At 35.0% G+C, this 144179-nt stretch overlaps 4 protein-coding genes across 8 annotated transcripts in view; 2 read left to right on the top strand and 2 right to left on the bottom strand.

The window, feature by feature from the left end:
* Positions 1–3539: 3539 nt before the first annotated feature.
* LOC129260670 (C2 domain-containing protein 3-like) lies at positions 3540–23487 on the bottom strand. Of its 2 annotated transcripts, none has more exons than XM_064114446.1 (15): positions 23317–23487; positions 20600–20774; positions 17703–17800; positions 16740–16848; positions 15968–16047; positions 14677–14879; positions 14319–14433; positions 13402–13663; positions 10381–10579; positions 9482–9580; positions 8896–8967; positions 8192–8429; positions 7470–7668; positions 6907–7147; positions 3540–6452 (listed from the first exon to the last, which is right to left on the bottom strand). In XM_064114446.1, the coding sequence occupies exons 1-15, from the start codon at positions 23381–23383 to the stop codon at positions 6258–6260; spliced, it is 2352 nt and encodes a 783-aa protein (XP_063970516.1). In that variant the 5' UTR covers positions 23384–23487; the 3' UTR covers positions 3540–6257. The 2 variants fall into 2 exon arrangements, with proteins under 2 accessions (XP_063970516.1, XP_063970517.1); XM_064114447.1 differs by having other exon boundaries at positions 16740–16844; positions 17699–17800; positions 23317–23451.
* Positions 23488–36837: 13350 nt separating this feature from the next.
* On the top strand, positions 36838–60131 carry LOC129260642 (homeobox protein Hox-B7-A-like). The gene is made up of 2 exons (XM_064114594.1): positions 36838–37836; positions 59575–60131. The coding sequence occupies exons 1-2, from the start codon at positions 37221–37223 to the stop codon at positions 60129–60131; spliced, it is 1173 nt and encodes a 390-aa protein (XP_063970664.1). The 5' UTR covers positions 36838–37220.
* Positions 60132–104445: 44314 nt separating this feature from the next.
* Positions 104446–139089, bottom strand: LOC129260856 (calnexin-like). Of its 2 annotated transcripts, XM_064114411.1 has the most exons (20): positions 139030–139074; positions 130334–130400; positions 125327–125431; positions 120833–121069; positions 120050–120173; positions 119369–119445; positions 118732–118813; positions 118186–118254; positions 116916–116963; positions 116289–116364; positions 115912–115990; positions 115184–115258; positions 114647–114796; positions 114018–114058; positions 113165–113352; positions 112530–112673; positions 111894–112010; positions 109755–109952; positions 108864–108910; positions 104446–108349 (listed from the first exon to the last, which is right to left on the bottom strand). In XM_064114411.1, the coding sequence occupies exons 4-20, from the start codon at positions 121060–121062 to the stop codon at positions 108310–108312; spliced, it is 1785 nt and encodes a 594-aa protein (XP_063970481.1). In that variant the 5' UTR covers positions 121063–121069; positions 125327–125431; positions 130334–130400; positions 139030–139074; the 3' UTR covers positions 104446–108309. The 2 variants fall into 2 exon arrangements, with proteins under 2 accessions (XP_063970481.1, XP_063970480.1); XM_064114410.1 differs by lacking the exon at positions 125327–125431 and having other exon boundaries at positions 139030–139089.
* Positions 139090–141380: 2291 nt separating this feature from the next.
* The window catches only part of LOC129260855 (coiled-coil domain-containing protein 138-like), a 26836-nt gene continuing 24037 nt past the window's right edge, over positions 141381–144179 (top strand). The window contains exon 1 of one of the 3 annotated variants that reach the window (XM_064114404.1): positions 141381–141526. In XM_064114404.1, the coding sequence (XP_063970474.1) occupies positions 141497–141526 (30 nt within the window). In that variant the 5' untranslated portion in view covers positions 141381–141496. Of the gene's footprint in view, positions 141563–144179 lie in introns of all 3 variants that reach the window. The other 2 variants (XM_064114406.1, XM_064114405.1) reach the window with 2 other exon arrangements.

Consider the following 144179-nt stretch of genomic DNA (forward strand, 5'->3'; position numbering starts at 1 on the left):
TTTTAAGCTCGCGCTTCGCACTCGCACAAATTTACGAGGTCAGAATATCAAAAAATTTGAACTCGCGCTTAGCGCTCGCATTAATTATTTAGCTATATACCCATCCTGTTCATGGTTATAAAAAGTGCTTATGATGTCCAGTGTTGGATTGGGAATTCAAAAATTGTCAGTTCGCACTTCGTGATCGCATAAAATGTTGATAGATACTCATCCTGTTCTTGATTGCCAAAAGTGCTCATAGATTTTTTTCCCCTCAAATTTTAGGTCAGAATATAAAAAAAATTCAGCTCACGTTTCGCGCTCGTATCAATAATAATTGTTTAAATAATTCATATACATATCATGTTCACGGTTGCAAAAAGCGTAGAATGTTTGATCGGAAAACAGATGAAAATATCTCCCTCCCCTATTGGCGAAAGCTGGATCTAGCCCCGGTTAAGAAATTACAGCTCCCGCACATAATTTTAGTATGGTCTACCACTCTGATGAAAAGTTGAACTAAATTGAAACCCCAAAACGCTTAAAAATTCTATGCTTTCTGGTCGCATTTATTCTTTTCAAGAAGTGGATACAACTTTGATCTTTTTTTACATGGACACACTATGGACACATTAAAAAAAATGGTCTTCGATTGCCTTTTTCACGTGGTTGTGGAATAAGACAATTCAAAATGCATTTAGGCACTTTGATTGCCTGAGTGGTCGGGTCGGGGTGCAATTTTCCGAAAAGTTCACAGGGGCGCAAAAATAGTGACCCCCTCGTGGTGCAAAATCCTGGATATGCGCATGTCCGTCGGGCATCGTTTCCACTTTTGTACCTCTTTATCTATACCGGTGTGATACTATATAAGTCCATGGATCAGTTTACTTCCATTTCGTCTGATGCCAAATCGTCAAATTGCCAACTCGCCTACTATCATTAAAGTCTACCATAATTATGTTCATCCACTATCGTCTAGTAACCAGTTGGTCCAATAGCCATTCAGTCCATATGCCATTTGGTCTAATTGGACAACGTGCTATTGTGCAAAATGAATGAAAATGAATTGGATACTGGACCAAATAGTTGTTCGACGAAATATTGATGGACGGAATGGATATGGACTAAATTAAATCAGACCATGTGGTGAGTGCAAGTTGGCACTTGGCAGTCGACGACTTGGCAATTTACCAATGGACCTACTAGGCCACTAAATTGAACTTGTCCGAGTGTGCCATAACGCCTAAACTGCAGGCTTTCTCATATCCGATACCCCCCCCCCCATCCCCGCCGCCCCAAGAAAGGGAAGGGGGGCATGGAGGAGAGAGAAGAAATAAAGAAAGAAGTAGATTGTTGAAAGGGAATCAAAATAATATGAATCAAAGGGAATGTAAACGCAATATCATACTCTGTTTGAATCGCTTCTCTTTCATGGAATTTATATTTTGAATAGATCGTTTCATTTCAGTCTTTCTCATTATTTTACTTTCAACCCTGTATTTCATCAGCTTTACTATCAAAAGCCTGCGTAGCGAATTACAAAACGTCCCATCCTTGTTTCACCACCCATGACATTACGTAATTATCATTTTATTATTATCATGTAATGAAATTCATACTGTGTTTACACGCTGCATCTGCTGTCAGTTTGACTACCTTGTAAATATTTATTTACAAGGTAAAGCTTATTTCCAAGGTAATATTTATTTACAAGGTAAAGCCTATTTCCCCACTGGAAAATAGCTTTAGAGCTTTCGTGGGTCATCCTGTGTAAGCCTGTTGTTTTTAATGCTACTGTATATATATTATGGTGACTTGCGAAATAAAATCAATCAATCAATATTTTTTGACGATATCCAGTTGAAATCAGTGGCGTTCAAAATAATGGGGAAGGATTGGGGCTATATGGATTCCCAAATTTGTCACGGCCAATACAAAAAGAAAGCGAGAAGGGGAACTAATATCTGAATATTATGTCAAAATCTATCACCGATAAAAAATGATTTGTGCCCGACACATATATCTGGCCCCTTAATTCATATATTTTACGTTTATTATTTACGCCAATAGTTCAAGCAAGGTTCCTAACATCTTTCTGTATTTTTCGATGTTTACACAATTCCTAGCCTTGGGTTGGGGGTTGTGTGTATTCCTTATGTTCGCATTTTTTAATGTTATTTTTCTATTTATTTCAATATTATCCTCTCCAACTTTATTATGGTATGACTATTCAAGGAATTATAATTACTCGTTTGCTTGCATGCTCCATGACCGCTTTGCCTTCACTCCGGGGGGGGGGGGGGGGGGGCACTTACATTGACGAGTGGATACCATGCGCGACCCCAAAAACACGTAAAAAGGATGTCTTTTTGTCAAAAACACAAAAATATTTAAAAAAGGGTATCTATGTTGCTAGGAAAGCTACGTGTTTAGGGTAATATTTTCGGGGATGATGAAACAAAATTAAAATGTTTTATAAAGGATGTCCTTTTTGCCCCAACACTACGTGTTGAGAGTCCGACTTGCGCGAGTTGTGGAAGGTGCATGGGGCCGTACTAAACCAAAATAATGATGTGTAAAGGTAAAACCAACGACCGACGGACCCGACATAACAATAAAATATCGCTGTACTTGTTTAGGGGTTCATTTCGGGAATACTTGCCAAGAGTATCGTTTTGTTTCCAATACTTGTTAAGGGTCGGTTTGAGACGCCAATACTTGTTAAGGGGTGCAGTTTGAGAATATGGAAAATACGTGTTTGGGTGCTTTTCGAGACCCCATGGTCGCGCATGGTATCCACTCGTCAATGGAAGTGCCCCCCCCCCCCGGCCTTCACTTCTCTCAGTGCGTATTCAGAACTATTACTGTATTCTCATTGATCCCCCTGGAGTTGTAAAAAACCCATAAAGGCAAAATATTATATTTTCATCGGCAGCACATGTGCATTAATTACATCATCATAAATTAAGTACATCAGGGTCCATGATCAGAAAAAGCGTATACCCATTAAACCTCGCCAGATGGGGCTTGCCCCAAAATAACAATTTTATTTTTGTCTCGTTTCGAAATTTCATTTTTATTTTGGCTGCTATATGCTTCAAGCTCATATTTGCTTACTGTATATAGTTTGCCTATGCATTTTACTCATTATATATATATTTTTTTATATATTGTATTTCTCCAGTCACTACATATACGATTGTCACTTGTATTATGATCATGTCTCAAGCATTGTAAATTTGTTTTGTATATTATTCCAATAAATGCAAAAAAATCCTGCAAAAAAAGCCACATCACCACATAGTTGAACCATTCCAACTATTTATACGATCAATACGATCGCCTCGACTGATCTGATACGATTAATTATTCCGCGATTATAATTACGGCCCTTGGAACCGGGGGTGCAAAGCACCCCCAAGATTTTACAATGGGGTGCGGAGTGCATTATTTTCCATGTAGGCAGCTCCCCCTGGAATTCTGGTATAGGTGTCGAATTGGATAAATGTAGGAAAATTACCAACATTTTGTATTGGAACCTTTTTTAATGTTTTTCTTTTGCTTTGTCAAATTTTCCTCAGCACCGCCACCAAAAAAAAAATCGTGACAGTGTGAACTTGGCACTTTTTTTTCAATCATAAAAAATGATTATATTATTTTCCCGCATGAGTTTTGAAATATTGACACGTACGCCAGAATCTCTTTGGTCCTAATATGAAGCATAAATTTCCACGTCTATAAAACAACAGTTATCATTCAATTTTCCTATAGTTATAGCAGGGAAATGGGAGTTACAATTCCATTGATAAATAAGTCTAAAATGTTATGCCAATCAAGATGCAAGTCCCGGATGCAAGTAATGTCTTTGTCCTGCTCATGTCGCAGTCATTCACATTTTTTCAACGGTTGAACTGCTCGTGCACACTCTGTATGCGTATAGGCCTTTCCCGGAGGCCTTTCTTCCTCTCATTTGTTGCTATAAAATTTCATCTTTTTATCAATTCTTTCTACTTGTTTACTGTCTATGAAGGGGTAGCAAGTTGATCTCCCATGGGGTGCCCCTATCTATTGCTGCATCATTTGTATCCATTTCTCTTTGACCATCCATTTCTTGGGAAAATACATCAATTGGATGATCCATTTATATATGCCTATCCATCCATTCTTTCAGTCATCCATCCACCGGTCGTGCTGATGGTTTGATTATAGCATGGACCTAATAGGTCCATGATTGTATAAAGTATAAAGCGCCCTACTATATCATTATAGGCTACCCCCACCCCCTCCCCATACTACATAAAAACTCGGCGACCCATGTACACATTTCAAAGCAGACGTAATGTACATGCACAATTCCCTTGTACATGTTGCACCTTGCTGCTTCTCCAGGTTTGCTTAGTCTTCTTTCACATACGTTGTTGCACTTTGCCCCACGGCGTGCCTTGTAAAGTTCTGTTGTAAGACTCTACATGCTGGTCGGCCCTGGAAATCACAACTCTGAAGCACGTGCACCGCGCAATACTCAACTTCTCATTTTTCCATATCTCGATGCAAGCTTTCTTGTGTGGATGCAAAAATAAGAGTTTTCCCAGAAATCTTGTCCCTGACGTCATGTCTGCCCCCCTCATTTTTTTACTCATGACGCCTTTACTCTGCTTGTTCGACCTTGAGCCGTTGGTCCCCTGGTTGCTTGCTCACAGGCATTCGTGCTTTCTTAGCAGTCAGGTAAAAACCTCGGCAACAGAAATAACAGAAATTAGCAACTTGATGCGTACGTTGGTCACATTCATGCTATCACGGTCTACACAATGTAGACTACACGTACGTACTTCGCATCAACAGGTTTCTCAGCTCACCTTTTGACCTCGCGAGTTCAATCTAAACAAACGAAGAGTAGTCAAGTGTTGCATTGGGATTGTATCTTCGTTATGTTTTACTATAGGCCTATATTTAACCCCGCATTGGGGTTGCATCTTCGTTATGTTTTACTATAGGCCTATATTTAACCCCGCATTGGGGTTGCATATTCGTTATGTTTTACTATAGGCCTATATGATTGCATCTTCGTTATGTTTTACTATAGGCCTATATTTAACCCCGTATTAAACAAACCCTGTTTTATATCGTAGAACCTGCTCTGAAAGTAATCGTTTTTCTCTTCGCCCTTTCCCTTCATGCTTGGCTGTAGACAGAATGGTGGTGGCCGTCTGTTTAGAGTTTTAAATATTTTTGGTCTAACTTTTTTTTCCAATTTCTCCTCTGTACTTTGCGAGTGGATCTAAATAATCTGAAACTGACTGAAACATTCAGGAAAGATAAAAAAACACCAAAATATCAAATTAGGGTATGTTGTATCCATATCCCTTTATGATGGCTCTCCTGATTCTCTTTCACCAATCCACTTCTTTCTTTCTTCTCTCTCCTCCCTCCCCCTTTCCTTTGGGGAGGGCCAAGGAGTCAGTATACAGAGTTCCCGTATATGTATCACGCCAAGCTATACATGAAGGGAAAGGTGCATAAAAGAGCTACAATCCACATGAATAAAGATCAAACTCGGAACTCGGCCCTTGCCCATCTCTGGGATTCTCGTATCTCTTTTAGTCTTGGAGTACTTTCAGATTCATGACATAAGAGTCCGAAAGTAAGCCGTATTGGGCAATCCTTTGCTTCGTCATTCACGTCAGATAATCAACGTGTCTGAATCCTTTTTCACGCGTACGATACATTTATGGATATAGCTCAATATAGTATTCTTATCCTGTGTGTGCTATCGCAAATAGTGGATTATATCTGAAACTAATGCAGAGCGCAAGCATGTCGCTAGCCGCCTAGCATCGGCTCATTGAGCTTGCACGCACCGTTCGATGTTTGCTTTCTACTCAGCTACACACACAGAGTACTGCACTTTGTTGATACGGGGATTTCTTGATACTGCGCATGCGCCATGACGTATTTCATCAATATGCATGAGTCGTAATGAATATGCATGATTCGAACGGTGTTCTAATATCAATTTATTTTTTAACCCGAGAGGGCGTCAACAAGAAAGTTCCAAGGCATATCGATTAACCGATAATTGTTATAATATATGTTTCACCCCTCAATATCATGAGAATATAAAAGTTATGCAAGTTTCTTTTCCGTGATAAAATAGAGCAATAATATAGGTATTTAATGAATGTAATAATTTCAAAATTGATTCATTGCCCTTGTCTGAGATCAACCAATCATACACTATACCTTTAATGGAGATTTTTTTCCATGACAATTCCCATTTCTCAAACAACATTAATTTCATCTGCATATTCACTTACTGAAATAACACCAATCATGTTTCCTTTTGGACTGGTATCCTGGTCACTGGTCCTAGATGGAGAGGTCTTATCCTTGACCGGTAGATCTGAGATGGTCACTAGGTCTGGACTTTGAATGAGTGACCTCAGAGGGATACTGGCTACTCCCAATATTGTTGGCTAAAATGAAATGAGAGTAATAAGAAGTAGATTAACAAGCTGTCTCTGAGTACAAAGTGATCTCAATTTTGGTTATGATGAATGAACATAAGATAAATTTGTATAGTGCAGCCATTATTTAAATGAATACTCTACTGCGCTTTGAAATAAAACTATTTTGTTATACTACAAAAACTGAAACAATCTACTTAACACTTCCCTGCCCAGGTGAGTCTTCAATAATGATTTGAAAGCAAGATTAGAATGGGACTTCTATTGTAATTGAAATTAGTTCCATAGTTTAGGAGCTGCAAAGTTGATTGTGCAATCTCCAAGAGTTGCTTTTGATTAAGTATATAAGGTAATTCGATTGGAACTTTATAAGTTATGTGAGGTTGGTTGTATTTAAAGGGAAATAAATTCTGGCAGGTAATTAGGAACTTCGACATTCAGGTGATTGATGATCTTTACTTACATGTTTATCACCTGCAACCTTGGAGTAGACCTTGAAGACAAGGAGTTGCTTCCACCATCGGTCAACTGCTTGACCATCAAACTGGACAGGAAACACTGACCGATGTCCAAAGATTACTTCCTTGCCAGATAATTTCTTAGAGACCACTCGCATCAGTTCTGTTGCCATGGCGCCGGTTGCTGTTCCATTCCTACCATTTGATGCCTCACTGACTGGGAACTGGTACTCCACAAAATAAGTTCTAAAATAGAGTGCATATAGGGGCCACACATGACAAACCTTAATCAACATTATGATTTTCATTTCCCTTTCACATGACATATATCTTTGTTAATTTTAATCAAAAACATCCTAGATAATTGTTAGAATGATCAATATCTTAAATAGAGTAGAAGTAAAATATCATGAATACATGTAAGGGCTATCTCTGTTCATTGCTGGTCCAAAATCGTGGGCCTACTGCCATCAGTATGGTAAACATTGCCCTTTGGTCCATTGTAATATAGCATTGGTCAAGTGTCTGCAAGGGATTAGATCATCATGTATGAAGGATATGTACTTACATCTTTTTCTGTGTTAATGGTCTTGGAGGTTTGCCCTTGATCCCTGTAGATCCTCCCTTCCCTGTCCGAACAGGGATTCGGCTAGTTGGTTCTGATCGGAGAGTAAGCTTATCAAGGGTTACCCTAGCAACATGGACACGTCCAAGAAGTGTCAGTCTCTCTACACTCAGACCAGTTGCAGGGTCAGTCTCACTATGACCTTTAAAACAAACAAAACAAACCAAGGTATGATATTCAAAGTAGAGCTAATTCCTTTATCTTACTGATTATTCTTAGTTGACTTAACTAATACAGGCTACTGAAATCTTGATTCTGATTGACTAAAAGCAAATTTTTTATAAAGCATCTCCTTCAATTAGTCCTGGATGACTCTGCTGAGCAGAGGTATACACAAACTCTATATTCACAATAGACCAAATCTGGGGTCACCTTCAAGCAAAAACTGAAGAAAAAATCATTATGTTTAGCCATCCCATGTCATTTTAAGGACATAGTGGGTTTTACTTAAGGAAAATAAAATATTAATTTAATTCTATATTTTAAAATAATATCAATAAAAGATTAAATTACCTGGCTCTATACTTTTTTACACACTGCCAGAGTAAAATTTATGATAACCAATATTGGAGGATATACAAAAATAATTAAAGTAATAAATGGTGACCCAAAAAAAAAAGAATATAGAGCAATAATCTCACACAATAGAATGGAAACAATATTACCTCTATGATGATAAGCATCACGAGACGAAGCAAGGGATAGGGACCCTGATGTTCTTGATTCACTCAATGATTGGCTGGTATCACCTCTCTCCTCCTCATCCTCCATCTCAATTCTTGATCTCCTTGAGTTATTATCATCTGCTGTATTAGGGTCTAAGTAACCATTACTGCTGGCATCTTCATGTGGCAGTCTTGGTGATGCAGTATCATTGGTCTTCCCTTGTTTGGTCCTCTTTGCCTGTTATTAAAAAAAATAAAAAATTTCCTCTCTTAAATTAGTAACTTATAACCATTTACTACCCAAAATTACACTTTATAATACATAATTTCAAACAAGTACAGTGAATAAAAAATAATTATAGCTGTCACACATTAGTATTTTTAATTGATGTATAGGTTAAATTAAAAATCTAGGTTTTTTCGGACCTTGCAATAAATAACAAAGATATTCAAGAAGAATGTAGTAGCTTGTTGAATTTGATGAGTCAATAACTATGTAAATCATTCACAATCTAATATGCTTGTTACATTAAACATATACCAGGTATTATTATACAACCTTGAATTAAACTATGAATAGCAAATTAATTAGCTTTACTATACTTTACTTCTAACACTTATGTTTTTGAGGATCCATTTGGAGGATGCAGAATTATAATGTTGCTTGACATTGAGTAATAGTAAGGATGAAAAGTACAACTTACCTTATGAGGCTCATTATCATCACTTGAATCTGAGTCTAGTAGATCAGCCAGACTCTCATTACTACTGCTTGCCTACACAGAAATGAATTGCATACAGAAAATACAAATTAAATCACTTCTTGTAACAGTGAACATGCCAGATAGCATTAAACAGAATTTACAAGGGCATGAAAATCATCTTGAGTAAGTTATTGCAAATAAATAATATCTGATATATAGAATGAAAAAAAAACTCAGTTATTTTTCATTTTTTTAACCTATTTGCCCAATGGAACCAGCTGATCCCTGTACAAAGTCCATGGGAATCTCAGAATGTAGTAGCAAAAAAGGGATAAGGAGTTTGAGGTGGGCTGCTTTAAGAGGGGACGACCCAAAAACATGGAAGATGCAACACATTGAGCAAAGTGGACGAAGAGATATGAGCAATTGGTGCAGGTATGAGGTAAATCTTGCCACACCTGTTCAAAGAAAAAAAAAACAAATTCAAACTTTGGTTATTTCTACTACTTCTTTCACTGTTTCTTTTTCTATTCTCACACTTTCTTTCACTACCAAATTTTGTGATAAGCAACATGTTCATTCTTACCGCTCCTTTGTAGAAGAGTTCTTCCAGGATGCTGTTGTCATGGAGAGGATCCTCCTCCTCACTATAGACATCATCACTGTGAGATGATACACTCCCTGACTGATACGGGATAGATAATAGATAATAATGATAACAATAATGCATCTTATAAAATGCCCATATCCACAATGGCGCTAATTGTCATTATTACCCAGGCCATAGCTGGCTACTTTCAAGGTGCATTGGTGTTTCAAGTACTGAATTTTCCCTCCAGTTACCCATTTATTTCACCTGGGTAAAGTGCAGCATTATATGGATATATTTCCTCAAGTACTGATATATTTCTTACTGAAGGAAATAACACCATGACTGGGATTTGAGCTTTTGACCCTCTGAATGAAAGGTAAGAGTAAGAACCACTAGACCACAACACTCCTACAATATTGCCTGTTTTTATTCACTTCCTTTTTATCAAGACATAAATATCATTTGGTATGACATTGATCTACATGTGCTTCACTCAAAATCCAGGGGAAAAGGGATCCAAGTAGGAATTTATTCCTGAAATGATTGCATTACACTGCCAGCTTCATGATTCAATGGGCATGTGGTCCCATTTGAAAGAAAAAATGTCGGTACAAATTGAGTAGATTGTTTATATTTCACTGTTACCTCCTATAATCAGTGCAAATAATACATGAAGAACTGTTCATGAGATTTGTGTGGGGGTAATGTATTGTCTGAAAAGTTAAAAGTAAAAGAATTTAAATTCTTAACATGACAAGATGATTATTGGAAAATATATACACACAGGTAGAGTTAATGCAATACTTATCAATGCTAAACTGTCAACAAGAAATTGGTTGCCTACGAATCCCACAAGTGTACATTAAATAGTGGAGGTATATCCTACAACTTACATGTAAAGCTTTTAGGTTTTTAAGATCCTTAACATTTAGCACATCTCCCACAAGAAGTTCTACTGCTCTGTTCTCTGTATCTGCATCTTCTTCATCCACTAGGTTTCCAAGGGCAACAATAGGATCACCATCCCTGACAGGAACTTCATCTTGCTCTCCTTGAAGGAGCTCACGAAAGAATTCACCAGTTGAACCTCTCCTAGGAGAAGACAGATGAAAAGAATTTTATCATAATAGGCAAAAGCTACTTCAATAATAATAACAAAGTTCTTGTATAGCACATATCACATTATGGCATAACATCCCTATGCGCTTCCAGTGGACTTGGGTCGTATTACCCTGGCTCGAGCCCCGCAGCCTTTAATACAGCACAGAGGCATTTCAAGGAATAAATTCCTGCCAGGTACCCATTCACCTTACCTGGGTTGAGTGCAGCACAATGTGGATGAATTCCTTGCTAAAGGAAATTACGCAATGGCTGGGATTCGAACCCACGATCCTGTTTCAAAGTCAGAAGACTAATCCACTGGGCCACAACGCTGCACAATATAGATTCAGTTTTCATAATTGTGAATAAATTGTGTAAACATAAAAATGCATTTGTAGCATTTTCATGGATGTGTCATCGATGTATGTAATAATATTCTAAAAGGAAAGGGATACAAGATAATTCATTTGGTCTTCACAAACAGGGTTAAATAGAAACTGAATTTTTAGGGGCATGAGTGACACAGGATTATTTCAGTTCTTTGGACCTGCAATTAACAATCCAAAAGGAATGAACCAGACTCAAATCAAGGTCAGGGGTGGTATTCTGAAAACGTTCTTATCTTTGTTCTTATCTTTGTTCTTATCTCATTGAGATAAGAAGACGCTAAAATCATTGCAAATCGGTATTCTGAAAATCTTCTTAACGCGTTCTTATCTCTGTAAGGACTGCCTCCTTCTTATCTTCAACACGCCCATTTTTAGGATATTACCAATCAAAATGCGCTTTATATTGGCAGTTTAACCAATAGAAGCGTTCCTTATGTCAAGAGAATATCATGGACACTGCGCATACACTGATTCTGGCGCATTGCGCGAAATAGGCATTTTATACGCAACAACGACTGATTATTATTTCGAGACACGTGCACAAAATAAAGAAAGAAAGTAAAGAAAAAGGTAAAGAAAGCAATTACGAATAAAGACAGTAAGTAGGTAAGTAAGAAGACAGAAAAGGGTCAGAATGAAGCAGAAATTAAAAAAATAAAAGGAACAGAGCGGAAAACAATGAAAGAAAGAAAAGGTAAACGAAAGAAAGCAAGCAAAAAGAACTTAAAAGAAAATATAAAAATCTAAAGAAATAAAAAAGGAAAGAATACAAGAAAGAAAAAGGAGGAATGAATAGAATGATAATTAATGATAAAAAGATTGATAAAAAATTGAAGGAAAGATAAAGAAGGAAAAGGAAAGACACTTGAAGAATAAAGAAAAAGATTTTTAAAACTTAATAGAAAAAAGAGTAAAGAACAAACGAAATAAGAATGAGCGAAAATAGAATAAAGAAAGAAATAAAGAAAAAAGAAAGTAGGCCTAAATGAGGCACACATTTAGTGTGATAAAGCAGAAATTTAAAAAAATGAAAGAAAGAGCAAACGAACGAGCGAATAAAAAGAACAAAAAAATAAAATGAAAGAAATTAGAAGAGAAAGAAAACAGAAAAGAATGAGGGTAAAATAAAAAAAAATTGAGTGAAAGAGGAAAGAAAGAAAAAAAGGAACAAAGAAAATGAACAAAAAAATATATAAAAACGAAAGAATGAAAGAAAGAAAAAGAATGAAGAAATGAAAAGATTGCAAAAAATAAAGTGAAGGGAGAAAGGAAAAGAAAGAAAGAGAGAAAAGGAAAAGAAAGAAAGAGAGAAAAGGGGAAAGAAAAAAAAGGGAAAAATTTAAAAGGGAAAATAAAAAAAGGAAGAAAAGTAAATAATAAATAAAATAACGCAAAAAATAAGAAAGAAGTTAAAAGATTTAAAGAAGAATGAAAGAAAGGAAGAGAGACAAACAGATAAAAATAAAGAAAAAGAGAAAATAAATAAATGAAATAAAGAAAGACAGAACGAAAGGAAGAATGAAGAAAGAAAGAAACAAACAAACAAAGAAACAAAGAAAGAAAGAAAGAAAGAAAGAAAGACAAAAAAGAAAGAAAGAAAAAAGGGATAGAAAAAAGAGATGGGCAAAATAAAGGGTGAATGAAAGAAAGGGTGGGAGGAATACTTGTTACTACCAGTGGCCATTGATTTTTAGCAAGAAAGAATGCGGACATCGTAAGATGTGATAACCCTCTAGCTATCTTAAATATTATCATAAATATCGTAAAAAGATAAGAACGTTTTTAGAATACCACTTATCTTTATTTTGTTCTTATCTTTTAGCGCGCTTTTGTATCATATGCGCGAATTATAAATTTACGCGCTCAGAATCGATGGAAAGCAAGATAAGAAAAAGATAAGAACAAAAGATAAGAACAAGATAAGAACGTTTTCAGAATACCGCCCCAGGAGTCAGTTTGAAGGTAAAATCATTGGTAAATTGCCATTTGGTCTACACCCATTTGTCTACTTTCCATTTAGTCTCATCCCACATTGTCTAATCCTAGTTCATCTAACCATTTTGACCAATTGCCTCTTGGAAAATTTAACATTTTGCCTACTTTTCAGTTAAGCTTTACCCATTCTGTCCACTTGGGCTAACACCACTTACACTTAGTCTATATGGTTAGATGAATTTTTATGAAGAAAATGTTCATTTGACAAAGTGCAAAATGACTTATACGAAGTGGAAATCAGACCATCTAGGCATTAGACGAATGACTGTTAGAACTTAGACTGAGTATTAGGTCAATTGATGATTTGACCAAAAAGTTATTATACCAAGTTGATAAAAGACCAAGTGGGCTTAATCATAAGGGTGTCTGACAATCTGATAATTAGACCATCTGCTAGCAGACAAAGTGGACATAAACCAAATCACTTACCTTCTATATTTCCTCTGCCCCTCAGCAACTCCGCTCCTGTCAACATCCTGTGTCCTCTGGCCTACAGACGGTTGCCTTCTTGTAGAGTGGTGACCTAACTCTTCTTTGATCATAGCATCTCTCAGCTTCTTGCCTCTATCAAGCAAGGCTGATATGAGATCTGGATTCAATCTGTCTGGGACAGTGTTGCCTATTTGATGAGTGGGTAGTGATCTAGCGTTGTTTGTGATTGGTAAGGTTGATAGTGGCTTCCTAGATAGGTCTGAGGAAGAAAAAATAGTAATCTTGGTGGATGTTTCATGTAGCTGTTGTGAAAAGTAAGCATGACTTTCCAAACAGTTGAATTTACTGGATTGTTGCTTTCCTAATTATTTTTTTGATGATGTAAACTAAGGCTGCTAGAAACAAAAACTTCAGAATCCGAATAAGAATTCATGACACTGATAACAATCTGACTGCAAGAAAAGAAAAAACAAAACGTAAGAGGTACATGTACACAGCTTATGCGTATGAAGTACATAGTATGACAGAAAAAATATGGAGGAAAATACATAACTTACTTTTACATAGCACAAGTCTTTATTATCCCCCCCAAAAAAAAAAAAAAAAAAAAAACCTTGAAATCATCTACATGTATTCTTTCAACCTACTTGAAATTACCGGAGGCATTTTATAAGGATATTTGTGAGTTACAAATAATTTTACATACAACTAGAATATATTCCTTGTAGATAAATCAGATTCACTTAACTTAAGTTAAATAATGATTTTTGTAGATTAAAATTTATTTCATCAAAAAGCATTTGAAGGCAAAGGTTACTATTTGTGAAAATTTGATGAGGGGCAATAGGGAGTTCAAGCCAGGATAATACAGGATATATCATTAGGCACAAGAACATCCCTGTACGGTAATTTACCTTGTTTGGCATCCAATTGCATCATGTGACTACTCTGAGATAATGGTTTTGATAAATGACCAATGCCAGTGCTGTAATCAGACTCAAGATCCCTTGATGCTGCATCAGAGTGAACCTGATAAAGAAATCAGAGTTATCAGGAAAAATTAAATTGCACCAAGGACAATGGTAGATGACAAGTACAACAGGTATTTGCAAGATTAAGTTTTTGATGGGCAGGTATTGATATTTTATGCTCAACATCTGGAGATAATATCAATGGATCAATCAGTATCAATAATTTTTCTATAGTAGGTGGACCAAATTACAAAAGGATTACTTTCATACCAACTAAAATAGTCAAAGAGAAACAACCAACCTTAGAATTGCCTGATGTGAATGGTCCTTCTGTGGAGCTTGAACCAGGGAATATCTTCTTCTTCATACCTGATCTAGAGGAGGCATGGGATGAGGTGGAACGATGAGACGTCTTAGATCGGACACTGTCCTGATCGGTAGGCCTAGAGGGCGCCATCATACTAGCATCGGTTGTTGGGAGCGAACTGGAACTATCATAAGATGCTATCATAGGGGATGAAGAATTGATAAATGAATAAAATTAGTTTTATTAATTACTGCAGGGAATAATCTTGCTTCTGAAATGTGATTAGCAATTAGTTTCACAGGAGACAAACTTTTTAAATAAGTTCTGTACAATCCTAAATCCAGAACATAAAATACATTTTGTGTAGCAGTCTTTAAAAAAAATGTGGAGCAAAACGCAGAACCATACCAGGAATATTATTTTTTGTATTTTGTATAAAGACAATTTTATGTCTTTCAGTCTTCAGTGTGGTTCCACTTATTTAAAAGTATTATTAAATGTCAGATAGATTGGAATTTTTTTTACCACTTTCTATGTTTATTTATCACATGATTTATTGCTGGCTCCCCATCAGCCAAATATCATCCAATTTCTATTGAAATCAAACTATTTTCTGCAATTTTTCAAGGTTTCCCAAAATCTTAAAAACAAACAGGTAGTAAGACATTATTAATAACACAATCCTGAATAAGAATTCCCATTCTTACAATACATACAATACACAGATATCTATAAATTTTGAGAATGTTTTGTTGTTAACCACACAAATACTTATACTATACAAAAAATGCATGCAGCCGAGTGCGTTACTGGAAATGCAGAGCAGGCGAGGTTTCTTTAGATAGGAGTCGCACTGTGCACGAGCCGCTTGCGGCGAGTGCCCAGTGTGCACCATCTGAAGAAACCGAGTTTTCTCTGCATTTACTTTTACGCATGACAGAGCAAGTGCATTGTTTGATTTATAAAATAGCAACACAGAAACAAATTTTTAAAAAGTTACAGTACAGTTTTGTTGGACTTCTACCCCACTGGTCTGCTTGAGCGTGCAATGTCAATTTTTGTTGCGCACCTTTTGCACTGCCGTGCATGCATAAAAAAAGTTGGATGTCATGTGACGCGTATTGGCCAATCGCGATGCTTGAAATAATACACCTATTTTATAATACACCATATATCTTTTCATGCAAGACTTACTAGTTAAGTAGAGCAGTTTTCAAACTGGAGGGCTACTTTAGGTAATTAAACAAATATTAGTAATGTTATTATTACTTCCAATTGTACTCACTTATAAGAGGTTCAAACATCATAGCAATCTGTACCTCTGCGATTTTCTGGGAATCTTTCACTGAAAATACTGGATATGTCCTAAAAGGTGAGGATAATTCATTCATATATTCAGTCAGGTGCTGACTTTCATAGTATTATTCACATTGTCTTTTACTACTTTGGTCTTGAAGTGTGTGGCAGGGTGTTAATGAGACAGTGGGTGATTTCAAGTTCAGTGTTGACCTTTTGGTGTTGATGTTAGGTCAATTTTTACAGGATTATAACACCAAACATAAAATGAAGATCGTCCCAAAAAGTCACTCACTAGTTGTTGAGATGTCAATATTGTGATCTGAATCAGTTTTAGAAACTCTGAGTAAGTTTCGGAGCTAGGGGAAGCAATCAAAATTTCAATACCAACACCAAGGCCAACATCGGACTTGAAATCACCCAATGAGATAAAAAGCGTCATAATTAAGAACAAGCTGAAGCAGCATGATGCTTTATCCTTTAATAGAATCATTGTGAAAATATTATTCTTCATATCATGATGTAAATCAATGTTAAGAGTATTTGTCTTGTTTTGGCTTGTTTCTCCATTAAAAAATCAAAGTAATCACAAAAAATCTATATTCCTTGCTGCTAAAAAATGCTTACTACTGTAAATGGCTATCGCTGTACATGAAAACAAACAATGATAATCACGATATTGCTGAAGATATTGGAATATCTGTTACACCAGAAAAGTGGCTACTAGTTCATCATGGCTTGGGATTGCTTCTGATACATACCCACTGATTGGTTTTTGTGGTGACATGACACTGATCTCATTGACCTGAGCTCTACCTGCAACAACCATAGAAGAACCTCGAAGGACATCTACACTAACACTACCCATATGTACATTACATGTCAGTTAAGGATTACAAATAGGGTGGTGTTTTAAGGCCACCGCACACCTTACGATTGGTCTACAACCTGAATTTGGAATAAAACATAGAATTTTGTGCTAATATTGAGACATGGAATATCTTATAACGTAATGTTATAAATCTCTGTACAAATACCTATGTTCAAATATGTGACTATGCTATCATCCTTATTAGAATAAAAGTAAATTTAATATCTAGTCATAATGACATCACAGCAATCGTACCATTGGGTATGATTTTAAACTAATTTGGCCTTTACTCCAAAATAAAGGCTTGCAATCATTCAACACTGTTCTATTAGTATTCTTTCAGTTAATGTGAACCTCAAAGAAGAAGATACTCATAATTCATATTTTTAGAAAATGAGCGAAATGTGATTTGATACAAAATCAAAATGTGGACCAGTAGTAAGGTGTGCGGTTGCCTTTACAAAGATCAAAATGTGACTATAGTTGTAATGAAATTGCCAGTTGTGAGTGGCATGTAATGCATCAGTGCATTGGTCACACCCAACTTACTCCCTTTTTCATTCGCCCTGTTAATAACAATTTTAACGTTCCTGTTGGACCGGTTAAGTTGGCAATTCCTGGAAAGTCACTGTCAGACTTGCATTAATTCAAGCAGCGCTCCTATTGTTCAAGGGGGAGGGGTAATATATTGTATCACACCCCCCAACTTGAATAGTGTTAAAAAGGGTAATGTCAAGTATCTACACACCCATATAATCAATCGCTATAAATGCTACATGTAAATACTGATATACTGATAAAAGTTATTAGAATTATGGTGAGATATTGAATATTTCTTAAATGTTAAGGATATCACTGAGATAAGCTGTAAATTGCTTTGGTCCACATCTTATTGGAAATCGAGCAACAGTCTGACTCTCAGCTTTCCCTTGGTTCTTGCCATCTACAGGCCTGAAAAGAAGAGACACAGAAATAAATTAATAGTAATAAAATAAAAAGATCATGATGGACTCCTGCAATAAAATGTGTACTTGAAAATTGTACATGAAAATGATATACCAAATAGTTGTTAGCAATATTTTTTAGAACTTGCATACCATGAGCCAGGGTTGGGCTAAATTGCTTTCTTCAATTACAATTACATAATTGAAGAAATGTTAAATTACAATTACATTTCAATTAAATTACATCTTTTTTTATTAGAATGACCAATTACTTTTGTCAATTACAATTTCAATTACTATCTAGGAAAGTAAAAAATTAAACCAAGTTTGATTCTGTACATAGTACCACCTATTTCAACATAATTTTAAGTTACAGGGAAACTGACAAGATGAAGATTTAATAAAGAACACTGATTCTGCCTGATACTCTCTTTGATGCTGAAGCAGCTGACATGAAGTAGGTCATGCAATTAAATCATAAATTAAGTTTATTGTAAAGTAATTGAATGTAATTAAAGATAATTGACAGTAATTGAAGTCAATTAAATTTTTTTCAATTACAATTTTTTTCCCTTTCAAAACCTCACTTACACTGTACAATTACTCAAAAAAATTAATTTATTATGTAATTGATCATTTACCTTGTAATTGAGCCCAACCCTGCAGAATGAGCAGCTATGAAAATGTATATGCTCAGGCTAGTGCTGCAAGTCACGCGGCATGTTCGGGTTCTGTTCGGTTCGGCAGGGTTCGGCAAATTTTTTCCGAACTTTGGTTCGGTTCGGGGTTCGGCAATAAATGCGCAATTAAATTATCAACATATAAAACTAAGGAATTGCCAACCCACGAACAATTAACATGTTAAATTCTGTTGTATATTTATTATAAATTTTGTTTCTAAAAAGAATGGTTATAAAAATTGCTGCATAACTTTCTTTTATTTATTTCAATCTTGAAACCAAAAATAAGAGTCATTTCTACTTTCATTTTTAAATTGAATAAAACAAAAACAAAGAAAATAATATTGATAACGAGAGAATGAGGACAGAAACAGAATTACAAAGAACAGAATATTTTTTGTTCATTGATTATTCCATGTAGATATGATCATGATCGATTACAATGCCATTGCAAACGCAGCTTCTCCGATTGGAAAGTGTTGATCGGGAATGACGGAACAGTTGACAAACAACCTTCACTCAACTGTTATTATACTGGTAAAATTCACATTCCAAAGAAAATGAAATCTTTTAGAAAGTCCCTATTTTCTGAAAAGTGGTTAAATCTGGTCAATCAATTACTTTAAAAAGATAAAATATCAGTCCATTCTTGGTCCCGAAAGATCGACACTCGAGTGACTTCAAACATATTTCCAACACGAAAATGAGTACATGGGACTGTACTGTGTATTTTAGTGTTATGAAATCAATCGGCGTTGATCGTCAGAACCAAGACGGAATTGAAATTTATCATTTCATTTTCAGTAAATGACCAGATTAAACCACTTTTTAGAAAATATTGACAATGGAAAACATTTCAAATTCGGAATATGAATTTTACCAGCATAATAGCAACTGAGAGCAGGTTGTTTGGACTTCCTGTTTCAACTTTCCTTATCAACCATTTCCGGTACACGATCAGGGAACATGCGTTGACTTGCTTTGAATTTTTATCTTTTCTGTTTTTTCTATCCTCATTCCTTCATCTCTTATTTATTTATCTTTAATATTAATATGTATATTTCAGAAGGTGAAATATACATACTTTACCATTACTTTGCCAGTCACAAGGAATGAATTTATGTCATTTTTTTTTCTATTATTAAATAGAAAAAAAATTACATGTACGCCCGATCACAATCATGATCAATTACAGTTATACGTAATTCAACTACACTTTTTAACCAAGTTTAACTTAAAATGTCCCCACATTTTATGAGAAAAAAAAAAATTCATGGTAATAAAAAAAATTGAGACTGATAAAAATTCAATCAAAGACGAGACCGAAGCCGTCATACTTTGTCATTTACGAGGAATTAATTTATGTCTTGTCCTTTTTCTTAATTAAATAGAAAACAATTAGGTCCGATTACGATCACGATCGATTACGGCAATACGTAATTCAACCACACTTTTATACAGAGTTTAGCTTCAAATGTCCCCTCATTTAATGGAGAAAAAATATATTCATGTTAATAAAATATTCTTAAGTTGATAACAATTCAATCAAAGACAAGATGTGAGCTTAAATAGTGGATTTAAAAAATATTTTGTGTGGAATTTTTATTGTGCACAATCACTAACCAATATTTTTTTTCATTTTATATTCAAATATATGTAGTCCCCGCTTTTATTCATATTCCGTAGTAAATAATTGTGCCGAATTTTTTTTTACCGGACCACCGAACCAGGCCTTTGTGTTCGGTTCAGTTCGGTTCGGAAGTGCCAAGTTCGGCGAACTTCCGTTCGGTTCGGCAGTTCGGCTACAGCACTAGCTCAGGCCTCAATTCCTCAAAAAATGAAAAAATAATTGGGGGCTACTAAATAACACTAGTTTGTAAATAGTTATTGGAAACTGGGCAAAAAGGTGAATTCAATAGTGCCAAGTGATAAAAGAAAAAAAGAAAAAAGAAACAAATTAAAGTGTCCCAATAGAAAGAGTCAAGAAATTCAATTACCACATTTATTTTTTTATCCTCATTTGTTGATACTTCCCTAATTAGGAAAAGTTGGATTGTGGCATACAATATTACTTATAAATGCCTATTATCCCATGAACTGTTAAAGATGTAACTAAGCAAGCATACCTGAAAGTTGTTCCACTGGCTGTTTCTCCCCACCATCTCAACCTGACATGGGTAGATTCAGGAAGCTTGGGCGTGGTCCATGTTACCTTGGTGATGGCTACCCTAAGGAAACATCGGAGCGGACCTTCCACTGCAGGAGGGAGACTGGTTGATGATTTCACATCTTCCTTAGGACCTACAAAAATGTCAATATTTAAAAAAAAATTTAATGACCACCTCCCTTGCACTCCTACATGTAGTATATCATGAGCTAAAAAATTAACAGTGCATCGACCTCACAGGTTGATGCACTGGTATATTAAAGAAACACTGATGGAAATTACGAAATTGATTATCAAAATAAGAGGGGTGGTGCCTAAACCTAGATCTCAATGCACAGAGAGGCTTCTGAGAACACAGCAGAGTCAAGGCAGTTTTATGTACTATCGGTGGGTGTCTGCACATACGTGATATGGCAGTGTACTAAATGTACTGTATGTTTCCGTTGATGAACTGAAAATGATAACACGAACATGACTGGCTGGCGTGTTCGTATGCTCAGCTGTATTACATGACGGCGAGCGATCAAAGAAGAACCTGATCCTGAATGTTTGTCATAAAAATTCAGTATTTCCCCGTGTATATTTCGGAAAGGTGGTAAGCTGATTATTTTCACTATATTTTTGTCTTTATGATTGCGCCCCTTTTCGCCCATCAAGGAGGAATTACAGAGTAATCCAGGAGAGTGGGGCAGTTCCCTGGTTATGGAGTGACATTCAGAAACAAATTTTTTGCATTCAAACAAAGATATCACCCATATTTGAATAGTTATTTGCAAAGAAATGGTACCTGACAGTAGTTGTTGAAACCCACTTTTCAAAATAATAACATTTGTTATTTTGATCCAATGAATTAATGAGATATGAATATTCATAAACATGGTTAGGGAGTGACGCAAAATGGACATGCATATTTGAGGAGAAAACATATTGCTCAAACTCTGTGAATTTTGAATTGCTATCATAATTTTGATATATTGATTGGATTCTATGTTGTTCTAGCTTTAATATGCTGCATTACGTTAAAAATTGTGTGTATTATTTCAATAATTACGACTTAAAACGTAAACCCATACCCGGTTACGGAGTGACATCAGAAATATCCACTCACGGGCAACGTAAAAGGAACTTATATTTTTAAAATTTTTGTTTAATATGATGTAAAATGATGACCTTCACATTATCCAAAAGAAAATTTTACAAAACAAGCAATAGTTTTCTGTTAAATTGAAATTAAGTGAAAAACAATATATGTAGTCCCATGTATAGAATTTCTTGTATGGTTTACATTCTCCTATAAGGAGATGTGTAAGAAAAAAATTGTGGCTAAATAAGTTCCCCTTTTGTATTTATGAAATTCCATATGAGTTTTGATAGAAAAATTTGATCCAGATTTGAAATAGAGCCAATATAAATTTTTGGAAAATGTGCACTTTTGCTTGGAATTGCCCAGTGCACTAGCGCACCCTATTCTCCATAGACGCTGCAGTTGAGCGTCAGTCGAACCTCCACCATTACGAGCCCAATGGCAGACATCTGTCTGTGTAGGAGGACAAAAAAATCAGAAAAAAATCCTCGAAAACAGCGGATATATCAGTCTACATCTAGAGTAACCTGCCCCAAATTTGACATGTTAAAGCTTTTTCTGCAATATTTTTTTGTTCTAAAATGTCTTTTCACAAAATTAAATTTCCATCAATCTTCTTTTTAATATCATAGGGCTCATAAATGGCAATGTGTGTCAGAAGCTTCTTAAAACTCCCCTTTACTAGCCATTAATTTAATTATTTATAATCACGTATTAAACTTTAGCATTTGTTAAATAATGATTTTTATCTATAAATTGTTCAATTATTTCAAAACGGCATTTTGTAACATCGCTAATCGTAGCTACGTCATAACGAAGCGGTTCAAGGGTCAGACCTATTCAATTGTATTTCATTTGCTTTGTTGACAAACGGAGGGATCTACACGAGATCGGTCTGGTAAGAAACCTTCGATTTTTAACATTTTTATTCACCAATCTTTGAAACCTTCAATTTTTTCATACGCATTAACGCTAGGCGTAGCGTAGGAAGGTGTAAAAATAAATAAAATCACCACCATTTACGTGATTTTTATCTTAAAAGATGGATTTCCTAGTGAAATCCAAATTTGTTTTGGTAAGTCTCTTATGCATGTATGGGAAGAGTGTCAGGACTCCATGATGAAGAAGTATACCTAGGCCTATGTCAAAATATTAAAAAAACATCATGACATGATGACGATGGAGTCCTCAATTTAGCTCAAAAAGGCTCAAGACTACCGTACATACATTATTCCATTTTTTAATTCATTATTTGCTACAAATTGGCATAATATTGTCAATATTATGCTAACAGATTTAGTCATGGACTTTCCAACAACTCAAAGTTAGAAAATCTATCTATATATTCAATAACTTTGGTTATTTCAAAACAAAATGCGTAGGGCCTAATTTGGATTTTTCATCATTCTACCGCCCGGTACACAACGCAAACTTAATGGGATGGGACTAGGCCTAGGCCTAACTAAGTTACTCACTAAGTTTAAATTGCTTTCCTAACTTACTTACATTTCTACAATTCATTAGCTTCATGAGAGACAAGGAAGTGAGATTATTATGACTTTGAAAGATAGCATAAGATGAATTTTCATTACCTCTCTTTTTAGATCTCTTTGTCGACCTAGCAGCTTTTCCTTTCTTTTTCGTACTTGGTCTTGGCATTGCGCATTATTTCTTATTTTTAACACTTGCTGACAATTTCATACGAAGCCCCAAACCGGACATTTTTGACATCCAAAAAAAAAAAAATTATCACGTACGTACGCAGTATTATTACGTACGTACGTGATAATTATTACGTACGTACGCAGTATTATTACGTACGTACGCAGTATTATTACGTACGTACGTGATAATTATTACGTACGTACGCAGTATTATCACGTACGTACGCAGTATTATTACGTACGTACGTGATAATTATTACGTACGTACGCAGTATTATTACGTACGTACGCAGTATTATTACGTACGTACGTGATAATTATTACGTACGTACGCAGTATTATCACGTACGTACGCAGTATTATTACGTACGTACGTGATAATTATTACGTACGTACGCAGTATTATCACGTACGTACGCAGTATTTATTACGTACGTACGTAATGTTATCTCCCAAAAGGTCATACATGAATTCAAATACCGGTAGTTACTGAAATCTGATCACGCTAGCGCGAAGCCCGCAGGCTTTAAATTTTTATGTGGGCCTACAATAGGCCTTCTGCTTTGATTGTTCCCGCATAGAATTTCCCTTTAAATACCAGCCTCTTCAAATAGTTTTTCTTTTTTTAAACACCTATACACCTTCACTTAATTTACATCAATTAATACCATATCATATTCAAATTTAAGCAGAGAACGAAGCAATTTCAAAAGGGTGGTAAAATAATAGGGGCTCATCCCAGTGTCGCGTGTGGGTACATTTTTGAAAAAAACTGTCTCGCCAAAACACTAACATAATAGGCCTTTAATTGTCCTTTCCCCAATGTGTTTCTAGCAGTTTCTGAAAGGAATGGTTTAATTGAAAACACAGCCTGATGACGAGAACAAATGAAATGGTTATCATATGAATATTGTGGGTTATATAGCAGGGACCTGGGAACTCGCGGGGGTGCTGGGGGTGCTGCATGTGTTATTTTCCATAGGCAACACCTCCTTGAAATCTAGTGGTAAGTTGATGAATGACAGAAATGTAATGAAAATGAACGACGTTTTGTAGACCCCCACCCCCTTAAGAATTTTCCGACACAGTACTTAAAATAGTGTTTAAATTCACCCTTTTTCAAATCGGAATATCAAATATTTTCTGCTCGTGCTTCGCGCTCGCATTATTGATTTTTATAATAAAAACAAAGTATTTACAACGCCCAGATACTAAAGGGCTAACTCTAAACACGCGCACGCATGTTTATTCAGATACGCAGCTTGTTTTGGGGCTACTCCGGGCTGAAAATATTTATATCAAATACAATTTTATGAAAATCTGATAACAAATAGTTAAGTTATTTAATTCTAAAGTTTAGCAATAGTTTATGAAAATGGTGATATGCATGTCGTCATGAATATTAAATAGGTGGGTTGACATGTGCGGAAATCTCTTCCCAAAGGTAGAGGGACCAGGGCCTGCATGGAAAATTTGACAAGCATAAAAAAAAGAAAAAAAAGTTTTTCACCCAAAATGTAAGGTCATTTAGTCCAAAAGCTATTATTTCGATTGTGAAGTGATGTATTTTTCTCCATGAAAGACCAAAAATAGTAGGGGGGCATTTGATATTGTGTCCCCCTACTATTTTTGGTAGGGGGGACACGTCCCCCTGTCCCCTCTGGGATTTCCGCCCTTGCGGGTTGAAGATATCACATCCCCACTATCCTGTTTCTTGTGTTATTACATGGAATCAAAATTGTTTAATTTTTTCATACCAGTGTGAATGATATGTCTCCCTTATAATGAAATAAGTTGCAGCAAAGAATATCTAATAGACTAAATTAGTTGTCAATTCGACTGTTTTTTGGTTCTTGAAGGGAAAATATCAAATAAACCTAATTTTATATAATAAAATACAAAAGAACAATTGGGGATATGACATCATCAGTTTGCTCACTGAATATTAATGAAGACATGCTTAAAACTGTTTCACCGGAATAATGCTAATCTTTAAAATGCAATAACTTTGATATTCCTTGTCGGATTTTGATCAAATCTTTATTCTTATGTTCGCCTGATTTCTCTTTATCTGTTCAAACCATATTGCATTCAGTGTGGAGTTTCAGATCAGAATATCAAAAAAATTCTGCTCGCGCTTTGCGCTCACATTATTAATGTAAGAATATATCCAATTACCCATCATTTTCTTGATTTTCAAAACATGAATAGAATGTCCCAATTATAGGTCTGAAATCTCAATTTTGTTTCCGCTCGCTCTTTGCGCTCGCATCAATTGTATAGTTATATACCTATCCTGTTCATGATTAGAAAAGTGCTTAAGATGTCCTGTTTTTAGGTCTGAAATCTCATTTTTAATTCCGCTCGCGCTTCGCGCTCGCATCAATTGTATATTTATATACCTATCCTGTTCTTGATTAGAAAAGTGCTTAGAATGTCTCGTTTTTTTGGTCTGAAATCTCAATTTTGTTTCCGCTCGCGCTTCGCGCTCGCATCTTATCCTGTTCATGATTGCAAAAAGTGCTTAGAATGTCCAGTATTTAGGTCGGAATGTCAATTTTTTCAGCTCGCGCTTCGCGCTCGCATTATTTGATTGGTGATATATGAATCGTCTTAATGAGTAACTGCAAACATTCCTTATAACACTTCCCTTTCGATCAGACCAGAGCGTATAAAAAAAATATCTGCTCGCACTGATCACGTTCGCAGTTATTATTTGTTACATACGCATCTTGTTCAGGACCACAAACATTGCTCAAAATATTCAATTTTTCAGGACAAAATACATGAATTTCCCCCCCAAAACATAGCTCGCGTTTCGATCGCGCTCGACTTATCTCATTATATATCTATGTTCTTTTATAAGAAGAAAGCTAAGAAGTGACTGTCATATATATGTATATATATATATATATATGTAATATATATGTGTGTGGGGGGAGGATTGGTTGGTGTGTGTGTGGTGCCCTTAGAGGTGTGTGTGTGTGTGTAATTATGGAAAATTCAATTATTGTGTCCCCCCCACCTTTGAGGAGAGATTTCAGCACCCCCACTGAAAAAATCGTTCCCAGGTCCCTGTTATATAGGCCCTATAATCGATGAAAAGTCATGATCATCACCAGCATGACTATGGTCCAACCATGGTCCCAGCTAGCAAGCTGACGTTGGTTGGGCCAATGCGGGGTGCCGATGTCGGCCACATTCGGCGAATATCGGATTCCATAGACCAATGAAAATTAGAATACTACGTACGTACGTAATAATACTGCGTACGTACGTAATAATACTGCGTACGTACGTAATAATTATCACGTACGTACGTAATAATACTGCGTACGTACGTAATAATACTGCGTACGTACGTAATAATTATCACGTACGTACGTAATAATTATCACGTACGTACGTAATAATTATCACGTACGTACGCAATAATACTGCGTACGTACGTAATAATTATCACGTACGTACGTAATAATACTACGTACGTACGTGATAATTTTTTTTTTTTTGGTTGTCAAAAATGTCCGGTTTGGGGCTTCGTAATTTCAAGACTAGACCAACATATCAATCGAAAACAAATTTGAGCTCCGCGCGAGAATTTTTGGCGCCCTCTTGAGTTTCAGACCAAGGAGGCGAGTGGAGAAGAAGGGGGAGGCTTATTTTACAGACATTTCTACCTAAATTTTTGAAGATTTTTCATGCGTATTTGTTGTAATTGGAATATATTTCCTTGAACATTTCATACAGATTGCAAAAACGGTAATAATGGTATTAAAAATCATATAAAATCAAATATGCACGTCTAAAAAAATTCCCATTAATGTGGTAATCAGGGGGGAACTTGACGTGCCGGACGTTAATCCAACAAGTCCCATTTTATCCGACATTTACCAGAGGAAGGGTGCTTCTCAGCCAATCAAGATCAATGAAAGTTATCATCGGGTCTGACAACTTGGACAAACATGTTGATAAAACGTTTCCCAGGCCTAATAAGTACTGCAGCTTTAGATTTTCTTGCCCATGGGCAGGGGCGGAAATCTCTCCCAAAAGGTAGGGGGGACACAGGGGCGGATCCAGCCTTCGCCAATAGGGGGGGGGGGGGGCGGAAATTTGTTTCAGCCATATTTTCCCCGATCGGTAGCTCGAAGATGATTTTTGTTGTTTCTTTGAAGGGGTAGTCCTCATTAGTCACTTCTTAGCTTTATTCTTATAAATTAATATATAATATCATAATCCTTATTTATATGATGCGAGCGCGAAGCGCGAGCTAATTTTAATAGGTATAGAATAGGTATATAAGTAAACAATTAATGCAAGCGCGGAGCGCGAGCGGAAAATTTCGAGATTTTAGTCCTATAATATTTACTGAACGAGACACTCTATACATGTTTTGTAAATCCTGAAAAGGATGAGTATTAATAATGCGAGCGCAAAGCGCGAGCAGACAATTTTTATATACGTTTTGAACTGGTACCTGTTAAGGACTGATTGCATTTAGCGTTAAATATTTCAACAATCAAAAAATGCGAGCGCGAAGCGCGAGCTGAAAAATTTTTGAACTTTCTAAAGAAAGAATTGAAAATTTTAATCAGTTTTTGTAATCGTGAACATAGCTATATAATTTAACGATTGATGCGTGCGCGAAGCGCGAGCAGAATATTTTTTCGAGATTTAGACCTAAAAATGGGCCAATCTGTTCATGTTTTGTAAATCATCAAAAGGATGAGTAATATGGGGTCTTCCTACAATAATAATGCGAGCACAAAGCGCGAGCAGAAAAATGTTGATATTGTGATCTGAAACTGGATAATGATTTAAATTAGAGAACAAGTTGAATATCTGAATAAACATGCGCGAGCGTGTTTCATATTTAGACCTAGAATCTAGGCATTCTAATACAAGTTTAATCATGAAACTTTGATATTCCGATCTGAAAAAAGTGTCAATTTCAGCTTTATATTTCAAGCCCTTTGTAGAAAAATTGTAAGGTGGATATGGATCGCACTTTATAAAAAAGAGCTGATATTATTATTACTTTGAGTTTTGACATAGGACCGGGACATTCTTACGACATGTCATCATATGAAAATGACGACTATCTTCCTAATCCTCTTGCTAAGCGCGAGATGAAACAAAAGGGACAATTTATTTATTAAATTAATATCATATTTATTAATGCCTTATGAGGGCGCGAAATCTGATGATATCATGGCATAAAAATTGGACATTTCACTTTTGTGATTATGAATAGGATGCATCAGTTAATATATTTTTAACCATTAATGCGAGCGCAAATCGCGAGCTAACATTTTTGATAAACTGTCATGAAAAGGGGATTTTAAGTAGTTTTTTGTATAATCAATATTGAAACATTTATATAACTCGCCAATCAAAATGCGAGCGTGCAGCTCGCTAGCTGATACGTCTTGGTCTTGACAATCAGACCTGGAAAGGGATATTTTGAAAACTTTATGGAATACACGAAAATAATAGGTACCTGATAAATCAAAATTTGCGAGCGCGCAGCGTAAGCAGCAAATGTTAACATTCAGACCATACAACTGACATTTTTACAGAGCACTTTTTAAAAACCAATTTGTAAATTACACAAAATAATGAAAGTTCGATTTCCGAGGTGAAATATGTTTTGTATATTGACTTCCAAACTCAAACATATTCGAACTCCATATCGAACAAGATATGTAAATCACCTAACAGGCAATGCAAGCGCGAAACGCGAGCGAAAATTTTATATAGTGGCACGAAAGATTATTTTTATTTTCCAAGTCTTCCCCTCATCTTATTTTATGCACTCGTCGTCCTTCTCTTCTTTTTCTCTTCTCTATTCCCTCCTTTTTCCTTCTTTCTTTCCTTTTTTCTTTTTTTGCTCCGCCAAGAGGGGGGGGGGGGGCGGGCCCCTCGGCCCCTGGATCCGCCTATGGGGACAAGGGGCGGGACAATTTGACAAGCAAAAAAAGTTATCATCGCCAAAGTAAGGTCATATCTCGTCCCAAAATACATGTTTTATTTCGATTTAGAATGATGTATTTCTTACCATCATAAAAGACCAAAAATAGTAGGGGGGACATTTGATATTGTGTCCCCCCTACTATTTTGAGTAGGGGGGACACGTCCCCCCTGTCCCCCCTGGGATTTCCGCCCATGCCCATGGGAGAGAAATATTAGTTGAACCCTTTTTTCTATTTTATGGAGGAAACCCCGGAGGGAACGTTTTTTTTTTTTACTGGAAGCAGGTACTGTTTTTTTTTAAAACTCATAAATGAAGGTGATTTTGGTCAGAATTTTTTTAAACTCCCAAATGAAGGTAACCCGATTTACACCACTGGGGATTCAAATATTTTGTAGATTATCCAAATCCTTTTTATCCTGAAGTTATTAAGATGTGTTTCAGGAGCAGCGGAGCGAAGTTGAAAGTGGGGGGGGGGGAGGGGGCACAGGGAAAAAGGGGCACTATCGTAAACATGGCCTTATGCAGATTTTTTTTCGCTGCATGGCCCCAGCACTAGTAAACTTTTTTGGAAAAAACTCGAAAGCAATCGATAAAGCAAGTGACCGAGCTTTAATTGAGGCGCTTTTGTATTTTGTGTTTTGAAATTGATGGATTGTGTGCATACTTTTGATAAATTTGAGAAAATCTGCATAAAAAGTGTGAGTTTTCTAAATTTCGGAGGGAAGGCAACTGCCCCCTGCCCCACCCCAGCTGCGTACGGCCATGATCTTAAAAGAAAGAAAAAAATACTTACCTACCCGACTCACGCGACTCATGAAAATTAGGCACGTATAGGATTATTATTTTTTTCATTCATTATGCACGTTTGCAGAAGGAAGCAGAACGGCGCTAAATAAAAAAAAGAAACCGGGCGCTCATCGGGTTCGAAGGACAACTTATCTGATATGACGAACAGGCACCTTAACAGGTCCTTCTCAGATGAAAGGGGGATAGAATGCGTTCGTGGGGGACACTTTTCTTTGGTAAAAAGGGGCACTGATACGAGAAAGGGCACCTATAATAAGGCAAAGGGGGCACTTCTTCTCAGGTGAAAGGGGCACAGGACATGTTCGCAAGGGGCACTTTTCTTGGGTAAACAGGGGTACTGATTCGAGAAAGGGCACTTACAAGAAGGCACTGGACCACTTGCTCAGACATAAAACGGATCCTTCTCAGTTGAAAGGGGCACAGGACATGTTCGTGAGGGGCACATTTCTTGGGTAGAAATGGGCACTGATTGGATAAAGGGCACTGAAAAGAAGGCAAAGGAGCACTTGCTCAGACACAAAACGTGCCCTTCTCATGTGAAAGGGGCACAGTACACGTTCGTGAGGGAGCATATTCTTGCGTAAAAGGGCACTTTTCATTACTTCACTGTGCCCCCGCCCCCCGATCGCCTCCCCTGATGTGTTTTCATTCAGCGGGGTTTTAGGGGCTTCAACATGGCCATGGAAAGCGGGGGTGCTAGGGTAGATAAATATGTAATGTTGATATTTTCCCCAAAACACCTTCATTTGGGAGCGAAAAAACATTTTTAATATCTGCTCGTCATTTCTTTTCTGACCAAAATCGCTTTTAGTTTCATTTAAGAGTTTTTTTTTAAAACAGCACCCACCTCTTTAATAAAGCTCGATCCATAAAATTAAATGATTTTTTATCAAGAAAATCTAAAGCAGTACTAACATAAGGCTAAGGAGCGTTTCATTAAAGGTCAAGTCCAACACAGAAAATGTTGATTTGAATAAATAGAGAAAAATCAAACAAGAATAATGCTGAAATAATGTAATCAAAATCAAATGCAAAATAAGAAAGTTATGACATCTTAAAGTTTCGCTTATTTTTCACAGAACAGTGATATGCACATTTCAGTGACATGCAAATTAGACAAATTAGACAGTCAATGATGTCCGTCACTCAATATTTCTTTTGTTTTTTTATTGTTTGAATTATACAATATTTAATTTCTTACACATTTGACAATAAGGACCAACTTGACTGAACCATATAGTATTAAAGAATGCTTATTCCACATGTTCAGGAAGTATTTAATCGTTATTTGACTGCAATGAGGAAAAAACTAGGTTATTTAATGTTTCATATAATAAAATACAAAAGAAAAAGTGAGTGGATGACGTCATCTGTCTCCTCATTTTGCATACCAACAGAAATTTAGAAATTGAGCAAATCTTTAAAATGTCATAACTTTCTTATTTGACATTCGATTTTGATGAAAATTTCATTGCTTATGCTCGCTGAATTTTTCCCCTTTTTATTCAAGTAAGCTTTTTGTTGGGGTGGACTTGTCCTTTAAAATCTTTGTCCGACAAGTTGTCAGACCTGATAACTTTCCTTGATTTAGATTGGCTGAGAAGCACCCTTACTCTGGTAACACACACACACACCACTCACCAGTGGCGTAACTACGGGGGGCACGTACCCCCCCCCCCCCCATCGGCTGCATGGGGAAAAAAACGGGGGAAAGGAGAAGAAGTGGGAGAAAGAAAGAGAAAAGTAGTTGATGGCAGAAGCAATCATTTTATATTATGTTTATATTATGTTTATATTATGTTGTATTATGTTATACTGTGTGGGTAGAAAAATAACTTGACACCTCATAAATCCCCAATTTAAGAAAAAAAAATGTCATCAACGCATAATCATTATGGCTGGAAAGACTATCTTCTCCCAAATAATTTGATACCATATTTTATGGGGTATGTGTTAACGCTTGGGTGATCAGGAGGCATTCTTTGCAGTGATGCAATTTTGATTTGCAACAAAACAAAGGCATGACTGCAATGAATGAATCCAGATGCCAATGATGTCATAATCTATGAGTTAGTAAACATATTTGAAAATCCCTTTTCAATGAAGAATTGATACTAGAAATTAATACTCTCATTGATGTAAATTACTGGGAAAATGTTTTGAAATGGATTTTAATGCAACTCTTCTCGGATTATGACATAATTGACATCGGAATTCGTTTATTGCAGTCATGCTTTACTTTGGCGCAAATCAAAATTTATATCACTACAAAGGATGCCTCGTGATCATCCAAGTATTAACACATACTACATAAATACGGTATCAAATTATTTGAGATACCATACTCTTTCAAGCCATATATAATAATTATGTATTTATGACATATTTTTCCTTAAATTGGAGATTTATGAGGTGTAAATTTTTTTTGACTCACATGGGAAATATTTTTTTAATAACTTTATGAAACATAATCGTTCCTGGTGCTCGCATTGTGTGTTTAATGAGATATATAATCCCGTTGTATTAAAACATCGCGTGTTTAAGTCGATATACATCAATTCCAAAAAAAAATTCCTTAAAATGTCCTAATTTGGGGTCAATATATACACAAAATTCAGCTCGGGCTTCGCGCTCGAATTGTTTGATCAGTAAGACACATATCCGTTTAATGGCACAGTCCTTAAAATGTCTCTATTAGGTCAGTGTACCTGGCTATTGAGCGCGCCCGCCCACTAAGTGAATCAACATTTTGCTGGTGCCCCCCCCCCCCCATGCCGTGACCCATGGTACTCCACTGCCACACACACAAAATTACCCTGGAGGAAAACAAAAATAATAAAATCGATTATCTTCAATTTCTGGTTCCCATCGCAAATAGCGCCATCTTCGAGTTCTATTTTCAGAAAGCCGCGGCAAAGAAATCACAAATTAATGATCGAATGCAATTTCTAATAGCCTATAGAATTCATGAATTCTTATTATTACTATTTTTAGGATGAAAAACATTACTTTTACCACGTGAACAAGAACGATTATCATTCGTATAGGGGGGATCTCCGGGGGGGGGGGGGGGTTGCGGTGGTCCGTCCCAGGTCCCCTTGATAAAATTTGTGTTTGAAAAAAGGACATTTGAAAACTCTGTAATATATTGGGGTCCCCAGAGACGTGAAGGAGGTGCTCGTTTTGAATCTTTTTTGCTTGTTAAAAGAAACTTCGACGGTAAAGTCGTAAATATGATGGTCTTCCACCATTTTTTGCTTGCTTGCATGAAAAAATCCTTGATCTGCCACTTTCGAGGGTAGTGGCATAAAATGATGGCAAAGGCGAAATGACTTTGGATAGCAAGGCAATGTAGATGATCAAAACCTCTGTACCTTGCTATGGTGTTGTTTGACAGACAACCATCTATGTATTGAAGGCTCTGGAGACTCTTTTTGTATAGTTTCAACTTGATTTATACTTTTTCCCTTTCTGCATTTTGCTCTGAAGCGCCCTGAGCATTTTAATAAGAAAGAAAGTGTGCTATAGAAATTACATTATCATTATTATATTTATTATATCCTATTATATAGACTCATGTGTTGATTTAGGGTCAACCATACATGAAGCCTGTCATGATAAAGTGATAATTCTAAATAATGAGTCAACAAATGTCAGAGGACTAAAATATTTGTACACTTTTTCAGTCTTTATGGCTCGCAAAACCCCCTTTAGAAATAAGCAAGAAATTATTTATTCTTTTAGAACCTTTTTGTTTGTTTATTTTTATTCAATTCACCGACTCTAAAAGAAAATGAGAATACACTCTAAAAAAAATGACATATTAAAGAGAGGTCCAATGGGCATGGTTTTAAAACTTGAATTCGGGTTTGGCGTTGAAATATAAAATAAATATCATTTTTTTAATTATTTGATTTACATGTTTATCAATTCATCTATTTATCAATTAATTTCATAGTATAATTATCATGATTATGATTATTATTATTATTATCGTCATTATGATCATCATCATCATATTTTTTTTATTCTATGATCTTTTTTTTTTTTTTTGGGGGGGGGGCTCCAGAAAGGAAATTTCCATCAGCACTCTAGTGAAATGTGTTACTTCTGTTTCATAAACAGACATAATAATAATAAATGGATACAAACATTACAAGTTAAACAAACATGAGAACGCTGCCTCATGCAACTTCTAAAATCAACATGAACTTACAAGTTACAGTTGACCAAAACGAACAGATTCTAATCCACGGGGTTTTATGGGACATTGCTGAAAATAGCAGTGACAGAAAAAAGAAGAAAAAGAAGTCAATGCTGCTCCGCAATTCAAGATAAGTAGGTAAGAAGAGGAGAGAGGGAGAGAGAGAGTTGCGGGTGTGTGTGTGTGGGTGCGCGTGTGCGTTCGTGTGTTTGTGAAGATGGTTAAGGGGTGTGGGGTGTGCGCAATTGTGGTCGTGAGGTGTACATAGGTGGTTGCAAGGGAGTGTAGGTGTGTATATAACATAGACACACACTCCCTCACACCCCCACACACACTAACTCGCAAACACAAGGGTGCCGTTTATATTTTTTCCCTAAAATTAAAGATACATTATATTACATGATTTATATATCTCTAATAAATGTATAGAGGGTCCCTTCCCGAAAGCTTGTACATCAAATTTTGTCCTCTGATAATATTATCAGACATTTTCAATTACATTAGTTGAGATTAAATCTAGGGATACAATAGCATTAACACATTTTAGAAGAAATTACACGTATCTTAGTTGACACAAATAAACTATCAAAATAGGTTTAACTTTACTTTTATGAAAGGTGTATATCATAAGTGTTCTCTCTTTGAGAGGTGCCAAATTGGACCTTTAACGTGGGAAAGGTTGAACTATACACTGTAAAAAAATATTGGGTAAAATTTTTACCACCACGAGGGCAATTATGTGTCCAAACATATTGTCCAGTATAAGGTTTAAAAAAGCAGCAACTACTTTAGAATGGGCAAAATTTTCATCACATTGGATAAATAAATAATCATCTACCCGTCAGTCTCATTTAACATTCCTGATAAGTTTAATGAAAACAAACACCATATAAAAAGCTATTTTTTTCTTCTTAAATAACAAAAAAGGGCTGGTATTCTTTAGAAATGAAAATATAAGTATTGTAAGAATAGTGATACATGTTGGTTTATTAACAGGCTCTCTTAAAAAAAATCAAACAACAACAACAAATAGTATAAAGAATGGACAGGAGTTTCATGCATTTGATGTAAAAGATAAAATGTCTTGGGTATAAAGTATCGTGTCAGGAGTCAAACCCCGGTCGCATCCGTACATACCTAAGCACTCACACACAGACTTGTCATATTTTATATGCTTTTTGTATGTATTTTGATTATTTTGTTTTCTAAATTTGCCATACGTCCGTCCCCATATCTTGTCTATTTTTGTTAAACGTACATAAATTTCCAATTCCTTGTCAAAGTTGATAATTCAATCCATATCTATTAAGTCTTTTTATTGAACAAGTTGACAAGTTGATTTGGAATTAATCTTGTTATTTTGATTCTCTTACACCTTGGCAAACTTATGTTCCAATACTCTATCTCTACTAAAAATTTCTGTATAAACAAATAAATAAATAAATAAATAACCATATCATATGGTTATTTATTTATACATAATTTTTAGTAGAGATAAATTATACAGGCACCCTTATGATCATAAATATTCCCACCAACAATTCTTCCACACCTCTTTGCCTCACACACGGCAACACTCACCCACACCCCACATCCAGACACCCAAACTCGCTCATTCACCATTATTGTATCTTGAATTAGATCATATTGTTTTGTAGTGATTATGAAACCGAACCAATGAATTCGACGCGAATCACGTTAAATAAGGAAGGGTGACATTAATATAGATCACACTCTACAGTTGTCAGAATTGAACCTTTAAACGGTAAATAGAAAGTAAGATTCGTTTAAAACTGCAAATTTAGTAATACAAAATAGAACATGATACAACTCAATCAGCCAATAGCGCAAAGAGTTACCAATGAATATGCCCTTTTTTAATAACCTTTACAGGGTAAAAGATAAGGCCCAAACACTGATTTGTTACATTTCCATAAGTCGAATAGAAAAGCTATAATAATAAAGTGGGTGGGTGAACATGGTTTGGGTAGCAGTCTTTCAGAGAGTAGGAGATGGCCATGCAGGCAAGAACAAATGAAAGAAAGAGGCAATGGAAACGGTAGGAGGTGGAGCAGGATAGATAAATGTGTGTGTGGGATGTGGGTGCGAGAGAGAAAGAGAGGGGGTGATACAAGTTCTTAATAACATTATTTCGAAGATATACACACACTTTCAGATTTTTCTTAGACCTTTTAACACTGCATACGCCAGTTTGTTCAGTTCCAGTGTCCAGCCAATCAAAGACTAGCAAAATGTTCAGTGATTGAGTTGTAAAATTGACTTACAAGAAGTTGAAAAGGAAAAGTTTGTCCAATTTGCAAATAACTTTTGTGTTCGGCTATCCACCCCTTGGACTGAATGAAACCTCGCGCGAGCGCTCAATAGAGATTAACTATGAAGGGAGGACTATTAACGTTTAACCATTCCTGACTTATTAAGATCTTACATCGCTTGCCGAAAGCAAGCGAGCAAGCGAGATTCGTCAAGGAGTTGTGATATCAAATGAGCTTGTGTCGATCTGACTAAACTTCGACTTATTAACCCAAAGCAAAAAAAGGAGGCGTTGTGCGCAGAAGCTCACAATCACGTGTTTGGTTCTCGTTTGTTGATTTATTATTTTTTTTACTGAGCGGGTTCAAGGGTGAGCAAAATCTTCCGGAAAACTTTACTCCATCATCACCTGATAGTTAATCGAGGTGTAAGCCGTGTAATTGATGACATTAGATGCGTTAATTGCAATCCAACGACCAGCTTTATACAATTTACCCGTGGCGGAAAAGAGGAAGCTTAGGGCTTGTTTTGAGGGATCATATCGCATCTTGGTGCACGGCCTCAGCTCCTCCAGAGATGGATGGGAACAATCCCGCGTACTATCACTACCTCCCAAAGGGACAGTTCCCGGTACCTATCACCAATGGTGAAGTTAATAACTTTCCATCCAGCTATAGCCCCCAACCTCCATCTTGTCTATATGAGACCAAACCAACTATCCATAACGAGGATGCCGCAGGGTATGGTCATGCTACCGGTCTACAGGTACCCGATGGTCGGGGAGATGACGGGCTAGCTATTCAGCAACAGTACGTCCAACTTCACGGCGCCACAATGCCAATGCATTCTCCTACGAACCCTCAGGACTTATCTAGGCCGCTGGCTCTGGCCCAGCAAGCCTGTAGCCAGTCGCAACAGTGCGACGGACTCCCTATAAATTCTCTTGCGTCTCAGCAGCCGAATTATGCTCGAATGCATGGGCTTTCGATGGCGGGACACCATGGCGCTGTTAACGGTGGCCAAGGGCAGTGCCACGGGCAACTAGCGCACCAACCGCTTTACACAATGGCTTCTGAGTATCCTATGTCCTCTGCTAAGATGTCGAAGAATGCTAATGTTGGTCAGAATCTTCAATTTCCATGGATGAAAACAACAAAATCCCATGCTCATATGTGGAAAGCAAATTGGCCAGGTAAGATTTTGTATTATTTTCCTTTTGCGAACATTACATTAAGTTTTCACCCTATCATCATCATCATCATCATCGTTGTACGGAAGAAGTAGGTAGTCCTGTAGTGCTTCCGATCATTCCTTCGAAGTTTCTTAAACTGGTCTTTAAAACAACTAAACGTGTGTGGAGGGCGGATATTTATGGGAGAATTTGGTGCATGGAGGACCAGTGTTTGTCCAGTCTAGTTTTGAAAATGTTTAAAGTGGATGCCGAGATTACAGAAGAAGGAAGACACGGGCAACTAGCGCACCAACCGCTTTACACAATGGCTTCTGAGTATCCTATGTCCTCTGCTAAGATGTCGAAGAATGCTAATGTTGGTCAGAATCTTCAATTTCCATGGATGAAAACAACAAAATCCCATGCTCATATTTTTTTTTTGGCCAGGCCTTTTATAAAACCCTTTTCCCCTCTCTGGAAAAAAAAAACATTTGAAATAAGCGATTTTTCGTGACCCGTTTCTCTTAACCGGAATTGTTTGAATCCCTTTTCAAAAATTTCTTGATCTGGTTTATGTTATGCAAAATAAGGCCGACCATTTGTTACCTCTTTTAAAGTCAAACCCATTTTCACAGTCAAGATTTCCTTTTCAAATTCACCAAAACAGTTTTTGTTGCTCGATATAAATACTGCCAATTGAATACAAAATATTCCCAAACTTTTCTATATTTTCTAATGGATAATTTATAGGTTTACATTCAAGGATAAACAAAATTATCATAATCATTATTAAAATCATCTCTATATTGATTTTATGAGACTTTTCCCTTAATCGTAATTGAGCCCTTGTCGTCCCGATTTCACATGGTTCCCTACATTAAAATGTTATAATAAAATAATGAAAAAGAAATTTGATTACGTAGAAGAACTTTAATATTGCAATATATTGCAAATAAATTATATGAATACTATTTATGGGCCAATTTTCTATTTTCCATTTTATATCTGTTCAAGGTTTGCATTCAGTAAAAAAAATAATCATTTTGAATATAAGATGATCACATTTCCGCCATTCTCATTAAACAGAAATTAAGACATAAATTATAGTTTGAGAAGAAAATAATGCCTTAGTCATATCATTATTAGGTTAGTTTAATGATATATATAAATATTTGTCACTTCAACCATTACAAGGATAATTTATTGATGAAAATTATTTGTCATTGGGTGAAAATTATTAATTTCTGTCCACATGCTTTTAAACTGACTACAAACAAGAGAAAATATAATTTCTATGAGGTTGATAGATTGGTAGTTCAGTAAAATATCATCTGCAATAAAATTATAATAGGAATATATGTTCTACCTTTAAGATGAATCAACAAAATAAGGCAAGATTACTTTGTTTTCATCCTGCTAGGACAATAAGGTTTTAAAAGGGATCTCGATATGTCAAGAAATAATTGGTGGATCGAGGGTTCAGGCTCAGTAAATCAACTGTGATGCCGATGGCTTAGAAAATCTATTCGGTTTGGAATTATTTCAGGGACAGAGTGAATTTGGGGGAATATCGATTATGTTGTTATAGAGAAAAGATCGGATTGAGTTTTGTTTCAAATTGCACCTCTTGCGAATGGCCGTTTGTAGTTGATCCGTGCAGTTTTATTAATGGGCGGTCACGGTTAAGTGAATATCTTGAAACGTCATGTCATAACCATTATTTTTATCAGTTATTGGTTGTATGCATGGGAAGGGCTATGTTATCCAATACTATATTCCTATCAAAATTTAATTTTAGGAAACAAGTAAATATGAAAGAAATAAAAATCTATAGTTAGCTCAGTGATATTTGCAAGATTATGATTTTTCTTTATAAAATTTGCAACGGAAATGATTAAAGATTGCTACACATGCTGAGATAATTTACAGCCCCTGAAATTAAAAAAGGTATATAGCCTATATAAATGCTGTAAACTCCGCTTTTAGGGGCCTGTATTGGCATATGCACGGTAGCCTGACAGAAGGAAAGATAGTAATATTCGATCAGAAACGGAGGGAGAATAAATGATTAACCCAAAGTACATTCAATGGATTTATTAGTTTAGGCCCGGGAATACAAGTGGACATGAGAACTCATTATGCAGTATATAGTGCGTATATTGAGATTGTAATTAAAACTGAGATTTGCGGCTACTCAACCGGCTATAATAGCATTGCTACTGAAGAGTCCCTCTTTGCTATAATCTTCTGCAAATTGGGATTGGTTTACGTTTCGATATCAAATTAAAATGCATAGCCCTAGCCTATATGAAATGATAAAGAAGAGAAAACTAACAATGAAACAAGGCGGTGTATATTTGCGAATTGTCCTTTCTTGTTGTGATATTGCGTACGTCATAACTAAGAAATGTTAAAAAAAGAATGTATTTTTAAAACAAAAAATGTAGTTCAGAAAAGATAATGCTACCTCGCCTAGGCACAACAGATTTTAAAATCCTTTAAAACGATAAATTAATGTGAGCATGAAAACAAATTACTGGTGTGATTTTTTTCCTGATTCCTTCTACATTTAAATGTTTTCCCAAACCGCCACATTTAAGTTTGAATTTGAAGTGATCATACCATTTATAATGTGCAGTAACAAATAATATATCCAGTACTACATTTCAATGGATATGCTCTTCTTGATGAAATATATTCAAATTTATTACATTGATTTAGGGGAAAACACAAATAGACCAATATCAATATACAATCATATATGAGTTCACGATGAATTTGTCAGAATTGAAAATTATTTAATTAATTGATTCGGTTTTGTAGTGCTTTTTTTTTTTATTTACCATCAGATTTAATTTTATAAATGATTGTTAATTGATTGCGTTACTTCATATCACAAGACATTATAAAGTGTTATAATAAGTAAACTAAACTGAAATGCTACCAATGATTAGTCCGGGTAATTAGCCTATAAGCTGTATATCGTCATAAGATTTTGTAAAAGAAAGAACGATATTGACCAAAGCAAAGTTTTCTCTTAACAGAAAATTATAACAATCATACAACACCATATAAAAGGCCTAGCTGTTTTAAGCCCACTGTTTTGTGTATACCTGAATACCAGTTATCTGCCATTTACAATTATTGATTTATTTAAAACTGATGCTAGTGCATGTTAACCTTGAAAAGGTGCGTTTTCGTGCAGAAAGATTGTTCCAAAATTTTGTACACTGTGATAAATATTGGGTAAAATTTTAACCAGCACGAGGGTAATTATGTGTCCAACCAATTTGGGGCAGTATTTTACCCAATGCGGGAAGCATATTGTCCATTAAGGTAAACAAAAAGAAGAAGCAGCAATTACTTTAGAATGGGCAAAATTTTCATCACACTGGATAAATAAAAATGCCCAAAAGAAATGCCCAATGTTGGTTGAACGCATAATTACCCTCATAGAGCATTTTTGCCCAATATTTTTCAGAGTGTAGTAAAATTTGAGAACTACCAAAAACTGAGCGTTTAGGCAATATATGTCTCCTGCATAATGAACTAATACACACAGTTATACTTATCTTAGTTGTAAACACGGTGGTTGTAACAACAGACGCATATGAACAAAACATCGAAATTGACGCTGTCTCGCATCATGTCTTCGAGCTAAAAAAAAATGTATTCTATAAAAGTATTTCAAGTACCGATGTCACTGTGTTGAGTTGGGTGTCTTATTTTGGGCGACGGCTCCACCAGAACCGTCGACTGTTGCACCTGCAGCGCTCGGGCGGTTAGCGTGCTTTATTGCTGGCTCAGCACACGTCGCCACATTTGCCTATTATATGTACCTTGTGAACACCATTCGCTAGAGGCCAATCTCTGCTCAAAAGGCGCCGTTTTGATATTTTTTGTATTATCCTCTACCGTTTAACACTTTATGACAAAAATTACGATGTCAAGAAATGATACGGGGTATGAATGGATTCAGGGAGTCCTGTTCCGTTGTCACAATGCTGATAATACAATCTATACAATTGACCCGGGGAAAGACTTTTTGTCACTTTTGCATACAGCTTAATCTTTAATGTAGAAAAATAATACTAAGTAAGATCTATTTCTCTCTCTCTCTCTCTCTCTCTCTCTCGACACAGATACGTTAATAACACATTGAAAGTGTATTATCATTCACAACATATTTTTAAAAATACAAGTTTTATATTACCAAACACACGGGTGATATGTTTAACCTCTATTTTTATAATCAATTAATTGAACATTAATTGTATTGTACGCAGTTCTATATCTTAAAATATATATTGTATCGTGTTTAATGGAAATAAGAAGGGCTTTAGATTAAGTAGAATGATGGAATGATGATATCGTCGAGTTTGATATGTTTACATGTAAGCTATTGGATGACCTGGAAGTACTTAGGGACCAAACTTGTAACCTTAGACCCCTCATGCTCCTAGTGCGACTGAACATGAATGAGTACACACCACTTCAAATTGATAAATGATATCACATTTTATTCTCATTAAATTCGCCTCTCACACTGTTAAATGGGGTACATGATTACAATTAATCGCCCCTGTTCATTGTGTACACGGAAAGCTGGGATGGAAATCAACTCATTGCTGCACCAAAACAGTTAATACTACAACTGAAGTTAGTGATGAGATTTTTAGCAGGTGTCCCGTCAATATCAAAGATGTTTTTGTTATGTTTTATAAGTAGTTCTTCCCACTTTTGGTCTAGCATTAGTGGGCACCCCAGAGTTTCAGTTTTAGTCATATGGTAATTATTTTGAACCCCCCTTTTTTTTTGGGGGGGGGGGGAGGTAATTCAGCATAGGGATAGCGAGAATAGGGACACGGTATCATTTGATCTATTATGATATTATTTATGACATAGTTTCATCTTATAATAAAATATTTCATAACACAAAGTTAACAAAATTTACATCTTAAATTTCAAATTAAAGAATTTTTTCCATAACACAAAATAAACAAAATTTCCATCGTATATTTCAAATTAAAGTTTACATTTATTCATTTCCAATAGAAAAAAAAATTACTCCATTAGTACCATTATAATAAAAAATATCATTACACTTTTGGAACTAATGATGGCTTGCATATCATATTTATTGAATTATGCACAAGAGTGATCAAGGGCAGATAAATCTTGTGATTATCAAACCTCACGATATAAGATTGTTACGGAGATGAAGATATTTCATAACTGTTTTTATAGATAAATTTTGAGTCCTTCACAGGCTATTTTTAATCATAAATCACAATCAAACTGAGATCACAAATACTCATATTGACAACATAATTTGTACAAGTTACACCTTTTTCACTATTTTCTAAACACACAAATCTTTCATAACTAATGGAATAGTGATAAGTATAAGAACAACAATTTTATTACTCCTTCTGCCACTACTACTACTAATACTATTAGTAGTAGCAGTACTGCTATTACTATTGGTACTAAAGAGAGTAATAACACAAATAATAGTAATAATGATAATATTTATTGTCGTTTTTATTTTTATTGTTGTTATTATTATTATATTGAAGGTAACACAACTAGAAATGACAATGATGATATAGGACTAGTAATGACATTAATGGTCATGATGATAATAATATTAAACAAGTAACGACGTAAAAATCTATTCACCAGTTTATTTAAAAATTCTCGTGATTTTGAGTGTGATTGTTTCACAAAAACATACTGTATATAACGATGTAATATTCCATTTATCAAGTTTTATAGGTGAAGACTAATTCAATTCAAATAGATCGATTATGCACACTCGAATTTTTCATAAAATGTAACAAAAATGTTAAAGCTATGAATAATTAACGAAAGTGTGACAAGGCTAAACCTAAATAAATCACAGTGAGGATTGACTTTTAATCCGACATCATTATTTACCCGACAATAAAAGTACAATTCAATTAGCATGATTAAGATTTTTTCATTAATAATATATTATCATATATTTTGAGATATCATGAAAACGAATGTTTAGATATAAAATGTACAGTGTGAATATTGGTAACATTTCTTGTCTAAATCTTAGAGCATTAAACCTATATACTCAAATGGTAAATTTTTGATTTATAAGCATGTTTGAGTTTATTTTTAGTTCTTTTTAGCTCATAATTTATGTTTTGCTGAACATATATAGCGTATCATTTATTTTTGTCATGTGAATTAAAAAGTATATGGTCTTAGCATAATATAATTTCAAGTCTATTCCTATTCTTCTTGTAAAATAGATCAGTCACTATCACTGTACTGTATACTCTAATTTTCATATGTTATACCTTGATAAGAATAAGGTTATATCGTGTCCACTTTATTTCAGTTGTCTCTTTTCCTTTATTTTTTTTCTAATCATTTCATATCTTAACTGAACGGTATATGTTTTAATGATTCTGTATATACAGTTTATAGGATAAAAATAATGTCCAAAGGTTTCAGTTGGGTGATATTCTTTTGTTAATAGATAAAGAAAAACAATGTAGAAACTCCTCTTTCCAACTTACTCGAGCTCATCATCTGACGAATTCTATTGTTATTTTTTATATAAATTCTGATATAAATTCCTTTGACATATATCTCTTCAAACAAAGTAGATTGTTTGTAGAGTATGTACCGTACACAATTTCATAGTCTTAGGAAATTAAATTACAGATTTATTTTATAATGATCCACTTTCCTTTTATTACGTGTTAACATATAGCTCAGATCCAAGTAACTTTCCAACACTTTTGTTAAAATGTTTTCGTTTACTGCCCCTTCCTAACCACATACTATACTACGATGAGATTCAGTATATTGCCTGCATAATAATTTCAAACAGAACAGTAGAATAAAGAATAAAATATTTTTAAATTTGGGTTTGTAAACTTCGTTGCCCCATCGTTCGTCTCATACAGTATATGCCCTGAACATTGTACAACCAATGAAAATCTTATCCGTGATGTGAGTAATAGTTTAAATTTATCGTTTTAAGATTGGTTGTATCTGATCATTTTACAGGGCAAACATTTGAAGTTATTTAATTGAAGTTATATATTTTTTTTTCGTCTTCACAAAATATTATGAAGAAGATGTTTAAAAGTTGAAAGGTGTAAAAAGGAACTAATAAAACATAAATATGAGATATTTCCTTGTTGGGGGAAGATACGTATACGGGCGAATGAAATAATTTGCTCTGGTTTCCCTCCAAAATATGACTCCAATTGTTTTAGCAAAAGATGAATCGAATAATATCAAATTAAGTTTGAGAATTCTCCATAATCATAATGATTAGAGGAGATTGAAACTTGAACAGTTGGATTGAATTGCCGGAAACGACTGCCCGATAATATTTTTTTCGTCATTGTTCGCTCCGTTCTCTAATCGATTGATTTCATCACCTCGTTTACTATGAGGAATTATTCTTTTTTAAGTCCAACCGTCAACACATTTCATTTAATAATTTTTAATTGATTAAATATATTTTCTGTAAACCCCCCTTAAACTTCCAAATGATGCAAATTTCCTTATTACATATTAAGCAACTTTAGTATCATGAGTAACCGCGACACACGTCAAAAAACTCAAAATAATGCTTTGCCCGAAAATGTCAGGAATATGATGAAAAAATTGATTAATCTTAAACTCGTGATACTTTTTTGTTTTCACTTCGTTTTATTTCCTTTTCCTTTTCTATTCATATTTTCGTTTTCATACTCTTCGTCCTCTTTGTTTTATCATCCGTCTTCTATTTATCATAACTTTTTCATTTGTATTCGTATTCTTAAATGATGCAAAGAGGCTAAAGAGAATCTAATAAAATAAGGAATGGGCATGGGCAACAATGGAACCAGTTCATATTTCATTTTTTAACTTTCCGATACTCGTAAGGATGCAAAATCAAGCTCAACATTAGGCCTAAATATCACAGTCGTCTCTCTGTGAGATAAATTATAGTCATATCAAGTTCGCAAAATATTGAAATGTAAAACTATTTTAGTAATACAAATCGTCAGTGTTCCGGCGTCAAAACTGTTTAACACTCGGCATAATAGCTCAGAATGTGTAGTAAATTACCCAATTATTCCCATACATTTAAAATTTTGAAATTTGGAGAAGACTATAGCCTTGTTATACATCTCGGTAAATATGTTAAGCTGTAATTATGTGGTTTGTTATTAGTGCTTCTCGTCAAATCACTGCGGACACTTCTAGCAATTATGGCATTATCTTTGACAACATCGCTACTCATCATGGGCAGTTTCATGGTAGAGTGGTGTGTAGTAGAAGGAAACTTTCATTCTATGCTCAGAATTTGTTCTTAAATCTCCTTCGTGATGCTTGGTTGGTTGTCATGATTAGAGAATTATCTTGAGGTGAGAAGGCACAAAATGAAAATGAAAATATCCCCTAATTCTCACGTAGGTACTAGAGCCAAATTCTTTCCTTGATACATAATTTCACCCCAAGTTGTGCGGAGACTGCGTGTCTTCAACTCATAGCAAACCTGGGGCATAGGCCTTGATTTAATAACGGGTGTGCGAAAAACACCAGTAGCTAAATAACTATATGTTTTAACGAATTATTTCAAATATAAACAATGTTCTTAAATTTATGAAAGTATTTTATAATATTACTTGTATTTATCTTCCATTTTAGCCAATTCCTGACTTGTTTAATATCGAACCTTGGCGATGCATGCAAGGAATCATGATTAATCATTGCAAAAATTTTGTTTTTCATTATCCCCCCCCCCATTGGTGTATGACTTAAAGTCATAATGCCTTTCGGAAATCTGAGAAATAAATGACGGTTTAGAAATTTCCTTTAACTTGCTAATATATACTTTCATTTAAGTCATGGGAATGGTAATTTGGTCGATGATACTGGAACTAGTTTTAGAAATATAGTTTTAATGTTTCGTACTTTTAAAAGTTCTTTGCGTTTCAGATATTTAAAGTATATACATATCATATAAAGTGTATATAAAAAGTATGAGAAGTATATATATGTATATATTATTCGATAAATGATGCCATTTATTTTAAGAGGGTAAATTGAAGAGATTCAATTCTGTTTCATAATATTTTGTAGAACTGCGGATTCACTTTTGTTTCAACGTACACTGTTAAAAAAAACTCTGATTTTACAGAAAATTTTTTTTTTTGCAGAAAGCAATAATGCAGAATCATTCTGTAAATTCATAAAACAGGAATTTTTCTGCAATTCAACAGAACAGATCTGTTTGAAAAGGGGAAAAGGGTGTTTTATTAAAGGGAATTTGTAAGATTCCATACACCAAATACCAATTTCCTGTAAGATTACGCAATCTGGTAAGATTACAGGTGTTCTCGAAACTCTGCTGCAGGAACTTCTTTTATTTTAAGGATAAATTTTCTAACAGTGTAAATCAAGAACTTTTCGCGCAATTTGTTTAATTTCAATTTTTTTTTAAAGAATGGCAATAATCCAAAATAAGTATGACAATAAAACCCTCACCCTTAGACACCACATTCACTAGTTTACTTCATAATTCACGATTACTTATATTTCAGAAAGAATAATCAACGAACAAATTACGGGACGGTGAGAGCATAGAAATATGTATAAGCATTTTAAATTTGTATTTAAATTTTGAAGGCGATTGTTGGTAAAAATACTTTTCTTCTCTGAGACTGCTGCGGTCATTGACATTCTTTTGGATGTCCTATGCATTTTTAAATCATGGCCCTGAAAATGATGAGCTTAAATGTTTAATCCAAAATAAAATACCTGGCGTCAGTTTCTACCTGACTCTACTTTACTATATTATATACATGATATAGGCGTATGTGAGATTAGCATAAGACCTTCCTTTGGTTTTGGAGGTTAATTATGGTTAGAAATGAGATCAGTCAGTGATGTGGGATAAGATCGGCTTTTTGATGGAATTCGCAAACTTTCAAGACTAGCACTAGAGAGTGGGCGGTAAGGAAATGTCGAAACAGGTTCTGGCGGAGTCCGGTAGCTCGCGGCCTCGGTTAAGTATGTGTTTTGTGGATGTGGATTGGGTCATCAGCTTCGTTTCGTTTTAGTTCTTGACCGTATATCCATCTTCGATCTACGGCGTCCTTCCACCACTTAAACTGTATAGGGGATGAAGCTCACAGAGAACAAAATGTTTTAGCTTTGACCCCCCCCCCCAAAAAAAAAAAAGGAAATGTGTCTGATTTTGTTGTTGATGTCAATGAGGTAGATTTTTTTTAATTGATATTCATTCATGTGGGTATATCGGTAGTTTTTGGTTAAACTGTATCGATGCTTGCTCCCCATTTTTAAAATATGATTTTCTTCAGTTACAAACTTTGACAAGACGTTACTTGCGAAAATAAATGCTAGCGATTTGCAAATAGATTCCATAAAATATTTTAACAAGGATTTAATTTTATCGATTAATATAGTTACAAAGCTGAATAAACGTTTAGTGTTCCTTACTACGTTTAACTTAACAACAAAATTAGGGCCAAGCATTTACTTATGAACATGTAGTCCATGTTTAATCTTATATTCTTGTATTCTAATAATGGGAAAAAAATCATGCGACTTCAAATTCATTTGGGATCACATTTGTTAAAGTATTGATGACAAACGATACTTAAAAAAATAAAGAGAGTTGAACTTAAAAACTGTGAAAGTTGAAGAAAATAAATTCAGTCTTAATGATTTGTCTTTTATAAACCATGATATCTTTGTTCAATAAAAATAACAATATTCCCAGACGCGATGAGTATTTAACGGTTAAAAACATCATGTGATACCTTGGAAGAAGTTACTGTTTTGATTTTTCTGTATAGAGTCCAATGTAAAGAAGGGGGGGGGGGATAAAAGTGAAGAGAGGAAGGTAGAGAGAGAGAAAAAAAAAACAGCGGCATGTAGTAATGGAAGAGAAAGGGGGAGGGGCATCTTTTAAAAATGGGTATGTAGACTGTGTTGATTGTGTTCAAAGAAGAAAGCTTTAGAGACGCGACATTTTCAAGGACATAAGAAATAAATTGCTCTCTTCTTAAGACAGACGTGGATGGTGGGAAAAAGATAAAGCATTTGACATCTAAGGGAGAAAAAATACGAAAAGTGTGACGTTCTGCGATGTGCTTCACACATTGAACAAGATTCTGTGAATTCGCTCTCGTAACCGTTTGCATTTCATTAACCGGTAATTAGTAGAGTTATTTCTGGAGGTTTGTTTGAACATGTTTTCAGACTCTAGAATCGGGAAAATTATAGGAAATGGATTTTCACTTTTTTCAACTGAGGGTAATGACTTTAAGTTTCTGTAAATGGGATTTTTCCATGAAAGTCCTTTAAAACATAAATACTTTGACTGCATTTCTATTTCAAACTTCTTGACGGGATTTGTTAACTTTAATCGCTCTGTAGGCCTAAATCCCTTTTTCAAAATGTCAAATGAAATTAAATAATGAAACATAATAAAAGGATTTCAAATCAAATTATTTTGGCAGCAGTTGCAAAGTCATACATATCTCAGTAAGGAAGACAATAATAACAGGAAGAAAGAATTATATATCTTCTGAAAGTTACTGTGATGAAAATAAAAAGCTTCAATTTTAAATCCAACATGTATTAACCAATGAAATCAACCAACTGATCTGAAAGGACTTTTTAAAACCAGCTATATAATTTTAAAGGGGAATGTTATCACATTTATGATTTTTTTTCCATTGGGGAGTGGTGGTTTTATGCAAAAGCATCGCTTTCTAGATACAACAGACTGCTGCCAATAATCAGTTTCTTTCCCACGTATAGACCTTTGTCAATGTATTGTAGCCTCTTTCTTGTATGATAGATAAAACAACCGGAATTAATTTACATTAATTATCACGGCGAAGGCGGTTAATCGTCTCAAGAATTAATAAGTCCTTATTGTTTCTCTTTCTCCTCTTTATGCAAAATCTTCTCGTTATCGACCCTCTTCAAACCAATTGGTGTCATTTTGATTTAACTCATTGCACCGAAGGCCTAAATTTGTTTCTTTCAATTATAGAATTGGCAGCGGGATTTGTTTTAAGGGTTTTTATTAATTGCTTGCGGGTTGAATGCTCGGAGAGTTCGTTCAATTGAAATTTGGAAAGATACAGGGGTACTTGAAATACATGTTGCTTGTAATTACTGAAGCATCGAATGTAATCTTGTTAAGATGTTTAAACCGTAACTGATGCCTCTTATCTGCGTTTAATTATACCCCTCCCACAATCAAATTATTTGGATTCATTGATGAATCTACATGTATATTCACGTGTTGACAATATCTACTAATATATAAATTATATTATTAGATTTGCATCAAAGTGAAATATAAACTGTATGAAATGTTTTTTTAATTATTATACGTTTATTTTTATTACATGAAACATTTTATTACGGATATAATAGTGCAATTCCAAAAACATTTGTTTGAATAAGAAATCAAATAAGATTGTGTATGAAGTATCTCCAACTGTCTTTGCCTTTGCTTAATAAAGAAAAGTAAAAACCAAATTATTTAAATTAAAAAGGGAAAAATATACAACTTGGAGTTTACTTCGTGTAGATTTAATAACATTTTTTCTGTTATTCATATCCCTGTTTTGATCATACACTCTTAAAAATGTAAGGCAACATACTGTCCACACAACAATTGGTTAAACTTTATACAATTCTGGTTAGTTTTAAACCAATTATGTGTGCTTTGGGTGAAAACTACACAGTATTGGTTGAAAACTACCCAGAGTTGGATAAATCTTTTAACCAATTGTTGTGTGGATAGTATGTTGCCAAACATTTTAAGAGTGTACACTGTGGCATCCTTATTTTCTGTTTAATAATCATTGTAATTAATTCATCTACATCGATTAAAATGCGAGACTGTCTGATTGCAAGACACTGATTCTTATTTTCTTTCAGTACATGATGTATTACCTATTTAGTCTATATATTTTATCTATATGTTTCGTTATTAAACAAAACTTTCTTTAGATTTTAACTTTATCGTGTCACAGTTAGTGTCTATATTCTATTAACTGTGAAACGGAAATGTAAGCCATTTTTTAAAACTAAAATACGTCTCGAAAGCAGATAACTTTGTAGATAATAACTATATTTAGCCAATCAACATATTTCCGCATGATCCCGTCGTAAAATAAAAAGAGTATTGTGTGTGTTTCCCCCTCGCAAGAAACTAAATTTCTGATCAACTTTCCTTCAGAGTTACATAATGGCGTTGATCAGTATTTTTTTCGTCAACATTGCTATGTTTCGTAGCAACTTTAGAAAAGGCGCCGGAAGCAACGATAAGAATATAGTATCATCGCTCTTCATCTGAGCATGCCGACTTTATCATAATCCTTAAAGTATATTTGGAACATGTCTATCCACGGCCAAACCAATGACATACAGATACAAAATATTGACTTGTGGTTGAAGATTCTGTTCCCTGCATTTCCATTTAAAAGTTAGATATTGGACATTTTTTCGTTCTATTTGTAGTATTGGTCTTCTAATCACAAAGCAGTTCATTTTAATAATGTCTTGATCACAATCTATAATAGGAAGTAATCCTGTAAGAAAAAAGTATAATTTTGAAGATTTCATATATTACTTTAACACCCATTGGTATGTTTGGCGTTATGTTAAAACTCTTGTGTATTTTAACACCGAATGATATGGTGCTCTCTGAACACTGACTATACCTTTTTTTAACGCCACATCTTGTACAGCGTATTGATTATGGTTTGAAAGTTTTCTGTCCTAATGCAGATATAGCATTGGCGGTCTTATGCAAAAACAAGACTGGCAATGCACTAGGAAAATAAAGTTAAAGCCATCTTTTGCCATTAGGTTTATCTCATATTGAGACAAAGCATTCGACAGATATTTAGTGAGATATTAAAAAAGACAAAGTACGCATGACACTTTTTATGTTTTTTATAGTTTAATTCTAGTAACATGCCGTAAACTTTGCTATCATTTAACTGTATTTTACCGGTAATTCTAAGAAGGAATCTGAAAGTGGGTTAAGCATCCTAATTGTTTTACGAGTTCTTGAACTTGACTAGTTTTGTAAGTACGGGATGTACGTGCCAAACAAGGTGCATTCTAACGCGCCATTGCAGCTTTATAGCACTGAAAGGGTAAGAAACCATATCTCATGATGACATTGTGCTGTCATTGTAATTTTATTGTCACATTTAAACATATCAATATGGAATTAATATCTAGTTGATGACTTCATGTAATTAACATGGTTGTAAAACATAAAATCTTGAATTAACATAAAACCCTCCCAGCTCTTTTTTTGTAACTATCTTGATCAATTTTTACAACAAATGATTCTAATAATATGCAATATTTGTAATACTAAAGTGGAGCCATTTTAACAGTTAACTTTTTTATTAATGATCAGAAATTTGAGGAAATGGGGAGACACATTTGTATGTAATATGATGTTCGGTAAACGCCCAATTATTTAGGATATTCCCAGGTGATTTTTTTTTATTCTTACTGTCTTTGTAATAATGACGCATCATCAATTTAACTTAATTTCTCTTTTGTTTTTGCCGGAAAGGGCAAGTTTACTTTTGCAGTCTGTCATTATTTCTGGATTTTTCTCTTCCCAATCTTCATTATCATTACGACTATCGTACTTTCTTCTAAGTATTTATCCCTCTTGGGAAAGTATTCACATTTCGTTGTAGGTGTATAATTGTGGCTTAAAATGTTTAAATTTGGTAAATCGAATTGTATCTCCTTAAAGGGTTCCGCTCCTCTTCGCTCCGTTAAGTAACAATGCTCTATCTAAATTCTCTTAAATACTTGAATACAAACAGTCCCCCGAGTCATGCTTTCTGTAATTAGGATGTTAAAGACTGTAATAATACATTGGCGGTTTGAAGATTTTCTTTTCTTTCTTCCACAAAAGACGCGGTCCGTACGGTGGGCTGGCTTCATCACCGCGACGAGATCCCGGGCGGATTCTCGGACCATTTCGCATATAGGCCTATACATCTTGGCGGCGGTGGCCCCTTTATGCACAAAATAATTCGTTCTTTTTAATAATAGGATTACGAAATAAAGCCTTTTGTACTGTAATGAGACAAGTCTTGGATTGCATACTGCGGCTATTAGTGACTATTAAGAAAAAAAAACACCCTTTTGGATTGAAGCTAGACATGGAGCATGAATTAAGAAATCAAAGCTCGCCACTTTACATAATCAAGCATGCATATATGTGAACCTCAAGGAATAATTTATTAATGTATATATTAATTATGATTGTCAATGATTGGATGTTTTAGATCCTGAGGCGATCGAGCCTTTGCTCATACCGGACCAGCCATGTGGAATTCACTACCACAGGTACTAGGTTTGACGACAGACATTTTTCTTCTATCATGTATATTGTAATGTGTTTTTTTTTGTACTGAACTTAATTTTTTTGTTTTTGCTGTTTTCTAAGCACCTTTAACATTTAATCAAAATGGACAAGACGCTATATAAACCATATGTATCATTGCTATCATCATTTTATTTAGCCAGAAGAAAATAATGACATGGCGTCATCAAAAGGAAAGCAAATTTAAATAATTTCATAAGTGATCTTCTGTATGCATGTATTGCAAACCCTACATGCCCTAAGAGGATTTTTATTTAAATGCCTTCATGTACATGTAGTTAATTACACTCGCGTGGTTTTTTCGAATTAAACCCTTGATTGCATCCGCTTTAAGATGTCGAATTAAACAGTCTATATACATATATGTACATTTCCAACAATTTAAATAAATGATCAACAATTCGACAGTAAGATTTTAGAGAAACATTCGATGATGACTAAACTACTTTGCATATTAAAAATTTGTTATATCACCAGTTACCCTGAGTTTCATTAGGAGTATAACATGTATAAATACTGGGTGATAAGAGATATGTACCTTTTCCAAATCATTATAATATCTAAAACAATCAAATGATCTATCAATTTATTTTTCATCCATTTTCAACGACCACAGCATAAACTAATGAACATTATTTTTCAGGTTAGTAAATACATACTTGTAGAATATAATCTAATTTTTTTTAAATTCATTTAAGGGCCGAATATCTATTTTGCTGATGTGAAATGGAATTGAATAGAAGTGTTTTTTTTTCTTTGGAAAGAAACTTAATTTTGCTAGAGCAAAATGGTAAACTACAATTTTTTTAAAATCATTTTTTGATTTCTAAACTCACCAATTCATCCACCAAATATTTACATACTTATGTATTTTGTGGATGAAAGTCATAATTGAAGTATAATATTTAATAGGTGTTGGTAAAAATTGGTAATTTACCAGCAATTATGCTGACATGGGATCAAATTTAGTGCAAGGCTCTTTTAATACAATGAAACATTTTCTGTTATAATGTATGACGGGCAAACCAAGAGCTACATTTATGTAGTATGTTCCAGATATTCGTACACTCTTAAAATGTTGGGCATCATATTTTTCAAACAACAATTGGTACAAAAAAAAATCAAACTCTGGGTAATTTTCAACCAATACTGTGTAGTTTTCACCCAAAGCACAAAATAATGGTTAAAAACTACCCAGAATTGGATAAAGTTTTAACTAATTGTTGTGTGGACAGTATGTTGCCCAACATTTTTAAGAGTGTATAGCAATAGCTCTTGCAACATTGGCTCAAGCACCTATATGACCCATGTGTTTATGGCATAAACTAGAACGTATATTTTACCAAATGCAGGGTTCATAATTTGGTAATAAGCTGGTCTGCTCATACATTTTGAGACATCGATAGAATAAATGAAATAATGGATACGACCCAAATATTATTTTATTAATTTTAATCATTTGTGATCAATAAAGGCTTTAATAGCATCCAGTGTAGGATACTTTGAACTTAAGTTCATGTGAAACTGCGTATGATTTGTACTCTTGAATGTATTTTGCTATTTTCTGATCCATCTAGTGTAACTATAATTGGACTGTTCAAATTTGCGTAAGTTATAGAGATTAAAAGTAAAACTTCAAGAATACTTAAAGGGATGGTCCAGGCTGAATATATATTTTTTTTAATAAAGTAAAATTCTCAGAGCAAAATGCTGAAAATTTCATCAAAATAAGATAACAAATAACGAAGTTATTGAATTTTAAAGTTTATTATCAATATTTTGTGAAAACAGTTATATGCACACCGTCATCAATATTCATTAGGTGGGCTAAGGATGACACATCCCCACTTTCCGTTTTCTTTTGTTATTACATGAAATCATAAATGTTTCATTTTTTCATACATGTGAAAATGATGTGTCTCCATTATGATGAAAAAGTTGCGGCAATAGATAATGCACTTAATCAGTTGTCAATCCAATTTTTTTAGTTCTTGGTAGAATTTTTTTTTAAATAAACCTAATTTCATAAAACAAAATACAAAAGAACAAGTGGGGATATGACATCATCAGCCTACCTAATGAATATTCATAAAGGTATGCGTAGAACTGTTTCACCGGAATAATGGAAATCTTTAAAATTCAATAACTTTGTTATTTATTATCCGATTTTGATCAAATTTCCATCATTTTACTCTGTGAATTTTACTTTATTTATTGAGATAGAAATATTTCCAGCCTGGACCATTCATTTAAACATGCTTTTTATCCTCTCTCGTTTTGATTTTTTTCGCTTGAACAAAACTGAATACACGATGTGAATTATAACGTCCTCATATACCTACATTTTTTTTCTCCTTCATATCATGCGAACTAAACTTACAATAATGATATCGCTGTCTAGAACATATGTAATTTGGTTTACATTTTATGTATAGTAGTGGTTTGTTTTTAAAGGTATAGTCTAAATGTTTTATTTTTCATTTAGAAGTAAATACTGGGAATTTATTTTTATTCCGTTTCAGATTAAAATTAAAATATACATGCCAATGTAAGTAGACGAATAAATGAATAAATGAATAGTACTATAAACTATTAGCAAATTAAAAAAATACAGCTAATTAGATGAAAGTGTGACTGCATGTCCCACTTATTAATGTATGTTTTCGTTTTAGTGCATAAGTTTTCTAACATACATGCTGATACATTGAGGACTAAATACTGCTCCAAACAGATGATTCTTATTCATTTCAGGACTGAAATTAATCATTATTTAAATGTTTCAGAAAATTGATTCCAAAACTTAGATTAACCCAGGTAGTTTACCTTTAAAGGGGAATCCAGCTTTGGCCATTAAATGTTGTGTTGGGAAGGAGAAAAATAAATTAAACGGAATGGTGAAAGTTTGAAAGAAATCGGACAAGCAATAAGACAATTATAGCTGCTTTGAAATTGAGATCACTAATACTATGTAGATTTCAAATTGGCAACAGGGTAAGTAAATTATGACAAGGGGCAAGGACAACTTCCTCATAGGCCATGTACTTTATTATCTGGGATTTGTGGTTTTCTCCTAAGTACCCATTCCCCTGGGGCAGTAATCTAAATATAACCCTGGTAGTATATTGTTTTATGTCCTCATGAAAGAAAAATATAATTTGAAATAAAACTTTTGGGAAAAATGAAATTTTAGCCATAATATGTATTGGAGTACATGGAAGAATAGTCCTTGCCTTACATCACTATGACATCCCATATGCGGCCAATTTGAAGTCTCCATGGGTATAGTGATTACCAATATTTACAACTTTTAAAAATTCATAACTTTCTTGTTGTTTTTTCCAATATTGTTCAAACTTTCACCTATCAACTTGTCTGATTTTTCTATTCCTTAAGTTTTTATTTGGGTTGGATTCCCCTTTAACTTTAGTAGAAGTCCTAAAATAGGACTATCTAGTGCATCACCGTAACATCAAAGTAAGACCGCCATCGGATTAAGATGTCCCCTAATGCCATAATCAAACAGAAAATGTGTATAGAAGTGTTATACGCAGTGACTTTAACATGGATTCTCGACTCCAAGATGACTGATCATTGTATTGTATGCTGTATCTTGTATAGGCAGACAAGAACACAGAACTAGTCATGTCGTATTAAGTCCTTCCACGCCACATTGGATTCAGCCATTATGGATCCTTGAGAGATCAGCCAGACTTGTAGAATTTGAGTTAAACCTTTATAAGGAGAAGTCGGACACTCCTCTTGGGAAAAGGGGTTAGAGTTGTAACACTTAAACGCTAGGGACAGTTAACCTTTGTATGTAATTGTTCTATTTAGAGAGCATCGTTTAAAAGAAACCTTTCCAAGTTAAATGCACTTATAGTCTGCCTTCGTAACGTGTATTCAACTAATAGGTGATCATTAGAAAAGCCTGGTTGTACAAAGAAGATAGATATAAATGAGATCAATGGAATAATGGAGCGGTCTTTCGGCTTTTTTTTTGTAGAGTCAAGAAGGTAAAAATGTTGATGTCAATAGTTTTTGTTCATGAAGCAATTGCGCGCCGTGGCGACGCCATTTGCAAGCCATAAGTAGACCGGACTCGTCCCATTTAAACGGGACTAATGGCAGTGGCCAGGCCAATGCTGAAGGTACTACAACCTCAACCTTATGGACCTCTTGGCTACTGGCATTTCTTTCAATCAGTGTTGTGATAAGATTAAACCTCTCCACAACAGATAGACAGACATGATACCCCTATCATCACCCTACCGTTACAATTTTTTTGTTGAGAGCTTAGTAAAATACACAATGATTGCAACAGTAACTATAATTCGGCGGCCTTCTTTATGTTGTGTATTATAACGGACTCGTTCTCCCCTTCAATTCAGCAATTTCCAATTAATTGGGTTCTTGCTCGGTCCTTCCACCCGATTCAAACCAGTCATTATTGCCCATTCGTGTTCCATAAAGAAAGGACTGGCTAGCCATGATACTAATTCTTACACAAATAACATAAAGGCCTTGTTAGAATAGGATGAGGGTCGTTAGTCTGATGATATGGTTCTCGCCATTTAGACATTATTTGAAGATCAGATAGTGTTTGGTTCACTGACCGTTATAAGATACTCTAGAGAGATATCATCATAAACAGACCATATACTGCAAATATCAGTTGCGCAATCATAAGACTAGTCAATGTATATAACACTCTGAGAATGTAAAGTTCTAAATATGAAACTAGAAGTTTATTATGATAATCTTGTCGCCTTATTATCATGTAGTGCTCAAAGTATAATATGAGTTTTTTATTCAAATCTGAAATTTATAATGATAATGTTAATAAAAACAGCATTAATAATAACACATGATGTAAGCCCTAATCAATATTGAAATGTGTACTTGCAAATGTCTGCTTTGATATATGACAGGGACTGATTTTGGTTCTATAAAAGAGCTTTCTATTTCATTGACAAAAACTAGCTTTTAAACTGGATCTATAATAGTAAAAGCCAGTACTCAGACTATCTGCATGCTTTAAAATGAATCCAACCAAAATGGCGAGTTGTTTGAAAAGAAAAACGTCAATATGAAAAGTAGATATGTGAAAGTTGGAAAACAAAACTCTAACAACGATGAGAAAATAATGAATTCCATATGTCGTAACGTCATTCAATCACCGCACCTATAGGCCTATATAGGAATTTCAAATTTTTAATTGGCCTCCTAGGTAATGTTGTAGTAACAGCTCCTCAATTTATCCCAACACAAGGCAAATGGGAAAATTTTCCATACCACTCGTCATAATCTACTCACCAAATTGCCCATAGGAAATTTACATACTCTTACTCTTAGTGATGTGGATTAAAGTATTTTCAAACAGCAATAGCTTTCTTTTTCTTTCTTATTCGATTTCTTTTCAGTTCAAACACCTTTTCCATACTATTATGAGTGATTTAATTTGTGACAGTGCATATCATGCAGTTAGTGAACCGTCACGAAATAATTGAATAATCATTTTCACCCTTGAGTCCACCATAATGTGGCAATTTAGCTCCTTGTATCCTTTTTTTACTCCTCCATAAATTTAGTTACTCCCCGTGTTTATAAGTATCAGTTTGGAATTTCTATAACTTAGAGGGGTACTCCATGCTGAAAATAATATGATTTGAACAGATAAATAAAAATCAGACCTACAAAACACTGAATAACAAAGTTATAACATTTTAAAGATTTGCATTATTTCAGTGAAACATTGCTATGCATGTCTTCATGAATATTCAAAGCAAATTGATGATGCCATATCCCCACCTATTCATTTATATTTGATTATGTAAAATTATGTTTATTCAAAATTTGTCCGACGTAAATTAAAAAAATGGATAGACAACTGATTTGATGCATTAGATATTCATAGCTGCAACTTTTTTTTTTCATTATAAGGGTGACATTATCATACACACATGTATGAAATATGAAATAGCTATGATTTCATGTAATAACATAAGAAAATAGAAAGTGGGGATATGACATCATAAGCCCATCTATTGAATATTCTTGACAACGTGCATAACTGTTTTCCTGACTAAATATTGTTAAAACTTAACTTAAAAATACAATAATTTCGTTATTCGTTATCTGATTTTGATGATTTTTAAGCACTTTACTGGGTACTTATAGTTATTAGCACTTTACTGGTATTTATATATAATCGTTTTCAGCACGGAGTATCCCTTTAAACTTGAACCGTAAAACTCTTCATGCTTTCTAAATCAACCATTGTACTGTTTCTTTTGCTGTAGGTGCTTCCTTTGCTGATTTCGATGAAAACAAACGAACAAGGACAGCCTACACCCGTGGACAACTTCTAGAACTGGAGAAAGAATTCCACTTCAATAAATATATTTCCCGTCCCCGACGAATCGAACTCGCCGCCATGTTGAATTTAACGGAACGTCACATCAAGATTTGGTTCCAGAACAGGAGAATGAAGTGGAAGAAAGAGGAAGCAAAGAGGAAACCATTGAAACAGGATGCTGATGGGAGTGAAGTTGGTAGTCAGAGTGACATCATGGCAAATGATGAGAAGATTTTACCTGATTCACGGACTGATCACGAGAATATGAAAACGTTGGTAGGTGAACGCGGTATGGAACGCGCTGCGCAGGTACAAACGCAACGCCATCTGACGAACCACAATTCAACGTTAGAAAGACAGGACAGTTCACCGTCACAGCGAGGATGCGCGTCACCAAGTAGTGAAGACAGTTTAGAATTAACGAAGAACATAAACTCACTGTCATCGAATCTAAGACCAACACAGGTGAAGACGCAAATTATTGATGCTCAGGCCTTTTGATCAAGTCTGTGACTGATTTTTATTTATAGCAATTTCAGGTACTATATAATATTGCAGCATGAACTGTAGGCACCTTAATGAATCCCTCATCATGATGTCTGAAATCTCAAGGGTGATTAGAGATAAAAGTACCACATTCCTATCCGATGCATTGTAATCATTAAATATCATTCGCGCACCACATTTTGACAATTTTAAATGGAAAGCTTATCAAAATATTTGACAGGAAATCATTTTAAAGTCATGTCTAGCACTGTTTCGAATTATTAAATGTTCAGTCATATTTATGCCAAGTATATAGTATCACGTAAAATGACAGATGTAATACTAGAACCAACAGTGCAAGACCAGCATTCTTTGGACTGTCTAAATATTGCAATATCAGTATTATTAGAGATGTAATTTATCGACTGATAATCACATGAAGTTCTGGAGAAGATAGCGTATGAAAACAATCTTTTTTTTTTTTTAATAGATTTGGGTAAACTCACATTTTCGCATTTTTAACACAGCAGCGCGTACTACAGCAGGTGAATACAAGTAATGGTATTTAAAATTTTAAAGCCAGATAAGATTTATCGTGTGGATTCTTTTGCTTGCCAGAGTTTTATAACTGACACAACAAAAGCATCGCTGTTAGGAAATTGCAACTATTTGTGCTCATACGGAATAATCCATTAAACAAAATTTACTTTCAGTTATTGGATGTTGATAAAAACTAATGAGAACATGACAATGTTTTTTTTTTCATAGGAACGTCTATAGCAGTTCAGAATGAAATCATAGATAATGATATAGTAATTGATTTTTGACAAATATACCAAATAATATGATACTGTCTTGCTCTCCAATGGATTAGCATATTACCATGACTACTAAAATACCTCTCATCAATCTCTAAAATAAGCTATTTTAAACCAATTTTCTTCCTTTGAATTAATAACTTTGACTACATGGGCTTAGTGAAAACTTTTAGTTGCTATATGCACAAACTTTGTTTATGTGATCGATGGAAATGACGTAAGATAAAAAAAACTTACCAAAACCCTAGCTACCTCAAAATGTCGTTCTTCTGTTTGAATGAGTTTATATATTCACGAGCGATAATGTAAATATTGTGTACAGTTATAGACCCCTTTTCAAGTCTATCAAGATTACATGTATACATAATACTCTCATTTTTAATTTTTTTTTTCAGTGTCATTTCATTACAATAATAGCAATAGAAGTAATGATAGATGTAGTCATAATGTAATTATTGATAATAACAAACAAAATAATGAAAATGATGATGATAATAGTAATCAAAATGCTTATGATAATAATAATAATATTAATAATAATGATAATAATAATGATAGTACTGATTATGATAATAATTTCATTCAATTACCAGTATTATTATTATGGTTTATTACAATATTGAAGTTGATCATAATAATGCCAATGAAAATACTTTCTTACAGAAAACATTTTCGTTTAAATATTTCTCAATACACCATAGGCATAAACCTGCTCACGCTTTCCGCCATACGAATTTTGTATTAAATAACACCATTAGACTACTTGTGTAAAATTCAGTGAAGTTAAACATTCATACCTATATATCTAACAGTGATACTCGTTATAGAGATGATTAACGGTTTATTATGTAATTGAAATTTTGTTCCTTTCTTAAACCAGACATGATTATATGATTCTATTGTTTGCAATGTGCTTCTTGTACTGAAATCCTTTTTACCTTTTACCATTGTCTCTACTATATTAGTATCTTGAACATATTCCTCGCCAGCGTCACCAAAGGAACAATTCCGTTCTTTATTCATGCTTAGATATAGATATCTATCACATATATATTGGTCTGTATGGTTCGGCGATTTCACGAAATATTACTGAGGAGATATATGATATTGGATTTATCTGTACATATTCGCAATTAAATTGTGACGATGCAAAACAGATAGACATAATTGTCGGTGTTTTACTTTTCTTTGTCCATGTATTCCATGAATGTAGAATTTACGTTCTCTCTTACTGTACTACTTGCATACACGCTGCAGTTATACACATCTACACTAACATCATTCAATGCACAAGTCACAATCAGTGTCTTATAAGACTGCAAATTCACACCACTACCCTCTAGAGAAAGAGGTTTTCGAAAAACTTGATTGTTCAAACCAAATGCATACACATACACACACTAACGCACCCCCACACCTTCTATCCTTACACTCCCACCACCCCCACACACGCACGCATACGCATAAATAAACAATAATGGGGGTTGTTGAATAGTCATTTGTGGACAACGAAATGTAGCACAATTTCTGTGGAGTGTGTGTGTGTGTGTCTGAATTTGAGGGTGGGCGCGCGTGTGTATGTATATCTTGAAATTAACATTCCCTATACATATAGCATCATTGAATGCAATGCGTATACAACTTTACTTTTATTTCTTTGTCTAAGATTATATTCAGTATACCTATCCTTTTTTTTCTTGTCAAAAGATTAATAACAAATATACCATGGCAAAAAGAAGCTGCTGAAAAAAATATACCATATAAGCATTCACGATACAAAGACAGGAGCGAAAATAATTGATTAATATGAAATAAATAAAGGCAGTACTAGAAGTGTTGATCAGATTTGTGCTGAGGGCTTACAAAAGATACCGTCATGAAATCCACGCATTTTCCTTTCTCCTAAACCTTATTCGAATGCGTAACCGAATGGACGAAGCTGCTTTCATTGACGTCTCCAAATAACTAATCAGGGAGTCTTTGACACCATGAAGTTTGCAAGATTGGTAGTTGAAAACTGGCGACTAATAATTCGACGTATTTTGGGGTGTGGCTTACTATCCCACTGCTCCCATCGCGGCAAGTTTCACCGGACATTCAACTCGATCATAATATATTCTCATCAATCATTACCAAATTAATGTTGATAAAGTCGTATGATTGACATTTCATACGCATTAAGTGAACCGCTAGCTCAAACATTGGATAAGATTATATTCAGGATTTGTCGGACTTCTGCCTAAAGATAAGTGATATGCTAGGAATGCATTTTTTTCCTTCAATATGTATACATGTAAGGACAGACCACTTGTAAAGTATTCAAGATAAAGAAGAGATATAATGACGATGGACCAATGCTTCAAGGAGGGGGAGGGGGGTCGTTAACACAATCCTAAGCTGAAAACTGGAAATGAAGGCAAAATAATGTCTAGGTACACCGACGTAAGCGACTGCAGACCGACCAAAGTAAGTTACGTTATTTTTCAATGGTTTACCATTGGAGTCGACTTCAATGTAGTGACTGTTTTGCATTTTAATGGATGTGGCTTAAATGTTTACTTTGAAATGAATAAAAAAAATAATCAGAACAGATAAATGGTAGGGGAGAAAATGGTGATGTGGAATTCTAACACGTAAATACTATGCTATAGAGCCTTCTTGACTTTGTGTAAGCTAACCTTGAAATGATACAACATCAGGTTTTCCCATTTCAATTTGAAGTTATGAAAGGCCAAGTATTTGATATCGTGCCAATTCATCCTGCCGTAAACTTCTTATCTCATTTAAAAAAATCCTTCTATTAGTTCTCTTTCTTTCTTTCAGCATTTCATAGTACACCAGGCAAATGTAAGTCAACAATCTGTTCTTTGATAAAACCCGAGCTTCAGACAGCGATAAGAAAATGTCGATAAGTGTATAGGAGTAGAGTTAGCAGTAATGCAAACATTTTATTATTTGTTTTTATTTCTGCAGTGTTATAGTAAAAAGTTCGATTAAATTTGTAATTGGGTCACCATACTTCATGGTTTTAGGAGAGGTCAAATGCCATTCTTGTAGCTATTCAATGCTTGACACTGAATGTCATTTTATCGATATGGTTAGATACACTTTCCAAAGCAAACCATTTGATATCAGTCACTTCTATTTCATTTATGAATTTTAAACAAATTGCTTTCATCAACACACCCTTTAACCTTAGTGAACGGTCGTTTTGTGTCAGACCGCCCGATAGGCATGATAACGATAAACATTACAAATATGAATATATATGAATGTAAATTTGGGTTTCAATTCACACATTTTGAGACATATTTATCTCATTCAGTCAAACCAGGCGCCACAAGTGTCATGATAGTTGGTGTTTATTAAACTCTACTGGGTAAACAGAGAGATGTAGGGACACCACCCCCATTTCAACAATAGCACTCTAAAAGATATACAAGGGACTTATATAAAATTCGAAAGTGGGTATTAATATAGTACAGTAATACATCATACATGTTCAAAATCTAATGAAACCATTTTATAAAGCATATCGTATCACCAAGGAAACAACAGTCAAAATTGAATCGATATTGGTTTTAAAAGAAACTTTATACTGTACTTAAATGCTAGCCATTTTAATTTTGTACATTCAAGTAAATTTAATTATTATACAAGTGATGTATATGAATTCCAGCCATTTTAATTGTAATGTTTCATATTTCTTGCAAAAATACAATAATTTTCTATTTTGATTTTTTTTCTTTCTATGTAAATACATAAGGACCTCCCATCCGGCCCTTACAAATCATTTTTGTTTCCACCTTGAAAAGGCGTATACGTGCGCGTAGCTAGCAGTCAAAGTTATTTATAAAATACTTGAAAATTCTTGATTTTGGAGCCCTTTTGTTCCATCCCGTACGTACTTATTGCCGAGTTCAAAGTTCGTTTTTCAGTCGGCAAGGAGTCCTCCTTTGCAATACCCATCTACATGCTGTATGGCTCTTATGAGACAAAGAATATAATGTATAATTATTTACATTATGCGCGCGACACCATGTCAAACAAGAAGTTTAACTCTTTATTCTGCGAGAGATTTCAGAAGCATTGTTACGTCACCACTTCGGTACTCGGGGGTGGGGCTAGACTTCAAGTAGCCTACAAAAGATAGCTACAAGTTATAGAGTGTTTGGAAATGGGAAAACGTTAAAACAAAACCAGGAAACGTGACTCTCTTGTTAGGCAAATAAGTTTGAAGAGAGTAAGTGGGATGTTACATGAAGCGGACTGTGATATGGTTAGGATATAGTATGAGGTGTTTGGGAGCTTTTTAGACGCGGACGGGTCGGACTTGGTTCTAAAAAAACTTTCAGACTATAAATAATTTATTCATCAGTAAATGTGCCAAATTTTTCTTAATTTTTTTTTTTTTTTTAAGGATATCATGGAATACTCCCCTGGGAGTGGAGCAAATGAATGCATTATGGACAATGATGGAGATCATTGTAAAAAAGGAGAGCGCTGTGACTTAAATTCAAACATCACAATATTTTAGCAGTACGTATAGAAGAGTCGAAACATAAATGTGTAAACTTCAGAGGCTGACTAAGAATTTTCATTGGTTGGAGGCCTTTTCATTTAAACTAATTTCAATTATTAATTCCTGCAAGGCAAAACTAGAAACTGTTAACCTTTTGTGATATTCACTCAGTTTTCTTTCATCTCCGAAAATTTTCACAAATATTAATTTTCCCTTCAATTGCTACTAACTATTCCTGATAGAGGAGGTGGGATGCAACGGTGCACATTGTTATGAGAAAAAGAAATGAAAAGAGCTTGTATGAAATTGTCAAGGAGCAAAGAAAAGATTGCCAATTTACGAGAATATTGTCAAGCAATTTAAAGGGATTGGTAGGCCTACTATAATAACCCATGGGTTGGTGAATACCAAGCGCAACCAAATAAGCGGTCAAAAACGATCCTGCTTTCGTACTGTAATTTTAACCCTGTCTAGGCCGGGGGGCTCAGAGTCCCCCCCCCCCCCAACCACGATTCGCGCAATATTTTCGCCGTGCGAAATTTTTGGACTTCACCGCTCGCTGACTTTTTACTTTCAAGTCTTGTGCAACTTTTGAGACCAATTTTGCTACGCCCGGGTACGCGTTCCCGAAATCACGCAACATTTTGTAAATGCTTGTCAGACCAAATATTGCTCGAAAACGTGATTTCGTGTACAAAGTCAATGAAAATTGTGTTTTCAACCAAAAATTATAAATGCTTGATTATTTTTGGTTTTGGTGGTCTAAATGGATTTGTTTTATGATGTTTATGATCTCATCGACAAAATCAATTGAAAAAAAAGAAATACATAAGAAATTGCAATAAACAATATGATTCATAAGAAATTGATGTGGTATCGCATTTTTTTTCATGTAAATTTGCTAAGAACAGCACAAAGAGTTTCAACCAAAAATTAAAACATTTGGAGCTTTAATTAGACAGTTCGCAGAAAAAGTGTGATTTTGCATACTTATTACGCATAAACTAGCATGATCGTTAAGTAGTGATTTGTATGAAATAGATTACGATACAGTTCTGTAGATTATGTCCCAGACAACCTGCGGCGTGCCAATTTTCGGCGCGATCGCGCGACAGCCGATATCTCAAGGGGGGGGGGGGGGGCTGCGAGGCCCCCCCCCCCGCCATATGATCTACCAAAATACCCCGGCCTAGATAGGGATAATAAATTAGTTGGTTACCACTTACTAATATGGCCTGTTGGACATATTCACCAACACGTTGGTTATTGTGACCAATCTTTTTTTTTAAGTGATGATGGCATGAAAGGGGGAAGGCCGGGGAAAAAGAGAGGAAGAGAGAGAGGGGGGGGGAGGGGCAGAAATTAAAACAAGTCTCACACCACTGATCAGTGCTCCACATTGACAAAAGCTATTAGGGTAATGCTATTGCCAAGACTTGGGCTACCATTGATCGGTTTGGATTCTGTTACATATTGTGTGACTGTAACAGAGCTCTTGTCATTAAAACCAATCCAAACTTTTTCAACTTACAAGCTTCTTCTTCTTCTTCTTCAGAATGATTCGTATCCTTTTTCATTTCCCTTCCTCCGATTTTTACTTTATGATGATATGTTGTCAAAGAAAATAATGCACGAAATTGTCATCAGCAAGATGAGGAATATAATATTTACGCCCTCTGTTGGGTATCTGCTAATTATGCTTGACACATTGGTGAGAAAGCCGGGTCACCGCGGAACACCAAACCACAGCTTTTACCACACCTACAAACACACCCATACTATAACCCACACCCACGCTGTTACGCACACCAGGCATGTGTAACCACTCTCTCACTTCCCGACCATATTATACACCTTATCAATTAAACCAGGTCTCAGAACTGGTGTCAATTCTTCATCGTTAACAAAACCGGGAACAAAACGCTTCATTTCTTTATTTGTTACTTTATTCTTTATTGTAGCAATAGGCTTAATCATGTTAAATGATTAATCAAAATGTCGGGCAACGTACTGTCCACACAAAAATTGGTTTGAAAAAAAATTATCCAACTCTGGATAGTCTTTAACCAATACTGTGTAGTTTTCACCCAAAGCACACATCATTGGTTTAACACAACCAAAAAATTTTAAGTTTTAAGTTTTAACTAATTGTTGTGTGGATAATATGTTGCCCATCATTTTAAGAGTGTATCATTTCAAAGCACGGATGTGCAAACCTTATGCAAACCTTAAAGTAAAAGGATCGGTGATTTGTTGAATATTTCAGTATAATCTCGTCTGAGAACTTTGGAAATCACTCCGGGAAATAAGAGACAATGATTAGACATACATAAGATATTTGAAAAATCTGAAAATATGTGAACCCTTTTGAACATACCGTTCTTCTATTCGTGTCAATTTTTTTTATTTATAGTTTTATCGATTAAAAGATCAACAAATAATTATGTGCAAAGCACAAACTATATATTTTTGGTCGAAAAGTTCATTTACCAACATTATTTTGCCCTTTTAAATTGTCTTGGTTTAAATCTAAGTTTACCTTTATAATTTAACGTGCAATTTATAGATATCAATATTAAGAGTAGGTTCACCTTTACATAGCCTTTTCATGACAGCATGCATGGTATTTAATGAATATTGTAGCATTTTCTGCATTTGCAGGTTTTCTTCCAACAAACCTTGAAGATGGCGACAGTATTCTTGCCACCATTCATGTTTTTTAACAGCTGACCTGTAGGGAACATAAAAGTATTCTCCAATCTTATCAAGTAAGACTGGGCTCTGTCATTCTACCATCTACGCCCGTCCTCTAACATACTTAATCAGACTTAGTGACAATTCGAATTTGGAATGATTATAGGATACTTTCATTTCAAAGCATGGAGGACACACATAAAATGAGGTTAGCATTTATAAGATTTTCTATTCTTCTTCACCTTTTATGTGACCTGTCAAGATTGAGCAGCCAAGATCTGATTGAATATTTTACTTATTTTTTTCTTTCTAAAAGAAGTATGTTGACTTTTCACCCCGTATCGTCATTAATGTTGTTACAGTAATATTCTCTCATCTTTAGTTATATATTGTAATGCTCTGTTGGGTTTCAAGAGATTCAGAATACCTCTTCGTGTGTAGGTATTTTTCTTAAAGCCCCTTCAGGGATCGTAAATCTGGTGATGATCAGTTCGCAGTTTTTTTTACGGCATCACTATATTGTGTCTCATTTAATGGTAGATTGTAATTTGTAACATTTTCTTCTTTCCTTTATCGTACTTGATTTCATTAAAAGTCGACTTTGAATGTATCTGTCCTCGACAGAGAGTAATTGCATCCAAATCATTGTCAAAGAAAATAACGGTGCATTAACTAAAAATGGCTTAATCATGACCCTTAATGCCAGTACGAAAAGTTAAGCTATCACATCACTTCCCATTCAATTTCTTTTTCACGGAAAGTTAAAATTTATGAAAAAAATTATTAGATATAATAAATAAAAAGAAAAAAAAGTATTCTAAAGAAGGTCAGTGCCTGCGCCTAAATTATTGTAAGATAATCTTTTACTATTTTGAGTAGGCTCTCCACGTGATGCCGCGATTCAAAATATTCAATAAAAGAGACTACATTAATTACGAACAGAAATTCCTTGAAATCATCATAGATAAATAATGCTGTTAAACCAATTCTCAACAGCTTTCAACTACTGGTAGAAGCTTAAGGTATATTACCATGATTATTCCTGATCGATGAATTTCTTCCAGAACAACAACTTTTACTTTTTAAGAAGAAGATATTTTGATAATAATAACTTAGGCTTATATCGACCAATTTGGCTGGGGTTAGACATCCCTGAATCAAACTGCGAAGCGACGCCCCTATCACCTTCAGCCGACGAGAATTTGTTTGCATTTTCAAAGAAAAGAACCTCATGACAGCCAAACAAAAATGAATCGATATCACTTTTATATTCTATTATTTGAGGATTATTGATGCTCATCAGATGAAATCCCTAAATGTTTACTTTTACTCCAAACACAACGCACTAACGACTAAAAGACATCATAGCCATAATTATGTCGGAACATCTTTCTTTATGTAATCACTTTACCAGAGCGGGTGTGAAAACCGTAAGTTGAATCTTTCATGCCCCATTAAGGACATTTATCACCAAAATGTCGTCTTTTCTGCCTCACAATATCCATGGTCTAGACAAAATTTATAATCTTCCCTTGCAAATCCTGATAAATAAATGCCCTTAAATGAACGGGTTTTTATTGTCATTACAAAAACCCCATTCTTCTTAACTTAGTTGGTTTCATTATATGAAAATATTCAAAGTTTTGAAGGTCTTTGTGTGGTGTTTAGATTTAATATTGCACAATTTCAAGATCTAAACTGCTGGGAAAACCAAAATATTAAAGGATTCGTATTTTTCATTGCATATACAAGTCTTTATACAACAGTTATATACTCTTTATTCTTGTCATCACAACTATATTCTCTTTCGTATTAAATGTTAAGGAAATTAATTATTAGCAGCCAGGTCTGCAGGTGAAAGCCAGGTATATTATATTGGTGTGCTCTTTGTTTTTATCGAAATTTTCCTTTACTTTTTAAGCTAAAAGCAACTACTAGAAATATTAATATATGATACATTACAGCAGACATCAGACTGGTATAATTATAACTATATATATTATTATTGTTATGATTAGTATTGTTATTATCATCATTACCATCATAATTCTTATATTCAGTATCATTAACGTTCTTCATGGTTTTGCCGTTTTTAATACTGTAATCTCCTTTATTATAGAGTAATAAGAAAATATATGAGACACATCCAATATTCAATTTATTTTATAACAATGAATGAAGTAATGATTATAGATGGGGTCTATTTTTTTTTGCTACGCACAATCCATGAATTTAGCGCGCTCCTTGCATAATAAAACATGTTTAAACAACGATTGTCGTCATCTCTTCCACACACTTATTGGTTAAAATTAATTAATTTGGTACTTTTGGCTGAAAATAATTATATCTAAATAATATAGCAAAAGTCACGGAGCAGAATGCTGAAAATTTCATCAAAATATGATATAAAATAAGAAAGTTATCGAATTTTAAAAGCTAAGCGATATTTTTTGGAAATACTTATATGTACGTCGTGATGAATATTCATTAGGTGGGGTTGATGATATCACATCCCCACTTTCCCTTTTCTTATTACATGAAATCATAACTATTTCATATATATTTTCACTCATGTGTGTATGATATGTCTCTGTTAATAAGTTGCAGTAATGAATATCTAACGCATTAAATCATTTGTTAATACATTTTCCTTTTTTTTTAGTTTTTGGACGAAAAATTTGAATAAACATACATGTAATTTCATGTAATAAAATACAAAAGAACAAGAGTTAATATTACATCACTTTGCTCATTGAATATTCATGAGAATATGTATAGAACTGTTTCACAGAAATAATGCAAATCTTTAAAATGTCATAACTTAGTTATTCCAAGTCCGGTTTCGATGATTGTTTGTATTTCAAATCATATTATTTTCCACCTGGAGTACCCCTTTAAGTTGAAGATTTATTATTGAATAACAAGTGGTCAGAGAATGAAATTTCCTCCCAAACTGCTTACTAAACCCTATTTGTAACATTAGTGATGGGGAATGATAACTCGGGACTCAACAATTGATAACAAAATATTTTGAATAATTCGCCATTTTTTTAAACAAATGGAAGTGCTCTTCGAAAATGTTCAAATGCAATATCACGGGAAAAATATTAGGAATTCGTACGTGTTTAAGTTATTTCCAGCAAACGTGCGATTAACTTCGTTAACCAGACTAAAAATAGATGACGGGGCCGAGGGTGGTGTGTTTTACCAGCCGAGGGTTTGGATGAGATAAAAGAGTTTTATGGCTCTAAAACAAATCTTAGAACTGCTCCTTGCTCCCTTTATGAGGTTGTTATTATCGGAGTCATGACGCCAAACTTTACAACCCAATGACCTGGATCTCAAAAGACAAAAAAAAATGATAACACACTAAAGAGAATTAATCGAATGATTCTTTTGTTTGCCAATATTAGGACTATTCTTTGTCTTTCTTTTTTTATTGGATAATTTTTAATTACACGCGTTTAAGAAGTGATTCTTAAAATAGAATCACGTAATACCCCCAGTAAGAGTCACATAAAGGCGGGATTTTAAAATCGAATGTTTAAAGCTATTATCATCGAATTATTTTTTATGTTAACAAAGTGTGATAATTGTCCTTGGATACAGCGAATTGTATTATTTGGTTGTCATTACTATTATCCTGATTAGTAGTAGTGGTATAGTAGTCGAAGTAGTAGTATAAGAAGTATTATTCTGGTTATCTTTATGAATATTTTTTATTAAATCGTTTTTATCATCAAGATCAGATTGAAATTGATTTTGAATTGTACAAACTTGTTACATCCGGTGAAATAAATTAAAATAGTTAAATGAATACTGAATAACATACATGAGGTTCATGGCGTCTCTAAGTCAATGGGATTGTATCAGAATACAAAAAAAACAAGATTTTCATTCATTTATATAAGTTAAATGGTCCAGATTAAGATAAGATGATTTTAGAATATTAGCGATATAGTAAAACCAATAAAGAGAGTGTTAAAATGCTTTGAATTTGTTTGGATCGGTGATTTTAACTCAATTCGGAAATCGTGTATATTATGTAAAACATTATCTTGAATGGACTTTCGACTAATTACATGAGCAAATTCAGCACAATTATAAGGCATCATTCATCCATCGTCCAAATATGTCAATAAGAACTAAAGTTTTGGAGTTAAATGAAAACCAGTAACCAATTATAAAAATGCAATAATACTTCATTCTTTCAATAATAATTAAAACAAAATTCAAAATCGTCTCTCAATATCAAACGCGAATCAGGTTTTGTAAGGAACCTTTTAATCACTATATTTGTTAACAGATCTAATCGCCCTATCAAGCACACGCAATAAATGGCAGTAACCTCATGTTGTTGGTCTCAACTGGGATTTCAGTTTGCAAAATCAATAAAAAAAAATATTGAAGATGGCCATATAGGTTGGAAAATTATGTTGAATTATTGTCAGCTGTTTCCACCATTCTCACTAGTGGAAATTAATTGAAAAAGTAGAAATGACCCATAGCAAAAGAGTAAATTCTATTTAAAACATTTACACTTTTTGTTTTAATATAAAATATAAGGAATCTGGCATCTAATGAGTAATTTCAAAATATTTGGTAACCTTTATAATATCGTACTAAAACGCGATTTCATATTCACAAGGAACAACTAGATGGTGTTGAATTGACAATTTAGCCCGTAGAAAGGTGAAAATCACACACACACACAAAAATCATTTCTATACTGCATTTATTTCATAATATACCTTGTTGTATGTTAGGAAAAGTTGCTTTTTGGAAAATGATTTTTTCATTTGCTCTATCTCGCATGTTTTCAGAGATGCAGTCACAAGCCTCCGAGCTGGTTCCTCCATTCTTCTCTCCATACAACCGATACTACTAACCCGTACTTGAATTTTCAATGTACAGAACTCCAGTTTTTATGAAGTGAATGTTAAAGAAATTGCTACCCCTTACACACCAATAAATTGCTTCAATTTCTCATTTGCTACCCCCCCCCCCGTAAAGAATGTCTAAAGAGCGACCCAACATGCCGGATGATGCACTGTAAAAAATAGAAAGTTGTTTTATGTCCGTAATTCTAACAGCAGGTTGTTCAAAAATTTAAATAATTGGAAACTTTTATTACAGTTTTTTTTTAACAGCTTGTTTGAATGGACCGCGTCATAGAAGTCAACATAACTGTTCGTATATAGGGTAACGTAGATTTAATATATTTATAAATTTGATTAAAATTATTCATTGCTTACAATCTAATAAAACAGTTAAATCAAATGCATTACAATTCGTGTCAAGGTCGCATAAAATTCACATCCACTATATTAATTTATTTTTATTTTCAGATAGTCCTAAACAATTGCTTTAATACTAATGATGGCATAATGACATTTTCAAATGATATATTATATTGGTGAAATAAATTAGTTCAAAATGGAAACGTTATTGTTTTTTGTTGTTTTTTAAGGTGGATTATAGATTTGACTTTCACATTATGTTCGAAAGGTTATGGGACTACGAAAATATATTAATAGACCTGCTCAAATAAAGATCAATGATTGTTTTGTAAGCACCCATAACATCGGAAAAAATAGGTAAAGTAAATTTGCCAGAAAGGAGTAAATCTAAATACAATGAAAGCCGTGCGTATGATTTAGTGTGTTATAAAGATATATAAATGCCAGATAAAATTCATTTGCCACGCAGTGTCATGGGAAACGCAGTCACCTTTTCGGTGACTTATAAATGAATCATTGCCGTGATCAAATTTTAACAATCACATAACGGGAATATAGCTCTTTTTATTGCTTTCATATGGACAATTGAATGAGGAGATACAAAGTACAATGTGTACAAGGTTGCCATCATCTGCCCCAATAGCTGAAAGTTGGATAAACGTTACTTTTGTCATATTTAACTTATTTTACTTTTCTGACCTCGTCAATGAGAGACTAATATCCCACGAAGCCATTGATTATACTCTGCACTGTGATTTTTAAATGTATCTTTATACTTGCTAAACTGATTCTGGATAATGAATATCAAACTCATGTTACTAGATAATCATCTCAATTCATGTAATAGATATATGTTCATAAGGCAATTCGAATTTTCGTGCTCTGAAGGAGGTTATAGATCCCCCTGCGACGAAAACCTATTCAAAACCCACCCTTTTCATTGCAAATTTGATTAAAAAAAACATTATACCGATAAGTGTGCCTATATACCTCCATTTTAGTCGGTACCATAATTATGTTCTTGACTATATTGCTCCGAACATGCATTATAGGCAAAAGGTTTGAAAAAGATTTTGTCCAATTCAAAGAAGGAAACTATTTTTCGTAGACAATTCCAACCGTGCATGAGTATTTACCCGATCAAGTCGATTTTTTTTCTTTGACCAGTATTCACAATTTTTGAAATTGAAATACTCTGCACAGCAGCCAATTAACATTGAAAATATCAATGACGGTATCCTACAAAAAAAGGATTCCTACATTTTCGATACAAGGAGTTTTTGAAAAAAGATATTTTTGTAATGATACTAAAGCACTCTCCATATAAAATCAACGCTAGCAGATTAAAAAAAGTTGAATTAAATAAGGGAAATACAGGGTTAACTACAACATTGTGTAGCAAAAACAGAACGTCCAGCCGATACTGCTTTTCAAACTTTGTTTAAAAATCACAGAAAGGCAATGATAATTTCTAGAAGATGTCAGTGTTAACAAAAAAGGCAAAAAATCCTATGCTAATTGGAACTCTGCATAAAGTTATCATTTAGCGTCAAAGGTGTACACAATATATTTGACACACGTGAGTCATATTATTTGACCAGCAATGGCCCCACGACAAACAAGGTCCATTTTGACGACCAAAAAATGGCCAACAAAACCGTCAGGTGGAAGATTTATGGGTGGGTTCTAATAGCACGACGACCGAATTCAAAGCAATAATCGGAGGAGATGTTTTTACTCTACCTATGTTGCCCGCCTTCTAAGTTATAAAGCACTTGTTTGGAATCATAAAACTTATTAGCGACTCGATGTTAGTGCATTGAGGAAATGCTGTGGTTTCATAGCTGACATCAAATCGTGTATCCATGGTTGTATTGGATTGTAAAGCAAAAGTAAATGTGGGTTGTCGCCATCCATGTTTGTCAAAATTCTATCTTTCAGATTTTTGTAAAATTATAGCCCATTTAAGCATGATTACCAGACTGATTTTATTTTTCTGTGTCGTCATAAATCGTTAAGATGATTAAAAATAGACATTGGTCCCACAGTATATTTCTAAATTTGTACAAAAAAAGTCGATAGTCACATTATACAGTTTTGTAAGGAAACTTGAATATACATGTACCTACACACATATCTCAAGTAATCAAAAATTCTTGAAATGTTCTTTATGTACTTGGTAAAGCACAATTGAGGGTCACTAGGTGATTAATTGTGTAAAATCGTGTAGATAGGGTGATAAAAGAAAACAAAATCCTTTGGCAATCAATTTGGCAAATGATTTCTGACAAGAAACTTTTAACCATCAAAACAAGGCGAAGTTTCCCCCTTTTGATTACCGCGTTGTTTGAAAAAAAGACTGCTTTCGCATGATACCGGTAATGGGAAAATAAACTAGAAATGTTATAGGCCTAAAATTTCTTCTACTGGCGAACATAGTGTTTTGTGTTAAAATTCGAAGTTTGCGTATCGAAAGTTTCCCAAGTAAGTCATATTTAATTGTGATTAACGAGATAATAATCATTTGCTCATTTTAAATTAATCAACAAGGTCATTTTCAGTTTTCCATAATTAAAGTCATTAAACGCGTTCTATCATTTCTAATTAATGTATGAATGATATTAAGATTCCCTATAGCTGTAACAATTGTAAGTAATTATGGCCTTATCATTTTCAAGAATAAGGGATCAAGGTTTTAAGGAAATTAATTTTGTCCCGTTTCGTTATAGTTCTCCCTGGATAACTCCATGACAATCTCGGGCTATCCTTAAGAAAAAAAGCCTTCTTCAATCTATTGATGGAGGTTTGTGTTCCAATTTCAAATCGACAACCACTAGAAAAAAACTACTTTTTATTCATATTTTTCTTAACGTAGGTTTTGTAATCATCATCACGAAGTTTATTTAATCCATAATTGGCAATCATTTTTTACGCTCCATTCAAAAAACTGATTGGATGATCCCTCCATGACAAATTAACAAAAATGAAAATCCAGCCTGACATAAAGTTTATTACAATAAATAGAGTATAGTCATACAAGCATAATTGCAATAATGTCATAAAATTGGGTTAGAATAAAGTGATAAAGCGTTGGGATTTTACTATTTTTCAAACTAAAAATTTAAGTGCTATGCAATAATAACTATCCATATTATGTAAATGAGGGAGTTGATATCATGAGCTCACATTTCAAAGACTCTTATTATGGAAACTTCATTTGAGTTTCCGTAGATGTGCATAAAGCATCGATCATTTTAGAAATTTATAAGAAGCAGAGACTTTAAAAGACAAGTCCACCCCAACAAAAATTTATTTGATTAAAAAGAGAAAAATCAAACAAACATAACACTGACAATTTCATCAAAATTGGATGTAAATTAAGAAAGTTATGACATTTTAAAGTTTCGCTTAATTTCACAAAACAATTATATGCACATCCTGGTCGGTATGCTAATGAGGAGAGTGATGACGTCATCCACTCACTATTTCTTTTGAATTTGATTATTATGAAATATGAAATATTCTAATTTTCTCCTCATTGTCAAGTGAAACAACGATAATTCCTCCCTGAACATATGGAATTAGCATTGTTTAATATTATACGGTTCAGTCAAGTTGGTTCTTATTGTCAAATTTGTAAAAAATGAAATATTGTATAATTCAAACAATTAAAAAAAGAAATAGTGAGTAAGGGACATCTTCGACTGTCTCATTTGCATGTCTCTGAGTTGTGCATATCACAGTTTTTGGAAAAAATAAGCGAAAATTTAAAATGTCATAACTTTCTTATTTTGACATCCGATTTTGATGAAATTTTCAGCGTTATGCTAGTTTGATTTTCTCTATTTATTCAAATAAACATTGTCCTGTGGTGGACTTGACCTTTAAGAAGAGGGGAGAAGATTTGCTTGTGATATGACCATTGCACCTATTTCGAAATACAAAAAGAAGAAAGTACGGATTAACGAATAAAGTTAAGTATAATGACGAGAATTTTCCAATTCTTACACACACTTCTTAATATCAATCAAAAAATTAATAAATGCAGAAAACGAAGCAAAGAGAATTCTGTAGAGGAGCAAGGAACAACTGCCAGTGCCTCAAACATGAATATTTTGCAACCCTTTTCAAATGGGAACTAAGGTAAACAACAAATGGCATTTAAAATGGGCTGAAATTGTGGTTCTTGACTACCAATATGCAGGTCGATATACGTATATATAAATTTTTTCCTGCTATATGTTTTAATAATACAAGAAATTATCAGATATAATTATATTTCAATTAGAAATATAAAATGTATGCATGCATATGTTATTCATTATGTCATTTGCTTATTGTTATGTTATGCTGAGAAAAATGATTACACTTGTATATACTTTTGTTATTGGAATGTGTAAATAAATCAAATCAAATATTTTGTAACAGATAGCATGGAAATTATTATGATGATGGTAATGACGGTGGTGGCGATGATGATGATTGTGGTGGTGATGGTGGTGGCAGTGGTGGTAGTGAAGGGGTGGTAAATAGAGTGATGGTTCAGGTAATGCTGGTAGTGGTGGTTGCAATGCTGATGACGTTGGTGGTAATGGTGTCGCTGCTACCCCCCCCCCCCCGTAACACAAATGTTAGCGATTGATTACAAAATATATGAAACAACAAGTCTTCTCATTCGGCACTCGTCAATTAAACTACTAGACAATGAATAATAAAAATCACATTGATTAATCATTGAAATTTTCGCAATCAATAGCTATGTTCGCGCAGAGGGACCTATTTGTCATCAAGGGGTACGGGTCTTATATCATCAAGCTATAGTCTACTTTTAATTGCGCAGGTTGAATACAGGATCGGGCACATTCAAGATTCGAATTTTAATTTACAACTTGTCCAAACGACGGGAAATGGAAATAATTACCTTTGAATGTATACGTATTTTGAAGAAACCAATTACTTAAAAAAAATGCTCAGTTCTAAAGATTAAGAAATGTTCTGAAAAGAGATGATGTGCAACTATGTTTTGAATCGATATTTATTTTATAATGCTCTTTGTCCACTTTAATACACATTGTCTCCTATATGTCTTGCGAGTTCAAAATGTATCCCCTCAAAATGTAGAAAACGAAGGTTTCCCCTTTTTTACTCAGCATTATAATTTTGACTAATACCATTTGATAAAAAAAGATAGAACCCTCAGTACACTTTAGGTCTCGAAAATATATGTAAAACAACCATATCTACAAATAAAAATATATATTTATTCATCCTTGTTACGATGTTTTGATGTCTGTTTGTTATACAGATAGTACTATCAGACTAATATATTGAACAATATCTGGTTGTTATATCTGTTGCTCATTAAGAGATCTAGAAGTAGCCACTTGTTAACAGCTTTCTCACGACTGATGACTTTTAATTGCTCTTTAATCAATTTTCAAAAATCCAATTTCACCTCCATATAGCTTTCATGAATGGTTATATTCCTTATCGTATGATAAAATCAATAGTTGCAATGAATACTGGGGTCAATATACATTAGTAAGTATCCTTACAACAAAAGAAAACAAACACACTATTGTACAATTAATAGATATAGGGGCCTAAAATTTGGTAAACTGACACGGATAGTATTCATGATGAAAATAAACAAAAATAATGAAAATCACAATACATTAATGTATCCTAATTTTTATTTTTTTTAGATGGAAATTTCTGTAAGAAATTTACAATGTCCATGTCCCCCTCTCCCCTCTTCTTTTACCTTAGCATTCCCCCATCGGACTGTCCGTCGCTAATATTGTTATTTTCAAATATTTTTAAATATTTCATTAATTTTTCAACTTTTGATATTTTGAATGATACTTTTTAGAGAGTCATTTGTCTCTCTCCACTACTGTACCACTATTGTTTACCTTTTCATATTTATATTTTAAAGTTAGTCCCATAGGCATAATTTTTATACATACATTATGCTTTTCAGCAATTAACTCCGTATAATTATTTTGGGATACTAAGCAGAAATCTATTTTTAATTTTAGTTACCTATTCCTGACATTTGATGAATAATTATGTTAAACACTCCCTGTGTTGTGTTTATTTTCATTTTGTTAACGGAAAAATTCTCATACCCAGACTTAATTTACATACCACGTTTATATTCTCATACCCAGACTTGATTTACATACCACGTTTATATTCTCATACCCAGACTTGATTTACATACCACGTTTATATTCTCATACCTAGACTTGATTTACATACCACGTTTATATTCTCATACCCAGACTTGATTTACATACCACGTTTATATTCTCATACCCAGACTTGATTTACATACCACGTTTATATTCTCATACCCAGACTTGATTTACATACCACGTTTATATTCTCATACCCAGACTTGATTTACATACCACGTTTATATTCTCATACCCAGACTTGATTTACATACCACGTTTATATTCTCATACCCAGACTTGATTTACATACCACGTTTATATTCTCATACCCAGACTTGATTTACATACCACGTTTATATTCTCATACCCAGACTTGATTTACATACCACGTTTATATTCTCATACCCAGACTTGATTTACATACCACGTTTATATTCTCATACCTAGACTTGATTTACATACCACGTTTATATTCTCATACCCAGACTTGATTTACATACCACGTTTATATTCTCATACCCAGACTTGATTTACATACCACGTTTATATTCTCATACCCAGACTTGATTTACATACCACGTTTATATTCTCATACCCAGACTTGATTTACATACCACGTTTATATTCTCATACTCAGACTTGATTTACATACCACGTTTATATTCTCATACCCAGACTTGATTTACATACCACGTTTATATTCTCATACCCAGACTTGATTTACATACTACGTTTATATTCTCATACCCAGACTTGATTTACATACCACGTTTATATTCTCATACCCAGACTTGATTTACATACCACGTTTATATTCTCATACCCAGACTTGATTTACATACCACGTTTATATTCTCATACTCAGACTTGATTTACATACCACGTTTATATTCTCATACCCAGACTTGATTTACATACCACGTTTATATTCTCATACCCAGACTTGATTTACATACCACGTTTATATTCTCATACCCAGACTTGATTTACATACCACGTTTATATTCTCATACTCAGACTTGATTTACATACCGCGTTTATATTCTCATACCCAGACTTGATTTACATAATACTTTTATATTCTCATACCCAGACTTGATTTACATACCACGTTTATATATTACAAAGTGAATAGGTGAAACAATCCATTTTGGGGATGAAATATTGCAGTGATTTGAAAAAATCTTTGTCTGTTTAATTATATCATGTTATGGAAAAGAATCAGATCAGCGTAAGTCATTTGAAAATTACAAAAAGAATTTCGAAAAGTTTACTGAATATATTTTTCCGAAATAAGTTGTGAATTGATATGGAATTGTTAATACTTCATTATCATCTTTTTATTGTAAATAAAACAATGAGAAATATCGCTGTGTTCCAATCCACTCAACAGAAGGATATTGGGATGGTGATATCTACATCCATGATACTCGATATGACACTGTTCCCCGAGCTATTCTTGAGGTAACTTAACACCGAATCGTCTCCTTTAAAATAGTTGCAAGGCATGGTGGAATATCCTTTGCTATTTCAATATGTAAAAGCTCTTTAGAGTTAGGATACGTTGTAATTACAATCTGCGTAGGCTTGGAGCAATTTACCAAAGGAATATTTCTTGTTTCATTCAACAGAAACTTCAGAATGGCCTTCAACTATAGACTTATGTAATGAAGGAACGTTAAAATTACAGTTATTAATTTTGAAACAAATGAATTCAACCCAAATCCTAAATAATGAAATCATTAATTTATCTTATATATAATATCCTTAACACACATAACTTGGCTTCTAACCAAAGCACTGGGAACGATTTTTTTAATTGGGGGGGGGGCTGATGTGAATTTGAAAACCAAAAGAAAAAGGGAAGGTTTTCAATGAAAATGGAAGTCAAAATGGTCCAGAGAAATCTGAAAAGCAAAAAAAAGCTAAAAGTTTCAATACTGAAGGTCTTGGGGGTGATGAAGCACCCCAGCACCCCGTTTCCCAGGGCTATACTTGTCATGTGCTCTTATAAGGATTTATCTGCATTTGATAAACTTCTATAGATTTCTGAATTAATTTTAAAAAGTAACTCTGATATTATCAATAGAGATTCACAAATATAATTTGAAATACCGGTCCAGTAAAACTTGCCATAAAGTCGCTAACAAATTTAGGTAATGAGAATGAGGAAAATAATTTTAGATCGTGAACAATATTTTTAACCGTTTGGGCAAATCATCATCTAATTTCTTTTACGTTTTCAATCACAATTCCTCCTTCTTTAAATGTTAAGTGTAAGTTATATAAATTGTTTACCAGAAATCAGAAAAATCAATCGAAAATAAAACAAAATATCTATCACAATAAAAATGTATGGAAAAATACAAGTGAATTCGTTTTCCAACAGTGCTGTAATCAATTTTCGTATTCATAGACTCATTTTTTTTAAGTCGCACTTATTAATTCATTCACAACAAATGTGAAAGTAATATTTCGATGACACTTCTTAACCAGTTGATTTCTCCATGGACTTACCAAACAAATTGAAACAAAATAATAAAATAATTTAAAAAATATATATTTAAGTTTACAGAGAATACTTTACCGAGACCGATAATTCTATGTCCAAAGTGATGACCGCGAAAGGTATTATTATCTGGCAATGTTGGATAGTAGATTTTACATTAAATGGGATAGGTTGTCATGTCATCTGCGACAAAACTTAAATCAAAATCACATATCATCATGGTTAAAACTTAAAACATAGACCTGAAATATATCACTAGGCGTATATGCAAAAGCTTAAGATGCGTAAAATTTGGCTTTTAGAAGAACGGAGGGCTAATGGTTAGATGACGGAGAAGACGGGCGATGTACATCGGTGTCTTTTCGTTATGTACCTCGCTGGTGCTTTGAAATATACCTCTAGCAAAAAAAAGGAAGAAAAATTACAGTTCATGGGTTCTTTCATGTAATTTCATAAATTATATGATATGTTATGACAATGAATTATCTCTGCTGGAAAGCTCTTTGTCATATTCCTTCTCCTCCTACCATTTTTCGCTATTTTTAGTCTTACTTTAACATGTTTAACTCGATTTTGCTTTCATCTTTGGAGCATTTCTTTTTTAGTCAAATCTTTAAACTCTGCTTGTAATCAAGAGTCAATAATTTGTCTAGAACCCACAGACTCAACAAGCTTTGCTTGTTATGCAAGTCTCTATAGGATTTTTCTACATATTTCGAATGTCTTCCTTCATATATACGAATGTTAACGACATATTGCCCCTTTATTTGCTGTTAAATTGTTCAATTTTTAGGCTCTGTCAATTGAAAAAAATATAATCAAATTCAAAGTCGTAAACAATTCAAACAACATTAAATTAGCAATATTCCGTCAACGAAGAATTTTGAGATTTTTAATGATTATGCTTTACGATTATTCATTACGAAAGCCAACTACATGCAAGTCAATCTTGTTTCCATGGATTAAATTAACTCTTAACATCATGAATAGGGACACATTATTAGACTGAGTGAAAATTATATCATCGCATCAAAATGTCAGTGAAATTTTAAGTGTAAATTCACAAAAGATGTGTAAAATCATCAATCCAAAAGGTCAAAGATATAGAAAGGAAAAATTGAAGTAGGACATAATGACATAAATTAAAGTTATTACTAATTTATAACAAAAGTTGATTTTATTCATTAGTTGCGTAAAGACAAATGAGGATTGAATCAACTTATTACAGAAGGGCAAGAAAAGAAACATAATCGATGGAGATGGATGAAGATTAGGATAAGAGAGGTGATGAGTTTTCGAAAGATACATTGACTGATGGGGATGATATACTGGATAAACAAGAAGAGGCCATATGGATGGAGACAGATCGACCACCACTACATGCCCTTAGAGACACAAGAAGCGTTACTCGCGATTTTGCTATTTTCTTGTAATTTTAGCATGAGAATTGTCGAGACTGAGGAATGAGTGTCTCCTTTCTTCCTGTTCAAGATTACCAGAGGAAGAACTCGAAGTATAGGTGATAACCAAATGAAGGGGGTTGTAGAGACAGTGGTCATAAAGCACACCCCTTTCTTCCGTTGGTCAAATGACTGCAATTATTCGATTTGTTTCGAAGTTTACATATTTCTGCTGCTTCAGATTCACAAATAAATGAAATATTATTTATTTTCCATTTAATCATGCAGGATTGAAATCAAGATGATGCTGTGAAAATATTTCAGCTTTGACAGACTTATTAATAGGCACGTTGAAGTTATCAAATGTGATTAGAAACGCATTATTAAACGGTACAATGTAACTATCAATGTTTATTATGAGGAAGAAGAAATAGGACGTGAACATATCAATACACACAATTTATAATTCATGTTGATGACACTTACGGAAGATTTTAAAACAACATCTCTTACACACGTTGTAGAACGATATATGGAGAAGTGAGGGATGGGGGGCAAGGTGGCACAGTGTCCCATGACAGAATCTGACCAAAAAAAAAGAAAATCCCGAGTAAAATGTCGACGTGTGGGGAGTTGAAATTGTTTTCTTTACCTAAAAATGTTGACTTAAAAATATTTCAAATCTTATTTTTCTTTTGCTTGAAAGATAAAAAGACCCCAACACAGGTCCTTGTATAGCCTGATGAAGTCTATCAGGCATACGGTCACTGATGTAGCAAAACATGTATAAAAGGAAAGTTAGAGATTATCGTTGAAAATATGAATTTACGAAACAATTTAAGAGAATATTTAATGACAGTGATGGCATTTTCCTATATGTCGAGCAGATTCCTTATATAGGAATGTGCATAAAATATCAATTTCCATACAAAGGTGAATGTGTATTGGGACGTACTTCATATCACTTCCTTGTTTTGAAATTAATGTTCTTTCTCAAACAATGCTTTTAAAATAATTTATAAGTCCTCTTTAAAGGTTGAAGAATTGTACGTGATAAAAGTGACACTAGAAACATATTTATCAAACTTTCTCCTTGCTTAACTTATATTCCAGTCTCAAATCTACGAATGAATAATTAGTTTTGTACATCATTTATCACTTCTCCATTGTTTCAGATGATCGGTTTAATGTCTTACTTGCCTTTGGGTGTAAACCTTAACACTTGAAACAGAAAACAACTAATTCATCACCAGTTAGTTTCATTGTTTCAACGGAAAAGGTTGTCTTAAATAATTCGTGATTAAATGCTTGAACGCTTTGTTTAGAAGCCCTTACTATCCAATAATAAAACAAGATGATAAAGATATTAAATGCAAATTTCCGGTCTCCAATGATTCCTACAATAAGAAATTACAATTATCTAATTTCACTACCACCTGAATGAATTCAATCAGTCCTCTCCAAATCTGATTATGAGGAAAATATTGACAGACTTAATAAGTCTATATAGGTTTTCTATCTCGGAACCTGTTTAATATTGAAACGATTTATTGTTTTCCCATAGGGGGCATTCGCAGTACTTATTTGCAAATTTGATCGCTCATGCTCATACACATAATATATGCATGCGGCGATAGTTTGTATTTAACGTAAACTTCTTGAGGTTTCCTGACTGGTTTCTTCTTTTGATTGTTTGATGGGCCCATTGTTTTAGATCTCGATGCCTGACAAGAAAGCTTCTGTCACGCGAATCAATTATTACATTTCATGATCATGATTCAAATTGACTGGTTTTCATTTGTGAGTTATATTCTTCAAAGATAGCCTAAAATCAACAAAAGCCATATGTGAATTGAAGGGATGGATGAGAAAGGTGAAAATAAATAAGTGGGTTTGGGTTTGCGTATATGAGCGTTAAAGGGTGCTGGGAGGATGTGTGTGTGGGTGTGTTGCAATTACATAGACATTTTAACCTCTTGTTATAGTATTGATAGTCTTGTTGCTCATGTAACTGATATTCTTCTGATATTATCTTATCCTTTCTCTCCTCGTCACTTTTTTTCTTTCCTACTTTCTAATAAAGACACACACACCTATCCTTCCATTCAGATAACCCAAACAGGGCGAAAAACACCTAATTTAAGGAGGCGCGATAGCTCAGTCGGTAGAGCGGGGGTTTCGGATTCCGGTGACCCGGGTTCGATTCCCAAGTGGTGCGCTAGTGTCCTTTGGTAAGGCATTTATCCTCATTACCAGGTCCCTCGGAGAGGACCTTAAGCCGTTGGTCCCCTGGTTGCTTGCTCACAGGCATTCGTGCTTTCTTAGCAGTCAGGTAAAACAACCTCGGTATAACAACCTCGGTATAACAAAACACACGCACCTATACGCACACATTCGCACAAACATCGTCATTGACCCGCACACACGCAGCATCAGCACTCATGAATGCACACACCCACACCCTCTCATTATCCCTCACTGCTAAACAGTCCCTACCCACACAGTCATGACATGCATTCCCACACACCCCAACCATGATATATTTGAATATTAACTTAAAACTAAATATGTTTATTTATTCAAATATGCCGTGTCTTCTGTTGATTTTCTTGAGAAAAGATTAATTCGGCATAATTATGTTAAATTTAGAGATACAATAGATGATATAATATAATAAACACGAAGTTTTAATAAAAGATTAATTATCCACATCGTCATGTTAATTTATTTCAAATTACTATCTATAAGACTATTATTTTACTCTAAATAATGACCCATGAAACAGTGTGTACTACTTTCGTGATTTCATTGATCAAACATAGTTTGATTATTCATTAAATATATGAAAATGAATTGGATATTATAGCAACTCGATGAAGAACGTGCAGGATTATAGTGGCTATATATAAGCACTAATAGGACAAACTCTCTTAAATAACACCGTAACCCTTTTAACAGAGAGCGTTTTTAGGAAAATGGATAGAATATTTTTACAATTTTGTTCTAAAGATCAAACATTCTCGTTAAATTTCTCTGTTTTCATCTGTCACATTGTGATAATCAGAACACGTGAAAGTAGTAAAAGTTGTAATTTCTTTATCGAATTAACAAAAAATTTAATCAATTCATAACATTTCATGACTAATTGTGATATTATGCTAATGTCTGTTCATAAAAGCTATACTCTCCAATATTGATTTTACCAATGTAACATTTAGGGAAGTCGAACATCTTCAAGATGTGGTCACTAAACTATGGAATGCCATAAGGACATGTGAGAGCATTAACCAATATTGAATAATAATTTTTACAGGCGCCAATGAGCCGTGATACGGGGGCAAGGGCGATCACCTCTTATGAAATTTCAAATAGTGAACAAAAAATGAGAAAAGGGAGAAAAATAGGTAGAAAAAGGAGAGAACAAAGAAGAGTAAAAAAAAAGAAGTGTTCTGGGTCGTGCAACTCTATTACCCCCTCGTGGACGGCGGAACGTATTTTCGTTTGGGGGCAAAGCCAAAAAGGGCACTTATATGTAAAAATTTGCATTTTGGTGTAAACGGATATTTTCATCTGCATTAAGTAGTTGTGTGTTTTTTGTAGTAATTAAGTTGAGCAAAGCCTTTTTGAAGTGATTTATGGTTGATAAGATATATATATTAAGGTTTTTTTTCCGAGAGAGAGAGAGAGAGGGCGTAGCGAGCGAGTGGTTATGAAAATTTTTCAAATCTAAAGTTGTAAAACTCGCTTTTTGGTCAATTATGGCGCTAATTACTGTTAGAAGGGTATCTTTTTTTGTGATAGAATTGGCCATAACATTTCTGAAGGATGATTGATATGTTATTTTACGTTTGATTTGATTTCCTTATCTCATTCCTTTTCCTTTTTTTTAACCACCTTGGTGGGTTTTTTTTTTTTTTTTTTTGGGGGGGGGGGGGTCAAATGCCCCTCATCTATATGGCACTGATAGGGCCTATATTATTTCTTCTCTTACATTAGTCGATTTCATACCACAAGTACATAAAAAAAAATCAAATTTTGTAATAAATCCAATCATAACATTTATGGAAGTTTAAATCATCTAGGACTCTTATTATTATTTACCGCATCTCGTTTGCGCGTTTTACATGTCTTGATTGTTTGTCTGTTTGTTTATTGATAATCGTTTGTCCTTTATTGTTACTCAATTAAGCAGTTTCCCACTATACGAAAAAAAGCAGAGGTCGCAAAGAGGGCAGAACAAGATGGCCGTCCCCTGATCATATAGACTAACTGACAAACAAACATGTAAGTTACACTGCATTATCAGAGTCTTGTTTTTCTCGCCTTTCTCCAGATAACGGGCCTTGTTTCGTCGGGTAGTTGTTTGACGGGTCGGCCGCATCACACGGACCGCATGTCTGATAAGAGCCCGTAGAAACTCCCGCTTGGCGGTCTCTACGTTCAATGGATCTTCATTCAAGGTGAACAAATAAAGTCTTTCTGGCATCTCAAACTATGAGATCATCAAATATCAAGCATTTTATCTCCTTTTTTCTTCTTCTTATGAGGTTTGTGAGGGGAGTTGTCACGCCGGAAATCGTATGATTTACAACTTTGCAGTGTGATTAGACAACTAACCATTTTATAGGTGGTTTGATCCGGGGTTTGATTAGCTTGGGCAGTTAACATGTAATTAGTAATGAATTACAGTCCTATTTTTGCATAATAGTTACTTGTTGGACCTATTATGTAGATATTAACATTAATGTATAAGCTTTAAACGAATTATTCGTGGTTGGAGTTAATAAGTGTAGGTTTTTGGTAAGTTTACGACTCTAATTGACCCGCCAAAGTGTTGATAAAAGGTAATGTATATTACAATACCTGCTTGATTCCTCTGAAATATGTTGCATATTTTTATTTCATACATGATAACCAAAGAGATGATATCAATACCATTATCTTTTTAATCGTCCTACCACTTTTTATTCGTGTAACTTCCTAAATTACATTTGTAATCTACGGTCTGTTAAAAAATGAAATTTTATCTTTCAAGATTAAAAAAATGTCCATACTTATAGGACTAATGAAACAAGAAATGTTTCATTTTGATAAAAAATAATTGTGGCTATGCATCTTTTACGTCTGACTAAAGATACACTCGAGAAAGATGTAAATTCTAAAAATATGCATTCACTCTTCAAAATAAAAATTGATGTTTCGAAAAATAACTGTTTTGTAAAGAGAGAAATCTACACAATTTATCACAATCTCAATTGTAAATTTGCTTATAATGCTTGATAGATCACCATATGATTGGTTAATTGACATGAATACCTTTAGAAAGCATCTATAAAACGAGTGTTTCTAATAAAAGATGGGTCAATATAGGATTTAAATGGTCTGGTGAAGGTTTCGATGCAAGAGCTATTCATTTTCTATTCATTTTAATCTATATCCATGTTCTTAGTTTAAAAAGATAATTGTGATAAAAGAATTTGAAATATTATTGTATATTTTTCTGTTAAAATTGTATTAAATGCAAAGCATGAAATTGCTTAGCCCCGCCCCCCCCCCAAAAAAAAAGGGAAAAACGTAAAATGGAGGATTTGTAATAATTATGGCTTGCAGACGTGTAAGGGGATGTGTGTGTGTGTTTTTTTTTTTACATATTCGTTCAACATCTTTGTAGATGTGAACGAAATAGATGTTAAATTTAAATCAACACGAACAAAGTAAGACCAGTTTGTTTCCCCTTTCATAGATAGATTTAAATCATGTAACTTGCAAGTATATAACTGGCTTTCATTATAATATTTTATCGGCACATAATTGCGCTTGCTAAATAAATTGAGAAAGGGGTAACGAATATATATATTAAATGCATAATTCAAACTTTGTATTCTTTAGATCTTGAATTTGGTCTTGTTTTCATTTTTTACGAAAGTATTGTTATCTGGTATTCTTGTCAAGGAGTGGTATTAAGCTTAACATTATGATTGTTCAATCTACACTCTTAAAAATGTTGGGCAACATATACTGTCCACACAACAATTGGTTAAAACTTTATCCAATTCTGGGAAGTTTTAAACCAATAATGTGTGCTTTGAGTGAAAACTACACAGTATTGGTTGAAAACTACCCAAAGTTGGATAGTTTTTTAAACCAATTGTTGTGTGGACAGTATGTTGCCCAACATTTTAAGAGTGTATGTAACGATTTTGACCCAAGTCGAATGCAACAGCTTGAAAACGGTGACTATACCGTAGGCATGACAGACTTTCAAAAGTAAAGCTGATGATACCAGATGCTACCTTTTCATGCTCCGGGAAGGTTAGGGGTGATATTGCTTCAAGATGCACCCCACTTTCCTCAGCCATTCGAGATTTCATTGGTTCAACTTTGTTTCATTGTAGAGAACAAACCTATCTCGGGATTGAGACTTTCCATAAACACCATTGTAATTTAATAAAAAATTATAGGTTAGGACAGTTGGTTATGAAATTTAACACCTATCTATCACACATTAAAAAAAAAATGTTAACCCAATATTGGGTAAAATGGGAACATGCATGTTGGTTAATTGGGTAAAAAGTTACCCAATATTTTGTAAATTTTACGCAATGTTAATAAAATAGACCAATATGGGGTAAAACAAATACGCAGCAAACATGCATGTTCCCTTTCTACCCAATATTTGGTAAAAATTTACTCAGTGTTTTTAGAGTGCAAAATACATGCATGATTTTCATAACCTATGTCTTTGTAGCATAATGTTATTCCTGTTTTTCATGTTATATACCCAAGCTCTCGAGAACTTGAAAATCATAAATGAAAGCCTTTTTATGATCTAAAATTACGCATTGCATGAAACAAGATTGAAAATATGTATCAGTGAAAAAAAGATATCAAGTCTATCATTTAAGATTACAAAAATATCTTTCTGTGTTTTTTTTTCTTCAATTATTATGTTCACAATTTATGCTCCATAAATGACAAAAATTACGAAAACTTAATAACTGTAAATGGACATTTCTAGTTTAGGACTAGCAGGCAAAGAAGTATTCACGAGCCTGAAGTTGAGATGGGGATATTACAAAACATCGAATCTCTTACATTTGATACCCTATTTTAATCGTCTTTAACTTAAACAAACAAACATCATGAACTTCATGGGACATGTCATCTTTAAATAACTGTTTAAAGTCGCTTCTGGAAAGCAAAAATGTTTTGTAAAGAGTGCAAAATAATATTGTTTCTTTTAGATTTTGTTTTCATTGTGGCATAAACTTCTTACTCGCCCTTTCATAATTTGTTCCCGTTTTATATCTTGTTTACTTGGGTGTGACTTCAAATATTAGTGACAATTTTGAATACTTATTCACAGTAGAATTACTTTTCTTGGAATATGAAAATAAATTCAAACCTATACTACACAACTTTCGGGTAGCCAAAAAATATGAAAATTTATGCCTTTGTTCATTGTAGAGATAATGTTATTACCGAGAGAGATTAGAAAATATAAATGATCATCTGTGTCATTAATAAAACAGTTAAATGATAAGACCCTGCAGTTAACATGATTTTGGGGAGAAGTTAAAGAAGTATTTTTTCCTGTATACGTATTTTTTGACAAATAAACATCTCATTTTGCACCAATTTAGCCAGGTTACTAAACTTCCGATGATTTCCGATGACAAAAACAAAATAAATCCCTCATTACGCAAGGGATTAGCACTTGAATATATAGAATTTACAAGCCAAAAGCATCTATAAATCTTGTTGCTGATTATACACAGACTCGGAAGTTATTCAGGGCGGTAAATCAATTCATTATCTGTGGCATTTGATATGTTTTGCCCAAAAATTTGTAACCTTATTGTACAAGCTCATAGTTTGCTTTTCTATGAACTATATTTTGTGTAAATTGTTTTTTTTAATTATTATTATTCTATATTTCTATAAAACTTATTTTCCATGTCTGCAAATTTGATAAAAGAAAATATTGTTATCATATTCCTGATAATAAATCGATAGAAAATGTGTGATTCCCAGATATTATGTGATTTGAGACTGTCTCATGTTCTTAGTGCTGAATTAACCCGAACACCTGAAAATAAAAATCATTTATCGTACTAGTATCATAAAGTTGTCTTTTTAAGCCAACAGCGAGTGAATAATTTTTACTCGTTATTTTTAAGTTCATCAGTGACACTTTTCTGCCTAGATTGTTGAAAATTCATAATGGGGAACATGAGTAGTCTTTTGTTAGTTTAATAAAACATCATAAAATGCGAAACGAAATATGATGTATTTATCATAACTAATATTACAAATATGATACAAAATAGAATAATGATATATAGTGTCTAGTACTTTTGCGGGATTCATAACTAGTTGTCTTTCATTGCTTTACATACATGGACTCTCCTGATGTAAATGAAAAAAAAATTATGGGGGAAAACAATGCATACCTTTCATAAATAGTGGTTGTAATAACAATGCATACCTTTCATAAATACTATACAACATATATTTGAGTGGTTGTAATAATTGGTGTAATAGGAATTCAATCAAGTTAGTTTCACGATACTTGGTTATCCTCAATTCATAAGAATTTATTATAATATTTAATGGAGAAAAAAATGAGAACAGACGGCTGCATCTTCAATTGTGTTAAAAGGCGACTTTGTTCTTTTCTAAAATATTATATTCTTACATTTTCTATGTAAATCCAATTCGAACTCACTTTTCACAAAATAAAAAAAGTATAACATAAGCCTGTATGTAAAGCAAGTAGGCTTATATTGATTTGCATTCGAAATCAAGTTTACCGTTTTACATGATGAAAATCGATCCTAGCAGTACAGAGTTAACCCCAATTCATCTTATTGATTCGTGTTTTTAAACACGAAGCAATAAGATTAATAATATTCATTATAAGAACTTAAAAGTTCTTACAATGAATATTATCAAAGATGATATTGTTATTGCAATTTCTATTATTATATAATTAAAAGTAATAATCGTTACGCAGAATACGATAAAATTGGAGAATGATACTGTAACAACTTCCCTGCACCATCATAATCGTATAGTTCACGTGTTTGGGTCCGATAACAATAAAGAGCAGATCGGTCGTAAATTTTATAACAATGATCAATATCAGTGTAATGTTGTATTGCATAGGCCTATGTTGTTCTGAATGAATGGTAACCATTAAGACATTTTGTTTCAAAATTCCAATCAATAATATTCTGAACCACTATATATAAAGACCTTTTTACATCGAAAGAAGAAGCGGTTTAATACATTTTCTTCTCCAAATATTGTATACGAATTATCAGATAATTCACACATCGTCACCAATCAAACCACTTATATATATTCAAACATCTTTTATATATATGTTATTTTGAACACTACGTCTGAAAACTCAAGGAAGAGTGGAACCACATTAGAAACTGGCAATCTTCATATTTCGTGGTAGTGTTGTGCAGGGGGGGTGAGTGTCCTGTATAAGTTTTCATCCGATGAATAAAAAAAAAGAACATCGAAAGATATATACAAATAGTAATTCCTGACAAGTTAAACGAGAATAAATTCACTTTGGGGTCAGCTTACCTTCATAAAAACACCACACTTTAAAACAAATCAGAGCTTCCGAAAGATTTACACCCTTTGGTGTTTTATCATTTTTTCAATATGACTTAAATGAGTACGTTTTCGTAAAAAAAACAGTGGACAAAAATTAAGGCATTATACTGCCAAGGGTATTAAGCGTTTGTCCGAAGTGTCTTCCCGAAAATAATTCGGGACGATGACTCTTTTATTTTATTTTCGGTCGGACATTAGTTCAAAAGCAAGAAAGCGGTCGTAAAAATGAAATCAAATGGCTAATGAGATACAATTTTTTCTGTTTCGAATTGCTTTTTTTTACCCTTGCAATTATGTACCATGCATCGAAATAATACCAAAGATGTTAAAGCGCGCTCTAACATCTTTGATAATACCACGGTGCTTTAATTCAGTAAAATCATAAAATCATAAGATCTCGTCATTCCTGACATGTCTCCATGAAGATTTCAGCATAAACATGGGGAAATAAATATCTATTCCGAAAAGAGAAACTCCTGAAGTCATCTTTAAGCCATCAAGATACAGACAGTCCGAGAGAGAAGGAGAGAGAGAGAGAGGGGGGGGGGGGTACATTATATTTTTTATTTTAATATGAGGGCAAACTAATAGACATTGATTCCCGTTTGTCATTTAATATTGCATTCATTCATACAATTTTTCATCCTGTCGACTAGACAAAATAATCTGTAAACTAATGAAATAGTTTTTTTTATTATTGTAATTCTTTCAATTGCTTTTAAAAAGTATGTTTTCCATGGAGGGTATTATGACTTTTTATTATCATTACCAAACTTTGCTGTGCTATTCTTGCTCCATTACAAACAAGAAGACAATTAAATGGCATTATAGGCCCACCTCTACTCATTATTAATTCGATAACAATTAAGTATGATCCTTATCCTTGTCTTGATAAGTCATCAAAACAAAAACAAACTACATTTGTTTTAATAGTGAAAATGTTTAAACTCCGAGTTTCGAACAATACTCGAACATTTACTTTCATTCTCCTTGCAAGATCAAATCAAAGTATTTTCATCATTCGTGTCATTAATTAAAATTGCGGGGAAAATGAAAGTGAATGTTTCAGTATTACTCAAAACTCGAATATTGAGAAGTTTTACATGAACCAAAAATATTTTGCTTTTGTTTTAAATAACATATCACATGCATTGGATCTTTGTCAATAGGGTTTATGTTTACCCAAGTAATATAAATACAATTATTATTATTATATCCTATCGATATTTCATTCTGTATGACAGCAGTTTTTATTCTGGTTTCAATAGGTCCATTAACGTTTTAAAGATGTACAGAGTTTTAGAGTATGTAACGCTTCCAATGAATTGATGAATTAAAAATTTCTTTAACCCACACCTGTACATGATTTTGGGGCCAGAAAGTGTTGAGCATGTCCTGGAAAATATTTGAAAAACGTTTTCAATAGTCTGCAAACATCATACAACAAGCATATGTTATTGGTATTCCATGAAATATACACAAAAACACTGTTCTAGTTAGATATGACTGACTATGTCAGTTATAATATATCTTAACATGACAAATTCTATTCATACTGACAAGATCCTGTATGCCTATGTTCCCAATTGGACTACTATCTAAATGCAAAGGGAGTTAATCCATAGTCACACTCGTCTCAGAGTGAGATGAGGGACCAGTCCTGCATGATGGAATGAGATTCCAACCTTTCAAGAGTGAAAGTGTGCATTTTTCAATAAATATTTTGTAAACCTTTTTTTGAGTGAAAGTGTGCATCTTTTTTACACTTTCACTCCAAAAAGGTAAAAAATCACTCTTGAAAGATTGAAATCTCATTCCATCAGGACCGGTCCCTCCTCACTCTGAGGGGAGTGTAATTAGAGACCAAATTAGATCCTTTGCATTTAGAGAATAGATTTTCAAGTATATCTGTTACCAGAATTTCAAGAAGAACCGTGTTAATCATGATCAAAATAAGATTCTGTGATCTACATTTAATTTCTTCATCCTGAGCTGCATTTCGTCAGATTTATAGAGAATAAGGTTCTTTTCAATTATTATCAAAACGAGTGCACACACAGTTACCTCGAAAATATATAGCATTTCCACATAGGTGTCATGACCGGGATCGAACCCCGGACTTTCAAATGTCTAGTCATACGCCTTAGACCACAGGCCTCCACAATGGTCCCTTGAATCAATATTTTGGTCATTTAGAAGAAAATTGTGCCAATTCGTACTGCATTCGTGTCGGATTTAGTAGAATCATGTCAATTTAAAAAGTAGGCCAGTTTGTCAAATTTTTAGTAGGCCTACAATTATTTTCTTGATTAATGGTGTCAACTATTTTATTGAAAAGTTTTCAATTTTGATGAGCTAATAATAAGTATAATTTGACATTGAATTGTGTCAAACTTTAGTAAATCTATATCAATTTGAATTACAATGGTGTCATTTTTTTTAATTTGAATCTTGTCAATTTTCGTTAGAATCGTCAGGGGCCTGGGAACGATTTTTGAAGAAGGGGTACTTATTTCGTTAAAAAAATGACAAGCCCCAAAAAGGGGTTAACCCCAAAATGAAGGGGATTCGGTCAGAAATATTTGACAAGCCCCCCAAAAAGTAAAAAAAAATCTTTTGCTAATAGTGTAATTTTCCAGCAGAATCTTTTAAATCTTTATTACAGTAGAGTCAATTTTGACTAAAATTTTGTTTTATTTTAGTTAAAATCGTGTCTTTTGTAAACTGCAATCATGTTGGAGCCAGACAGATCTGGGGTGTTTCATAAAGCTGTTCGTTTGTACGAACGACTCTACGACTAAAACATGATCTTGGCGACTTGATCGGACCTCCGGTTTGATGCTCATTATTTAAAATTAAATTAAGATCGTCTTAGATCTAAATTTTTATTTCTATTTAGCAACACAGTTGAAATAATACCATTTGACAGCACTTATGATTAAGGTTATAAAAAAAGTATCAGTCCTCTTGTTAAAAACAGTAAAAAGTTTTGTTTATCTTATACGGGACCAGGTGAGTGATTTGTAGAAAATGTTCGTAAGTTACGAGCGACTGGTATCCTTTCTTCGGAACTACGTCATCACCATGTGAAAGTCTAGTGTATATTTTACCACACAAGAAAGGATCACCAGTCTTGCCAGTCGATTGTAAAATCGCTCGTAACTTACGAACAGCTTTATGAAACAAGAACCGCTTTTGCTTGTGCATAAAGTAGTGTATAACTTATACGAGTAGCTATATGAAACACGCAATCATGCCTACGATATATTTAATAGCTCAACAGCTCATCAATAATTATGAAAAACGATAAAGTCTATTTTCACTCTTGAGTTTCACACCAATAAGATAAAGCAATTAATTAGAAATAGAGTGATCGGTGTTAGTGAACTTCATAAGTTTTCGTTCAAGATAATCACATCGGCGCTTTATAGACACGCAAACAATTATGTCAAACAAATGACATATTTAATTAAAAAAAAATCTTATACTCTCTCTAACAATAAAAGTACTCGAGAAAGAGGTATTATGATGATGATGATGATAATAATAATAATGGTAATAATAATAATAATAATAATAATAACAATGATAATAATCATAATCATAATAATAATTATTATAATTATAACAATAGTAACTGAATATAGTCCTCAAACGTTGCTAACTTATTGAGGCATGCCTTTCAATTCCTCTGCCAACATCTTGAAAAACTGAACCAATTTAATGTTATTAAAAAGAATGATCAGAAATCTTTTATTTTTTGACTTTCGTGTGTCTCTGATGCGTGAAAAAGAAACTTAAAATGATTACATACATCTGTCTTTGTAATAGTATATATCAACTAAGAAAATTATAAGAAAGTTCTGTTATACCGTAGCATGCTATGTGGAAGATGGGCATGAATGATCTGTTTTCAAGGTCATGTTGCTCGGTGAGGTTCGCCCAATGCAGCCGAAACTCTGGCGGTGGGGCTTATTTAAGTTCCGCTCGAGACCCATTAACCCCGTAGGTGAATTTAGTATACTAAAAGTACATTTTCATTCCTCAGAAAGATTTGCATTTTCACTCGATTTTTTTTCACAAAATATCAAATTACTTGACTTTAGACTTGTTCTAATAGTCATTTCAGCTTAAGAATCTGACACAGGCTGTATAGCTCAATTATTAACATTATTGCTTTCGAATTCTAATGATCTTGTTAAACTAGATAAAACATTCAACAGCAAAATCATTAAAAAAAAAAAAAAAACGACTGAGATAAGTAAACTCTAAAAAAAGAATGAAATGACAAAATATTGGGTAAATGAGGTATTCATATGCGATGGGTAAATATTATTGGTCGAGAGCATGCATGTTTCAGGGGTAAATTTTCGCTAAAAATTGCATGACATATCATTTGATGTTGTTTCACCCAGCGGACAGTCATTTTCCTCTCATCGCAATATTGCAATATCTAGTAATAGCTTTCATAAAGCGTGAGTTTATTAAAGTTATTGATGAGAAAAGGCCACAAATAGGCTGTACATCTATACCTCTTAACATGAATATAATCACGTAAGATAATCACGATAATAATGGCTATTTTTCACAGATTTTTCGAAAGAAGAAACATTTCAAATAATTCCAAAGAGGTATTGATGTTACTTTTGAGAGAGATATACTTATACTAAAGAATATTGATCAACAGGATTGCTTAGATTTTGTTATAAACTGGGTAGAAATTGAAATTGAGCATTCATTTTTTTCCCATTTATGATTATGGGAAATTCATTTCCCAGTCATTATGCAAAATGGAATTACAAATGTATTTACTTATATGGTAAAGAACTGCCAGTTGTACGCACATAATTGTTAACTATTATTTTCTGTGAAAAACTATTGTTCAGGTATGAATCAAACCCTTTCCACTTTCATTGTGGCAGGTTTTAAAAAAATAGATATTGAATAGTAATTTCGTAATAAACATTTCTGATTGGGACTTCAGGCAGCATACATTTTTTAAACCGAAATTCGTACATTTTTATAGCTTGCAAGCTTAGAACATGTCCCAGGATACTTCATAAAGTTTGTGAAATATTCCCAGGATAGATTCATTAACAAAAAAAAAACATCTCAAAATAAATTATATAAAAAAGTTAAGGTAATTATTTAAAAACCGTTTCTAAGAAAAGTTTAATGAGAGAACGGACTAGCATCGGGTATTATTTGTTGTTGTTGAACCCCGAATGTCACAGTAAGGATTAATTGATTTCAATGCAGTTTATGGAAAGGGTTTTTGCATAAAATGTTCAAGCATCTTTCCTACTTAAAAAAAATAAAGTATACCATGGCCAGTCAACAGACTGAAACCTCAGAATTTTTTAAGCATAATACTTACTTGTTTTAATATGGATTAGGTATTAAGAAAATAATATTTTGTGTTGCCGTTATGTTCTAATATCTTTTTTTTTTTGCTTTTTATAATCATTTTATATTGCACGAATACAACAAGAAGTGATGTCAAACAAAACTGAAGAAGGCAAACTCCTAATTCTCTATTATTATTTTTTTACATGCACTTTCATTTCCTCCTGAATATGAATATTATCCATTTTTATACTTGCATTCCAAACGTACAAAAATCTCAAACTGATAAATTCTTATGCGAAAGGGTTTGAATATTTTGAATTAGTTAATTCGTTTACACAATAAAGCATTGCAATAATATTCAAGTTTCTAATTGTGAAAGTGAAAAAAAATCAAATCAATTGCCGTGAAGGAAACGAATGAATGTTAAGTGCGGGAATGAAAAATCGAATTATGCTTCCGACGCCAAAGAATTTGACGCCATAATGCTGGTGGTTATATAGCCGTATATTTCCCCGTGATCAAAGCCCAGCTCGGCCCGAACGCTGCAAGGGTAGGACTTATAACCAGGGAACTTGCTTCATGCACAAAGATTATTTATTTAACGAAAATATATATATCAAGACTTCATGGACATTAATGTGAATAACCAAATGTCATTTTTTTTTCCACCTTGTAATTTTGATACATGTCATCATTAATTAGTTTGGATTGAATTTGTTTATTTTGCACAAAAGTTTAAAACATTCCTAACAAAAACATGTATTTTTTTCTGTCTCAAATATTAATTAATCTTTAATCAATAAAATATGTTTCCGCATCTAGTGGCATAGATTACGTAATATGAAACCCTTGTAAATAATAAAGTTAGTTTTACCAGGCATGTTTTTACCCTATTATCATTGCAGATTCGGTGTTGTTCAATGTAGTTGCAATGCAGGAGAAGTTTGATTGCAATTATTTTGATGAATTCAGTAGATCAACCTCATCAATGAACTTATGCTGACTTCATGATTTTTCTTAAATTGGTTTCAAAGTGACAAAGTGTAATGGTCGAAAATAATAATTGAAATGTGTACATTCTGACGCGAGGTTAGGACTGCGCAGGTGCAACTGTGTAAGAAAATAAAATTCAAAGAGTTTATCACTCTTAATAGATAAGATATCATTACTTTTGATGAGGTCATTCTTTTTCTCTTATTGTACTAGTCTTTCAATATCAATCAACAAAATATAACCCATTATTCATTCCCGTTGCAAAGTTTAAACAACCAATTAGGAATAATCGTTCGACGACTATTGTATATTCATGATAAAAAGAAATTAGTTTTGTAATCTCAAGACCCCCTCGGTGATGATTTAGTCATTTGTGAATTTATCTTTTAAATGAAGTTCAAAATTTTCCATCACGGCGCTGAATCATTTTCCCGTGATGCTTTTAATAATTGTTGCTTCCATGTGATATTTGAAATGAGCATCAATACGTTATTTACATGACTTTCTCGTATGATTTCACTCAATGCACTCTTTCCCTTTAACCTTTCATCATCCCACAGTTCGTCTGTAGCCATGTTCGTAATTTCTCTACCTTTGTAATTTATCTTTTCCCATTGTTTTATCAGTCTCTCTCTCACACACACATACAAACACCCTCATACACATACACACACAGTACACACCCACACCTTCTCTAACCACCCATCTCTATCTCATAGGCAGGGCCAAACCTGCCGTGGAATTATCTTCTAGAGTTTGAAAACCCAAACTTCAGTTACCACCTTCAAGGGCAACCTGGAAACACACCTGCATAAGAGTGTTTTTTGACATGTTTTGTAATTTGTTTTTGTTGTTTTTCTGCTCTGAACGGCCTTGAGCATCTAATCAAGATGGAAAATGTGCTATACAAGTATTATGTATTGTTTTTTTTTATTGTAATTACATGTACATGTATATATCCATAGATAGTTGATCTCATGCCTATTTAGTAGTGGATATCGTGCAATGTTTGATTTAATTAAACTGCATTAGTTAATACATTGACTGAAATCGATGTTCTGGGGCCCGTTGCAGAAAGAGTTGCAATCAATCGCAACTCTAAAGATCGTGCGTAACTTGATTTTCAACCAATCAACAGCGCGCATTTGGAACTTGCGTTTGATTTTTTTGACTTGCGTTTAAACGCAATTCTTTCAGAAAGAAAGAGTTGCAATCAATCGTAACTCAAAAAATCATGCGCAACTTGATTTTCAACCAATCAACAGCGCGCATTTGGGACTTGCGATTGATTTTTTGGCTTGCGTTTAAACACAACTCTTTCTGCAACGGGCCCCAGGTCAGATAAAGTATAATAACATCGAATAAAAACAGACTCAGAACATTTTTAGCCTGTGTCTCATTCAGTGAAAGCCATATGAAATATTTGATTTTTTTTTACTCAGTAAATATTTAAATACTGTTCACATCATCAAATGATGGCGGGTAGTGATAGATATAGTATGTGTAATGACAGTGTTTTCTATAATTATTTAAAAAATCCTATTATTGTAAAAGAATATACGACGTCGCATCGATTCGCCTCACCCTTATAAAATATAAGCTATTCTCGGTCGCTTTTCATAAAGTCTTGTGATAACAAAAAGACAATTTCTGTTGATAACAAGTTTACTATCAGCCAATCAAATTGGATAATTTCAATTGCTTATAACTCTTATCGCAAAGTAAATTTATAACAAGTTGTATGAAACGGGTCCCCGGTTTAATGCTAAATGAAATAACGACGATAACAAGAATTGTAAATACAGTTTGTCTTGCTTTTCAAAAAACTTTAGGTCATATTTGTCAGTGTTCCATCATTAACCTCCTGGCTGGCTACACACAGTGGTAACAATAAGTATCTTGATTTTTGTACAATACAAATTGATATTTCTGCGGTCAATTACTTACCATAATGAATTGTAAAATAAGAAACAAATCGAATGCATTCCTGATCGAGTTATGTCCACAAGCCTCCATTTCTAAGCCACAAAATAAATTAAGCTCAGAGAATCAAACGTTTACAATTGTAACATTTATAACTGTATTGCTAATAGGTAGTGTAGTTTAGAAGTACAGTAGATTTGTTAACTTAATTGTGATACTGTCTTTTGTGAATGGATGTTTTGAAGTCTGTGCAAATATAATTTTCTCACATATCGGCATGCATTAACTACTAATGAGTGTTCATCGAGCTTGTTTTTGAGTGATCAAGAGGCCAGACTGGCCCCCGCGAACATCGCTGCAGAGCAGACGAATCCATGCTCAAATTTATGATGACGATTAAACAAAGCCGTATATATACGCCGGATGAACTATTCAAATTGACCCGACGAATTTTTAGAATGAAAATAATACGAAGACGCAAATTTGCTTTATTAACATAATAAACCCTTAATGAGGAACAAAGCACTGGAAATTTTTTTTCCTGGGGGTGCTGATATAAATATATTTTAAAAAGAAGGTTTTTCGCTACAACATGGAGGTGAAATGTTCCCAAGAAAATTGAAAGGCATAAAAAAAAAGATAGAGAAAACGGTTCATATCATTACAAAATAAAGGTTATTTTGTTACATTTTCCCCCATTTTGACACATCTTCCATAATACCTGGGGTGCTGCCTATGGAAGATAATGCACCCCAGCACCCCGCTTCCCGTAGGGCCTTGACGAAGAATAGAAATCTAGATTTCGTCACCCGAAAACGGCTAGGCAATTTAATTTCTTCTACCTGTTCTATGAATGAAAACCTGTACAGTTTCAAGCAAACTTAACGTAACAGAACAAAGGCGTGATATTCCGTAATAACTATTTATCGTCATGTTTGTGATCAGGATATGAATTCTGACAAAATTTATTTCATTCGTTTTATGTTAAATTGTGTGAAATAAGTAGTCTTAGCTTGATCTTTTCATGACACGTCACACGAAAATACAAACCAAACAAACAACCGAGTGGCGTCCATTTTGAATGTTATCAACGCTGATTGGTTTATTTAATTGGGAACTATAAAGTTCCTACTCAGCGATAGAACGACAAAATACATATGCTGTTGAGTAAGTGATTAGTAGAGAGTGAGAAAGAGAGAGGGGGAGGGGGGGGGGGGGGGGGAGAGAGAGGCGGGGGGGGGGGGGTGGAAAGGGATAGTCGAAATGGATACTACGAGGGCGCTATAAAAGTTCAAATGACAGCATTGTCTCCTTACATATACAGTTGAACATTACATAGCTGTACACAGTATTCGACTCCTATTTCATTATCATAATTATAACTAATTTTTCTTCCATTGGATTACATGTTTAAGCGAGACCCAAGTAAATTCAGTAAAATTAAAAGTCAGTGCTAATGGGATCGATGTTGCCTTTATTCATTTATATTTTGGCTGTCATACAGCATGGCTGTACTCATAGGCCTATTCTAAGGAAATTGAACTTCTTGAATTATTATCAGTTGATTTTAGGATTTATATATAAACATAACATTAAAATGGGGAGAGCTCCCAGGGGTTGAGTATGAAACAAAATTGTGTGCATCCTTTACCCCTACAGTCGACGTTAAAATCTACAACAATTCTCTTCCCAGAGGGGGATGTGGTAGTCTGCAGGCACAGACCCTTAAATTTCGTAATTCGCATATAGTGCATAATGCAGAGTCTAGTGGTCTGGTCTAGTCTTTACTCTAGACCGATTATTGGTTAAAGTGTCAAATATGAGTCTGTGCTTGCAGACTAGGGATGCGGAGAGAGAGAGAGAGAGAGGGAGGGAGTGAGTGAGTGTGAGAGTGCGTGTGTGTGTGAGAGATAGAGAGTGAGTGTGGGTGTGTGCGTGAGGGAGAGGGAGGGGGAGATAGACGAATTTATTTCTCATTAATTTTGTTTTTACTCGAAATTTATTTTCATGACGGGTGGAATTGGAAGGTTCTTTTTAAATATTTGAAATGCATTTTTTTGGGCTGAAAATCATCATGCGGAAAGATATGTTTCATGCTACCCTTAAATACATTCTTTATTCCCTAACATGGATTTAATAATTGACCACGGTGCAATTGAAATATTCCTCTAAGCTTCGCATTACATGTCTAATCTTATGCCAATCACAAAAAGGACAAAGATAATGATAAATGAAGCCAACTTCAACCACCAAAACTTCATAGTTTTGAGATCTTTGGCTGATAATAAAAAGGCCATGCATGCTTGAAGTTCAAGACGCGATAAGAAACAAAACTGACCGACTGAATATCTGTGGACGCCCTTGATGCAAAAACTGGAAAGAAATTGCAAAAATGAACGATAAATATTTGATTTTCGGGTAACTTCAATGCTTTCAAGAGCTTGTCATTTGACCACATATCAAACACGGGCTAGTTTGTTTAGCGGCAACAATCAGAGAGACTCGAGTGTGAGATGCCCATTAACTAAAATTGGCGCGGATTAATATTGTTAAAAGGAGTTTAACCATTATTAATTTGTTACTGTTACAATTGTTGTGTTGAATAATCTTGATGTGTTGATAAAATGAATGGGAAACAAAAGAAATGCATTTCAAAGTTTACCAACAATTTTCTTTTGTTTAAAATTGCAACCTTCCCTTAGATAATAGTCACCGACTCCCTTTCATTATGCTTCAAGTTGATAATATTCAGTCTTACAATTCATCCCTCCCTCACCCGAAGTTTCTCCCTTCACTTCTATATCTTCACCCCTGTCGATCCCATTTGTGTTTATAAATCATTTTCTAAGTGTGTGTCTCTCTGTCTCCTACGTCTATCTCATTCTTCTTTCCCCTATCCGTCTCCCATCCCCAATTCTGAGTATATCTCCTCCTCTTCATTATCATTCACTATTTTTTTTAAACGAATGTATATCGGCTTAGCCATTTTCATTTTCACTGATAAATGAAAATGTAGAATGTAGATTTACATTACAAAAATAAAACATACAATGTAGACAGAAGTTCTAAGGGGGAAAAATTCAACCTCAATTGAATATTTAATCACATGTTCATTTTCTTTCCTGGATAAAAAAATCTTCACCCAGCGTGGAATCTACTATTTGTTTAAGCTCAACAGAGTGCATAGTAAATATGAATTCAGTTCCAGTTCAAAGATGAAATACAACAACCAACATATATATAAATATCAACATTCATTATTAATGGCTTGAAAGAATTCAATGTAAATAACACTATACAATGAAATAAAACAATATCATCAGTTTGGCGGAAAATATTGTTAACACATTTCAATAGAGGGTTAACAACCTTTTAGCTCGTAACACATATTTTGTATGAAAAAAGGGAAGTATGAGAAATGAACCAATGAAATAATGATATTTCTCAAGATTTTTTTTCTGTTAAATTGAATCAGATATAATACACCTATGATATAATTACCAATTACAATCACAATACATTGCTTAAAGTAAATTTTTATTACCTCATTTGAGCCAAAAAAATCATAAAATTAACTTGAAATGTTTTATCACCATCAAGAAACGTACACCTTGGTCTCCTGCAAAGCGCAGTGCAAAGACGAAAATATTACTTCTTAAAATAAATTGTATGCAATTCAAAACAGTATTACAACAAATAAAACACTAATTCGTCTGAGGAATTTGCATTTATTTTCTGCATATTATGTCCATCCAAATGAACTCTAAACCCTTCAAATTCTGAACAAATTGGATTGAAATTCAATATTGTCAATTTGTAACTTCCAGTTACATTTTGCTTAAGAGACATTTATAAAAGTAAGAACCTAACATGAAAATTGCTTTCAATCTTGGTTAAATGGTGGTATTGAAAACGTTTGATGACAATCATTACAGTCATCTTTATTTGTATACCAAGTTTCTGGCAAAGACAATGCATGTTCAGAATGTTCAAAACATTTACTAAATGTTGGCTTACTGTATACAAGTCGAGTCATTTTCAAAGTTAAATCATAATTTTACAATCTGTTTCATGTAAATCCCCTGCCCCTAAATAGTTAACATGTTTATATATGACATAAGAATTGCCCTCTTCAACTTGCAGCATTAATAAAAACAAATAATTTTGTTCCAAGAGCCTCAAGGACAACCTCAATTATGGAAAACTGAGAATGAAATGTTGCCATATTGATCTCTAAGAGATTGAACATCCTAATAAAAAAGGTCCACCTGGTACCATCTATATTCATAACCATCTTGGAAAGTAACAAACATTTATGATACAGAGACTTTGACCCTTCATAATAAAACAAAAGTATTGAATAACAGATACAGCAAAATCAACCACTTGTATGCAAACGGAATCTTAGAAATACCATGTCGGGTTTTTCGCTCCACGCAGATTCGTTGCATTGGACACTCTTCTGTACTTGGTACCAAAGCCCGAGTCAAACGGGTTCAATTAGGTACATTACTGATATACTAACACATGAAATATACTGTGAACTGTTAAAACATATCAATGAAAATGTGACAGGTTCTCCCATTTGGCATGTATACTTAAAAGCACCACTTTAATACCTTCCCAAACAATCTCATACCAAGCACTCACTCTTCAATAATTTTCAGCACGAGCCATTTAAAAAAAGTCTAATGATTTTTATATTCAGGCATAGAGATCAGGGACAATCTTGAACATCATCTTTAAAAAGACATTATAAAATTGAACTTATGCATGTTACATCATAATCTGAGAGCGCCCTCCCTCAGAGGATATAGGCATATGCAGAAACAGAGTTGTCATAGATGCACCATCTGCAGATCCCCAATGCATGCAAGGCAATGGCTTCGGCCTCTAAGATGGCGGCATGATGACGTTGATGCATAAGGTCTATAATTCAATATATCCTACTTATTGCAATGTGTACCTTAAGCACCTTAGCACAACAGATGAATACATACTTGAACCACACATTCAAAGTCTCAATGTAACCATTTCAGCTTTTACAAATAAAAAACTTTAAGCCAACTTTCTGCCTGTAATTAGCCTCTATTTGGGTGCTTCGAAATAGACACATTGAGAGCTACAAGGGTTGAATTGAGGTTAATAATTTTTTTCGACATATATTCCATGTATATACAGCAGCCCTTTTTATCTTCTTTACCTATGAAATTTACAAATCTCAAATGGTCATTATCATAGTCTGTTTGCTCATTTTTCTAGAAACAAACAACAAAAATATTTGAACTTGCTATCATAAGACATTCACATAAACCTTCAAATAAACAGAACATTAACTTGTTTATGATTATTATGATTGTAATTTTAACAAGTATCTAAAACTGCCTACATGTAAAACTAAAGATATGTTTCTATCCACTATAAGAACAAACCAAGAAAATGAAAAAAAGTCAAAATAAAAAAGCAAAATTAAAAATAATTAAACATAATGAATCCTAACATATTTCATCATCTCACTCATACCACCTGTAATAAAACAATCCAGTCTTATAATAATACAATAATAAATGTCAATAAAAAGAAAAATCAAAATTGCATTTAAAACATCAAATAAATGATGATTCTTAATTTACTGATACCCACAACCCCATCATATGAAGAAAGATGATAATATTCTGTACAATTGAGTTTTTTAACACTCATTTCCTGAATAAAACATTCATTTTCTATAAACCATAGAACCACTTTCTTATCTTACAATCGATGTAATGAAACTAATTATTGATTGAACATAGAAGATAAAAACTGATTGAAAGATAGATTGATTGATTTCCGGCCGAATCCATTCATTAAAGACTGTATGCTCGCTTATGGGATTGACACATGCTTTTATTGGACCATGACGAAGAATTGATGAGCTGACAAAATATACCCAATCAATCTTTAATCATTCAAACTTATAAATGGTAAAATTCAAGCATCTAATTAGACAACAGGGTCGGTAGACCATCTTAAATTTGAATATTTCACAAAAGTGTCATTTTCCCCAAAAATAACTGAAAATGAAACAATCAGATGGATTTATATGTCCTTCAGTGTGCCTTATGTATTATTGAATTGTATTTCTTCAACAATCTGATCAAAGGCAGAAGCACAAAATGAACTTGGCTCATATTGCAAATAAACAGTCATTCGTGAATGGAAATGCACTACAATAAATCAAGCATCCATGGAATAAAAAATAATTTCAAGAAATAACATCAAATGGATAGAAATTATTTGTCACTACAAAAACAGAATATAAACAGTCCAGTGGCTAACTATCTCTAGCCCTAATCTACAATGAAAGTCATATAGTAGCTTCCCTTCATGATGTCAAACATATTACTTTCTGGTTATTTTGTTTTTAATTTCAGACAGTATTCATATATTTATGAATTTTCTTAAAGCTTTAATGTCACCACACAACTAACTACACAAAACCAGGGTAGCAACAGTTATGTGATGGATAAGCCCAGTCCACATTTCCAGGGATTGTAATCCGGATCATTACATCATGACGTCAAACATATGGTGCATTGATAGGTTCTCAATGTCTTTTACATGTATCAAGTGCAATATCAATCCAGAATACTATGTCAATGCAGGGTAGTCAATCTTCGACCATGTGTACTTTTTGTGAGCTTAATTCAATTTATTATATAAAGTAGAGTGATTAACAAGGCTCTAATCATGCTGTATAATAATCCACAACCACAGAAGGGGTTTTCATTATCATTCATTTGTTTAGAAAACAAGACCACTCTTTTATCCCTGTACATGTATATGATTGACATCATCAAGGCTGGCTGACTTGACATCTATTGATTGAAGAGAAGATACTTTCCTCAGCAAGCTGATGATGGGTTGCTAGGCAACAGGGTAGCATCATTCCTTTCTTGAGCGTGTTTTGGGTTTTTTCGGTGTGCTATGGAGTAAGAGTAAGCCAAAGAATGTAATAGGACTAACTATGTTTAGGACAGCAAAGCAAACTCCTACATCATGGGATAACCTGATAACTAATAAATTCCTTATTCCTCTTACTCACTAAAAACAGATAAAGACAGGAACCACCACATCTATGTTGTCAATTGGTTAACTCTTGCATTAAGTCTTGGTGAATTTAAAGATTCTTAACTTTCAAAGCTGGAATATCATTGGTTTTTTTTTTAATGAAATGAAGGATTATTTCCGAAAACACGCTATGTGAAAGACACCTAAAATTCTAATCTAAGGTAAAATTGTCAATAAAGTATTTGTGTCTTCTGACTTTTTTCTTTCTGGTATAATATCACTTTTCACACATTAAGAATGACAACAATAACAGAGTGAAATACTCTTAAATAGTTTTATTTCTATACAATAATTACAAAGTAATTGTGTCAAGGTATTTTATCATGAGAAATACTAGCACTAGTAACAAGAGGGCATTCACATTTTACCTGGATTTTTCTTTTGGTGCTGATTCTTCTTCAGGAGCTTCATCAGCCTATTTAAATAAAAAAAAACATAACAGGTGGTAAATGGAAAACAATAACAAATATATTTAAAAAATAACAATACACAGAAATGAATTTCTTTAGAGACAGGTAAAATATTGCTTGAATAACATAATATGTATTCATTAGTGTTCAAACATTGATAATCATGATCATTTCTGATTTCAAAGAATTTCCATAAAGCACTTGAAAGAATTTCTAAATAATTATGGCAATGTTAAATGGCAATGACAACACATTGTATTTTATAAATACTGGCTCCATTTCTTGATACTTCCCTACAACATCCAAAAAGATTACAGTGCTGCTTGGATTGGGAGAGTAAAGTACCACAGATATATTAAGCAGTATTTTAACCATGGTTTGATCTAATTGGTCAACAAGTAGGTGCTCTAATTATCAGATCATCTAATATCCTCATGGCTAAATCCACCTAGTCTACTATCAATTATCTCTCAAAAGAAAGTGTGGTCCCACCAACATTTGGTTTAATAATCACTTCGTCACAAGTCTAATGCCTAGATTATCTATTTTCCATTTCATCTTTTTACTAATAAAAATCTGTTTCATACACAGTTAATTTAATCATTTAGACTAAGATGGGTTAGACCAAGTGGATAATATACAAAATGGATAAAACATAGATTGGAAATTAGACAAAACCGTAAATAGGCTATATGGCAATTAGACCAAATAGTTAATACATGAATTGACTGTAGATGAACTAGGATTACATGTATACCACATGGGATGATACCAATTGGAGAGGAGCTGAAGTGGGGGTGAGAATTCATTACAACTATATTATATTAGCCTTTTTGTTAGGATACTAACCTCTTCTGATGGACCTTCTAGGTCTGCTTTGGTGGTCTTCTTTCGTTGTCTAACTACAGCATCACCTTCTGCTGATACATCCTCTTCTTCTACCTTCTCTCCATCTTTTTCACCTTCATCTCCTCCTTCTTTCTCATCTTCTTTCTCATCATCTGGTGTGGCTTCATCACTCTTCTTACTATCAAGCTCCTCAGGGCTCTATATCAATAAAATATGTGCATTTAGATTGCACAAGAAAGATAAGTGGTATTCACGGTCAGGTCACTTTAGAAAAAACTCAATGAAGAAACCATATTCATTGAAAGAAAAGGGGGGAAAAACAAAAACAAAGCCCCTGTATTCATACTAACAAATGTGCGGATTGCATGCTCTTGTACAATATTATTGATCGATGCTCCATAACAGGAAATTTGATCAGCTGTCGGCGAATACCAAACAACGCGCATTCCTTTGTAATTTATTTTGCGGTCAAAGACTGGAAGGTTCCCACGCATATCAGGGGCATGAAGTTGTAAAACACTAAGGTTTGAGATACAGGTGCGCAATCCATGATAAAGAAGTCATTTTCAACTTTATACTCTGAGCCAGTCATGATTTTTACCCTCCCTCCCTTCCCCTAATTTGATACCAAGTGGTAAAAGGGCAGGTATAGATTTGTATACATTGGGAAGCAAATTTGTGACATGGATGATTGAGATTTGGTACTCGACATGGTGGTTGGTTCGGCTTGTTTATTAAATTGGATAGTTGGTTGGGATGGATTATTGACACGATTGGTCAGGTGGGCTTGATCATTGACATGGATGGTTGGTTGGGCTGGTTTATTGACATGGACGGCTGATTGGGCTTGTTTATTGACATGGTTGGTTGGTTGGGCATGTTTACCACCATGGATACTTTTTTTAAACCTTGATTGTTTGACATAGATGGTTGGTTGGGCTTGTTCATTGATGTGAATGGTCGGTTATTAACATGGATGGCTGGTTGGACATGATTACATTGTCGGTTGATTGGGATAGAATATCGTTCTGATGGAAGATAAAATCATATGTAATGTAATTTCAAATGATAGCATGACTTCCCAATTGTTCCTTTTGGTATGATTACCCATGGTTTCCTTGTTAATGATCGTTTCTTGTCCACCTGCTCTGTGTTGTTAAGCGCAGTTCAGTACATCCATATACAAATTGTACAATATAAGGGTACAAGAATTATCATTGGTATGGACATGCTTGAATCCGAGTACTGACATGGTTGATTGGTTGGTCTGGGATATGGATATTGTTTGACTTGAATACAAAATCACTTGCAGAATGTAACTTGTAAGGGTAGTAGGCATTTCTTACTGTCCAGCCATTACATGTATATTTACACGTTGTGCTCATCATGTTAATTGCTCTTTTGTTCCATTTCTGAACTAAGTAGAATCATTTTTCCACTATGCCTTCAGATGGCCCAATAGCCATGAATCAACGGCAGGGTCAGCCTGTGATTACCAGATCTTGCATAGGGAACCAATGACCCAGGTAACTGTTTCCTGGGCTTCTGGGTTGAGCAGTCTCCCAGATGGTCACGTCACCCGTGACCCTCCGGTTCCCATATATTTTGTATTACCATATATATCTTGCATGATGATTGGTCAAATTGAAGATACTTATTATTAAAAATGTTTTTACAGGATTGTATATTAATAATATTGTATTGAACTTGAATTGAATATGCCATCTCAAACGGAGTAATAAAAGTTGAGGAAACGGCAATAACAAGCATTCCCATTGCATTTCTTATTAGAATATCACTCAAACTTTGTTCTTTATAAAGGAATAAAATGCATAACATTGATAATGAAAAATCTCTAATTTAAAAAATAATATTGGAAATTTCTGTCATGCTCAAATCCCCGTGACAGGGTGCTCAAGAGAACGTCCCATATAATGGCACTGAGTAACAGCATGGCTTCCTTTAAACCAAGATGATGAAGGCAACTGTCTTTGGTACCCACCTAACTTGTCTACTACCTTCAACATTCCCATATTACTAACAGTGATTATAAGGCAATTTTCAGTAAAGTACCTTGTGCTCTTGGGGGCTTACTGCAAGGGCTGATTCACTGTTTTCCTCCTAGTATTCATTACTTACCGATTTGAAGCAGAATCTTATACAGAAGAAGAGAGGAATGACGATGACAAGAGCAAAGACGGCCCATAACCAAGGTCTTTCTGTGGCTGCATCAATTAAACCTGCTACAAAGGATTCCTGAAAATACATACAAATGATATTTATAGAAAAATGAACATATAAATGACAAGGTTTGCATTATTCAGATATTTAGGCACTATTTCTTTTTTTATTCTTGGTATTTTGGACATTTAATCTAAACTAGATTAAGAGGGTCTCAGCTATATCTAAGAGATGTAAACCTTGCAAAATGAATCATTTCTTAAAAACCCAACTCTGAACTATAATAGTTTATGATAATATGTATGTAACAGAAAGGCATACACACAATAATTATAATTAATTGTATTTTTTTTGTACATATTCTGCCATAGACTGACAGTTGCGCTAACCGGTACAAGTTATTTTATCTGTTAAGAACTAGCGAATGGGAACCAGAAACAAAAATATTTGAATAAAAAACAAATTAACAAAGGTCAATGAAGATCATAATGTCCAGCATACTAATAATAATTGGCAAATCAAAACTGTTATTTGAAATTAGCAATCGATTGCAAATCTTTGTGTTGTGTGGCCCTGGATGGAGTTTGTACTTACAGCTGAAGCAACGACTCCTTCCCTCTGCTTGAGACTGAAACTATCAGCAGCATACTGGTCTGCAACCTCTCGATCCGTGGTGATGATGAAATTATCAAACATGATGTTATCACTCATTGACCACAGTTCTAGTGCAGCAGCTCCCTAACGGTATGGAATATAGGTAGGATGGAGAGTAAGAGTAAGAGAAAGTGAGTGAGAAATCATCATTTTCATCAAAGTTTATCATTTCATCACACAACTATTTTTTTCAATATTTTCCTCTCCAAAATGACCAGGATATTTTCTAATAATAAAGTATATGATGAAAAGTGATATGAATCATATAGAAGACACCAAGACACCATTGTTATTTTTTCAATAACCCATATCCTTCCACCTTGTGAAATCAAAATCTAAACACATCACTGCCACACTCATGTACATAGATGATGTAAATGTTAGAACTGATCTGTAAATATTTCATATTAAAGTCATTGCGAGAATTAAAATAAGATGTCCAAAGTGCAACTGGAAAAACTCTGGCATCCACCTTTCAGTGCAGGAGAAATGAAATCTCCTTTTCTATATGATTTAGCCACAAAAACGCAAAGATTTGAAAAAATGAATATGATTACGTCAAGAGATGAACTTACAATAGGTGTCATTTTGAATGGTTCTATGTCCTCAAAGAAATCAGGATTAGGGATCATCTTTGGTTTCCATTCTCCTTGGTAGTTAGGATTATCAATGTATGGTGCCTTCCATTTACCCTTATATGCTGGGTTTGCTACCATAGGAGGCTTCCATTCACCACATCCAACATCTTGACAAAGCGGGTTGTCTAAAAATACAAAATATCAATTTATCAATTAATCTGTAAATATAAATTATGAAATTTCTACAAAAGCACATACATCCAAATGTATATCACATAATAAAAGAATTACATATTATTCAAATGATACTCAACAACAATGGGGCTGTAAAAATTAGATCTGTGAATTTGAGTCAGAGACATAAAGATTTGAGCAAGGATACAAAAAAAATATATATAAAGAGCAGCACTCTATAAATTTTACCCCAGTACAGATGAGTGGTATAATTTAATTACAAATATCTCTCATCTGAACTTTCTCATATTCAAGGGTCGAGTTCATAAAGCTGTTGCACACATTTCAACGCATGACTGGAGGCCTGATCTTGTTCTAAAGAGATAACCCATTTTCTTAGTGGTAGTGAATTTCTTTTCACCCTAGTTGACAAATAATACTCTTTGCATTCATATGCTAGTTATAAAATAATTCAAACCTACAATTATCATTCAACTCCAGCTGATGGGAATCATATTAATAGGCACCCAAGAACAGATTACTGTTGCGCATAAATTTGAGCATAACTTATGAAGAGAATTATGAAATGGCCCTCTGGTTCTTTATTCATTATTTGCCACATAAAACTCCATTCAGATCCAAAAACATATATAGAAAAATAAACTGAAACACTTACTCATCTTAGGTGGTTCCCATTCTCCATCCATCTCATCATCCCTACAGAATAGAAACATCAAATTAAAATATGATAGCAGAAATATGCACTTTTAATATGCATCACAGAACATATGCAATCACTATATGTGGATGACATTTTCACACCAATATAAGAATATTTATTCAAATTTTATGATATAAAAGTTTAGAACATTTCTCTGCTTCCATCATGAAAGTGGTTTACGGTAGACCGTGTTTTAAGTCCTGGAAGGACTGAGATAAAAGTGGATAGAAATAGAAGTGACATGGAAAGGCGAGAAAGTGGAGGTTGGGAAGTATTTCTCTGGTTGCATTCCACACTTCCTAGCATATCATGGCTTGAAGAAATGAACAAAATATTCCAAAAGATTCCAAAGATTCACGCGCTGGACATAGTGCGCACAGAATCTGCACAATCTCAAACATTATAAGGGCCTCCCCTTCATCGAATCGTCATTTGCCCTAAGAAGCTAATTGGTAATTGACGAAACGTTGCAACAGTGAGTGGTTATTTCCAATTTTTAAAAATAATCCTTTTATATTGTGAAAGAGAAGTAGCATTACTTGAAATCACTTGATAATGAACTCCTATAAAATGAGAGCGCTTACCAGTCATCAGGTTTCTCTGCATCTGGATCATCAATGAGTTCTGGTTCATCGTCAAGCCATCCATCAGGTTGTACTGCAGTCTCATCAATGATCTCTTTAGGCTCATCTTCATCCCAATCATCGGGCTTCTCTGCACCAGGCTCTGGGATTCTAGATAATCCAGAGATGGAGAGGAATGCATGATGAGATAATTTACCCTAGTGATCCCTATACATATGGCCGATATGCTCTAAGTCTACAAATATTGTTCAAAGTTGTGTGGACAAACATATTAAATCCTAATGATTCTATCATGCACAATTCGTGACAATTTTCATTTCGCCCAAAGTAAAAAGGTTCGGATTGGTCCACAGTTTGTTACAGCCAGGTGATAAAAATGGTTTCCTGTCTCTGTAACATTCTGTTGCTGAGCTTTGCTGCTACCATGCCTAAATGAGCACTTAAACAAGGTGGATTAGAGTGCAAAAAAAAAAAAATTCATCATCATCATCACACCACCACCTTCATCATCATTATTTTATAAGCCTGTATTCTTACTTCTTTCTGTCATCCCAGTCTGATGGTTTCTTGTCATCTGGATCCTCGATCTCAGCAGGTGGATTTACTGGTGGACTGAAATATAAAAAAGAACATGTAAAAATGAACTTTGACTAAATTCTTATTAGATGTTTGACCCTCCACTGTACATTCAGGGCCAAGATATATCAAGTAATCATTATAACAAAATGGGAAAGACAGGTGGAAGGAAAACTTGGAAGACCAAATTGCTGTGGAAGGCAACATTCATCAACGGAGCAATTAAAACAAATGAGGATTAAATTTATAAATATCATCTCTGTATTACAAACCTAATATTATTGTATCATTTACAAATTAGTAAAAATGAATGTTGGGAATTTTGAGGGACATTTTCTACACAATCTTCTTTATCATTGCACAAGAAAGCACAGAATTTAAATGCTGAAAATACACTTGTCGCTTGGAAGATCACTATGGTGGCAGCAAATGACCCAGGTCTAGCTGGTTGATACAATTCATTCCTTCAATGCAACACTTGATATTGCACTTACTGAAGCTGAAGCTGGGGTAATGATATCCAAAATTATTTAGAAAGCAAGGAAACCTTGTAAGCATTGTGTCTCATATCCCAAGAAGGAACATTATGTTGTGACAGAAGTCAGATTATGATCATTAAATGTTCATATCAATTGTGGCACTGCTATTTCATATTCAAACAGAACTGAAGTATTTAAACATCATCTTACCTCATGTCGGCAAGCAGACTGCCTGAGTTGACGACCTTCTGATCAACAAGAATTTGGAAGGTATTGTCTGTGTTGATTACTAGATAATATATATTTTAAAAAATAAATTAAATAACATCAAGATTGTATGCAGTCTTGAGGGTAATGTTTATCACAATGTAGGAGAAGTTAATCATGTTTGAGAGTAGCTTTCACTTTTCAAACAAATAGATTACAGATATCTTTAACTCCTTAATTCCAAATGGATCTCAATTGCAGTCAGCTCTGGTCATTGTCTAATTTAAAGGCCTTTTGGTTGAATAAAATAAAATCTTGTATTCCATTGCTAAGGACATGTCTACTTAAGTCAGATTAATACATCTATGATAAGAACTTACCTAAGGTATAGAGATGGACCTTCTTATCAGTGAACACATGGCTGAATGCCCCACTTGGCTTCTTGGCATGTTTCTCCTAAAAATGCATCAATCACACAATGTTTACAGAGGTTTTCACCATAATTTATCAGATGGCATGAAGAATAAATCCATTTTCACCAGTGTGTGCTAACTTGAACTATCATTAAAACTGTAGTCTAACCTACATACAAGTAGCAAAATGTAGCTCTAATTTTGAATAGAAGATGTCTGATTCATCAACATTTTCAAAAATTTTAAATACAGAAAACACCATTTGTCTTTGAACTACTGACATCATATGTTGCATTCAAACAATTTCAAAACCGTCTTGGAATGGGGAGCAATAGTTGTTTTATTTTTACCATTATGGCTCAAGGCATACGTCTAGAACTGAAGTCTAAGAAACATATTAAAACATAGAAGAATAGACACAGTAGTTACATTTTGAACTTTGAGATATCTATAGCCTTTACATGTCAATGAGTTTACTATGTACATTCATCAAGAAAAAGGTAAATTTGAGTGAGATTAGAATCATAAAGTAATTTAACAAGCTCAACAGCCAAAGCTTAAGACAGAGAATTTGAGAAATATAAATTATCTTACCTCAAATTCGCCAGTACTTGGGTTTTTATGCCTGAAGATGAAATGTAGCTGTGGATCGAAGGAAAGAAATTGATTGTATCATCTCTCCTTTTTTAATATATATTTCATTGCATAGTAATTATTGTTTGGTCATAAAAGAGACTTTAAAGTAAGAACAAGTGGAATGCCTCTGGCCGTCTCACCTGCATCACGCGATTCAATATAGCAGCAGTGCTGATTTTGAAAACTACTATGACTCGCACAAGATGTTCAGTGATACTTGGTTACTCTTATTTCCACGTTTTATGAACTAGACCAATACACTTAAAGAGATATGATGGCAATTCAACAAATACATGTACCAGCAACGTGGCCAAAGTTCTTTGACCTTACATGACCTTTGACCTTGATCATGTGACCTGAAACTCGCACAGGATGTTCAGTGATACCTGATTACTCTTATGTCCAAGTTTTATGAACTAGACCAACACACTTTCAAATTTATGGCTGTAATTCAACAAATACCCCAATTTGGCCAAAGTTCATTGACCCTAAATGACCTTTGACCTTGATCATGTGACCTGAAACTTGCACAGGATGTTCAGTAATACTTGATTACTATTATGTCCAAGTTTCATGAATCAGATCCATAAACTTTCAAAGTTATGATGGTAATTCAACAGATACCCCCAATTCGGCCAAAGTTCATTGACCCTAAATGACCTTTGACCTTGGTCATGTGACGTGAAACTCATGCAGGATGTTCAGTGATACTTGATTAACCTTATGTATAAGTTTCATGAACTAGGTCCATATATTTTCTAAGTTATGATGACATTTCAAAAACTTAACCTTAGGTTAAGATTTTGATGTTGATTCCCCCAACATGGTCTAAGTTCATTGACCCTAAATGACCTTTGACCTTGGTCATGTGACATGAAACTCAGGCAGGATGTTCAGTAATACTTGATTAACCTTATGGCCAAGTTTCATGAACTAGGTCCATATACTTTCTAAGTTATGCTGTCATTTCAAAAACTTAACCTCAGGTTAAGATTTGGTGTTGACGCCGCCGCCGCCGTCGCCGTCGGAAAAGCGGCGCCTATAGTCTCACTCTGCTATGCAGGTGAGACAAAAACATATCATTTGCATCAATAATTCATCACTTTAAAACAGGGAAACAAATTGAATAATATTTAATTACAAATGAGCTCCATAAGCTCCTGTACTGAAATGTAGATTCAGACTTAAGAAAGAGAGTGGATATGCCAAAAGGTATCATTTATCTTACCTTAGAGTCTGCTCCACATTTATCAGGTCCGAACATGATGGTGTATGGTGTCTTATCAAATACAGCATCCTGATGGGAAAAATGGCAAAAGAAAATGTTGAACCTTTAATATAGTGTCATATTCATGACAATGTAATATGTAATAAAAATGTGAAGAAAAAAAATGAATTTTTGTAGCACATTCACTCCATGCATAATTGTAGAAAGGTCATAGTGAATGATGGATTAAAGAAAATGTATGGACTTTTCATTTTCAGTAAAATAGATGAAAATACTTGATAAAAGCAAAGGTGAACCGCCAGTTGGTGTAATACTCACATGGTCAAGTGCACATGGGACAACCTGATAGTAAACCAAATGGTCAATATATGAAATGGCAAACAAATATTATGTGAAAAAGTAAATAGATCACAATTTTATCATTTCTAAATAAAATCATAATCAGCATCAAATCTAAGTCTGACCAAATGATGATTAGGGAGTTAGACCAACTGGTATTAGACCAAGCGATATCAGAACATGTGGCAATTAACCAAATTGACTTACCAAGGATAAATCTGGTGTATCAGTCAAGAGCTTTACATAAGCACCACCACAATCATGGGAGTTCTGGAACTTGACTTCATATCTAAAATAAAATACAATGAATGAGAACAATGCAAAACATAGAAATGAATGAAAACAATGCAAGACATAGAATATATTTCATATAACAAGAGAATAACAGTATACAGAATTATCTTTTAGCAGGCCCAATTATGTAATCTGATATTTGTCTGAAAGTCAATGCAGTAAATATCTCATTTATTTGGTTAGATCAGACAGGTAATATATGTATTTCTGTGCGATGTTGATGTTTTGATATTTTATGCTGTTTTTCATCAATGTGTGCATATGCATTGCTGATTTTAGTAGTGAGTACATTTTTGTAAGAAAGTCTGAAGAAAAAATGTACAAAATAAATATTGTTTCTTGGACAATACATACATTATACATGTACACTGAATGATCAAATTGTAAGACCATGCTTGTTCTCACAGAATACATGAAATATCTACGTTTTGGTTCCATTTTCCCAAGGCCAAATGTTTCCCACACATGTATGCTGTGAACGAGCAGGGTGTAACAAATAGTATTAATAGAAATATTTGATATTCATTAAGTAATGATGAACAATACTTACTGGACTATGAATGGCTCATTATCAAAAACAAAAGGCTTGTTCAACTTGGCAGAAATGGCATGATGTTTGGCCCTTGACTGAAAAACAAACAAGATAGATCACAAAAAAATAAAACATCATTTCAGAGTGAAACACATTGATTTAAACTTAATATTGACCTGAATGTATATTCAACAAATGGATGGGCATGGGAGGAGGGGCATATCAAAACCATAAGCTCAAATTCCTTGTTAAACATGATATCAAAGCCAAAATCCATTTTCACATTTCAATAGATACAACTGACTTCCTTCAATGGATATGACTGAACTGGTGCCATTCAATATAGATTATTATTAAACTTTCGACTACAACAAAATCCCTTTCCCCTCTCTTTTAATACTTTTTTTTATCACTTTTGATTTTCCTTTTGTAATCTTCAAACATGAAGTATTATAATTTTCCATAAAGCACGAACATACGAAAATGAAAATACAAACGTTAATTTTTTTGTTATAACACAATAATATTCACAATTTCATTTGAGAACCAGGTTTTTACCAAGATCTAAATTGAAAATCAATAATAAAATATATATATATTTCCATACACATGCATGCAAAATCTTGTGTTTTTTAATTCTCTTTCATCTGGAACTACATAAGTGGATTTGGCCTCTTTTAAAACCAGAGTGTTTATTACCTTTAATACAAGTCCCATGTCACCAGCAAGTGGAGACGTTTCTGCTTCTTCAATGGCCCATTTCCCATCATACTTTGAGATATCTTCATCGACGCCATCCTTCTTTGCTTTAGACGGAACCCACCTATATAAAAAAGAAGAGACATAACCATCATATCATTTGTTCATTAAGGAAGGGGAACAATTATATAATACTGTTGACAAATTCTTTTCATTTACCTATTTGATCCAAGTCAATCAAATGGCATGATACCAGTTATGATGCTACAATTTAGGTTGATTCTCAAGCACAAAAAAATGGAAACGTGGGGAAAAAAAATCAATGACAAAAAAATTGCTGTTGATCCTTTCAACCTGAAGCCATACAATTTAGATACTGATTGCGCTAACAAAGATAAACTCAGAATCACTCATGAAATGCTGAATTTTCCTTTATAGGTCTGGGCCACATTTAATATAGAATTGTGAAAGGCATCATAATAATTGTTTCTTTAAGAGTCATGAATGCAGCAATGGGCCATGCCACTTTGTAAAGGAAGAGCACACTGTTTAGTAAAAACCATGGTGCATAAAAGCACAAGATTTGGTCATATTCAGAGTACCCATAAATCAAGTATGATGGTGTCATTGGCTTTACAAAGTTGAGATAAAGTGATCAACTGCAAATCTATAGGAGTAATTAAGGTTATTTTCCAAATTGAAGAGGAACTACTCCAAATGGCCATATAAAAAAAGTAGTCTATTTCTTTTAGAAAGTAGTATGAAGAGACATAAAAGATTTACTTTGAGCCAAGAACATCTGCACTATCAAATGCTTCAGCAAAGTGATGTGGTCCTGATGGTTCAGGTGGTGAATAATCCACCTGTTCTATAGGTGCTACATCTTCCTCTTCCTCCACATGAACATCCGTATCCTCTTCGTCATCATAATCCTCTTCATCTACATCATCTTGGCAATGGATAACAGTGAGGGATCCAAGGAGGAGAGACAAAAGTATGAAATTCAGCTTCATCTTGATTCTGAACACAAAAGAACAAAAAATACAACATATTCCTGCTTTAAAGACAGACTACATGTATTCCATTTGTTATAACATCCCATTCACTTATGGATATCAATCATGAAGTACACATAATATTGTGAACAGTTAGTATTTTTAAGTGTTTGCCCATCAAACAAAATTCGCTTGCGAACACAAAATAAACACTTTAAAACTCACAAATATTGTTTTATTCAAGAAAACCATAATTGCTTATATTTGCGACAGAGAATCAATGGTTAGTTGAAGATGAAAATAAAATCATAAAACACTCTATTTTGAGCTCTATGGATTCCTATTGTTCCATGTGTGATTATAGAAATGGGTCAGAATCTCTGAAAGGGGTAATCCTAATGCTGCAAGTCAGGTGGCATGTTTGGGTTCGGTTCTGCCCTTTTTTCTGAACTTTGGTTCGGTATGAATGCCAAATCAAATTATCAAAGATAAATGCCAGTTGTGGTAACGATTTCAAAATGAGCTTGTGCAGAATCCAATGAAATGACCACCAAAGTGTCGGTTTGTATAAATAAAAAATATGTGCCAAAGGATTCTGGAAGAAATTGTGTAATTGCTGAGAAATTAGCAAATAAGCACGGGATTCGGGTCAAACGTCTGGCCGACATTCAAAGCAATAATAATACACTGTCCCACGTGCGTTTATCTGTGTTGGTGATCTTCAGTGTGAACATTTTTCAGCGTAGATTTCAAGATTTCACAAAGTTCATTTTATGTAACTGTACCAGATCTAGATCCTTGATGATATAATGACAATTAAGCCTGGTTTTACAGACTTTCTCGTGAAATCAGTGTTTACTGCAACTACTTTCATTTATCTTTAATACACTACTCAAAAAAAGTTAAGGACCACTTTTTAAAACGTACATAAAGATTTTATACAAGGTGTTTTATTTCTGGAAATACCTCAGTACAACTGTCCTAAATGTCCTTAAACACGCTGTAATCAATTTCACGCATGGGTGGTTTCAGTTGTTGCACAATGTCTCTCGCATCACTGCACATCCTGAAAAGTGGGCCCCGAGGGGTATCAGCTACCGACATGAAGTGGTAAAAACGAATGTCTGAGTGTCTTTCAGGCAGTTCAGTAACGAGTGTGACCACCTCCTGCAGCAATAACGGCTTCACAGCGCTGTCTCATGGAGCTGATGAGGCGATTGATGTCTCTGACGTCCAGTGCATCCCATGCAGCCTCCAGAGCCACACCCAGCTGCTGCAGTCCAAGTGGATGGGCTTCGAGCTGCTCGAGACTCCTCCCCATCATGTCCCAGACGTGCTCTATCGGGTTTAAGTCCGGGGACCTCGCTGGCCACTCCATACGCTCAATCCCCTGGCCCTCAAGGAACTTGGTCACCACCCTAGCTCGGTGGGCACGGGCATTGTCATCCATGAAAAGGATGTTTTGTCCCACATTTTCTGCAAATGGCACCACTATAGGTTCAAGGACCTCATCCCTGTACCTCACTCCTGTCATTGCTCCCCCTGGGACCACGTAGAGACGAGTACGGTTGGCGTAGGTGATGCCTCCCCACACCATGACGCTGCCTCCCCCATAACGGTCATGTTCTGCAATACAGGGGTCTGCAAATCTCTCTCCTGGTCGCCTCCAGACTCTCGAACGTCCATCATTGTGGTCAAGGGAAAATCTGCTCTCATCTGTGAACAGAACTCTACGCCATTGCTGTCTGGTCCATCTGACATGCTCCCGGGCCCAGTTGAGACGAATTCTTCTGTGAGCAGGGGTGAGTGGGACACACTGAGCTGGCCGTCTGGCATGCATATTGGCTCTGTGAAGTCGGTTACGGATTGTTTGAGTGGAAACAATCACTCCAGTTGCTGCAGCGAAGTCATTGTTGAGGCGGCGTGCACTGTGAAAGCGGTTGCGGAGGCTGAGATTCGTCAAGTAGCGATCATCTCTAGGGGTTGTCGAAACTGGTCGGCCACTGCGGGGTCTCTCGGAGTATAGCCCTGTCTCTCGGTGTCTTTGATTTGCTCTGCTAATGACACTGTGTGACACGCCCATCATTCTGGCTACTCTTCGCTGACTGAGGCCAGCTTCCGGCATCCCTAGGGCTCTGGCTACATCTGTTTCACTTAGGTGGTGTCTTGGCATTGCTGTTGTAGGCAAGTTGTTGATTGTACAGACTAAAGACGGAAAATGCTTTGGAAGACACTTGTCTTATGGCCCACTGCAATGATGCCAGAGACATCATGAAAGAACTGCATGTGTGTAATTGATGTCATTGTGTTTGATGGCATTCTGGACAGCTGTATCTTGGCATTGCTATTGTCAGCAAGTTGTTGATTGTAGAGACTAAAGACAGAAAATGCTTTGGAAGCCACTTTTGTACGGGCACATTGCAATGATGCAAGAGACATGAAAGAACTGCATGTGTGAAATTGATTTCATTGTGTTTGATGGCATCCTGGACAGCTGTATCTTGGCATTGCTGTTGTCAGCAATTTGTTGATTGTAGAGACTAAAGACAGAAAATGCATTTGAATCCACATTTGTACCACTTCACAATGGGCCCACTTTTCAGGATATGCAATAATGCGAGAGACATCATGCAACAACTGAAACCACCCATGTGTGAAATTGTTACAGGGTGTTTGAGGAGATTCAAGACAGCCATATTCGGGTATTTCTAGAAATACAACACCCGGTTTAAAAATTGTATACACACATTAAAAAGTGGTCCTTAACTTTTTTTGAGTAGTGTATATAAAAATAAAGGATCGCCGACCCTCAGACAGATTATCACATCAAAGCCAGCTACAGCTGAGCGTACGGACACGCCAGAGGATTGGCTGGCACGTTCGTACGCTGACGGCGATCAAAGAACCTGGCTGATCTGTTTGTCATCAAAATTCGGTATTTTCCGGCATATTTTTCAAAAAGATGGTAAGCTGAATGTATTTAATATAAATTTATCTCTATTATTTCTTTCCTTTTACCCCATCAAATTTAATGGAGGAGGGTGCGCCAGCGCACCCTTATTCCATAGACGCTGTAGTTAAGCGGCGGTTGTTTGCTCCACCATTACGAGCCGGGCGAGCCCAATGGCCGCCATTATCATCAGCCTATGTTGGAGGGGATGCGCCTAGTCTTGAGGACTCCATGATGAATTTTTTTTTATATTTTGACATATACTTCTTCATCATGGAGTCTTGAACCGCCGGCCATATGTATAAGAGACACATGTAAACAAAGATGGATTTCCCTAGGAAATCCATAGTTAGAGGGTGAAATTGGTTTGTAGGATCGAATTTTATTTATCTATGAACCTTGATGCGCCTAATGCATATAAAGGGATAAAAATTATTTAACTATAAATGGTAACAAGTGGAATGCCTCTGGCGGTCTCACCTGCATCACGCGATTCAATATAGCAGCAGTGCTGACTTTGTAAAAAACAACCTTTTAATAATTATTCACAAAAAACACCATTCATGTGATACAATACTACGTCCATTGACATTTGACCTTGATAATGTGACCTAAAACTTGTCAGTGATACTTGATTTACCCCTATATCCACATTTTATACACTATATCTATAAACTTTGAAAGTTATGACAGCAATCTAATAATTACCTCTAAAATGGCCAAAGTTCAGTGACCCTAAAATGACCTTTGACCTTAATCATGTGACCTGAAACTTGCACAGGATGTTCAGTGATACTTGATTACCATCATGTCCAAGTTTCATGAATCAGATCCATAAACTATCAAAGTTATGATGGTAATTCAATAGATACCCCCATTTTGGCCAAAGTTCATTGACCCTAAATGACCTTTGACCTTAGTCATGTGACGTGAAACTCATGCAGGATGTTCAGTAATACTTGATTAACCTTATGTCCAAGTTTCATGAACTAGGTCCATATATTTTCTAAGTTATGATGACATTTCAAAAACTTAACCTTAGGTTAAGATTTTGATGTTGATTCCCCCAACATGGTCTAAGTCCATTGACCCTAAATGACCTTTGACCTTGGTCATGTGACATGAAACTCAAGCAGGATGTTCAGTAATACTTGATTAACCTTATGGCCAAGTTTCATGAACTAGGTCCATATACTTTCTAAGTTATGCTGTCATTTCAAAAACTTAACCTTCGGTTAAGATTTGGTGTTGACGCCGCCGTCGCCGTCGGAAAAGCGGCGCCTATAGTCTCACTCTGCTATGCAGGTGAGACAAAAATGAGACGTTTCTTACCAGACCGATCTCCTGTAGATCCCTCGATCCGTTTGTCAACAAAGCAAATACAATACAGCCTGACCCTTGAACCGCTTCGTTATGACGTACATCCGATTAGCAATACTGTTTTGAAGAACAAGTTATAGATGAAAATTATTATTTCACAAATATTAAAATTTAATACATGATTATAAATAATTAGTAGTATTATACTATTTATAATCACGTATTAAATTTTAATATTTGTGAAATATTCATTTTATCAATAAATTGTTCTTCAAAACGGCATCGCTAATCAGATGTCATAACGAAGCGGTTCAAGGGTCAGGCTGTATTGTATTTGCTTTGTTGACAAACGGATCGAGGGATCTACAGGAGATCGGTCTGGAAAGAAACGTCTCATTTTTACCATTTATAGTGAAATAATTTTTATCCCTTTATACGCATTAGGCGCATCAAGGTTCATAGATAAATAAAATTTGACCCTACAAACTGATTTCACCCTTTAACTATGGATTTCCTAGGGATAGGGAAATCTATCTTTGTTTACATGTGTCTCTTATACATATATGGCCGGCGGTTTAAGACTACATGATGAAGAAATATATGTCAAAATATTAAAAAAACATCATCATGGAGTTCTCAAGATAGTAGAGCGGATTAGCTCCAAAAATCACAACAATTGTGCAAATTTTGACTAAAGCATAAAACTTTCACAAGTATTAGTATATGCCATAAGATTTATTTTAAAGATGGGAGGTAAATTTATAAATGCCATTTTCGGCCGTTGCCATGGCAACGGATTAATTTCTCCAAAACAACATACATTCCCATATAAATGGTAAATAAACATGATATAGATGACCAAAATGATTATTTTCAGGCTCCCGATTGAAAACATATGAAATTTAGAAATATTCAAGATCTTTAAGATAGTTCCAATTGGTCCGTTGCCATGGCAACGGCTTGTTTTTCCCCAGAAAAATAAAATTTTGATTAAAAAAAGTTGTAGAATACGATATATCTTTAATTTCCCCTAATTTTACAGTGCTTAACAAAGATATTTTGGTGGCTAAATGTGTAAATTACATCTCAAGCCATTGCCATGGCAACCAAATAACATCTAATTTACAAAAATAACATGGTTGTCAAGACAATGGATAGGTGGAAAATACAATTGGAATTGACTTAATCTGTATGCTTAAGTTTTGACCCCCTCATTTGAACAAAAAATACAAAATTGTTCTGCAGGAGTTCTTTATAAAGATAAAATATTATGTTGCTTTGGAAATGCTTGAATTGAATTTAAAAAGGAACAATTTTACAAAGGGCCCGTTGCCATGGCAACAGCTTATTTCCCTCTAGAAAGGTAAAAATATTGATAAAAATGTAGAATACATGTACGGTATGATCATCATTCCATTTTCCCTAATTTCAAGGTACTAATCGAGATATGTTTGTGACTAAATTTATAAATATAACATCTTAAGCCATTGCCATGGCAACCAAATAACATCTAATTTTTTTTAAAAGTGGATGATAAGGTTAAAAACAGGTGAAAGATACAATGAATATTAACTTAATGTGCATTCGTAAGGCCTGACCTACTCAACTAATTTAGGGGATAATAATACAGTCAATTTTTAAAAAGGACTGTATAATCTGATTTTTCTTTCATTTCCCTTAACTTTAGGGTAAGAATAGATATGTTTGCTGTTTACATGCAAATAACATATAAATCCATTGTCATGGCAACCAAGTAACATCTAATTTGAAAAAAATATAACATGGTTGACATGATAATGGACAGGTGGAAAATGCAATTTATAACAATTAACTCAAGGTTTGACCCAGTCATTTAATTTTGAACAAAGATTACAATGTTTCGCATTAGTTCATTAGAATGATGAAATTTGAGGTTTCCTTGGTAATGCTTGAAGTTAATGATAAATATCAATGTTGCAAATGGGCCGTTGCCATGGCAACGACTCTTTTTTCCCAAAAGCACCAAAATTGATCGAAAAACAGTTTAAAATCTGCATTTTGTCATAAATCAGATTTTACAATTTTTTTGTTTATCAAACATGATACTTTTATGGGGGAATGAGCTGTTGCCATGGCAACGGGACATTTGAAACACTAATATTTATCATTAAATTCAAGTATTACCGAGGCAACATAATTTTATTATTCTGATGAACTCATACAGAACTCTTACTGAAATTTTTGTTCGAAATTAAATGACCGGCCAAACCTTTCGCATATTGAGTTATTTGTATTTGTATTTTCCACCTGTCCAAAATCTTGTCATCCAAATCATTATTTTTTAGTATTAGATATTATCTGGTTGCCATGGCAATAGCTTCAGATGTTATTTATACATTTTGCATCAAACATATCGATGTTTAGCACACAAAGATTAGGGGAAATGCAAGAAAAATCAGATTCTACAGTCCCTTTTTTAATCAAAACTGATACTAAATTATCTGTTGCTATGGCAACAGGCCATTTTGAATATTGATATTTATTGTTGAATTCAAGTATTACCAAGGCAACATCAATGTTTATCATTCTAATTTAGTTCATGCAGAACACTGACTGTATTATTTTCCCCTAAATTAATTGAGTAGGTCAGACCTTACGTATGCACATTAAGTTAATATTCATTGTATCTTTCACCTGTTTTTAACCTTATCATCCACTTTAAAAAAAAATTAGATGTTATTTGGTTGCCATGGCAATGGCTTAAGATGTTATATTTATAAAATTTAGTCACAAACATATCTCGATTAGTACCTTGAAATTAGGGAAAATGGAATGATGATCTTACTGTACATGTATTTTACCTTTTCATCAATATTTTTACTTTTCTAGAGGGAAATAAGATGTTGCCATGGCAACGGGTCCTTTGCAAAATTGTTTATTTTTAAATTTAATTCAAGCTTTACCAAGGCAACATTAATTTTTATCTTTATAAAGAACTCCTGCAGAACACTTTCTGTATTTTTTGTTCAAATGAGGGGGTCAAATCTTAATCTTAAATTAGATGTTATTTGGTTGCCATGGCAATGGCTTGAGATGTAATTTACACATTTAGCAACCAAAATATCTTCGATAAGCACTGTAAAGTTAGGGGAAATTAAAGATAAATCATATTCTACAACGTTTTTTTAATCAAAATTTTTACTTTTCTGGGGAAAAACAAGCCGTTGCCATGGCAACGGACCAATTGGAACTTTCTTGATGATCTTGAATATTTCTAAATTTCATATGTATTCAATTGGGAGCCTGAAAATTATCATTTTGGTCATCTATATCATGTTTATTTACCATTTACATGGGAATGCATGTTATTTTGGAGAAATTAATCCGTTGCCATGGCAACGGCCGAAAATGGCATTTATAAATTTACCTCCCATCTTTAAAATAAATCTTATGGCATATACTAATACTTGTGAAAGTTTCATGCTTTAGTCATAATTTGCACAATTGTTCGGCTAATCCGCTCTACTAAGACTAGGATGCGCCACTTGTTCACTGCAACCACCCTGCCTGTGGGGAATCTACAGGTTGGACTATGGCATGCCAATGCTGTACAGAGCACACACTTTAAAAAATGATTTAAATATAACTTTTGTGACCAAAATTACTAATTTCCATACAGTTGCAATTTATTTTTCATTAGTAACTTGGGAATAATTTTTGTATTCACTAGAGCGCTCAAAAACTTGAATTTTGGGCATATTTTTGTGTACGCCCTCTATTGGTGGAAAATAATATGGCAAGAAAATTTTCATTTTTTTATCTCTTTTTTTTAATTAAGAAAAAAATAATTTAACAAATCAAATTTACTTAAAGGAGAATGAAACCCTTGAAACCAGCTGAATCCATATCAAAGAGAAAAATCAAAGAAACATACTGTTGAAAGTTTGAGGAAGATTGAATGAATAATAAGAAAGTTATGAGCATTCGAATATTGAGATCACTAGTGCCATGTAGATCCTCACAACGGCAATGCGACCAAGATCTGTGATATCACACACGTACAACTCCCTCATTACTTTAGTACTTATTTCACTTATATTCTCACTTTTATAGAGTCTATCACAGGGTGAGGTGTTTTCTTTATGAGATGACAAGTACAGAGGTTTCACAACATTATATCATTGATGAATCGTTTGTCATATGATTAGAATGAGCAAAAAGAGATGTTTTGGGGTATATTTTCAGTGTCCAAATGGGAGAGTTGTACGTGTGTGACATCACAGATCTTGGTCGAATTGCCAATAGGAGGATCTCCATAGCATTAGTGATCTCGACATTCAAATGCTCATAACTCTTTTATTGCTAGTCCTATTTTACTCAAAGTTTTGTTGATCTTATTCTTTGATTTTTCTGCTTTCACAAAAGCTAACTTGCTCCAAGAGTTTCATTCTCCTTTAAGGGCCAAGTTGTATGACGAATAGGTGTAATGGAAACTGTCAGTGTAAAAAAATCAAGCATTTGTCCCAAAGAAAAAGAGAAAATAAGTCAAACATTGCCATCCTTATTTTGCCACACATGGAGATATAAGTTATAACTGAGAACAAGGTTATATCATAAACTTGTTTATTGAATGAGTGGGATGCGCCACGGAGCCAGACGAACTCACAAAGACAAAGTCTCAGCGGAGCATATCCCTGACAGAAATAGAACCATTTATCGGTCTAATATCACTTTCACTGTTCAGCTCAATAATTTCCTCACCAATCAGGACAACTTGTCACAGTCAACACAAAAACAAAAGATCAAAATAAGGAAACATGCACGATTAATAACAAACCTGGCTGAGCTGGGCCTGGCTGATGAGCCTTGACCTTGTCAAGTTTATAAAATATTATTATTATATGATAAAAAGCAAAAATAAAATCATGAAAATAAATCTTTCTGAAAATGGGCATTCGGGCTTGAACCAAAAGCCACAACAGGCATAATCGTGATATAGTCCCCAAATCCAAAAGTGGGGATTATTAGAATCACACCTACCAGAACGCATGAAAATCACTTCCCTTCTCCAGAACACAGTCCCCAACTCTCGGACAGCTCTGTAAGACTGTAGCAAAATGATAACACACACAAATGAAACACACACTGTAGTGTATATAAACACTTGGGTTCTCTCCCTATTAATTTATTATATACTCGTGATACAGTCCCCACTCAACGGGGAATCAAGCTTGATTTTCACGGCGGTGGGGACAGTTTCAACAGTATAGTATACTCGTGATCCAGTCCCCACGCTATGGGATACACAGTTCACTTTGCACGCAGTGGGGACAGTTCCAACAGTATAGCTATACTCGTGATACAGTCCCCACGCTATGGGATACACAGTTCGTTTGGCACGCAGTGGGGATAGCTCCAACAGTATATCATACTCGTGATACCGTCCCCTCACAACATAAAATCGTGCTCGTTCAACAAGGGGATGGGGACAGTTTCCCGATGCAATGTGACAAGGATAAAACATTTTAGGGTATGGAAGTACGGAAGTTGGGGGCCCGGTGGGGGGGGGGGGGGGACTTCATCAGCCCAAAATATGTCCATAGGATTGTGATTTTTTGCGTTCATATAGCACAAAAGTGCAGTCTTTTTTCTAGACCCGCTTAATTAAAAATTATAATATAAGTCCAGTCTTTTTTCCAGACCTGGTTGTTTAAAAAATTGTAATATAAGTTCAAAGTCTTTTTTCCAGACCCGGTTGTTTTAAAAATTATAATATAAGTTCAAAGTCTTTTTTTCCAGACCCGGTTGTTTCAAAAATTATAATACAAGTCCAAACTAGGATACGATAATGATATTCCAGTGGAATAAAAAATGAGAATCGAGCTTAGTCTTTTCTCCAGACAAAGTTAATTAAAACTGGTGAAATTAATGTCTTTGTTGTTGTTTTCACTTATTGTGAATATATGCGCTAAGAGTAAATTGAGAATCAAGCCCGTAGTCTTTCTCCAGACCCGGTTACTTTTAACTAAAAACTAAAACCCTATAGTAATGCGTTCATACACGATACACCACAAAAGTGTTTTTTTTTCCAATTATAATTTTTGAAACAACCGGGTCTGGAAAAAAAGACTTTGAACTTATATTATAATTTTTTAAACAACCGGGTCTGGAAAAAAGACTGGACTTATATTATAATTTTTAATTAAGCGGGTCTAGAAAAAAGACTGCACTTTTGTGCTATATGAACACAAAAAATCACAATCCTATGGTCATATTTTGGGCTGATGAAGTCCCTAACCCCCCCCCCCCCACCGGGCCCCCAACTTCCGCAGCCATACCCTAAAATGTTTTATCCTTGTCACATTGCATCGGGAAACTGTCCCCATCCCCTTGCCTTGTTGAACGAGCACGATTTTATGTTGTGAGGGGACGGTATCACGAGTATGATACTGTTGGAGCTATCCCCACTGCGTGCCAAACGAACTGTGTATCCCATAGCGTGGGGACTGTATCACGAGTATAGCTATACTGAGTGTTGGAACTGTCCCCACTGCGTGCAAAGTGAATTGTGTATCCCATAGGCCATATAGCATGGGGACTGGATCACGAGTATATGTTGTAGTAAGTCACCCCACCCCCCATATAGGTCTTCCACCGGGAGATGGCGCTGGACCCCTTTTAGACGCTGGAGGACGTTGGATCCCTTGGATCATTGTATTTGAAGCTGAACTCACACGGAATAGACAGGAACTAGGACATCACTCCAGGAAAATACTGGTTAGTGACTTATTCCTTATATTCTAGCTTCAGGTATCAACCTAGTGGTCAAGCTGGGGGCGCGACCGCTACAGTGGCGCTGCGAGCCTGACTGTGCCTGCTTTTGTGGGCATTTTAGGCCAAATTATTGAAATTAATTGGGGTATAATTGTCTCGCGGCGAGCTAACGGCCCCCTATTGCGCATCGGACGAGCAAATCCCTATGCCCCGCTGCGTGGGGGGAAATGGTCGCCGCTCGAGTACGAGAAATCAGTTTTAGATTGGGCTAATTACAGTTGATAAGGCTAGATTCAGAGCCTTGTCGTATTGCGTATATTCTATGAATATTGTCCCTTGTTTCATGTTTGCGATTGTCCTGAATTGAGAGGTTAAATCTTGATTTGGGACATATTTAGGCAATCGTCCCCTGTCTTTTTTGGTAAGGTTTTCGTCGCGGGGACTGATGGTAGTTCCGGTCCCGTGACGGAAATTTCCAGAAAAGGGGGGAGAACACACGTGTTGTTGTGTTGTGAGTTTGTTTTAGTTTTGTGCTTTAATATCCGTTTTTAGTTGTGGACTGTGTTTCACGTTGATGTGATTGTGTGATTGGCTTGTGATTGTGGGTGTTTGGATGATTTTTTGTGTCGTTTTGCGAGTGATTTGTGAGTGAACTATTTTTGTTGGGGTGAGAGGTGCGTAAGAGTGTGTGTGTTCCGGCTAGGTAAAAGCGCGCGGCCCGATCCAAGATTTCACGGCGATCTATTGGCGGAGAGATATTATTGGTTGTCTCTGCCACCGACCGGCGCCATCTTGTTTTACATCGTCGGCTCAACGTTTGGGTCTAGTTTGAGATCCGAACTGACGTCAGTCCGGACCAATCCATCTTACGTACGAGTAAACAAAGGCGATTATTTGGGCGAGTAGGACGGGAAGCCAGACTGACCAACAAAGGTAGGGCATTATCCCAATCCTCTCTCGCCTGCCTATTTCGGATATTTTGAATTTTGTGTGGTGTTTTAGGGTGTTTTGTCCAAATTTTAGGGGAACGTTTTGTACTCGAAGCTGGGTAGAATTTACGGTAATTATCTAGACACAACCAGTTAGACCGCCCGATCATTTTCGGGTTTGACGTTAGATCCAGTTCAACTGTCCACGGCCATTGGTTGTGTATTGCATACCTAGTAGGTTGGTTTTGGTGCCTGTGTGTAGCGTTGTGTTGCGTGTGGACCCACCCACTCGTTGTAGCAGGGAGTCCGTTGCCAAATAAATAAAAGAAAGAATTTTTTTTTGGAGAGAGTGTGGGGTGACTGTGTATGTGAATAAGTACATGTAATTTGTCTGTGGTGTGAGCGGGCACTAGTCACTAGCGTGATTGAGGACAGAACCAGCTTCGAGGATTAATAAAATAATAGCTTAGGTAAATTAATAAAAGACAAGTTAGGCTTAGAGGTTAATATAAATATTTTTAGAACTAAAATCATTCTTTTTGGCAGTGCTAGCGCAAACTATTAACAACAACCGGACTAAACTAATCTAATTAATAATAAAAGCTAGACTTTTATACCATAAATTGGGTTCGCATTTGGACCTAATTTTTTGGGATAGTTTTTTTGGATAACTTTAGCAGGTTTTTGGTCGGGCTTATCGCTGTGCCTAACCATTGACTGTTAAAGGTATAATTTTGGACTCTTTACCGGTTGTTAGTTGCTAAAAAGAAAATAAAACGAATTTTATACCATAAATTGGGTTTGCATTTGGACCTAATTTTTTGGGATAGCTTTTTTGGATAACTTTAGCAGGTTTTTTGGTCGGGCTAATTACTGTGCCTAACCATTAACTGTTAAAGGTATATTTTTGGACTTTTACCGGTTTTATAATTTTAGTTGCTAAAAATAAAAGAATTGTTATAAAATAAATTGGGTCTGCATTTGGACCTAATTTATTGGGATAGTTTTTGAATAACTCTAGTAGGTTTTTTGGTTGGGCTTATCACTGGGCCTAACCATAAACTGATTAGGGTATACTTTTGGACTTTTTTACAGGTTTTTGCAATTTTAATTGCTAAAAGAAAATACTAGAAAGAATTTAATAAATAAATTGGCTTTGCATTTAGACCTCGTTTTTTGGATTACTTTTGGATAATTTTAACAGGTTTTTGGTTGGGTTTATTAGTGGGCCTAACTGTAACCTTGCTGGCTAACACCAAATAGGGTAAGGATAACATGGACGGGGAGGAGATAATCCCCATCAATGTGTGCTCCTTTGAGGAGTTTAGGTCGCTAGGGCTAAGTTCAGCCCTAGCTGGGATAATTCAAGGGATTCGAATGGATCAGGGGGAGATAACCCCTGAGCTATTTGAGAGCAGCCCAGCGCTATGCAGCAATAGGGAGCTAGCACGAAGAGTAGATTTTTCGAAGGGCACCCAAGAGGTAGAGGGCAGTATTTTTATTACCCCTAGGGGACGCCTCACTGAGAGCACCCCGCATAGCGAGTCTGACCAAAATGGGGTGGCAGGTTCCGGGGGTGTTTACTCCTATGACCAACATCAGCCCCCTAGGTCAAGTCAAAGTAACCAGTCTAGTGGGTCCTGGGGCACCAGCTCATCTCACTTCCGGGAGGAGCGGGGGCCCGAGCCCCCAAGCACCCGAGAGGCAAGTATGAGAGTTGGTGTAGAGCCGAGGGTCAGACCCAGGCACCTAATAGGCGAAGAGGCTAATGGGGCCTATGCGAATAGAGGCATGCAGGTAAGTGGTGATTCAAGCGAATGGTCCGGAGGTGATGACCTCCCCGCTAGGCATCCCTCCCAAGGGGGGAGGCAAGGGGCAGGTATAAGGAACAGGGTAGGAGACGGGAGGGGCTCCTCAGCCCCACCCCCTACCCCAGATTACAGCGCAAGGAATGTGCGGGCGGGTATGACACGCCCAGCCCAGTACAGTTCATCTTCGCCGCTTAGTAGCCCGGCTGCGTCACCTGCGAATTCTAGTGGTTCCTCAGGAAGGGGGACTGGTGGTGGATTACCATATTACACGCTGCCAAAGTCCCTCACTTTCAACGGCAAGGGTAACTGGAGGGCTTTCTTCAGAAAGTTCTCCGCCTTTGCTGATCACCATAATTGGACTGCAATGGAGCGCGTAAGCCAGCTATACTGGGGCCTGAAAGGGAAGGCTGAAGATTATTTGCTAATGGTCTTGGACCAAGAGCCAAATATGCCATATGCAGGTCTAGTGGCCCGGCTGCAGCACAGGTTCGGGGAGGAAGGGCTCTCTGAATCTGCTCAGCTGGAGTTTGTGGCAGCCAAGCAGGGACCCACTGAATCCCTGCCAGACTGGGCAGACCGGGTGCTCCAGCTAGCAGCGCGTGCTTTTCCAGGGGTCAATGGGTCCTACCCGCATAGACAGGCGGTCCTTCGCTTGTGCCAGGGCGCCCTCAACCGAGAGGCGGGGTGCCATGCGCTTACGCGTAATCCATCTACTGTTAATGAGGCGCTTAAGTATATTGAGTGGCACCAACACGTGCACCGCGCAATGTACGGGCGTCCCAAGGCAGTGTCTAAGGCTAATGAAGGGGAGGTCCGTAAGGTGGAACTACCCCAAGGGAACAATGCAGCCCTTGAGCAAAGGTTGGTGAACCTAGAACGCAAGACCGATGAACGCTTGGGCCACATCGAGCGGGATCTGCAGCGTCTGGGTGGTTTGGAACGGGACCTCAAGAAGGTCCTGGAGGCTATCCAGACTAGGCCCCAACCAGCGCGTGAACGCGGGAGGTCACCCGGTCGGGACCGGTGCTATGAGTGCGGCGGGATTGGCCACTACAGGAACAATTGTCCTTCGGTCCAGGAAAACAGGGCCAAGGTACAAGTTTCCTTTGTAGGGGACCAGGAGGAGGAAAACTCCAGCGGGTCGGAGGAGCTGGCCAGCCACCGGCCCCCACCGCCAGAGGCCAAATAGAGGGTTCCAAGCTAGCAAGCAGCTCAGAGGGGCCATCCGTAGGCTCATCTGAAGGAATAACAGAGGGCGTGTCGGAGCGCCTGATAGTCCCAGGGAATAATGTAACCGGAATAGCTACTTATGTAGAGGCTGCGGCGGGGGATCCAGTTGGTCCCTCGAACACCCGAATATCAGACCTGGGTGAAGCCATTCTGGAATCAGTTCCAGATGCTCTCCCAGGGCTTGGGTGTGCAAGCGAGATTGAAGAGGTAGTGGTATGTAGGTTGGAGTCGCGCTCTACTCTCAAGGTCTCAGTTGTTATAGGGGGGCAGCCAGTAAGCGCAGTTGTCGATACCGCAGCCGAGGTGTCCATCATCTCGGATAGGCTCCTGCAGTCACTGGACCCCCAGCCCCCTAAACTGAGAGGAGTGATCCTACATGCAGCGGGACGGGATATGAAGATGAGAGGGACAATTGTCGGTCCCCTTTCCATAGAGCTTGGGAACCAGACATTCTCGGAGGAAGTATATGTAGCCCCTATAGCTGATCATATGCTCCTGGGATTAGATTTCCTCAGCAAGCGCAAGGCTGCGATTCACCTCCTAGATCCGCATATGCAGTTGGGAGGTCAGAGGATTCCACTTTGGTATAGTGATGACCCTGGGCGGCAGATTGCCCGGGTTCATTTGCACAAGCGGGTAATTGTTCCTCCGAATGCAGTCAAGCGGATCACCGGCATTATAGACCAACGTTTAGAGGATTTCATGTTTAACCCTTAGGATGGCTTACTGCTCCTAGTTCCCGGTTCGGTTTACAGGGCTGGGAAAACAGAACCCATCTGATAGGCACCTTAAGGTAACCTGCTCTGAGGTGTTGGGGGAAACTGAAAAATTGAAGGGAAGGGAGACGGGATCGCTCCCTGTTGAAAAATGGGTTCACCTGGATCGCGGTTCCTCTACCGAATTACAGGCAAGCAGCCGTACTATTGGGGCTAATGGTTCAGCTTGTAGGTGGAGCCAGTCCAGTACAAGTCGGTCAGGGTGAGGCCAGTGGGCGTTACCGATGGGCAGCTGCCCATCGACCCGTTACGGGTGGAACAGGAGAAGGATCCTACCCTGGGTTCACTAGCGAGGTGGGAGAGCTTGTCACCTCAGCCTGGCGGATAAGGTTTCTCACCCTCATGGAGCGAGCTAGGATTAACCATCTGGCACTCTATGGGGTGTAGTGAGGAAAAAAGGGACTGGAGGAGATCTGTCCTCCATTTGTCACGAAGGGATTTCGATTCCCTTTGCATTTTTGGGTTAGCTTAGCGCGTTTAGGACCCTATATGTTTTTCTGTACGGGAGGGACCAGCCGAGTCGCCTCCTCTTTGTGTCTGTTGTGTTCGTTGTTTTCGTCTATCTTTTTTGTATATTTAGGCCATGTAGGAAATGCTTCATGGTCCGCTTTGGAGGGGAGTGTTTTAAATGGCCCTTTTCGCATAATGGCAGCGCTGACGCCCCCTTCCTGCACCTGGGGGACCTAGGTTGGGTACTGGTGCTCCAGTCTCTCAACCGAACGGGAATGCTATGTGTTGCACAGCCCGGGTAAGATGGTGCCTCGACAGGGGAGGGCCAGCGGCAGCCCACTGCTATGGGAAAGTGGAGCTTTCTGGGAAGGGGGGACCCTCCTGGGATATGGGTTTTTGTATGGGTTTTATATTTTTATATATATATACCATTGTTCTATATGTTTTGTATGGGTTTTTTAAAGAACCTCAAAACTCTAGGTTTTTAGGTGTTATTACGGGTTTTTACCGTTTTCATGTTACGGGTTTTTAAAGTTTAAAGTGTTGAACAAGTTTTTAGCACAGTTGTGCCAAGTGTTTTGGATAGTTTTGGAGTTTTTATTTATAAAAGAACGGAATATGTTTATGGCTGATTACGGGTAGCAAATTATAATTAATTTTGGGAATGCAGACTTGGGACAGAACAATGCTGCATAAGTACTTTTTGCCAAATTTTAAGGAGCATTGTGTACATAAAAGACCAAAGGGAATTTTTAAATGGGCTTGTATTTACTCATGCCCAGCCGGGAGATAAGGTCTCCTGGTTGGGGTGCCTAGGGAGTGGAGAATTTTTTCCTCCCTCTGCCTGGTGTCTGGTTTGGATAGCGTCCATTTGGGTTGGAAACTCGAGGGACCGAGTTTTATAGAACGGGGGGGACTGTTGTAGTAAGTCACCCCACCCCCCATATAGGTCTTCCACCGGGAGATGGCGCTGGACCCCTTTTAGACGCTGGAGGACGTTGGATCCCTTGGATCATTGTATTTGAAGCTGAACTCACACGGAATAGACAGGAACTAGGACATCACTCCAGGAAAATACTGGTTAGTGACTTATTCCTTATATTCTAGCTTCAGGTATCAACCTAGTGGTCAAGCTGGGGGCGCGACCGCTACATATACTTGAAACTGTCCCCACCGCCGTGAAAATCAAGCTTGATTCCCCGTTGAGTGGGGACTGTATCACGAGTATATAATAAATTAATAGGGAGAGAACCCAAGTGTTTATATACACTACAGTGTGTGTTTCATTTGTGTGTGTAATATCATTTTGCTACAGTCTTAGTTTTACAGAGCTGTCCGAGAGTTGGGGACTGTGTTCTGGAGAAGGGAAGTGATTTTCATGCGTTCTGGTGGTAGGTGTGATTCTAATAATCCCCACTTTTGGATTTGGGGACTATATCACGATTATGCCAACCAACATACAGCAAGATTTCATTCATCAACATGGCAACTTCGATTTCTCAAGACCAAGTCTGTCTGGCATGATCACGTCATGACAAGCACAAACTGACAAACAAATTAAATTCCACATCCATTTCTTACACATGGGACTACACACAAAAAGATGATCGACTACACTCGACTTAAGATTTGATTAAAACGCACGATTCCTAGAATAGAATCTACAAAATTGGTTTATGTACAGGTATATACAAATGATGATGTTTTCAATGCCATTTTCAGCTACACTCATACACAAATTCATATTAAAAGGGGTGTGTTCTCACCTTCACGCCGGCGCCGGTAATCGGTAATGAACGCCGTATCGTATCGTCACATGCAAAAAACATCGCATAAAATTATCGCGTGGAGCACGCTGACTGGTCAAATTTTGTGTGCGTTAATTCCAATGTGTAGAAATGAGAGACAATATTCCGATGGTTCATTTGCGTTGCCAATATGTTACTTGGACTACTGATGGCAATTTTAAATGGGTTAAATTCTGTTTTATAGTTTTAAAAGTATAATTTTGATATTTGAAACTGGCAGACGTTTAATCTATATATTTTAAATGCGCTGCTACTTTTTATCTGGCATAATTGTACATTAAAAAAAAAAGAAGAAATGGGTGGGGGAGGGGCACAAAAATCTAAACCTAGCCTTAGACCGGGGCCTTAGACCAATGAGATGGGCATCACTCATCATAGTGGTGGATTAATCCACCTCTATGGCATCACTTAACTTGGCAGTCAATACTCCCGAGGGGGGGGGGGTACTTACATTTGGTTTGGACGGGGGTGTGCGACTGAAGGCTCAAAACCCATACCCATGATATTTACGGGTCATTTTGGCTAAAAAGGTACCCATTTATATTACGGATTTATTACAGAGGCGGATCCAAGATTTTCAAAGGGGGGGGGGGCACGATTTTCCCTGGAAAATTTGACAAGCAAGCAACAACAAAAAAAAGGTTATCACCCATTTCGTGCACCTTAGACTTTGGAGTAATATGGACCCATGTTCAAGGCCAGTATCTAAAAATTGGGGCCATGTTTAGGGATTTTCCAGCATAAAACCATACCCCATGTTAGGGACTTCTTTCCAAAAAGCGACACATTCCAGTGGCACATCTCCGTATGCCTTATTTCGTGAATATATATCCCCCCCCGGGTCAATACGTGCATCCAAGCATGGATCCAAGCCTCGATCCAAGGCCATGTGTCCATTGATAATACCTGCAATCATTTAGCCAGTAAATTTGCATAATATGGGTATATAATTTAGTAGATGATCTATATTGGACATCCAAAAAAAAGCGGGAAGATTAAAAAAAAATTCCAGAAATCAGGACGACCCTGATTCCTATGAGCTATATTTTATGCAAGAAGGGAACTTGTACTTCATCACATATAGTGATTATTTGAGCCATAATTGCTTTCTGACAAAGTTCGAGGAAATAAGTCATTTAAGTAGCTTGGAAATTATTCCACCATGCAATCAATCAGTGGAGGCCAGGATTTTCCAAAAAGGGGGTACATTTTCCCGAGGAAAATTCGACAAGTTTCAAGTTTCAAAATTTATTGATCAAAATCCACACATATTAAGTTACAAATCAAATATATATATATATAAATAAATATAAATACTAAATACAGTAAAAATATGGTTAACAATTTTCAAGGAGCCCTAAAACACTTTGCACGATTTTTATATATGTAAATTATACTAAGCTAAAATCACATTTATATAATTACAAGCAAAAAAGGTCCATAGTGAGTTTAAAAGGGGAAGAGGGGCACACTTCGAAAACTCTGCATAAATGAGAACGTGCCTAATTTAAGTCCCCAGGATTATGTCCGGGGTCTTTATTATTTTTGGACCCCCGCTCCCCCCCCCAAAAAAAAAAAAAAAAATCTGGCCTTCCCCCATTCCCACTTTATAAAGTTTCGATATTTTTATCTGTCTCTTTCATATAACATGTGTGGATTTCTTTTATTAATATTTAGTTTGCAAATGCATGCTAACTTAAAACTTCTTGAAATATAATTTTCATTAAATGATAAAAAAAAGATTCACTCTTCAGGGGCTGCAGAACAGTTTTGAAAGTGGAGGGCGGCTGAGCCAAAGGTGGAGGGCGGCTGAGCCAAAAGTGGAGGGCGGCTGAGCCAAGTGGAGGGCGGCTGAGCCAAAAGTGCATGACCATGCAAAAACTCACTATGGGATGGTAATTTTTACATTTTTGTACCCGGGTTTGGAAAAAAAAAACAGGAGGAGCTGAAGCCCCCCAGCCACCCCCTGTTTCGCGGCTCCTGCCGTTTTTAAAATGAAAATTTGAAATTTAAATATTTCTGAGATCATCAAAACGATCGTCATTCTAGCAGTGCGTAGTTTGGGATGCTAACTTTAAAGATGAATTGCAATCGGCTAAAGACCCTGTAATTTTTTTTTATTATGATAATTTGTAATTTAATTTGTAAATCCTGTACAGAATATTTAGTAAATGTTATTTCACAATCGACTTTTAATGATCTTTGAAATAATTTCATTGAATTCTATTGGTACTGGGTCATTATTAAACTACCGGTACTAGTTTTTATTTTATTTTCTTTATCTGAATAAATAATATTTCATAGATTAAGACTATCTATTGGCACCAAAATCAAATGTTGATCAGCTGTGAATGTCGTCGTGTTTACCACTAACCCCAAATCACCGGTCGCAAATTCAAATTTACCAGAACCTGTGCCTTGTGAGATGTCTCGGAAATCTTATCAACATAGAACTGTAAATACCAGTGCCGACTCAATTGAAATTTCTTAGGTTAAGTTAGCTTAGATTTACTGAATACACGCCAATTCGAATGCACACACATGCACAGACATGTCATTAACGAATACGTACGGTACGGTACCTCAGGCTCAGCCTCAGGCGATGTTCGCGCAGGCTCCACTCCACTTCACTACCGCAGCGGCTAGGCGCTACACTACGCTCCACCTACCCGAACATCGGGACAGTGAACTACTTCAACTAGATCGGATATTCCGAGTCATAAGGTGGGATGGCAATCATGGTTATCGTAAAAGTTAAAGAAAAAAAATATAACGAGGGATATGAATGACTTAAATAAATATTCTTACTCTACACCCGTATTTCACTCCGTGTCCATCCTCCGGTTATCCTCAAAATTTGTGATTTTTGGCCAGTATCTTTTTCCTCACATGTACAGTAGACTAGAGGCGCACGGCCAATATTGGGCATAATCGTGATATAGTCCCCAAATCCAAAAATGGGGATTATTAATATTAGAATCACACCTACCAGAACGCAAGAAAATCACTTCCTTTCTCCAGAACACAGTCCCCAACTCTCGCACAGCTCGCGCTCGAGAACTTGCGAAATGATAACACACTTACACTTGGATTCTCTCCCTATATATACTCGTGATACAGTCCCCACTCTACGGGAAATCAAGTTCACTTTGCACGCAGTGGGGATAGCTCCAACAGTATATTATACTCATGATACCGTCCCCTCACAACATAAAATCGTGCTCGTTCGACAAGGCCAAGGGGATGGGGACAGTTTCCCAGTGTAACGTGACAAGGAAGACTCATTCAAAACCTTCGGGAATTATTATTATCATTGTCATTATCATATTATATTATCATTATTATCATTTTATCATTATATTATTATTGTTATTTAATCATAATTATCATTATTGTTATCATTATTATTGTTGTTATTTAATCATTATTATTGCTATTATTATTATATTGTCAATATTATTATTATCATTATTAATATTATTACTATCATCATCATATATAAAACTTGCACAGACATGTCATTAACGAATACCGCCTTTTACCGGGTACGGTACGGTACCTCAGGCTCAGCCTCAGGCGATGTTCGCGCAGGCTCCACTCCACTTCACTACCGCAGCGGCTAGGCGCTACACTACGCTCCACCTACCCGAACATCGGGACAGTGAACTACTTCAACTAGATCGGATATTCCGAGTCATAAGGTGGGATGGCAATCATGGTTATCGTAAAAGTTAAAGAAAAAAAATATAACGAGGGATATGAATGACTTAAATAAATATTCTTACTCTACACCCGTATTTCACTCCGTGTCCATCCTCCGGTTATCCTCAAAATTGGTGATTTTTGGCCAGTATCTTTTTCCTCACATGTACAGTAGACTAGAGGCGCACGGCCAATATTGGGCATAATCGTGATATAGTCCCCAAATCCAAAAATGGGGATTATTAATATTAGAATCACACCTACCAGAACGCAAGAAAATCACTTCCTTTCTCCAGAACACAGTCCCCAACTCTCGCACAGCTCGCGCTCGAGAACTTGCGAAATGATAACACACTTACACTTGGATTCTCTCCCTATATATACTCGTGATACAGTCCCCACTCTACGGGAAATCAAGTTCACTTTGCACGCAGTGGGGATAGCTCCAACAGTATATTATACTCATGATACCGTCCCCTCACAACATAAAATCGTGCTCGTTCGACAAGGCCAAGGGGATGGGGACAGTTTCCCAGTGTAACGTGACAAGGAAGACTCATTCAAAACCTTCGGGAATTATTATTATCATTGTCATTATCATATTATATTATCATTATTATCATTTTATCATTATATTATTATTGTTATTTAATCATAATTATCATTATTGTTATCATTATTATTGTTGTTATTTAATCATTATTATTGCTATTATTATTATATTGTCAATATTATTATTATCATTATTAATATTATTACTATCATCATCATATATCATTATTTTTTATTATTGTTGGTGTTATTATTATTATTATAATAATGATAGTATTATAAATTATTATATTATCATTATTATTATTATTCTTTATCATTGAAAATGTGCCCCTTCCATCCATTCTGTTCCTTGTATTTCATTTAATTCCTTCAAATGAAATCACTGTAGATCGACTCATAATAACGTTTGGGTATTAATTATTATAATTATCATCATTGGCATCATTTTCATTATTGTTGTTATTATTGAAAGAGTCACCCCAAAACAAAGTAATCAATACAAATATGTGACGGAAATGAAAAGTAAAGTAATGATAACAACAATAGTATAATGATGGGGATGATGATAATAAAGATTAATAACAATAATGATGTTGATAATAATTATGATAAAGGTTAATATAATGTTAATAATAGAGAATAATAACAATAATAATAATTATTATAAAATAATAAATAAAAGATAAATAATGTTAACAAAAAATAAGAATAACAATATTAGGTAAATAATAAATAAATACAATAAAAAATAATGACAATAATGATGATAATAATTACGATAATACCCAAAAGTTATGAATGAGTCTACAGTGATTTCATTTGAAGGAATTAAATGAAATACAAGGAACGGA

Source organism: Lytechinus pictus, unplaced genomic scaffold (assembly GCF_037042905.1).
Source record: "Lytechinus pictus isolate F3 Inbred unplaced genomic scaffold, Lp3.0 scaffold_19, whole genome shotgun sequence".
NCBI classification, from domain to species: Eukaryota; Metazoa; Echinodermata; class Echinoidea; order Temnopleuroida; family Toxopneustidae; genus Lytechinus; species Lytechinus pictus.

Coding starts and splice junctions, on each gene's coding strand:
- LOC129260856 (XM_064114410.1), bottom strand. CDS start 121,062: ATGAAGCTGAATTTCATACTTTTGTCTCTCCTCCTTGGATCCCTCACT. Junction 118,255..118,731: donor ATACACCAGATTTATCCTTG/GTAAGTCAATTT, acceptor TTTTCCCATCAG/GATGCTGTATTTGATAAGAC. Junction 113,353..114,017: donor ATGGGAACCACCTAAGATGA/GTAAGTGTTTCA, acceptor TTGTATTTTTAG/ACAACCCGCTTTGTCAAGAT.
- LOC129260670 (XM_064114446.1), bottom strand. CDS start 23,383: ATGCCAAGACCAAGTACGAAAAAGAAAGGAAAAGCTGCTAGGTCGACA. Junction 7,148..7,469: donor CCATTAACACAGAAAAAGAT/GTAAGTACATAT, acceptor ACTCTATTTTAG/AACTTATTTTGTGGAGTACC. Junction 6,453..6,906: donor AGGTTGCAGGTGATAAACAT/GTAAGTAAAGAT, acceptor ATTTCATTTTAG/CCAACAATATTGGGAGTAGC.
- LOC129260642 (XM_064114594.1), top strand. CDS start 37,221: ATGGATGGGAACAATCCCGCGTACTATCACTACCTCCCAAAGGGACAG. Junction 37,837..59,574: donor GTGGAAAGCAAATTGGCCAG/GTAAGATTTTGT, acceptor CTTTTGCTGTAG/GTGCTTCCTTTGCTGATTTC.